This window comes from Diabrotica virgifera, chromosome 2 (assembly GCF_917563875.1).
Source record: "Diabrotica virgifera virgifera chromosome 2, PGI_DIABVI_V3a".
NCBI lineage: Eukaryota > Metazoa > Arthropoda > Insecta > Coleoptera > Chrysomelidae > Diabrotica > Diabrotica virgifera.
In genome coordinates, this window is record NC_065444.1 from 259,162,703 (window position 1) to 259,284,598 (window position 121,896).

General features: G+C 33.1%; 6 protein-coding genes across 6 annotated transcripts; 1 reads left to right on the forward strand and 5 right to left on the reverse strand.

Moving 5' to 3' along the window:
* Window positions 1-8,610: 8,610 nt before the first annotated feature.
* LOC114336019 (uncharacterized) lies at window positions 8,611-36,667 on the reverse strand. Its single transcript, XM_050644502.1, has 7 exons — window positions 36,354-36,667; window positions 31,809-31,970; window positions 31,321-31,458; window positions 26,426-26,506; window positions 24,232-24,417; window positions 12,403-12,570; window positions 8,611-10,780 (listed from the first exon to the last, which is right to left on the reverse strand). The coding sequence occupies exons 1-7, from the start codon at window positions 36,575-36,577 to the stop codon at window positions 8,689-8,691; spliced, it is 3,051 nt and encodes a 1,016-aa protein (XP_050500459.1). The 5' UTR covers window positions 36,578-36,667; the 3' UTR covers window positions 8,611-8,688.
* A 1,081-nt stretch (window positions 36,668-37,748) lies between these two features.
* On the reverse strand, window positions 37,749-51,843 carry LOC126880570 (uncharacterized). The gene is made up of 7 exons (XM_050644522.1): window positions 51,704-51,843; window positions 49,732-49,797; window positions 45,154-45,213; window positions 45,022-45,099; window positions 44,854-44,892; window positions 42,911-43,042; window positions 37,749-38,065 (listed from the first exon to the last, which is right to left on the reverse strand). The coding sequence occupies exons 1-7, from the start codon at window positions 51,720-51,722 to the stop codon at window positions 37,794-37,796; spliced, it is 666 nt and encodes a 221-aa protein (XP_050500479.1). The 5' UTR covers window positions 51,723-51,843; the 3' UTR covers window positions 37,749-37,793.
* A 2,809-nt stretch (window positions 51,844-54,652) lies between these two features.
* On the reverse strand, window positions 54,653-55,981 carry LOC126880572 (male-specific sperm protein Mst84Dd-like). Its single transcript, XM_050644524.1, has 2 exons — window positions 55,723-55,981; window positions 54,653-54,875 (listed from the first exon to the last, which is right to left on the reverse strand). Exons 1-2 carry the CDS (start codon window positions 55,903-55,905, stop codon window positions 54,867-54,869), a joined length of 192 nt encoding a protein of 63 aa, XP_050500481.1. The 5' UTR covers window positions 55,906-55,981; the 3' UTR covers window positions 54,653-54,866.
* Window positions 55,982-56,057: 76 nt separating this feature from the next.
* LOC126880571 (small proline-rich protein 2A-like) lies at window positions 56,058-60,534 on the forward strand. Its single transcript, XM_050644523.1, has 2 exons — window positions 56,058-56,257; window positions 59,483-60,534. Exons 1-2 carry the CDS (start codon window positions 56,153-56,155, stop codon window positions 59,648-59,650), a joined length of 273 nt encoding a protein of 90 aa, XP_050500480.1. The 5' UTR covers window positions 56,058-56,152; the 3' UTR covers window positions 59,651-60,534.
* On the reverse strand, window positions 60,520-79,467 carry LOC126880569 (CLIP domain-containing serine protease C9-like). Its single transcript, XM_050644521.1, has 7 exons — window positions 79,284-79,467; window positions 74,577-74,606; window positions 74,405-74,517; window positions 74,053-74,162; window positions 73,092-73,330; window positions 70,270-70,451; window positions 60,520-60,767 (listed from the first exon to the last, which is right to left on the reverse strand). Exons 1-7 carry the CDS (start codon window positions 79,351-79,353, stop codon window positions 60,591-60,593), a joined length of 921 nt encoding a protein of 306 aa, XP_050500478.1. The 5' UTR covers window positions 79,354-79,467; the 3' UTR covers window positions 60,520-60,590.
* Window positions 79,468-81,588: 2,121 nt separating this feature from the next.
* On the reverse strand, window positions 81,589-121,169 carry LOC126880566 (clotting factor G beta subunit-like). The gene is made up of 7 exons (XM_050644516.1): window positions 121,033-121,169; window positions 117,119-117,151; window positions 116,951-117,060; window positions 116,621-116,730; window positions 104,385-104,623; window positions 94,822-94,997; window positions 81,589-85,614 (listed from the first exon to the last, which is right to left on the reverse strand). Exons 1-7 carry the CDS (start codon window positions 121,094-121,096, stop codon window positions 85,396-85,398), a joined length of 951 nt encoding a protein of 316 aa, XP_050500473.1. The 5' UTR covers window positions 121,097-121,169; the 3' UTR covers window positions 81,589-85,395.
* Between the last annotated feature and the right edge of the window lie 727 nt (window positions 121,170-121,896).

A 121,896-nucleotide genomic window follows, 5' to 3' on the forward strand; every position in this document is an offset into this window, starting at 1 on the left:
AAACGCGACTTGGGCCTCTTTTAACTACCCTCGACCCCCGCTCTGGTTTCCGACAATAGAGATTTTACTTAGTAATGTCATGGTCTACTTATTCCCAAATTTTAGTGCACTATGTCGATCACGAACGTCACAGAAAAACCCCTTATAGTTGTTTTATTTACCCCTGCACCCACCCCTTTATCCCCCTCGCAGGATTCCATCCCTGGAGATTTTACTTAGTTACGTCATGACTCATGAGCTACTTATTCTCAAATTTTGGTGCACTATCTCGATCATGAGCGTCACAAAAAAAATAATAATAACCGCGATTTTGACCCCTTATAACTACCCTCGTCCCCCGCTCTGGTTTCTGCCCGTGTCGAAAAGTGATGTACACGACTAATTCAACATATCTCTGTATCGTTTGTCCATATTACTTATCACGAGCAAACTCCGCTTCCATTTGACTATTTGTTTATTCTAAAAAAAGGAACGTCTATTGGTTTTTATCTTGTCATTGATGTGAAATAAAAAAAAAGTATTATAAAAAAACCATTTATTTTTAATATGTTATAAATTATTTATAATAAGTTAAACCAATTTCATAAGAACAGCACGACAATACTGAAGGTTCGGTTTCAAATTTCTTTAACAATCTTCTCAAACTTTCGGATTTTTCTAGAAATAACGCCTTACACTTCAATAGGTCATCATAGTAACTAAAAAAGAAAAAAATTATTTCCTTTATTAAAAAATATATCGGTTTTTTTATGGCACAGTTTTTAGGAGACACGATTACTACGGTACTGATACACAGTTTGAATTCCGCAATAACCTTGGGACCAGAGAAGCAATGTTTAGTATTCAGGTTATGGTACAGAGATGCAGAGATGTCGGACATCCGGCTTATATTTGTTTCATTGACTTTGAGAAGGCCTTTGATCGGGTAAAACATACTGAAATGATTGCTATTCTTTAGAAAGTGGGTATTGATGATAAAGACGTACGCATTATCAAAAATCTTTACTGGCATCAACGTGCAAACATCAGGATTAGCCGGGACACGTCTGAAGAACTTCAAATACGAAAAGGAGTAAGGCAGGGCTGCATTTTGTTCCCACTAATATTTAACATCTATTCGGAGTTTGTTTTCAATAAAACAGTAGATAATGTTCAATGTGGTATCAAAATGAATGGCGTCAATATTAATAATTTGAGATATGCGGATGACATGGTGTTAATTGCGAGCAATTATAAAGAACTTCAACATCTGATTAATAGGATTACCACAACGTGTGATGAATATGGACTCAAGCTAAACACCGCAAAGACCAAGGTGATGATTGTCAGTAAGACGCCAATACAACCGGAAATAGTAACAGCTTATGGTGAACAATTAGAGAGAACTAACAGTATCACCTACCTTGGTTGTAATCTAAATGAGAACTGGGATATGAGCAAAGAAATTAGAATACGTATAGAGAAGGCCAGAGCTGCATTCTTTAAGATAAATAAACTTTTATGTGGAAACAACATTACTTTGAATCTTAAAATTAGATTAGTGAGATGTTATGTGTTCTCTACTCTTTTGTACGGTGTCGAAGGTTGGATTTTAACAGATACTCTTCTCAAGAAATTGGAAGCCTTTGAAATTTGGGTATACCGAAGAATCCTACGAATAAGTTGGGTGGATAGAGTTCGTAACGAAGTTGTTTTTTACCGGATGGGAAAAGTCACGGAAGTGGTCAGAACAGTTAAAATTCAAAAACTTGAATATTTTGGCCATGTTATGCAACACCCAAAGATATTACTACATTTAATAATACAAGGCAAGGTAGACAGAAGAAGAGGGACAGGTCGGAGAAGAACGTCATGGCTTAAAAACCTGAGAGAATGGTATACCAGATCCTCTGCATCCCTTTTCCGAGCTGCCTTTAACAAAATTGCTATACCCAATTTGATAACCAACGTTCGATAATCGAGCACGGCACATGAAGAAGATTACTACGGTCTTTATATAGGACTGCCTTAGTCATAAAAATGCCCTTGATAATATCAATACATTTTTGTCTCAGTTTTGTACAAGAATTTACAAAAAGCTCTCCAGACCTAGAAAGCTCATGGTTCGGTTTATTGATATTTTATTCTTTTTTAAAAAATGTATAACCATTTTCAATTTCGTTGCAACACGAAACTACAGCCGCATTATATACTAGTTCAATCAGATTAAATTCCCTCGTCGTCTTTAGTCTCAGCATCCGTTAGGGTTTGCAAATTTTAGAAGCCTCAGAGGTGTACACCGAGAGAAAAAAATTCTTGACATAAAGAAACTTTATTAATATTTAAGAAATATCGACTTGGCATATTGCCTAAGAAATATATCTTGGTATGTAAGATATAATTTTCTAAAATATTTCAAATAAATTCTACTATAGCCAAAGAAATATATCTTAAACATGATTGAACTATCACTTTCTGGCAAACTTGAAACCCATTTATCAGAAAGATTATTACACTTGACGTTAATTAATTTTATTAATCATAAAAATATATTTTCTACACATTAGAAAACTATTCTTTCTGAGCAATAATATTTCTTAGTAAGGAATATTATTATTTTACTATTAATAATTAATTTATTTAATGTTAAGAAATATATTTCGCAGAGATAAACGTATATTTAGAGTTAAGTTAATATTTCTTGAAAATAAAGTGATATTACATAAGGCGAAATAAATCATTGTGTTAAGGTAAAATCATTATTTATTAATAAAACCAGATATAAAACGTTATTATTACATACAAATATTTTCTCCACTCTTAAACCACTGGCTTCTACACAACAACAAAAGGATGGAGAGGCAAATCCAACTTCCTCAAATTTTCTTTCTTTTGTTAATAGCACTTTGTATATCAGCAATTCACTAAAACAAAATCGTTATGTAGAAAGAGTAAACTTACTTTAATAAACATTTTTTTATAAAGATATAGATATTTATTTTGACAAATTTAGGAAATACAAAAAAAAAACAAATACACGGCTCCACATAAGAACTATTAATACTAATAATAATCAATCATATTTAGTTCAAACATGGCATTATTTAACCTACACATTTTTGTTTATTTTTTCTTTTTGTTAATGAAATATTAATTATTTATCTGTATAATATTAAGTCACACAATAAACATTGTTTAGCTAAAACAAGAGGGAAACTACAACCAATGTAAAACATTGAAGCAGACATAATAATATGTAATTTTCTTAATTTTTATAATCTAAACGAGACAGCATACATAATCATTAAGAAATTTTATTACGGGAAAGTGTTATTAGTTTACATCTAAGTCATTTAATACATATTAACTAATTCACGGTTTTCGGCAATAACATTTCTTAACCATAAACATATATTTCTTTTAGACTAACTGATTTCTTTATCTCAAATAAATTAACAGAAAAACTCCTTAGCGTTGCACCCGCCATGTTTGATATAGCGTTGTATTGTATATTTTTATAGAAGACGATACATTCAAGAAACCTATTATAGTTTATACATAAGTATACACATTTCTAAAAAGGTACTTACATGTATGAAGTTCTACCATTTCTGGAAGGCCCCGTAGTTGGTTAATAACTCCTTTCTTAATATTGTTCTGAAGCTATATATTATATAATTCTATCCCAGCTTTAAATTGTGGCATATTTCCCAGTTAGAATAATAAGCTCCTTTATCTCAGAGTCGTCCATCATTATACCTAAAAAGCATATAAAGATACTATTATGTTTCTTTTTTAACCATTCGGATACGCAACAATATTATTACATCTTAAATTACTCAATTTACTTTTATTTAATACCTACATATGTACGTACCTTCAAAATATCCGTTAATTTTTAAAGTACACCAATAAATCCAACATCCATCTATATGAACATGAACATATCACGCCATCTTGACAAACACTGACGACTAAATCATAAATAGTTAATCTGCGCAATTCTTTTGTGGAAGAAAATATCATTGCAAGTAACATTTCGGCATTAATGACAAAGTTTTTATTTCATAACCAGAGTTACTACAGAGGGTATTTCTGAAGGATTATTTCTTGTGGTTTAAAATATTTATTTGATTGCAAGAAAATTTCTTGTTCACAAATATAAATATGGAATAACTTAACATTATATTTCTTATACTGCAAAATATTTGTAGTTTTCAATTTAAGAAATAAAAACTTTAGGATAAGAAAATTAAATGTAACCATTAATGCATTTCTTAGTATTGAAGAAATTATCTGTAAGAAATTATTGAGTTGTGTTTAAAAAACTCGTTTCTTTATATGTGAACCGGTATGTTTAAGTTCATAGGATATGTTAACTTTTAAGAAATATTGCTCAAAGAAATCGGTGTTTTAGGAGAAAAGAAATTGTTCTCTCGGTGTAACCAGAGAAGGTTCCCATTGTTTTCAGTCTGGTGGGATGAAGGGTAATATTTTGATACTATTTTACGTGCTATTAGATTGAAAACTTACCCTTATTCTGTTTTGTTTGCTATAAATAATAAGTACATGTAGTTATCCAAGGGAAGATAGAGGGAAAGCGCGGCCCCGAACGCAGAGACATCCTGGCTTAGGAGCTTCCGCCAGTGGTGTGGAGTGAGCACCAGGACCTCGATTATTGATCCTTCGCTTCGATATAGAACGTATTCGCTTCGTATCTGTTTAGTATACGAAGCGAATTACGTTCGATAACAAAGCCAAGGGTCAAAAATCGAGGTCCAGCTCACTTTACGTTAGCTGTGGATAAAGTAAAGATCATGCGACTGATGGCAAATGTTCTGGAAGGACAAGGCACTTAAAGAAGAAGAAGAAGATAAATAATAATAATACTTACTGATCAGGGTTGTTTTTATTTAATATTAATAATTGTTGCCGTAATTCTTCTGACTTAAGTGCAAAGAGGGATTTGGAGTTTAACAATGGGCCATAACATCTAAAAAATATATAATAATGTGTATCAAAAAATAAATACTTATATAAACATAAACCAAAAATCAACAACAAACAAATTAAAATACATAATGGTGTATACAGATAGAACCCTTTTTAAACGGAACAAATAAATTACGGGTAATTTCTCTCAACTCCACTCCACGCAGTTGGCCAACAAAGGGTTTTCAAATAATTATATTATAAAAATTAAATACTCAAGCGGGCTACTGTATTCTGAACTATTTCCACGCAAACGCCACTGAAAGTAATTTGGTACAATGTTGCCAAAATTATCCACATACCACATACCATTGCATCCACATACCATTGTCGCAGATAGGTCCCAATATCCTTCTCAATATCTCTCCTTCAAAACATTATTAAGGTTTATTGTCTTCTTTGTCATGATCCATATTTCTACGCTATATAGTCCAAGTAATGAAACTTAAAATAAGACAAAACCTAGCAATTTTTACAGAATGGATCGATTTGATGGAAAATTTGAGAATAAGTAGTGGATAGCCCAAGGATCAAAATCTATATGATGCCAAAAGGTGCTTTAACAATGGGGGTGATTGCCACCCCATCTCGGAGGTGAAAATTTTTTATTATATTTTTGGTAAAAACATTCATTATAAGCCAAAACATTCTATACATTTTTTTGATAAAATTAATAGTTTTCGATTTATTCGCTACCGAAAGTGTTAGTTTTATATCGAAAAAATAAATGTTTTTAACCAGTTTTCTGCTAATAAGTCAAAAAGGTTTCATTTTATCAAAACAACTTTACTTAACAAAAATATACCTTTTGAAAAAATAAACAAAATCGTCTTTTTTAATTTTCTTTAAGACCAATGCCAATAGTAATCGAGCTATACTTTATTGTTTATTATATATTATCTCTTCTTCGTCAAATGCTAAATATTGTAGTTTCAAAGTCAAAAGACGGGAAAACTATGCAATTTTCGAGGATAACTTGTTTAAACTAATTTAAAGTAATTAAAAATATCTATCTTCAGAAATAAAAAAGAAGTCTCTAAAATTAAGTGACTTATAATGAAAAGAATGTCAGTCCGTATTTTTTTTAGCAAAAAGTGATCTAAAACAACCCCGTAATTACCACCCTAATTAAAATTAGCCAATGACCTGATTTAGTCTTCTTTATTTATGTATTAATAATACATAATATGTGTTGTTAATTACTTATAATAAGTTAGACCAATTTCATAATAGGTTCTAGAAGTTTGATCGGCTTAGAATGATTAGTTAAAAAAAATGGAGTTAAAAGAGAATAACGAGTTTTTGTAGCTTCGTAAAAAATGTCTTTTTCTTCAGAATAGAAAGATTAGCATCAGAGATTCGAAAAAATATTTCAATATGAAATTGTAGCTTATTTAATTCCCAAGAACTTGGTTTGTTAACATTTTTTCTAGGACAAAAATTAAGTGAGCTATTGACAATTAAAACTTGAAATAATATGCAAAAAACCACCTTTAGCAACCCTTTCAAAGTCACCTCTTTTTGTGACTGAGAATTTTAAAAGGATTTAATTTTAATAGCCTTATAGATCTTGTAAAATCCTACAAAATTCTTTTTTGCCAAACTTTCTAAGAAAAAAAAATGAAAAAGTTATGGCTAAAAAATCAATATATTTTTTTGAAAATAAAAGGAGAAATCCAATTGGAAGCATAATAATGTAAATTAGCAGTGTTTTTAGTCATTGACCTTATTCATTCTTCTTTATGTATTATAATAGATTCTAGAAGTTTGACTAGCTTAGAATGATTAGTTTTTAAAAAACTGAACTTTAAATCGAATATCGAATTTTTGTAATTTGGTAAAAAAGCCATTCTCTTCAGAATATAAAGATTAGCATCGGAGATACGAAAAAATGTTTAAATATGAAATTGTAGGTTATTTAATTTCCAAGAACTTCGTTCGACAAAAATTTTTCTACGGCAAAAATTGAGTGAATCGTAAATGAGTATACAATCGAAAAACATTGATTTTTTAGATATAAAACTAACACTTTCGATTGCAAATAAATCGAAAACTATTAATTTTATCAAAAAAATGTATAGGTAGAGCTTTTTTGCTTAGAATGAATGTTTTTACCAACTTTTGAGGTCAAAATATAATAAAAAATTTCCACCCCCAAGATGGGGTGGCAACCACCTCCATGGTAAAAGCGCCTTTCGGTCTCATATAGATTTTGATCCTTGGACTATCCAGTACTTATTCTCAAATTTTCAAGCAAAACGAACCATTCTGTAAGAATTGCTGTAAGAATTGCGAGGTGAAAAGCTTCGGTTCCTGGACTAATATGCTGCTATTGGTAGGAGACCCCACTTACCTAAATAATAAATTCTTTGAACCACTTGCACCGAAATGTTTCAAATACTTAAATAATCCAGATATTTTAGCACATAACTGAAATACATGTCGCTAGCAGCTTGAAATAATTAAAATTTCGTACAAATAACAGGTATGGAGTATATGAGAGTGAGAGACCCCACTTAGGGGTCTATGGGTTGAAAAATGTGAATATATAGATATGCCTTCTCTCCATGTTCTTCTAGATATTCCATGTTTTCTAGTCCCCGGAGGTATGTACATGTAGCTAATTTGATGGTTGCTTTGTTAGTCTTTCTTCTGTCATCCTCTGTACATGGCCGTACCATATAAGTTGTTTCTCTTAATATTGATTAAAATTAAGTGACGCATTTTCATTATTTCTCTGATATGGTCATTTGCTATTCTTTTTTTTCCTGGACGTTCCTACGCATGCGGGTCTTGCCCAAAGGCCACTTCTGTGGCTTTTAGCATTTAGTCTGTTCTAGTTTATATTTGCCAGACTTTACTGCCATAAGTTATAATGCTCCGGATTATGGTGTTATATATTTTTTGGTTTATTAGCTTTAGATGCCGTCTGATTCTAGAGGAACCCGTTTAATATCGATATTGTTCCCCTACCCTGTATGTTCCTGGATTGTATTGTATGGTCCATTGTGCCATAATTCGTAATATGTAAGCTTATTTATAATTTTAACAAGACCTGCTATTTTTCTCCACTTTGTAATATTTGATCCAGGTCTACCCCTCCTAAGCACATAGTTTTTGCTTTTTCTGCTTTATTTACGTTCACTTCTAGTTCCCGTTAACTATATTCTTCTAATTCTAATTCCTTGTTATGTTCTCCAGATTATCATGGTCCTATGTCATTACTATCTGATCGTCTGCGAAGTACAGTGTATATAGGGTTGTGTAGTTCAGTAGAATGCCCATTTCCTTTTCCATATATTTCAATGTCTGTTCAAAGTATATTTGAAAAAGCGTTAGTAAAATGCCAAAACATTGTAAGGCCTTTTGTTAACTTGATGTTTTCTGTTAGTTTATTCCCTTTTTTTCTCTCGAGCCTGTATATTACTTTATAATTTATTTACGATGTTTATGTTAATATTGATTAATTCTAAGGCTTCCCAGAGTCGTTTAAGGGGGACAGTGTCGTATGCTTTTTTAAGATCGACGTATATTAAATGCACCTTTTGGTTCCTAGCGGTTTTTTGCTATTAATAGCGTAGTTGCTCATATTTAAAAACTGGAAAAAATTTAAATACTTCAGATGATAATGTCTTTATTTTGAATATGTTTATAATCATTCATTTACAAGGTATAAAACATGTGAAAATATAGTTAAATCTTCGGATAGTTTTATTCTCATTTCTGATGCTGGAACTTAGTAGCAGGACAGTTAATATCATCGTCACATTGATGAAGTATGTCCTTTAAATTTTTCTTGGCAGTTCTGGGCTCATTTCTTAGAGCCTTAATATCAGTATCTGTAGATGACAAAGCTGAAGACGAAAATTTCTCATTCTGGTTCTTAGAAGGACAGTTAATAGCTTTACATTGATCGTATATGTCTTCTAAATGCTTCCTGGTAATTTCAGACTCATTTCTTAGAGCTTTAATATCGTCATTTGCTATCGATGACGATATTAAAGTTGATGGTAAAAATTCCTGATCTTGATTCTTAGTAGGACAGTTAATATAGTCACATTGATCGGATATGTCATCTAATTGCTTCCTGGTAGTTTCGTACTCATTTCTTAGAGCTTTCATATCGTCATTTGCTGTTGATGATATTAAAACTGATGGCAAAAATTTCTGATCCTGGTTCTTAGTAGGACAGTTAATATCCTTACATTGATTGGATATGTCATCTAAATGTTTCCTGGCAATTTGGTATTCATTTCTAAGAGATTTAATATCGTCATTTGGTGACGATGACGATATTAAAGCTGATGGTAAAAATTTCTGATCCTGATTTTTAGCAGGACATTTAATAGCTTCACATTGATTGTATATGTCATCTAGATGATTCCTGGTAGTTTCGGTCTCATTTCTTAGAGCTTTAATATCGTCATTTGCTGTCGATGACGATATTAAAGCTGATGGCAAAAATGTTTGATCTTGATTCGTAGCAGGACAGTTAATAGCTTCACATTGATCGGATATCTCAACTAAATGCTTGCTGGCAATTACGGGCTTATTTCTTAGAGCTTTAATATCGTCATATGCTGTCGATGTCGATATTAAAGCTGATGGAGAAAATGTCTGATTCTGGTTCTTAGTAGGGCGTTTAATATCATCACAAGGATCGGATATGTCACCTAAATGTGTCCTGGCAGTTTTGGACTCATTTTTTAGAGCTTTAATATCGTCATATGCTGTCGATGTCGATATTAAAGCTGATGGAGAAAATTTCTGATCCTGGCTTTTACTAGGACAGTTAATAGCTTCACATTGATCGTTTATGTCATATAAATGTTTCTTGGTAATTTGGTACTCATTTCTTAGAGCTTTAATATCCTCATCTGCTGTCGATGACGATATTAAAGCTGATGGTGAAAATTTCTTATCCTGATTTTTAGCAGGACATTTAATAGCTTCACATTGATTGTATATGTCATCTAGATGATTCCTGGTAGTTTCGGTCTCATTTCTTAGAGCTTTAATATCGCCATTTGCTGTCGATGACGATATTAAAGCTGATGGCAAAAATGTTTGATCTTGATTCTTAGCAGGACAGTTAATATCTTCACATTGATCGGATATGTCAACTAAATGCTTCCTGGCAATTACGGGCTTATTTATTAGAGCTTTAATATCGTCATGTGTTGTCGGTGTCGATATTAAAGCTGATGGAGAAAATGTCTGATTCTGGTTCTTAGTAGGGCATTTAATATCGTCATAAGGATCGGATATGTCACCTAAATGTGTCCTGGCAGTTTTTAACTGATTTCTTAGAGCTTTAATATCGTCATATGCTGTCGATGTCGATATTAAAGCTGATGGAGAAAATTTCTGATCCTGGCTTTTACTAGGACAGCTAATAGCTTCACAATTATCGTTTATGTCATATAAATGTTTCTTGGCAATTTGGTACTCATTTCTTATAGCTTTAATATCCTCATTTGCTGTCGATGACGATATTAAAGCAGATGGAGAAAAACTCGAATCCTGGCTTTTAACAGGACAGTTAATAGCTTCACATTGGTCGTATATGTCATTTAAATGCTTCCTGGCAGCTTTGGACTCATTTCTTATAGCATTAGCATCGTTATCTGCTGTCAATGATGATATTAAAGCTGATGGAGAAACTTTCTGATACTGGTTCTTAGTAGGACAGTTAATAGCTTCACATTGATCGGACATGTCATCTAAATGCTTCCTGGTAGTTTCGGACTCATTTCTTAGAGCTTTAATATCGTCATCTGTCATGAGCATTGGAAATGTCGACGAAGGCCTAAAACATATTTATTCAATTTAAATGGCAATATGAGGAAAATATTTGGTCAATAACTTATATATTTCCGTTTAATCGCATTTTTGTATACTTTCTGTCTAATTTATTTATTTATTTGTGTTTTTGCATCTGAACTAAAACTTTATAATATATTATTTCATAGCTTCCATGCCTTATGCAAATTAATAGCGCTTGAGCTCAGCTTTTAAATGTTGTCTAAGTGGCCAGGATCAGACATACATGGCTCAGTATAGCCGAAAAACTAAAAAATTGAACTTTTAATATTTTGGTTTTTCGACAATTACTCAAAATTCCCACCTATGAATTTCTCCAATAACTCAGCGTTTGTACGAGGAGTCCAGACGCGACCAACAGTGTATAACTCATATCTAGAAAAACTCTAATTTTTAAGTTATAGGCCTCATAATTATGATCAAATCCATTCCTTTGGTTTTTCAAGCTCACTAAATCCTATAATATAGACCTGGATCCCGCGTATCAAAAAAGTTGATTAGTAGCAAGCTGAAAATTTGTTAATAGCTTAATGTTGTCTAGTCGAACAAACTTTGATGTACGGAAACATTGGAAGAGGGAAAGTTTTAATTGTGGAACAGGTTAAAAATTGGGAACGTCAGCCTACGAAAACGTTCCATGTATTTTGTCGGACAGAACTTCCATTTGAATTGATTTGTTACCATTTCATTAAACTCTTATGCAAAAATCAGACTGGTGTTTATCACCAACTGGGCATTTTAATGAGTGGAACACGAAGAACATGTCAAATGACAGGAATCATGTTGGTTAGTAATAGGAGTCTGATTTTTGCATGAGAGCTTAATGAAAGGGTAACAAATCAATTGGATGTTGTGTCCGACAAAATACATGGGACGTTTTCATAATCTGACGTTCCAAATTTTTAAACTGTTCCACAATTAAAACTTCCCCTGTTCCAGTGTTCCCGTATATCAATGTTTGTCCGACTGGACACCGTTAAGCTATTAACAAATTTTCAGCTTGCTATTAATAAATTTTTTTGGTACGCGGGATCCAAGCCTAATACCTTCAGATACATATAATATTTGACATTGTGTGTATCAGACACTACTTGTCTATACCTATCAAACTTATGTTTAGTGATCAAAATCGGTTAAACTGTTTAGAAGTTATCGAGCTCTAAAAATATAATCCATTTAAACCATTATCGCCGAAAACCGCCGAAATAATTAACCATTATCACGATATGTCAGCTACAAAAGAGCTAATATGAATATTACGTGGCGCAAAAATGAATTTTATACGTTTAATAAAACGAGAAAATATTAAAACGCGCCACAAAAGAGTACCTCTGATAAAGTTTGCAGTTTGGGGCACTTTACTTTCGCGTTTTATTTCAAATTTAGCAAATACTATGAAAAAATATTTCAAAATGAAACTAGAATATTATTTTCCATCAAAATAAAAATACATTTTTGCGCTACGTAATATTCATACCAGATCTTTTGTAGCTGGAATTTTGTGTGTGCCACTCATTTTTACTGTGTTTAGAGATTGTTTATTCTTCTATATTTTACATAAAAATAAAACACGGTCAGTCTATTTCTAGCTTATACACACCCAATTACTTTTGAAAACTTTGATGATCTCTGGAGGTGCTGGCATCCATGTGTCCAAAAGATATATTTCCTGTACTCATATCGGCAACTCCGGTAGTGTTTCCGTTAGATCTCCGCAGAATTGGTTTTGCAGGAATCGTGGTGTCGAAGCGTGTATGTGAACTTGTAGTTGGACCACTAAAAATGAAATAAATGTATTTACTGCAGTCAGTGAGGGATTTGGCTCCGAATTCCATCCTACTGCATCAATTTACTTTATATTTTTATTGTAAGTAGGGAATAGCCCAAGAAACAAAGTCTTATATTTCAGTTCGTTTAGAGAGCGCAACAAGCACTCTTACCGAACGGTTTCACAACTCATTAGTTTTTCATCAGGTTTTTCATCATTCTGAAGGGGAAAAGGAACAGGTAAAGTGTGGAACTACAATGTGCAGGGGCGTGTCTAATACCCAAGAAACACGTAAAGTACCTGGGAGTGACGTTGCACCAGAATGGAAAGTGGGGGGAGCACGTGCGGGTGGTGACCCGGAGGGCTGCAAACAGTGCGGCTGCGCTGGGGAGGGTGATGCCCAACATTGGAGGACCCAAATCCGAAAGGAGGAGAGCCTTGCACGGTGTTGTGCAGTCGATCGTCCTCTACGGGGCACCAGTTTAAGATGAGGCGGTAGAGATACAGGCCTACCGGGGGCTCATTGCACGAGTGGATGGAACAAGTCTGCTGCGAGTGGCATGCGCGTACAGGACTGTGTCTGACGTAGCCTTGTGGGCCATCACTGGATGTGTTCCGCTGCATGTGTTGGTAGTAGAAAGAAAAGAACTATATGAGAGAAGAGACGTTGAGCTCACTATGGCCGAGAGAAGACAGGAAAGAGAAAGGTCAATTGAAAGATAGCAGGAAGAATGGAACAACACGGAGCATGTGGCACAGTGGACAAAGATTCTGCTACCTAACTTGAAGAATTGGATGGACTGTGGTCACAGACGACTGGATTATTTCCTGACGCAGGTGCTCACGGGACACGGGTGTTTTAGAGCCTACCTCTCTAGGTTTGGAAAGGCTGACACTGATGAATGTCTGTACTGCGGACACCCGGACACCGTTACACATACGATCCTAGAGTACAAGAGATGGATAATAGAAAGGAACAAAATGAAAAGAGAGACAGGTGTGAATTTTGTGACAGTGCGAGAAATGATTGAGAGAATGACTGAAAATAAATCTGGTTGGACTAGTATACACAACTATATCCGCGTAGTGATCAAGAAGAAAGAAGAGGAGGAAAAACAGCTGTACCAACGATAGGGGTGAGAGGGAAATATATTGTAAGTAGAAGGTAGAGGGAATAAGTTTTGATGAGAGGCGAATAGGTGAGTTAGATTGTATGAGACAGACTGTGGTAAAGAAAAAACTCAAAAAAAAACCATACAAACAAAAACCCAATTTTGGGACCAAAAAAAAGGGGGAAACGGGGAAAAGGAAGGGCATCCTTGCTTACAGTCTGTGGATAAATGAAGGTCTGTGGATAAATCTGTCTTCGGAAGCGATGTCGACCTTGCAGCGGCCATTCCGCTTTCGGAGCGCTGGATGACAGAGGAGGGCCTGGTTTAACAGGTAGGCATTCGGCGTAGCCTCGACGACGAGAGAGTGTTTTTAAAGTACCTCAGGAACTATCGCTACGAAGAATGAATCCTGCACTAAGGTCAGTCAGGCGGCGTTCTTGACTGAGATGTCTTTTGAAGATTCCAGACCCCTCCTCTTTAAAGATGAAAAAAAAAGTTCTTCATCAGAGAATGCATATGTTGCTATCTCTAAACCAAACTGAAATAATCGAGATGACTAGCCTCGCATTGCAACTAGAGACCGACCGAATGTGATTTTTTTGGCCGAAGCCGAAGCCGATGCCGAAGTTCGGCCTGTAGGATATCTTCGGCCGAAGCCGAAGGTGACTAAAAATATATTAAATGTTAATAATTTAAAGAATGTGCATTATATTTTTATTAACTGATGAGTGATAAACAAAAATATGAAATTATAACATAAAAAAATGAAACATTTATACATTATTTGGTAATATAAGCAATAATAAAAATAAATAACATTAAAAAACATTAAAGTAAGTGAGTATTTCTGATTACTGGATCTGGTAGCTAATATTCGAAATCAAACATCCTAATATTATAGGCCAGAAAAGAAGCTTGTCAGCGTTTTTTCGTAACAAATTAAAGCTCTTCTAAACTGTTATAAAACACTTATTTAGGTAGTCAAAACACCTCATTCATGATCTGATTTGTAGTATTACTAGTGGTACGACAAGAGAGAGAAAGTGATCTGTTGGATCTAAAATTAGACCGTGAATGGGTTGTAGTACTACTAGTAATACCACTAGTGGTACGACTAGCGGTATTACAAAGAAAGTTGGAGCGTGAATGCCGATCTTGGATGTTGGATTAAAAATTTCCACTACACTGAGAGTCATAAGTTAATATAAGGATAGTTAATATATATAAGTTAATATAAGGATATAGAAAATGTATGCCCATTTTTATAGTTTATTTTTTCGTGAACAGATTAACGGATTTCGCTAATTTTTGTTTTTATTATCTTAGATATTTCTTTAGTATTTACACAGTTGTGCAAAAATTTAATTAAACTTCTTTTCTGTACTTATACTTATACTAAGAAAAGTAATGTTTTTCTTATGTTAAGTTTGAAACACCCGGTAGAGAGAACGAGGTACAAATCTGTGTATATAGATCGGAATCGTATTGTAGTCTTATGTTTTGTGAACATTTTGTTTTTTGAACCTCCCTGATATCTTTAGCTTTCTAAAGATAAAGAAAATAACAAAGAAAATAGGTGGTTTTACTCCTTACCATGTATTTTTACTGAAACAAAACTAAATTAACACTAACAAATAACAGTTAACAAAACTTTAAAAACAGAAAGGCACATAACGTAAACGATTGTCGATCAGGTAAGTGGTATGCACAGCACAACTTAAGAGAGACGAGATTGTTTAATAGAGGATCTATGATGTTTTGGGGTGGAATTTCCCTGAAAGTAATACGGATTCGGTGTCTACCTGGAGGCTCTTTAAATATCGAGAGTTACATTACACATATTCTTTTTCTTTGAACACTCTTTTTCTTTCGCACTATATATAGGAAATAATGTCGTCTTAGTGGTATGATAAGACGTGACCTCCTCACGTATCGCAGTCGTCAGTTAAAACACATATTAAATAGTAAAACGGTCTAGTTTCTTTGTTATTAAAGATATCAGAAAAATTTAAAAAATAAATGATTCACAAAAGATGAGACTACAACATAGTATCGATGCATAACCACCATTTTACCTCTTCCTCCCTAAAGGGTGTCTCAAACTTTAGTTTCGGTTAAAACACAAGTTAAAATACAAAACCGTCTATTTTCTTTGTTTCTAAAGATATCAGGCACATTCAAAAAAAATTTCACCAAACATAAGACTATAATACGATTCCGATGCATTATTGTACCTCGTCCTCTCTACAGGGTGTTTCAAACTTAACATAAGAAAAACATTTCTTTACCTCCACCCAGTAAAAGTACAAAAAAGAAGTTTGAGTAAATCTTTGCACAACTGTGATAATATTTTTCGTCCGCTATAACTTTTCCCATGCGTCACGATTCTTTTTCAAACAAATTAAGTCAAAACATAACGTCGATGTGTATATACATTTTGTATACTGTATAATATGTATGTTATACTACACACATCGGCGTACGTTTCACTTTACGTTTTGACTTAATTTGTTTTAAAATGAATCGTGACGCATGGGAAAAGTTATAGCGAAACAATACTAAAGAAATATCTAAAATAGTAAAAAAAATTAGCGGGATCCGTTAATCCGTTCACGAAAAAATCAACTATGAAAATGAGCATACATTTTCTATATCCCTAATAGTCCTGTCGCCAGGGGGGGTACAACGGCCTCGTTAATTCAGATGGACTTACTCAAGTTTTTTTTATGTATTTTGACCCGTAGAACACGAATTTTTTGGGTAACAGTTGATCCGGATGTCGATAAGATTGTTATAGACCAAGAACTTGAGGAATCAAATAACAGCGATTTTTGGCAAAACAAAACAATATTTTGTATTTTTTGGGCCATTTTAAGTAAAAAATATTTCTACAAGTTTTTTCGTAGGATGCACAGTTTTCGAGATAAACGCGGTTGAACTTTAAAAAAATCGAAAAATTGCAATTTTTGAACCCGAATAACTTTTGATTAAAAAATAAAATAGCAAGTCTGCTTACCGCATTTGAAAGTTTAAGTCAAATTATATCGGTTTTGATTATTTGCATTGGTAAAAATTTATTTTTTTATTGTTTAACAAAGCTATAAACACGTAGGGTTTCCCGTGCTTTTACATGCGTTTTAACGCATGTAACGTAGAAATAGTCTTGATTGCACTAGTACCTATTCTACCTACTCGTTCGATTTTAAATGAGAAATCATAGAAACATCACTCACGCACTAGTTGTTTGTAGCTTTGTTTAACAGTAACACAATAAATTTTTAGCAATGCAAATAATCAAAACCGACATAATTTGACTTGAACTTTCAAAGGCGCTAAGCAGAATTGCTGTTTTACTTTTTAATCAAAAGTTATTCGGGTTTAAAAATTGCAGTTTTTCGATTTTTTGAAAGTTCAACCGCGTTTATCTCGAAAACTGTGCATCCTACTAAAAAACTTGTAGAAATATTTTTTGCTTAAAATGACCCAAAAAATACAAAATATTGTTTTGTTTTGCCAAAAATCGCTGTTATTTGATTCCTCAAGTTCTTGGTCTATAACAATCTTATCGACATCCGGATCAACTGTTACCCAAAAAATTCGTGTTCTACGGGTCAAAATACATAAAAAAAACTTGAGTAAGTCCATCTGAATTAACGAGGCCGTTGTACCCCCCCTGGCGACAGGACTATAACTTATGCCTCGCAGTATATTACGTATGGGATGTCTACAAGTTTCTTTACGCAAACATTCCTATTTTGCAAATATTTAATAGAAAATAAACTGTCACAAAAATTACCCTTATTAAAATACACGATTATTTATTATCTACTTTTTGTTGGGACCAATCATTTTCCTTTCTGTAAATAAAGACCAGTTTCTTATTAATCTAAAACTATTTTCTTTTGGCATCTTATGCAAATTTACTACTTATTCATTTTTAAATGCAAATCCCAGCTCCAGTTTAGTTTACTAAAATAGAATATAACTACCCTACGTCTTAAAAAGTCGTAAAAATTACAAGAGTCGTAAAAATTAATTAGTTCATATCAGCCCTAGACAAATGATAGAGAAACGAAACTTATGGCATGCTTAATAATTATGAAACGTCAACTTCTGCACCCAAATCCTCCGAATTATATTTTGCATAGACTTTACTGGATACATTTTTTGTGTACACCACCGTGAAAACAGATGGCTGAAAGGCAAGTCCTTTTTTGGCGGCTAGAAAGATAAAATGTTGGATGGTGAATGGTGTTGTAGTACGACTAGAGGGACCACAAAGTAGTATCACTCTCTCTCTCTTGTCGTACCACTAGTGGTACTACAAATCAGAGCGTGAATGCCCCGTATAATGCAATAAAATTATTATAGTTTCTCAGAATTATACTACGTGAGAAATATTCAAATGAAGATCTTTGAGACATCTTGTCCTATTGTTAAAATTTATATTATCCTATCTACTACCTGAAAGTTTGTAAAACATTATAGGGTGTAAAATAGGGTGTAAGTGTAAATATTATTCAAATTATCAAAGATTCGCCGAAGCATATTGTTTAGAGATTATTTATAGGTATAGTATAGTACACTGACAGAGCATTCTATTATTTCACCTTCGGCGAAACCTTCGGCTTCGTTTTGGCCGAAGCCGAATTTTGGCCGAAGGTTTAAATATTCGCCGAAGGTGGCCGAAGCCGACGCCGACGCCGATTAATCGGTCGGTCTCTAATTGCAACTAACGAAATGGCCTGAGTGTCATAGCGACATTTGCTAGATACAAGTCAAAGTTTTCAACTTACTAAAATATATAAAATAATATTAAAATAAAAACTTTATTGGGACCACTTTCTGGTTACACCTCAGTGGCTTCTAAAAATGCAAGCCAAGCGGATGGTGGAGCTAGGAAGATGAGGGAATTCTATAATTTGCAATTCAAAATGGAACCCTACGAGATGAAAATGGTTATTCATTTTTATTTATATTACTATTATTCCTATCTGAGTATGGACGGTTCCATTTTCGGTGGAATTTTTCCACGCTGGACAGTTGGGACGTGAATTGCAAAAGGTTGGAAGACGCAGAAACAAACAATTTGTTATTGGAACAAGCAACAAAAATGAAAAATTAACAACAGTTCCTAAGTCAGTATCCTTACATGTAACCAGAGTAACACCAGACACCAAATTAGAAGATGTGGAATCGATGATAAAACAACATTTTCCAGGAGCAAAATGTGAAAACCATAAATCAAAACATCCAGAGACTTATGCATCCTTTAAGGTAACTATAAACCAGTCAAATTTCAGAAAGGCTTGGCAAAGAGATATATGGCCCAGCGGATCATTAGTATCTAAGTTTTTTGCCAGCAAAAGGATGCCACCACCGATGAATGCAACAATGGGTCCTGCAAATTGAGAAATCAAGAAAACTCAGGTTATAATAAAGCAGTACAAAACATTATACAATGTAAGAATGAGCTGAGTATTTTCCATATTAATGCTCAATGTTTATCTAACAAGATTGAAATGTTTGAGGTGTTTCTCAGGGAACAAAATTTTGATATGTTTTGTGTGTCTGAACACTGGCAAACTGACATTAACCTAAGAACCATTAATTTTGATAGCTATATAAATGCAGCTTCCTTTTCTAGAACCGACAAAATTCACGGTGTTGTTGTAATTTTTACTAAAAAACATGTAAATTTTCGTGTAATAGCCCTAAAAGATTTTAACATAGAGCAGTCAAGCGAGTTTTGTGCGGTCGAGATTTGTAAGCTGCAACTTATTGTTGTGACAGTTTATAGATCCGGTAAGGGTGATGTAAAAGTATTTCTTAAGAATTTTGAAAATATGCCATCCACAATATTCACTCCAGAAAAAAATATAGTAATATCAGTGGATTTTAACATTGATTTTAAAATTAATCACAGTCATCTAGATGAATTAAAGTACATTTTGTTGTCTTTTGGACTTTTCATAAAAATTGATGATTACACGAGAGTTACTGCTACTTCTGCCTCGTGCTTGGATAACATAGTTACAAACTTCGATGACTCGTCGATTGTTACTCGTATACTTGAACCAGGCATCTCAGATCATCGTGGCCAGTTTATATCAATTTTTAAAACTATGGAAATATCTTCACAAGCATCGTTCAGGAGAGTTTTTACAGAGAACTCAATATTAAAAATTAAAAAATGTTTAAGTCTTATTGATTGGTCTATTTTTAATTCAATTAAGTCGGTTCAAGACATAGACTACTGTTCCAATTTTCTTATCACTAAATATCAACATTTAGTATGTGATTATTGTCCATTAAAAAAGTATATTTCCAAAGACAAAAATTCTCCAGTTGTTTGGTATAATGATGATCTGAGATTAATGAAAAACTCACTACTAACTGCTGCTAAGATTAGGGCAGATGTAAGTAGAAAAATCTGTGATTTTAAAGTTGTCAACCAACTCAAAAAAATATACAAAAATCAATTAAAGAATGCAAAGAAAGCAGCATATGATAAATTTATAACTTGGTCTGATAATAAGTCAAAAGCTTGCTGGAAAATAATCAATTTCGAAAGGAATAAATCTGTTCATAATCCACCTCCTATTGAACTATCTCCTGATGCTTTCAATGATTTTTTCGTTAATATTGCAATTGATATAATTAAGTCTCTGCCATTTGTGTGCAACAAAGACTTGTTAAATTTTAGAAATTTCCCGAATCCCAGTGATTCTTTTTATCTTTATCCGGTTTTGCCAGAAGAGGTATCTGACACAATTAATTGTTTAAAAAATTCTAAATGTTTAGATATTAATGAGTTAAATAATATATATATATATATATATATATATATATATATATATATATATATATATATATATATATCAATCGGTTTTAAAACGTCTTGCGACGTTGTCCGATGCCTAATTTCCATGACACTCTATCATCCCATTGGCCCTCTCTAAGATCTCTTGCGCTCATCGCCTTCGTTATTCCCTCTCTCCAAGATTTCTTGGGTCTTCCTCTCTTTCTGCGGTTTGGTGCTACTCATTGCATAATTATTTTAGGGAGTCTTGAGTTATCCATCCTCTGGACGTGTCCGTACCATATCAGCTGTTTTCTTTCTATGTCTGTTGTTAGAGAGCCGTCAACCCCCATTCGCTGTCTTATCTCATCATTACGTATTCTCTCTCTGCGTGACACTCCTACTGATCTTCTAAAAGCGTCCATTTCTACTGACTCCAGTTTTCTTCTGTTGTTTTCGGTTATCCGCCAAGTTTCTGCTCCGTACAATAGACTGCTTTTAATAAGAGATTCGTAGATATTGTGTTTTCTTCTTTTTCCTATTTCATGACTCCATAGTACGCTGTTTAGACAACCTATTGTTTTTCTGGATTGTGTTATTCTTCTCTTTATTTCTTCATCATCTTTCCCCGTTGTGTCAAAAACGATTCCTAGATATGTGTAATGGTCGCAGGGCATGATGATTTCATTATTTTCTAATGTGATGTTCGATAGTTCGGTACCTATTGGCAGGTATTTTGTTTTTTCTGTATTAATTTCTAATCCCCACTTTCTATATTCTTCTTGTAATTTCCTTGCCATGTACTCTAGATCATCTTTATCGTTTGCTATAATAACCTGGTCATCAGCAAACTGCAATGTATATAAGCAAATCTCTCCAAGGTCTACGCCCATGCCTCTGCATTTTCGTTTCCACTCTTTCAATGCTTTTGCAACATATATTTTAAATAAGGTCGGTGATACACAACACCCCTGACGTAGACCTTTATTAACCAGGAAGCTTTGCGATAATCTGTTTCCAGTTTTTATTTGTGATGTTGACCCTTCATACAAATTTCTTAAGGCTTTTATTAAGGTGACACTAATATTCGTCTGTCGTAACACGTTCCAGAGTTTGTTTACAGGAACTGTATCGTACGCCTTCTGCAAGTCAATAAACATGAGGTGGGTTTCTTGATTTGTGCTTAATTTTTTTTCTATTAGTTGTTTGAGGCAGAAGATATTATCAGTACAGCTTCTTCCTGTTCGAAAACCGGATTGTTCTTCTTCCTCTTGGTCTTTGTACTCCTTCTCAAAGCAAAGCAAAGTAGTTCCTTTATTTAAAAAAGGTGACAAAAATATTGTAGATAACTATCGTCCAATTTCAATTGTGTCTATTTTTGGAAAAATCATTGAAAAATTAATTAAAAAGCGTTTGTATCAATATTTTGAGTCAAAAAACTTCTTTAGTGGTACTCAATACGGATTTCGACAAAAACGTTCTACGGCAAATGCTGTTATGAATGTGGTCACTAACATAGTGTCGAATCTTGAGGATGGTATACAAACCGGTATTACTCTCTGCGACCTTTCTAAGGCATTTGACTGTGGCTCGCATGATATACTTTTGAAGAAGCTGGGTTACTATGGGGTCAGGGGAATCGCCCTGAAGCTTATTACATCGTATTTGCTAAACCGTTCTCAAGCTGTAAGTATACATAATTCTATTTCTAATTTCAAACCTATTAATTATGGCGTTCCCCAAGGCTCTGTCTTGGGACCACTATTATTTATAATATATACTAACGATCTAAGTAACTATATGCATCCTGTGGAAACAGTTTCCTTCGCAGTTGATACTACTTTTATTTATCCAGCCAAGGAAAGTGGGACAGGATCATACATTTCAAATTTTGTCGAAAATAAGGCACAAAATTGGTTTTTAGCGAATAAACTGCAGCTTAATAAGGGCAAATCCCAACATTTATGTTTTAAAGGTATGACAGATAACTCAAACTTGGATAACGTAAAGTTGCTTGGGATAGCAGTGGATAGTAACTTGACTTGGAGGCCTCATATAATTAACTTAAGAAATAAATTAAGTTCTACTTTGTTTCTCTTAAGACAATTAAGGAAAGTTACTACTATAAATACATTAAAAACTTCTTATTATGCATTATTTCATTCACATATTAGCTATGCTACTATTCTTTGGGGTGATTCATCTGACTCCTTGGTGATTTTCCGTCTGCAAAAGAGAGCAATACGAATTATATCTGGCGTGAGCTATTTGGAGCATTGTCGCCCCTTGTTTTTTAAACTTAGTATATTACCTTTACCGTGCCTATATATTTTTAGTGTTGTTGTTGAAATACACAGGAGATCTGTATCTCTTGTAAAACAACATGATATTCATAATTACAACACCAGACAGGCAGATAATATCAGAATTAATCGTTACCGTCTAACTAAGTCAAAAGGAAATTCTTTAGATTACAAGCTTTACAACGTGTTGCCAGGTTATATAAAAAATTTAAGTCTAAATTCTTTAAAAAAAAACGTGAAAAGAATTCTGAATAATAACTGTTTTTATTCAGTGGATGAATACCTTGAATATTTCAAGTTTCATTGAAGTTCATGGAAGGAACTCATCTATCTAATATCTTTTATTACTGATCTGTGATACTGTAGTTACATAATTTTATACTATTTAAAATTGAAATTTTTGTGATATACTTGTGTGTGAAATTATTATTTGTATATTTTAGGTATTTTTTGTGTATTTTAGGATGTATAGATAGGTTTTAACTTGTTTATTTTTAATCATTGAAGTCTGACTTGCTACAAACCTTGTAATTGTGTAATGTAGTTAAATAAATTCATTCATTCATTATAGAATTCCCTCGTCTTCCTAGCTGCAGCATCCGCTTGGCTTGCATTTTTAGAAGTCAATGAAGTGTAATCAGAAAATGATCATAATTTTTTCAATATGTATTTCATTATTTTTTAAAAAACCAGATTTATGTAACTACAGACTTTGTTGAAAAGTTGTTCAATCCAATTGCTAAAAATGTCATATGTCAACTGTCACTTTATATGAGAAAATGTGAAGACACCTTAACGAGCACACCCTGTCTAAATCGACTGTCATTAAAAATCCTCCATGCGAGGCGACCATTCTGCTATCTGACACCGCAGTATTCAAATGGTAAGGTCTTTTTGACCTTACCATGATCAAATATTCGTTTTATATATAATGTAATTTTCGTGTGAAAGTCCTTTGTGCTCGTTCTTGATGTTTAACTTTTCTGGATACAAAAATAACCAGCAGAAAATTGAACAATTTTTTAAACAGACAGACAAGGTTTTTTCCAACCAATAAAAAACTACATAAGAAACAGAAGTATTTCATATCATAAATGGAACCCATCTCTCTTCATAGTGGTATTTTGACCTTTTTGACGTAAGTTAAACTTTGAATTCTAAGATCAATTATTCATTAGAGATCTTTTATTGTAGCATAGCTCCGAAGATGGCTTTATAAGCCGAAAGCGCTCAGCTAAGAATTATTAATTTTACACACTTCAAAAGTACACTTCTCCCCCTTTTACCTGTTGTCATAAGTGTGTACAAAACTTTTTCGGTTTTTTTCAGTCTTTACATTTGATCACAATAAAGTTTTTACTTTAATAGTATTTTATATTTTATTAAGTTGAAAACTTTGACTTTTACCTATGAATCTAGGATCTTAGAACTATGTTAGAATATAATATTTACCTTTTGGACGGATCAAAACTTCTCCCTGCTTCTTCTCTAAACAGATCATAACTGAGATCATGCCGTGTAGCATCTTGTGGAACAGTTACATTATGAGCGCGAAATGAATCTTGGGCAGGACCACCGTAAGAGAAAAAACTAAAAGGGTGGCTGGCATGGGAAGCTGGTGGAGCATTTCTAGACATACTAAAAGGGTTTTTCATATTAAACACATATAAAAATGAAAAAAAAATAAACGTATTTTATATATTAATGTTTTATTGCGCCAACTCTGAATTTTGATTAATAAAGGCGTAAATTGATATACATAAATCTAAAATCAAAGGGGTATGCGAGTCAAAGAGAGAAAAACCACCTGTTGTCAATCTGGTGGTACGGAGGCGATATTTATTGTCGTTTTCTGCGCTACTTCGATTGATAACTTAGTTTGTTTTCCGGTAGATGGCCCTAGTTCATCCGTGACATTTCTTTCTTTGCAATTCGGGAAGGCCCTAAGCTATGGTAAATGGTTAAAGCGGAGAGAAGAGGATATGGGTTTACTGATGAGGGGAAAAAGATCTCCGAAACCGGTATAGACTCTTCCTGCACTCTCCGCTTTAACCAGAGTATTATGCAGCTGCTGCATTTTCGTTTTGCAAAGAAATTGAGAATGTTTATACATTTTTAATTCATTTACTCTTTTGAGTATTAAGGAATCTTTCTTGTTGGAGCTTTACCATGCTGAGTAGATGAGTTGTGAATTATTTAAAATTCTCTCATCTTAATTTTCTCGGCACCTGTATGACTTATAAATTGTAAAAGTCTCAGGAGGTGTAACCAAAGAAAGTATTCCACCTGTTGTCAATCTGGTGGTACGGAGGCGATATTTATTGTCGTTTTCTGCGCTGCTTCGATTGATAACTTAGTTTGTTTTCCGGTAGATGGCCCTAGTTCATCCGTGACATTTCTTTCTTTGCAATTCGGGAAGGCCCTAAGCTATGGTAAATGGTTAAAGTGGAGAGAAGAGGATATGGGTTTACTGATGAGGGGAAAAAGATCTCCGAAACCGGTATAGACTCTTCCTGCACTCTCCGCTTTAACCAGAGTATTATGCAGCTGCTGCATTTTCGTTTTGCAAAGAAATTGAGAATGTTTATACATTTTTAATTCATTTACTCTTTTGAGTATTAAGGAATCTTTCTTGTTGGAGCTTTACCATGCTGAGTAGATGAGTTGTGAATTATTTAAAATTCTCTCATCTTAATTTTCTCGGCACCTGTATGACTTATAAATTGTAAAAGTCTCAGGAGGTGTAACCAAAGAAAGTATTCCACCTGTTGTCAATCTGGTGGTACGGAGGCGATATTTATTGTCGTTTTCTGCGCTGCTTCGATTGATAACTTAGTTTGTTTTCCGGTAGATGGCCCTAGTTCATCCGTGACATTTCTTTCTTTGCAATTCGGGAAGGCCCTAAGCTATGGTAAATGGTTAAAGCGGAGAGAAGAGGATATGGGTTTACTGATGAGGGGAAAAAGATCTCCGAAACCGGTATAGACTCTTCCTGCACTCTCCGCTTTAACCAGAGTATTATGCAGCAGCTGCATTTTCGTTTTGCAAAGAAATTGAGAATGTTTATACATTTTTAAAAAAGATTTTGTAAATCGCCAGTTCATAAATCTTTCGTGAGGTATTAAGGCTTACTCTTAGTTTCTTCTTCTTAACGTGCCCTATCAAATCCCCTTGACGTTGGCGATTAACATGGCGAAACTGTCTCTGTCTGGAGCTATTCTAAAAAGTTGCTCTGCTTTCTTTATGCTGTTATCTTGTCTTATAGATATTAATCTTATCTTATAGATAAAGTAGATATAATTTGGTCAGTCGTACAAAAGTATGTAGGTCCTCTAATCGGCTTAGCTCACGCTGGGAAGCTGTTTTCAATAATAGTCACTAGACTAATAGTATTTATAAATGAGAGTTTTATGGACTTCAAACATGTGATTTCGATAAACTTTAATTACAATTTACGCCGTTATTAAAAAATTCAGAGTTGGCGCAATGATATGAAGTGATTGTAATTTCGCAACGAGTCTATTTATGTAAATATTGCATTTTAGTGACATAATATTTTCCATAAGATGTGTGCTGTGTCTTCTATAATTTTCTTTTGTTGGATTTTACTTATTTTGAATTGACATACTAATTGGCATATATTTACCTTAAATCTGCATCGTACTGATGACTTACATTTACCATTGTACCACTACAAGCATCTCGTGCTCTATTTCCACAAGGAGCTCTAAAACATAGATAAACATTTTTATACATACGCCATAAAGTAACGCATAAATTCATTATTAGCTAAATAAACATCATTATAAGAAATTCCCGAAACAGGTCGATTTTCACTTTTAAATAACGATTTTTTGACATATATATATATATATATATATATATATATATATATATATATATATATATATATATATATATATATATATATATATATATATATATATATATATATGTTCGGAAAGATTTCCGCGGTCAGGTAAATGAAAATTACTAAGTTCTCGGGAAGAACCGCGTTGAGAATTTATAACTCGACGTTTCGGCACCCTTTTTGGAGCCATTATCAAGAGGGGTATGGTTCCGTTCGAGTTCGGGGTCTCAATCTGCCTACTCCCCTCACTCGTGACGTACCAGTAGTGTCTTGTTCTCTAGGAGAACGGTCAAGCGGCACTGAGGTCTCAATCTGCCTACTCCTCAGTGTCGAGTGACGACCTGTCTTCGCCTGTGTAGCTCCTTTTATACTCACAGTGCGCGCGGGAACTGTATGCGCGGGAGAGGCCTGAGTGGGATCGACTGACGTGGGGATTCGCCGAAGCAGCGGTCGCCATGTTGCCGGCAGTCTTTTGGCGTCATCGCGTGTGTTTAGGCTGTGAGGGCGTTTTTCAATTTCGATGGCTTCACGGATGATTCTCGATTTTAAGGAGCGGACAGGGGCGATGGTTTTTTGCTTTCTCGAAATCTATTTGGTGACCTGTCTGAATATGATGTTGGGCAAGGGCTGAAGTAGTGTCGGAATGTTTTACAGATATGGAATGTTCGTAGATACGGTTTTGGATTCGTCGGTTTGTCTGTCCTATGTATGTCCGTGGGCAACTGGAACAAGGTATCTCGTAGACACCATGGTCTTCATTGGGGATTTGGTCTTTTACGGATCTGACAAGATTGCACAACTTGGAGTGAGTAGTGAAGACGGTTTTGATATTTAGAGGGGTAAGAATTCTACTAATCTTGTCAGTGACACCTTTGATAAAAGGTAGAAAGATTTTGGGTTGATCGGGCGGCAAGTTTTCTTTATTAGATGGAATGGGATTTAGATGTTTCTGAATGCTCCTATTGATTTGGGTTTTATGGTAGCCGTTTTGTAAGAGTGTTTGCCTTATTGAATTTATTTCAGATGGTCTGTGATTGTCGTCACTAAGCCTTATAGAGCGAGAAACAAGAGTGTTGACAACTGAACTGAGTTGGGCGGGGTGATGATGTGACTGGGCATTGAGATACCGATTTGTATGGGTGGGTTTTCGGTACACGGAATAGGAAAAACTGTGAGGTGGCTGTTTTTGAATAAGTACATCAAGGAATGGTAAAGACTCCTCAGACTCAACTTCCATCGTGAATTGAATACTGGGGTGTATTCCATTCAGGTGGGAGAGGAAGAGATCTAACGTATCTTTACCATGGGGCCAAATGACAAAAGTGTCATCAACGTACCGTAACCAGCAAGTGGGTTTGAGATTTGATGATGACAGGGCTATTGTTTCGAAATGCTCCATGTAGATATCAGCTATTACGGGAGAGAGAGGGGATCCCATTGGGGCACCTTTGATTTGACGGTAGAATTGATTTTGGAATGAAAAGTATGTGTTAGACATGCAATGTTTTATAAGAGATAATGTGTCTTGGGGGATTTGATGTTTGGAGTCCAAGATGGAAATGGTTTCATCAATAGGAATGTTGGTGAATAAAGAAACAATGTCAAAACTGACTAGAATATCTGAGGATGAGATAGAAATATTTTTCAGAAGATCAATGAAATGGAAAGAATTTTTGATGAATGACAAGGCGTTTTCGGCTAGTGGTTGTAGGGATGAGGCGAGATGTTTTGCCAATTTCTGAGTGGGGCAATTGTATGCACTGACGATGGGTCTTAGAGGAACGTTGGGCTTATGAATTTTTGGAAGTCCGTATATTCTTGGAATTCGGGACGATTTTTCTCTGGGTGTAAGAGATTTTTTGATGTCTGGAGGTAGAGTCGACTTATTTATGATAGATTCAACTCAACGCGGTTCTTCCCGAGAACTTAGACGTCATCCATATGGGCGTGATGACGTAATCGATGTTTTTTTAATAAGAATAGGGATCATGTGATAGCTCATTTGAAAGCGTATTCAATTCTCTATTCAGTAATATCAACATTAACATAATTATTTATACAGAGTGTCCAAAAAAACTTTTTTTAATTAAAATAATTAAGACAAAAAGAAGAATGTACGTTAGTCAAAATCGGTTTTACTTTTGTCAAAAAACAGGAAAAACATGTTTATTTGGCATATCAATATTGTTTTTCGCTTAAATTCAATGTTAAAGCTGCCAGCCACTTGTTTGAACATTTCCTTTAAGGGAAAATCAATGTTTATTTTTCAAATAAATTTTTTTTCTATTTTCTGACAGTAGTAAAATGTATTTAGAATTAAATAAATTATATACGTTCTTGTTTTGTGTCAATTAATTTAATTTAAAAAAAATTTGGACACTCTGTATAAATAAATATGTTAATGTTTATATTACTGAATAGATAATTGAATACCCTTTCAAATGAGCTGTCACATGACCCCTATTCTTATTTAAAAAAATCATCGATTACGTCATCACGCCCAGATGGATGACATCACTAGTATGATAAATATGTCAAAAAATCGTTATTTAAAAATAAAAATCGATCTGTTTCGGGAATTTTTTATAATGTTGTCTATTTAGCTAATAATGAATTTATGCGTTACTTTATGGACGCACTGTATAATTTTAATACAAATCTGGTAACAAGGTGAAGGTATGGAGAGGGGCAGTATTAGGTAACATAGAGGTTCTTCTTCAGCTCTTGTTCGTTCACTACTGGATATAGGCTTCTTCCATTTGTTTTCATTGACCCTTGTCTACTCTTAGAAACTCTAATTTATTGCTTCCCACGATAGGTTTGATATCATCTGTTCACTTCTTCTGCGGTCTGCCTCCTCTAATGTCTTGATCTACAGTTTTTATTTTCCGCCTCCATATTTCAGGGTTATCTCCTCAACCAACATGCTCGATGCACTGCCACTTAAGTCTCTCAATACGTTCCACGATCTCAATAACTTTTGTTCTATCAGTAATGTTGGTATTCCGAATCCTGTCTCTCACACTGATTTCGATCATGTAAAGGCCGTAGCTCAGCGCCAAACTGGCTTCATAAGTCAGAGCTCACTAGTACGTTAAGCTGTCGGTCCTCCTGGTCTAGTGTGCATCGGCACTAGCTACTTCAAACAGGGTTAAAGATCTAGTGGCGCCGGAACAGTGTAAAAGATGTATTGTCCGAAAGGATCTCCCCGGCAAAAATGCCATCATCATCCAGCCTCAAAAGTCCACTGCTGAACATAGGCCCCATTTCCTCGTTTCCAACCCCATCTATCCTGCGCCGCTCTCATCCAGTTTTTATTTAGCTTTCTTAAGTTGTCAGTCAGTCTTGTAGGCGGTCGACAGACCCTTCTCTTGGCTTCTCTTGCCCCCATTCTAATAGCCTCTTTGTCCATCGCCCATCTGTCATTCTGGCTATGTGTCCTGCCCATCTTCACTTCAACCTGGCTATCCTTTCGATGACGTCAGTCACCTTTGTTCTTCTCCTGATTTCTTCGTTTTTGACTTTGTCTCGCAGAATTATTCCTAACATTGATCGCTCCATTCTTCTCTGCGTGACTCTTAGTTTGGTAGCCGAGGCTTTAGTTAAGGTAATGGTTTCTGATCCGTATATCAAGACTGGGAGGACGCACTGATCAAATACCTTTCTCTTTAGACATGTGGGCAACTCACTTTTAAAAGTTTCTCTCAGTTTTCCAAATGCTGCCCATTCAAGGTCGATTCTTCTCTACAGTCCATGAATCTGTTTTTCCCTGCCAATTGTAATTTCATGTCCCAGGTATTTATATTTATCTACGAGTTCTATTTCTTTCCCACCAATACTGATGTTCTGGTTGGGTACCAAATTTGTCATTATTTTTGTTTTCGAGATGTTTATATTTAAACCTACATTTTCTGTAGCCACAACGAGTTCCTGTACCATCTCTCTTGCCATACCTAAATCCTCAGCTAAATATGACTATATCATTGGCGAAACGTACCTAAGTTGTTTAGGTATTCTCCATCTATTTTTATTCCCTTTGTCATCCAATCCAATCCATTGCCAATCCAAAATGCCATACGATATTATTATTATACCCCGAGCATGGCTTCCTCTATCGCTGTTTGAGTTGTACTAAATTATTCTAATGCTTTTTTTTGTAAAGACCATGGTCTCAAATCCACAAGTAGTCATCGCTAAGATATGTACACTTATCAAAAAATCTACGCTTGAGGTACATTCGTACATCTTTGTTCGTCAATATATAACTTAACTTATCTAAAGTTACCTATGATACTATTGGTTATGAAAATGGTCAATATTCAGTATCTTAAGTAGTTTATTATTGGCAATAGTTTCGGCTACCGGTTTCGATTCTTACAATATTTGCCTCTTTGCCCAGTACAAAGTCTTCAAGAAACAAAACTACGAGATAGCAGTTACCAGAACTGCTCTACTACAATAGATGATTATGGAAAATGAACTATGAAGTCCTATGACTATTTTGAAGAATAGGATCAGTATTACAGTATTATTAGAGATAATTGCTAGTGGATTGAAAATATTTAAACATAAGTTTGAGAATAAAGATAAATGATGGTGGTGAAAAGTAGTTCAAGTTACATAGTTAAAGCAACTCAAGTTATACTAAGCATCGTTTTAGTTATACCTACCTGTTCATACTGGCATAAGAATCCTCGGTTTCAAAACACTTGTTTTTTAACACAATAACTGAAGTGCAACCCGATGGCGAAGTACCGGAACATCCTTGTTGTTGCGGGCAATCACAGAGGGCAGGTGTTTGTTTATGTCTGAAAATAAAGTATTTTAATATTGGGAGTTTTAATTGTAATTATAGTGCGCATTCAACTTTTTTTTTGTAATGTTTATTTAACATTTTTGAACTTTTTTGAAAATTTTTGACAAAATATTTTTCAATCATTATTCTTTTAGACGTAAAGTAGGTACCACAGATGATGGTGAGCTAAGTACAAGACAGAATATAACTAAGTTCTAGTGTAACAAAAACTGTAGACACAAGGGATTCTAAATATTTTAAAGCTGTATTAAGCTAGTAAAGTACAAAATAATCTCCTAAAATCTTTCTTCTCTTATAATACGTTTATTTACTTGCACCTCATATTCGAACTTTGTAACTTACTCTGCCTTTTTTCTAAATAACGATGAAGATTTTATAAGAAATTTTTTCTGAGCTTGGTAATAAGCTTCTAAGTCCTCCATTAACCTTTCAATATCTGTTTCGTCCAATGCCGTTTGGCAAGAAGATTCGGCCATTCGTTCGTTGTACCAGGGATCATAAGTCCTAAAAAATAATGTTATGTAGATTTAGCATAATTTATTTGAAATTCTAAACACAGGAACTCTGAGAACAAACACAGAAGATATAGCAGAGGTATGTAGACTATACAGGGTGTTTCATTGGGAAAGTAACATACGTTAACTGTAGAAAGAGGACACTTAGGCGATCTCAAAAATACCATACTTAATGGATCTTACTCCATTAATAACAAAGATACTGCGTGTTTTATCTATTTTGCCATTTTCTTAATTGGTTCATAACTTTTTAACCACACTGTATATTTATTTTATATTTGGCACGCAAATATCATTTAAGGTGTACAATAAATTAATTTATTTACAATTGTAAAAAATCCAGATCCGGATTAAAAAATATTGTAAAAATATTCCGACCCCAAAACAACACCCTGTACATTAAATTTTTTTAAAATGGATTTTTCAGTTGAAAAGAGGATGAAAAACTAAATTCAGTGGTATAATTTGAATTTGCGGCAAAATGATTTTTCTGGTGAAATTTTGAATTTGAATTCGGAAATTAAGTGAATTGCGAGAGCTCTAAGTAGAAAAAATTGAAATACAGCTTACAACTTGTCAACCGCACTGTATATTGATTTTATATTTAACACGCGAATATTCTTTTAGGTGTCCAATCAATTAATTTATTTACAATTATAAAAAATCCAGGTCCGGTTTAAAAAATATTGTGTAAATATTCCGACTCAAAACAACACCTTGTATATTAATTTTCTTTAAAATGGATTTCGCATTTGAAAAGAGGATGAAAAACAAAATTAGTGGAATATTTTGAATTTTCGACAAAATGATTTTTCTGGTAAAATTTTGAATTTGAATTCTGAAATTATGTCAATTGCCAGAGCTCTTGTAGAAAAAATTAAAATGCGACTTAATTTTAATTAATATAATACCATTATTTAATCTAAATTGGTAAAATGTTAATATTTTAGTGTTTTTTATTATGTCGTGTGAAAAATAGTTTTTGGCGAATATTCATCTTTAAATAATGAATAAATAATAAAGGGTCAATAAAGAATACATAACTTTAATCAACAAAATAGCTAAAAATTGTAACAAAAAAGCGAAAATTTGCAGCATAATCACTATTCAAAACTAAAGTACTTATTCAAAATTACCACCATCAAAAATTATTTTTTTTATACGTAGGTACGGTAAATTTTTGTAGTTAGGTACCTAGCGTCATGTGTACTGTGTACTGTGTGTGTTGAGTAAGTGTCTTGTGACATTGCAAAGTCGACGTCACTGTCTTTGCAAAGAGACGCTAATTGTATCCGAACGTCTGCGGTCCCTCCGGTGAGTATCGATCCCACAAGGACAGAAACTATTTTCATTTATTAATTTATAATAAACGAAAAATTTCTGATTCTGGTGAGATTCGAACTCACGACCATTCGGACCTTTCGATCCAAAGTTAGGAGCTCTTACCACTGAGCCACAGAGGGGGTCATCAAAAATTATTGTTATGTGTGCAAATGTTAATATTTTACCAATTTAGATTAAATAATGGTATTAATTAAAATTAAGTCATATTTTAATTTATTTTACTTTGAGCTTCGCAATTCACATAATTTCAGAATTAAAATTCAAATTTTTCATTCATTTTAAAAAAATTTAATATACAAGGTGTTTTTTTGGGTTGGAACATTTATACAATATTTTTTAATCCGGATCTGGATTTTTTATAATTGTAATTAAATTAATTGACTGGACACCTAAAAGAATATTCGCGTGGTAAATATAAAATCAATATACAGTGTGGTTGACAAGTTGTAAGCTGTATTTCAATTTTTTTCTACTTAGAGCTCTCGCAATTCACTTAATTTCAGAATTCAAATTTCAAAGTTCACCAGAAAAATCATTTTGCCGAAAATTCAAAGTATACCAATGAATTTAGTTTTTTATCCTCTTTTCAACTGAAAAATCCATTTTAAAAAAATTTAATGTACAGGGTATTGTTTTGGGGTCGGAATATTTTTTCAATATTTTTTAAGCCGGACCTGGATTTTTACAATTGTAAATAAATTAATTTATTGTATGCCTTAAATGATATTTGCGTGCCAAATATAAAATAAATATACAGTGTGGTCAAAAAGTTATGAACCAATTAAGAAAATGGCAAAATAGATAAAACACCCAGTATCTTTGTTATTAATGGAGTAAGACCCATTAAGTATGGTATTTTTGAGACCGGCTAAGTATCCTCTTTCTACAGTTAACGTATGTTACTTTACCAATGAAACACCCAGTATTGCCAGTATCTCTATCAAGATGATCAGCGCCAAAATTCACTTGCTCACCAAATTTCTGAAGAAATGAAAGAAGAACCTAATATACTCTAGAATAAAATAAGACTGGCGATCAAGTATAAAAAAGACCCAGGTCCAGATATGATCACAGCAGGAATGCTTAAAACTACAGAAGAAACCGGAATAAAATTGCTTTACTTGCTCTGTAACAAAGTATGCTATTCCAAGCAATGACCTCACGACTGGACATAATAATGAAAATACATAAAGAAAAGGCAACTTCCATAAATGCGACAATTATAGAACTGTCCTCCATAAGCAATGAGAGACTGAGAACTTTCCTACATAAAGAAATACCCAAGAGCAAACTGGATTTGCCAAAGGCAGAGGTACGCGAGATTACCTTCTGAACAGAAGACAAATAATAGAAAAATCTAGGGAGTTCAATATCCCACTACACATTTGATTTATAGATTATCGCAAAGCGTTCGACAGAGTCAAAGACAATACTTATGGCAGATACTAAAAGAAGTAGGCATACTTAATTTCGCTTATAACGGAACGACATATACGAACACACAACTGGAACAATTAAAGTGTTTGACTCACTCTCAAATGAATTCCATCCAGAATACGGTATCAGTGTGGCTGCAGTAGGTACCTACTCTTCTTCTTCTTACCTTTTATCGTCCACGTTTGGACATAACCTCTGCCAAGGCCTCTGCCAACTCCTTTTATCGGTCTTTATCCTGAGAAACATCTTTCCAATTTGTTCCGGCCATTCTTTTAATATCATTAACCCATCTCATCTGCGGTCTTCCACTTGGTCGTTTACTTTCGTCAAGTCTCCAGCGTTGTATTGTTGAATTCCAACGTTGGTCTTTTTGTCTAGCAGTGTAGCCTGGGATGCTCCATTTAAGCTTGGCAACCTTTGTTGTTATGTCCTCGGCTTTTGTTTTTGATCTTACCCAGTCGTTCCTCTATTTATCTGACGTTCGTATACCCAACATTGCTCTTTCTATTACTCTTTCTGTTGTTGCTAGTTTATTCATATTGGCCTTGGTTATGGCCCAGGTTTGACATCCATATGTCATGATAAGAAGGATGCACTGGTTGAACACTTTGCTCCTCAAGTATTGTGGTATTTTGCGGTTCTTATGTATCCAACTAGGTCAAAAATGTAAATAACAGAACTTAAATGGAGATTCGCTGGGACAATTCGCAGGCAAAAGGACGGCAGATGGAATAACCAAATACTACACTGGAGACTTCCTCTTCAGACCACTGAAAAGAAAGAGGAATACCTCAAATGAGATGGATCGACGACACCAAAAACACGCTGGTTCCAAATGGATGAGTATACACCAGGACAGAGAATCCTGAAGATAAAAGAGGAGAATCCTTCTACGTTCCAGAATGGGCGAAATAAGCTATAGATAGAAGTATCCAACTAAGTTTTCCAAATCCTGCCCATGTTAGTCTTGCTCTCCTAGTAATTTCCGCACTTTGGTTCTCTTTATCAAGTTTCAGGATTTGGCCTAGGTGAAAATATACCTGATCTTTTTCTATCTCACTGCCATTTATAGTTACATATTATCTGGTGTCATCTGTGTTTGTCATTATTTTTGTTTTTCTGATATTCATTTTTAGGCAGACATCGACATATTGCCTGCGAGTTCCTCCATCATAATTTGCAGTTATCTACTGAGGTATCAGTAACTCTGCCCGCACCTATGTACACGTATGGTAGAGAATATTGGAAAAAATGGTAAAATGAGAATAGAGTACAGAAAATAGAGATCAGATTTTTAAGAATAAGAAAGTTAAAATATGCACAAGAGATGTAACAAGAAAACTCTCACATAATGGAACAAATAGTTACGCTGATTGTAAAGTTAAATGGAGAAAACATATTCTCATAATTTGAAATCAAAAACTAACTAAAAACTACGCAATTACAAACCAAAAGGCAAGAGGACTGAAGACCTCGAAAAATATGGTCACAATACCCTTATGAAGACAATAGGCAAAGCCTAAACACTGTAGTAAAGAAAAGGAAGATAACTAGGAACATTTTTTAATGATGACTATATTAGTGTACTTACTGGGAGGAATAATTCGATCTCTGACAATATCTAGATCCAATTCCAGGATCCTCCGAAAGTCTGGACCGAGAATGGACAGACGCTGCCGACTTCTTAGCAATAACAACATCCTGGTTTCTATATTCTGGTGGAATTTCTATAATAGCTGTATCATTGAAATCGATTGTACCCTTTGGGATTATCAATTTTTGAGGTTTCTTAGGTTTCGTTCCATGTCTACTCATTATGAATTTCGAATTGTATGAAATGGCATTATGCTAATTCATTTTGCTAGACACTAAAATTTTGGTGACAATGAGACAATGTCAAAAATGTGAAATAACTGCCGGTACAATGTCAAAATTTTAGCCGGAGTTTTCTTCTTCTTTCTTCACTTTTTTTCGTAGTACTGCATTTGGTCTTGCTTATGGCAATATGCAATACCGTTTCTATGATATTAATGAATTGAATTTAGTATTATTGGTGAAATTCAGTAACACACAGATAGCACAATAAAGGAGTTTAAACGTTTCTCTCTCTAAAGCAAGAGTAACAGCGGATAATTACGCAGTCTAAAAAGTTGCCTAGTGTTATAAGAACCCAGAAGATTTAAAACTTTAGGTTAGCTTCCTTGAAAATAACCTTCTTTTATTTATATGTTTATCTTGTTAATGCTTAAAAATTTATTCAAAACCTCTATTTGTTTTTTGTTAATATTTTGTAATATAGCTTTGATGTTCTGCTCCTGCAGCTTGTAACGCTTTATGTATATCCCATGAATTGCTTTTATTAATTGGACAGTGAAGAACAATGTCGTCTAGATCTTCTTCCTGCCCACACTCACAGTATGGATGTGTTTTAATGTGGACTCTATATAAATGAGTTCCAAATATATCATGTCATAGCCAGAAAAAGAAGCATAGTGAGACTCAGAATATCGTGGCTGCGTAACCTGAGATAATGGTACGGATTTACGATTTACGTCAAATGAACTTTTCAGAGCAGCCGTCTCCAAAATCCGAATAGCTATGATAATTGCCGACTTCCGTCGCGGAGATGGAACTTGAAGAAGAATAATGGCATTTAAACGCGATATTTGACACTAACTCCTTATTGAAGATACCTGAAACGGTTCAGGGTCGTATTTAAAATATCTGACAATAGTGCGTTTACTAACAATTCAGTTTATTAAGTTGTGGTAAATATGGAACAGATTTTTTATATCGGTTTTATTATTGATTCAATCTTGATCTTTTTTATGTGAATCATCTCCAATATACGTCTGTGGTTATAGTTATTATTTTTCCAAAATCTGTACATTTTTAAAATCAAATGAATGTTTATTTTCCAGAGAATGCTTAGCTTACAGTACTACAGCCTTAATGCTAGTTATTTAAACACCATAAAAATATTACATTTTCTTCTGAGGTCAAATTCTTTATTTAATTATATACATATAGTTTAAAGGGGACACCCACAATCTCTTGTTTGCATCTGGTCGGACTTCGCAATTCTGAACAAGGGTACCAACTTGTTCATATCCATTCGTCTCTGTCTGAACAGATTAACCAACAACCGCAATGCTACTGCAGCTTCCTCTACTTCACTTATCGATAGATCTTCTATGTAGGAATCCAGGAGTCTTTGTCTTTGAATCAGTAGGTTGTGACTTTGAGGTGCGACGTATAGAAATAAGTCATCTGGTTCGTAAAAGACTACGCCACCGTTAGAGTCTAAAAATAAATATATTTTATATAATCTATTTACCACTACTGCCTCCTACAGTAAGTTATACTGTCAATCCAAATTATATACATTATACAGATATATTCAGATATACTTAGACGAAGATACAGAAACGCAAATATATCTGCGAAAACATATCCAAGTGTCGACATACGATCAGATCACAACCCAGTAGTGACCAAAATTAGGCTCAAAATAAAAATAATAATACGAAGAACAACAGATGCATACATCGATACAAGTAAATTAAGGAACCCACTCATAAGATAACGCTTGACATCAATTGACATAAAATCAATAACCGATTAATGAATGTTAAAGAACAAATTCTGCAAAATACTGAGACGGATACAAAATTGTTATTAATAAAGGGAGAAATAGATCAAAGTCAGCAACTGACACTGACACGAACCAAATACAAAAAGAGATAATGAATGACGGAGGAAATTTTGGATTTAATGGAAGAAAGACGTCAACATAAAAACAAAGAAAATCAGATATACAAAAAAGTGATAAACAACTACAATACATAATTAAGCAGACGAAAGCACAATGATTAAAAGAACAATGCGCAGAAATAGAAGAGTACCAGAGAAGGCATGACAATTATAACCCATATAAAAAAATTAAAGAATTAAGTCACAACAATTGAAAACGAAAACCGGGAATACTGAAAGATACAAATGGGAAACTTGTGTTGAATACTAACGAAAAAATAAAGAGGTGTTAAGAATATATTAATAAATTATTCAAAGACAATAATACAGGGTGTTTCATTGGGAAACGGAAGTGCTTTAATGGTAAATAGAGGTCACCGAGGCCGTTCTAGGTGTGCTAAATTTTTTGCCCTACCGACTTTTATATCGGAGTTACAGGGTGTTTTATCGATTTGGCTCATTTCTTTTCTAAGCCATAACTTTAGAATCACCCTGTATATTTTTTTAATATTTGGTACACATATGTCTCATTCAAAACCCAAACGATTGACATACTAATCACAAGAAAAATCCAGGTCCGAATTAACAAAAAATTATAAAGTAATTGTGACCTAAAAACAACACCCTGTATATTGAAAATCTGTTTGCATATTTGAAAAGAGCACAAAAAACTTAGTCTAATGGTTCGCTTGGATTTTTCGGCCAGATAATTTTTTGACTTTAATTTTGAAATTATATTGAATTTTTTAAGAACTCTGAGATTAAAAAGCAGGTATTATTAACTTTTAATTAAAAATTATTAAAGTTATTGAATAAATACTCATTTTAAAATGAATCAATAATTATTTACCACATTGGAAAGACCACAAGAAAAATCCAGGTCCGGATTAACAAAAAAAAACATAAAGTAATTGTGACCTTGACACAACACCCTGTATATTGACATTTTCAAAATTTGTGTGCACATTTGAAAAGACCACAAAAATCCGAGTTTATCGGTCCACTTTGATTTTTTGTGCAAAAATTTGTTAACTTTAATTTTGGAATTAAATTTGTATATTCAAATTTTTAATAACTCTGAAATTAATAAGCAGGTTTTTACAGCACTTTTATTAATAAATCATTCAAGTTAATGAATAAATACTAATTTTAAAAATAATCAGTTATTATTTACTGCGTTAGAAGGACTCACTTACTAATCACAAGAAAAATCCAGGTCCGTATTAACAACAAAATACAAAGTAATTGTGACCTTGAAAAAACACTCTGTATATTGAAATTCTTAAAATACGTTTATACACCTGAAGAGAGCACGAAAAACTAAGTTTAATGTCCCGCTTTAGTTTTTTGTGCAGCCAATTTAATGACATTACTTTTGAAATTAAAGTCAAACCTGCCAGATCCGGATCAATGTGGCGACAGACCGATCCGGATATGAAAAAATCCGGATATCAAGACCACTACTTCTCTTATAGTCTCTGAAACGTTTTCTCCTTCATACATTCCAGTAATCAACGCCGTCAATAACTTTCGTCGATAAACACATTTTATAGATTCTATAATACATTATTTCGCCATCTTTTAGTTCTTCCTTTAGTGCGTTGTCCAACAGCAGGACTGCCTTTCTCGGTAGATTTCGGTAGATCAGGACGGCGCAGAACCGTCCGGATATGGGGAGGTCCGGATATGACAGGTCCGGATATGGCAGGTTGTTCTATATATCGAAATTTTTTTATCAGTTTCCAGAGTTCTTAAAAATTTCGACATAATTTCAAAATTAAATTCATTAAATTGTCTGGCCAAAAAATTGAAGCGAAGTGGGTCGTTCGAATGTCGTAAATAAGTATTGATTATTTTTAAAATGGGTATTTATTTAATAACTTTAATAATTTATTGTTAAAAGTGCTTTAAAAATCTGCTTTTTAATTTCAGTGTTCATAAAAGTATCAATATATTTAATTTCAAAATTAAAGTCATTAAATTTCCTTCACAAAAAATTAAAGCAAACCGATAAACTCAGATTTTTGTGGTCTTTTCAAATGTGCAAACAAAGAAAATTTCAATATACAGGGTGTTGATTTAATTTCACAACTACTTTATGTTTTTTTTGGTAATCCGGGCCTGGATTTTTCTTGTGATTAATAATTGTGTCGTTCCAATGTGGTAAATAAGTATTGATTAATTTTAAAATAAGTATGTATTCAATGTCTTTAATAATTTATAATTAAAAGTTAATAATACCTGCTTTTTAATCTCAGAGTTCTTAAAAAATTCAATATAATTTCAAAATTAAAGTCATAAAATTGTCTGGCTGAAAACTTTATGCAAATGATTAGACTTAGTTTTTTGTGCTCTTTTTAAATAAGCAAACATATTTTCAGAATTCCAATATACAGGGTGTTGTTTTAAGGTCACAATTACTTTATAATTTTTTGTTAATCCGGACCTGGATTTTTTTGTGATTAGAATGTCGGTCGTTTGGGTTTTGGATAAGACACATGTGTACCAAATATAAAAAAATATATACAGGGTGGTTCTAAAGTTATGGCTTAGGAAAGAAATTGGCACAATCGATAAAACACCCTGTAACTTGGTTATAAAAGTCGGTAGGGCAAAAAATGTAGTGTACCTGGAACCGTGTCGGTGACCTCTATTCACAATTAAAGTATTTCCGTTTCCCTATGAAACACCCTGTATAACAGAGTAGATGAAAGTAGAAGTAGAAGGTGATATGGTTTTAACGATTTTAAAAGAGAATTAAAATGGCATTAAAAAAAGCAAAAATGGTAAAGCAGTAGGTCCAGACCATATCCCAGTAGAAGGCTTAAAATGCATAAATGATGAAACCTTAAACATTACAGTAGACTTGTTTAACACAGTGTACAAAACAGGACACATACCGAAATAATGGTTACTCTCGAAATTTTGTGCTTTCCCTAACGTTCCATAACGTAAAAATATAAACGCTAAAGATCGCAGTGAATACAGAAAATATCATATATAAATCATGTTCTTGAATTATTCTTGAAATTAATACATGGTCATATAAATAGAAAACTGGTAGAGATAGATGATAGTCAGTTTGGGTTCAAAAACTGACTAGGAACCAGAGAGGTATTATTTTAATCTGATAATTCAAAGATGTACGGATATGAATGTGGATGTGCATTGTGCATATTTGTTACGTTGATTTTGAAAAGGCATTTGACAAAGAAGACATGAAAAATTAGTCAAAATTATAAAGATAAAAAACATAGAGAAAAGGAACTTATATAATAATAAACCTTTACTGGAATCAAAGAGCACAAATTGTATTAGATAATAAACCCAGTCCAAATATTGAAATCAGGAGAAGAGTTAGGCAGAGTTATATTATGTCTCCATTAGGTACTATTAAATGTATACAGTATGGTGCAAATGAGAGGAATAAATTCGTTATTTCGTAAACCGGCGACTTTAAGGAAAAATCTCAAAACAGGTCGATTTTTATTTTTAAATTATGACATTTTGGCATACATATCATATGAGTGACGCCATCCATCTGGGCGTGATGACGTCATCAATGATTTTTTTTAAATGGTCGTATGCTAGCTCATTTGAAAGGTTATTTAATTCTCTATTCAGAAATATAAACATTAACATAATAATTATTTATACAGGGTGTCCAAAACAATTTCTTTTAATTAAATTAATTGACAAAAAAGAAGAATATTTGTAATTTATTTACTTCAAAATATATTTTACTGTTGCCAGAAAACCGAAAAAATGTTTATTTCACAAATAAAAATATTGCTTTTCGGTTAAATTCAATGTTAAAACCAGCTTCAGCCAGACACCTGCCTGTTGGAAGTTTAAACATTTCATTTAAACGAAAAGCAATGTTTATTTGTGAAATAAACATTATTTTCTGATTTCTGACAGCGGTAAAATGTATTTTGAATTAAATAAATTACATACATTCTTCTTTCTTTGTGAATTAATTTGATCCAAAAACAATTTTTTGGACACCCTGTAAAAATAATTATATTATTGTTTACACCACTGAATAGATAATTAAGTAACCTTTCAAATGAGCTAACACACAACCCAATTATCATTTAAAAAAATCATCGATAACGTCATCACGCCCAGATGGATGACGTCACTAGTATGATGTATATGCCAAAAAATCACAATTTAAAAATAAAAATCGACCTGTTTCGGGATTTTTCGGGATAGTTTACGAAATAACGAATTTATTCCTTTCATTTGCACCATACTGTATATAGTAAAGCCATTGTTGAAGAAGCATTACTAACAAAAAACTTGTCAGATACCTGACCGGCGGAATGTCGCGGGAATACCCTCAAGGACTAATCTAAAACTCAATTTAAATAGAAATTTTGTAAATTATACCCAATCCAGAAACCTCCTCTTCATTTGGAACATCTGTCATAAGTACTTGCGAATTTGTTAGATCTACAGTCGAATATGGTTCTTCGAGTAGAGGATCTGTGTCTACTGTTTTCATATCAGGTCTTAACACACCTAAAATTAAAAGATTATTAATATATTACAACTGAACAGATTTAACTGAAACCCTCGAGGTCTCTTGCACCACATCAACGAACGTCTGTCGTGTTTTCTCTTCGCGGTTGCAGATATATGGGTTTTACTCTACTATAGCTCAGAGAAATAAGGAAAAAAATATCCTGTTGGTGACACAACCCCCTCCAGGCTGAAATCAAATTTTTTGAGTAGGATGAACATCTATAATTATAATAATAACCTATATGTTTCCTGTAGCCGATTTTGATGATATACATAGTTATAAACAAATGAAGATAAAAAACAGTTAATTTTCGCTTTTTTCGTCTATTACCAAAAAGTTAAGCAGTTTAAACAAATTTGAGAGTAAGAAACTCATAAATTGTATAAAAAACTTCAATATGGTGTTCGCTGAATATATCTATCCTTATTGGTTGCTTAGGAAATTGCAAAATTAATAATAAATTTTGAGTTTTTATAAATATTCATAACTTATGTAAAAATTAACCTAGAACCTTCTTATTACACGGAATGCTGAAACTTTTGATGATTACATCATACCCTAAATTTTAAAGCAATTGGTCAAATAGTTTAAAAGTCATTTAATTTGTTTATACCAAATTAAGTTTTTTTGCAACACTTTAAGTCAGAAAATAATGAAGTTACAGTAACACTTCGGATAGTTTCTCGGAAACCGCTTGTACTTACAAGCGGTTTCATACTTTCTCGCTACCCTGTATATCATCAAAATCGGCTGCAGGAAACATATATAGGTTATTAATACAGATGTCTATACTACTCAAAAAATTTGGTTTCGTGAAATAAATGTCGACTCGATTCTAGTTTTCTGTTGACCCAGATATGAAAATATCAAAAGGCACCGCTAGGAAAATGTTCCAAAAATGCGGTTCAGAGAACCTATATGAACTGAGTCTTTGTGAAAATATCAAAAGGCACCGCTAGGAATATAGGGTTCTCTGAACCGCATTTTTGGAATATTTTCCTAGCGGTGCCTTTTGATATTTTCATATTTGGGTCAACAGAAAACTAGAATCGAGTCGACATTTATTTCACTTATTCCCCGTTAGAGGGCGTTCTAACCTTACTCCGGTATAAACAGTTTTATTGTATACCGAGAACTACGGAAGTTTTGATGTATATTTGTCTTCTTGCATAGCCTCCTTGATAACAGGTAGACCTAGAAATAGCGCTATCGGGGGATGGCAGGAGACAGATTTAAACCAAAACGAAACCGTCTATTTTTGAATTTGGTTTCGGCCTAGAGGGGGATGTGTCACGAGAAAAATCTTATATCTCTGGACTACTACGAGACATTAAAAGATTTATTGAAAGAAATCTGTTGGAAGGGAAGGGAAAATTAATCCTAAATATCCGGGAAAAACTGAAATGGGGAGAAGGGTATATCCAAGATTTTCCCAACACAGCCATCGATCGTAAAGTAACAAGTAAGATGGTAATTTTGTGTAAAGGAAGCTTTTTCTTCTTTTTTATGTGACGTGCTTGTTTTCAAGCATTGGCTATCTTCGTATTAACAAGCTGATGAAAAGCTGACAATGTGTCCATTGTCTAATGTTATGCAGCCAGGACAGTTGTTTTCTTCCAACCCAGCTTTTTCCTTCGATTTTGACCTGAATGATCAACCGGAGTTAGCTTAGATATCGAAAATATACAGTGAAACTTAGGCAGCATTATCGTTACAGCTACTAACTAAAAACTAAAAAAATTTATTTAACAAACTAAAGAATTTACAAGATGCCAAAGTTTAAAAATTAAAAGTAAGTGGGACTTACCAATATCAGTTAATTCCAGCAACTGCCTTTCGTGGGGAGCTAAAATTTAATAAAGCAGGTATTAATCATTAAAAGGTCTTAATGAATATAGATACTAAAAATATATCGATAATAATTATGATGAAATGTAGTGTAAAAATAAAACATGAATTTGAAAAATGTACACACATTTTTTACATATAGCGTTTGGTGAACATGCGCAAACAAACTCATCTTCTTCTGCGTATTCTTCACCGTTTTCTTCAGCTAAAATTGGTAATCGTGATAATGATATTTATTTGTTAACTATAAAATACTTACATTCTTGACAAGGTGCCTCAGGTGAACAGTCGCAATTTAAATCATCATCGTATTGCTCTTCTAAAAAAAGGTAAATATACAATATAAAATATTTGGTTAGGATATTGAGATTATTGAGTTAGGATAAACGAGCATGAAACGTATATGAAAAACAGAGACTACGACAAATCTTCTTCTTTTTCAGGTGTCATCTCCGAGGTTGGCAATCATCATAGCTATTTTAATTTTTGAGGCAGTAGCTCTAAATAGTTGTTTTGAGCTGCATCCAAACTATTCTATCAGGTTCTTCAGCCATGAAATTTGTCTTCTTCCGATACTTCTTCTACCATCTATCTTTCCTTGCATTATGAGTAGCAGGATGCCATACTTCTCGCCCCGCATCACATGTCCGAGATACTGTAGTTTTCTTTCTTTAATTGTAAGGTAATTTCAAAGTCAGAATAAAGAGGGTTACAAGTAAGTCGATCAAGAGGTATGATATTAGAAAACTGAAAGATCCCAATGTTTAACTGAAGGTGAGTGAAAACCTCAATACAAAGATGCTAAAATGCAGAAATGCAGGAACTATAGATGAAAGTCTAACAATCATACAAGAAACATTGGGAGAAATAAAAGAACAACACCTGAAGAAAGATACAGAGAAACGGAAATAATGGATGACCGATGAAATACTCGAGCTTATGGATCAGAGAAAAAAGAACAAAGAAAATCTCAAAGGATGTAAAATAATACATACAATATGACAATTTCAATGTCCATCGAAAGGTGAAGCTGGAGAGTTTCGAAAACGCAGCAGCGGAAAAATAACAGATGATGAAGGCAATCTTGCCATAACTAAAGAAGATAAAAATAAAGTATGGGAAGAATACTTGGGGAAACTTTTCCACGACCTTAGAACAGGAAAAGAACCCACCATTGAAGTTAATTCAGGTCCCGAAATTCTACCAGAAGAAGTAACCACAGCCATCAGACAAATGAAGGATGGAAAGGCACCGGGACTTGATGAAATACCTGCAGAACTGCTAAAGCTATTAGATGGAGCAAAAATAAAAATAATAGCTGAAATATATAATGACATATACAAAGCAGGAAAAATACCAGCAGAGTGGCTCAAAGTGTGCAGTTTGTGCCGTTGCCCAAAAAACCAGGAGCAAAAGTTTGTAAAGACAATAGGACCATAAGTCTAATGAGCGATCTTCTCAAGCTGTTTTTAAAAGTCATCCATAATAGAATTTACCGAAAATGCGAAGAACAAATTGCGCCCAATCAGTTTGGATTTGTGAACGCCGTTGGTACGAGGGAGGCTTTATTTAGCGTGCAGGTGTTGTTTCAGAAATGTAGAGATGTCAGCTGTGATATTTTTGCATGCCTGATTGACTACAAAAAGGCTTTCGATAGAGTCCGACATGAACAAATGATGGAAGTGCTGAAGAGGACAGGGATTGACGGAAGAGACCTGAAAATAATAGCTAACCTGTATTGGAATCAATCAGCAGTGCTCCGAATAGATGGAGAATATACAGATCAGGTCAAAATCTTAAGGGGAGTGAGACAGGGATGCATAATTTCACCGGTGATATTCAATCTGTACCCAGAGCACATTTTTGAAGAGGCTCTAAAAGATATTGATGAAGGCATCTCAATAAATGGAGTCAAGCTCAGTAACCTGCGATATGCAGATGATACAATAGTGTTTTCCAATACCATAGAAGGGCTGCAAAACTTAATGAATAAAATAACTGAAAACCATAGGCGTAACCAGGGGGGGTTTTGGGGGTTGTAACCCCCCCCCCCCCCATTGGGATGTACTTTCAGCTCTATACGCTTAACATCATATCCCTCAGATATTTCCAGTAGTTGTAACCCCCCCTTTCAGGTAGATGTAACCCCCCCCCTTAGGATCATCCTGGTTACGCCTATGCTGAAAACAGTAAGTAGATAAGTAATGCCGAAATGGCGACACATAGGGAAATCAATGTGTTAGAGAGAGAGCGTTTTATCAATGTGTGGGAGAGAGACAGATGATGTGACACGCCCCGACGCTCCGTGGAAGGAATCTACTAACTTATAGTTCAACTTTTATCCGCTAGACGTCACTAGTAGTCACTAATCAGCCGCCAATCAGATTAGTCACTAATCAGCAAAAAGAAGAAGATTTGACATACTGTGAAAAAGAAGATTTGACAGTGGCAACTGCGACAAGATTTGACAGTTGCGGAAAAGAAGATTTTTGGTAGCTACATAATTTATAAAAATATTATGGAACAATGGCGGGTGACTAGGACTACTAGTGAAGTCTAGCGGATAAAAGTTGAACTATAAGTCAGTAGATTCCTTCGACGACACGTCGGACATGCGGCAAAAATATTATGGAACAATGGCGGCTGATTAGTGACTACTAGTGACGTCTAGCGGATAAAAGTTGAACTATAAGTTAGTAGATTCCTTCCACGGAGCGTCGGGGCGTGTCACATCATCTGTCTCTCTCCCACACATTGATAAAACGCTCTCTCTCTAACACATTGATTTCCCTATGTGTCGCCATTTCGGCATTACTTATCTACTACAGTAGAACATATTATGGACTAGATATAAACACCAGCAAAATCAAGCTAATGATCATCAGCAAGCAAAACATAACTGGATTAAATCTGTATGTGAACTAAATGAGAATTGAACGTGTCTCACAATACAACTATTTGGGAACTATAATCAATGAGTCGTGACACAATACTCAAGAGATTAAATGTCGCATCGGAAAGGCAAAGAGTGCATTCTTGACTATGAGCTCTGTGTTCAAGAGCCATGACATCACTCTAAAAACAAAAATAAGGCTCCTTAAATGTTAACTGTACTCAGTGCTTCTATACGGAGTAGAAATGTGGACATTTAAGGCGGAAACTCTATCGAAACTTCAAGCTTTTGAGCTATGGTTGTACAGAAGGATCCTGAAGATACCATGGACAGACAAAGTCACCATTGAAGAAGTACTACGGAGGATGAACACAACCGCAGATTTAGTCAACGTCGTGAAGGGCTCTAAGCTGCAGTGCTTAGGGCATATAATGAGAAATCAAGGCAGATACGAGCTACTCCAGTGCATTTTACAAGGTAAAATTGAAGGGAAAAGGGCCCCAGGACGAAGAAGAATATCCTGGCTAGCTAACCTGAGAGCATGGTATAGAAAGACCTCAACACAACTATTCCGTATAGCAACTAACAAAGTTATCATAGCCAAAATGATCGCCAACGTTCGGAACGGACAGGCACCTTAAGAAGAAGAATTGTAAGTTCAACTTCCTTCTCTTTACCTATTCTTCTTAGTACTTCGTTGTTCGTAACTCTATCTACCCAGGAAACCCTCATAATTCTTCTATAGGTCCACATTCCAAAGGAGTTAAGTCGTCTCATTGTCTCTACATTTAACGTCCATGATTCCACTCCATAGTATAGTACACTGTATACGTAACATTTTGTTAGGCGTACTTTAAGAGCTAATGTCAAATCTTTGCTACATAGGACCTTTCTCATTTTCATAAAATTAGAACGTGCTTTTTCGATTCTGACTTTGTTTTCTGCAGTGTAGTAATTATTTTCTGTTATAAGTGTTCCTAGGTAAGTGTACTTTTTTACTCTTTCGATCTGCTGGCCCTCTACTATCAAGATTTCGTTAGTATTATGGTTGTTTTTACTAATTTTCATAAACTCCGTCTTTTTGATATTGAGAGAGAGTCCGTACTCCCTGCTACACATTACTATTTTACTCATGAGTCTTTGAAGGTCTTGTAAACTATCGGCTATTATTACTGTATCATCTGCATATCTGATGTTGTTAACTAAGACTCCATTTACTCTTATGCCGACTGTTTCATCTTCTAGAGTTTCTCGCATTACCTCTTCAGAATAAGCGTTAAATATAATAGAGGTGATAGTATGCAGCCTTGCCTAACTCCTCTCTTTATTTTCATTTCTTCAGATGTTTCCTTTTCAATTCTTACTATTGCTCGCTGATTGTAATAGAGGTGTGTTATTAGTCTTAAATCTCTTTTATCTAGGTTTTTAGTTTTCAGAAGTTCCATGAGTCGATCATGTTTTACTTTATCAAACGCTTTATTGTAGTCTATAAAACAGACGTAAAGAGGACGGTTAACATCCAAACATCTCTGTGTCAGCACGTTAAAGGAGAATAATGCTTCTCACTAATGCCTCATTTGTCTGACGACAAATCACAGATATGCAAACATACCTGCGACAATGAACACAAAGTACATACGATGGAAAGATGCATCAATAATCATAAATGAAACAGACATGAAAAAAAAAAAGATTACAAAAATGCCACACGGAAATAGCTTTTGGACTATTTTTGGAGTAAACATTGAAACGGCAAAAAGCAGTTAAAATGTAAGTTTCATTACAATCAATCAATGCTAACTTCCAAACAAAAATAAACATTTAACTTACATACGCCACAAGGAAATAGTTTCGAACATTTCCAAAATTTAAAGATGGCACATTAGTAACAAGAAATATACACATGCTTCTATTTATTTATGTACTTTGTTTTTTTTGTCTTACCTTGTTGCTGTTGACATTCTGCGTATGGTGAACAATGACAATCCAGGATCTCATCATTTTCATAGCCTGTGAACAGTATAATTTTATAATAACAATTACTATCTTTTACAGCCTAAAGATATATGTTACAGTTGTATTTTTTTTTCTTTGATTGACCGGATGACGCAAGTAAAAATGTGTCTGATGGATTTTGACGAATAAAAATCAAGACCAAACAACCAACCCCTGTCCCCCCCGCACTTGCAGACATTAAAAAACAAATACAGCTAATGTACGAGATATTTATGAGCTTTTATGTCCCGCAAATTAAAAATTTTGAGCTCGTTACAGTGGGCACGAACTTAATATTTTAGTGTAGGGGAGAGGTGCTGACTACTTAAAAATAGAGATATTCAATCGATTTTTGGTTACGAAGTTATATAGTTTCGACTTTTGAGCTCATCCCCTTAACACCCCTAAACAACCCTTTAATTGATTCAACTCGAGAGAAAAATGTTTTAATTTGCGAGATATAATAGCTCATTAAATAGCTCGTAAATCAGCGCTATTTGTTTTTTAATTTCTGCAAGGGAGGGCAGCTCAACAGTTAACAGGGGTACCAAACCAGGAGACTCATCCAAAAGTCAAACGATGTTTGTATAAAAAATCGTCATATATTATGTCATTTATAAATAAAAGAAAAGAACAATGCGTATACCTAACATTTCTAAACGATAGTGACCACATTTTAGAAGTATCAAAGAAAAAACTATACATTAAACAATATAATACCATCATCACTAACAACGTCGTCGGATATCAGCCTCTCTTAAGTATGTCCTTTTCTCCAATAAAAAAATAAAATGGGATACATCTTTTTAAGATACCTAATATCAACAATGCTAATATTATTAATAGTAGGGGAGCGAAGTATGCTAAATGTGCAGTCACTCGAGCGCTTTGGGGACCTATTGGGTTGTGAAGAGTAGGTTCTAAAACCAAAAAAAGTTAAGTAAAGTTTTTCATTTTAGTGGGCGCTTGCCATTTTTTAATTTAATTTTCCATTTCCAATAATGGTTTTTTCCGATTATAACGCAATCTATCCATAATTCGAAAAAATGTTTCGAATAAAAGTTACTTATTTTTACGTAAGGAATCCAAATCTGTAATAAAAAATGTGGATTCCTATTTAAAATTTTAAAGTAACCCCCCACCCCACCTCTGTGGGGGTCGTGTTTGGTGCCATTCGATAGATTTTTCAAAAATATTGAAAAAGTATATTTTACAGTTTTTCGATCTGATAGTTTATTTCGCGAAATATCGCGGGATTCGTATTTAAAATATTAAATTTAGCCCCCATCCCTCTCCTTGGGAAGTCTTGTTTGGTATCATTCGATAGATTTTTAAAAAATATTGAGCACATATTTTTTAGTTTTTCGATCTGTCGTTCAATTCGCGAAATATTCGCTTTTTTCTTGTGAAATTTTGGGACTCACCCATTTCCTTACGCCAGGCTCAAATCGTCAGATTTTTGAAATATACACTCTTTTGCATGTACTTAACTTACCTTATTCTAATCTGACAATTTCGAGTTTTTTTAAGGATAGATTTTTTTTTTCGGGCCCCCCTTAACGAACTCCCCTGTGTTAAGAGCCAATATATGGTAGAGGTACATCTGCAGGGTACCAGGTTTCTCCCCATATGCTAATCTGACGCGCTCGAGTAACTGCAAAAATCCCCGCTTGGGCTCCCCTACCATAAGATACGCATAGAAAAAATTGTAGAAAGCTCATAAAATCATACGAACGAAGCAAGACTGCTTTTATCGAAAACTTGGCTTTCATTAACACATCTAAATCATTTTGAAATCCAAAAAAGTAGATTTGTAATTCTGTAAACATCAAAACCTGGTCTTATTGGTATTGATTAATATTTAGATTATTTTTAAAATACTAAAAGTTTAGAACATGGTTGGTTTAATGGTTCATGTTACCTTGATAATACTGCTCCATTTCTTTCTGAATGATTTAGTATTTTTAAATTACACAATAAATTTTGGCGACACTACAAGACGTAGACAAACTTCAAATTGATAGTTTAAGTCAGATACATTAAATTGTCACACTTTATTTTAAAAAAACGTCTACTAAAGGTCAACCAATTTCAAACCAAAACATACAAAATAGGTGTATGTTTTTACTCTTTCTATTTGTTGACCGTTCACACTGATTCGTCCAAATTGCTGTTCCTTCCCAGAGATCATCATACATTTTGTTTTCTTAATGTTTAGTGAATGTTCAATCTCTGACTGAAATCTTTGACTTACTTCTGTAATTCTATTCACTTACTCCTGGAGAGTTTCAGAACTGTCAACGAATACCACCGTGTCATCCACGTATCTTATGTTATTAATACATTCTCCGTTAATTCGAATCCCGGCTTCAACATCAGCCACTCCTTCTTGAAAAATTTCCTCAGCGAATATGTGAAACAGCAGTGGTTATAATTTACATCCCTGACGGACCCCACGTTTGATTTTGATGTCGTCGGATTCTCCAGCCTCTGTCCGGATAGACGATGTTTGATTCCAGTAAAGATTACTAATAATTCTTAGTTCACAGGTGTTTATTCCAATATTGGTTAATATCTCCATCAGCTTGTCGTGCTTTAGAGCAGTGGTTCTCAATATTTTTGAGTCATGTACCACAAAATTCTTTTTATTATTTTTGGTACCTACCACCGAACTGAAGTACCTACTTATCTAGCTAGTTACTCTAATTAACTATAATGGTGGTGCTGATTTTGGATGTTTTTGCGTTTGGTGTACCACCACAAATAATGATATGTACCACAGATTGAGAACCGCTGCTTTAGAGTATCGAACGCTTTATGGCAATCAATGAAGCATCCATAAATATCGCAGTTTACTTACGTCTCTACATCGTTGAAGTAGCACTTGTATATTAAAGTCCGGCATAGTGAATTATATCCGAGCATGAGAAAAGGACCTTAGATCCAAGACAAATGCAAGCAAAAAAGTTATTACAACCTGCTTGCTATGTAAAAATACCTTCGGAGCTCCAGAAGACTGAAAGTCAGGAGTAATGAAAGGCGTTCTTACTGGACCCTGCTTAACCAGATATCGTCTCTGTAAAATGTGCAATGGTTTTGAGCAGCATGTAGATTCTGCGAAAATGCAGATGAAACATCTGAACATATTGTCTGAAACTGGAGGACTATTGTTCTCCAACACTATAAGTACCTAGACGAGGTCTTTTTACTAAAAAAATATCTCTCCTAAACTGATAACAGGTTATCTTAGAAGCCTAGTAATGTTGCACTAAAAATAAATGTAAGGCATACGCAAAAGGTCAGAATGTGGAAAGATATTAGGGAAAGTACTTTGTATCCTGTATTAATAAGTGATATATCTGAGGTCCTCTATCTCTCTCTTGTCGTTTCCCCATTACTGAGGATCGTGATTTCTTCCAATATTCCTAACAATGTTTCTCCATTGGTCTTTATATTCAGCTGCTCTAAGAGCTTCGCAGAATGAGTTTCCAGCTGAATTCTTTATTTGATCGGACCATCTAGTTGGTTGATGATCGTCCTCTTGATCTTCTCCCTGGAACGTTTCCAAAAACAATTAATCTCTCCAAGATGTCGTCACCTCTGCGAACCACGTGACCAAAGAATTGCAGTATTCGTTGCAGACATATTGTGGACAGCCTTTTTTAATCTTGAGTTGGTTTAGAATGGAAACGTTTGTCCTATGAGCTGTCCAAGGTATGCGCAGCTTTCTTCTCCAGCAACACATCTCAAAGGCATCAATTTTTTGGCGCTCGCATGCGCGAAGAATCCAAGTCTCTGCTCCGTATAAAAATATTGAGAATACCAAGGCATTCATCAGTCTCATTTTGATATTTTGAGAGACAGATCTGTCTTTCCAAACTTTAGTTAGGCTACTCATCGTATTTTTTGCCACGCCAATACGTCTCCGAACTTCTGCGTCACAGTTATCATTGTTAGTTATACTAGACCCGAGATAGACAACAGTGTTTACTATCTGGTATTCTTGTAACATGTTAGTCAGTTGAATAGTGTCGAATCTGTCGACCACCATTATTTTTTTCTTAGCTTTATTGATTTTTAGACCAACTTTATAGCTTTTGTACTCAACTCTTCGCAGGAGATCAAACATTTCTTGCTCATTTGCTGCTATAAGTGTAGCGTCATCAGCAAATCTTAAATTGGAGATTTTCCTACCAGCCACTGTTACTCCACTGGCTCATCCTTCTAAAACCATCCTCATGACATGTTCACCGTAAATGTTAAATAAGTCAGGTGACAACACGCATCCTTGTCTAACACCTCTCTCGGTCTTGAATTGGTTTGATAACTTATGATCTAGTCGTACTGTCGCTCTTCAGAAGAATGAAAAAGAACCAAGAGGTACTGACCACCATCAAATCTCGAAAGTAATAATACTTTGGACACATTATGCGAAATCAATCCAGATATGCACTCCTACAAGCTATCCTGCGAGGAAAATATTTGGAAAGCGAGATCCAGTGGTTAAAGAACCTCAGAACCTGGTTCAACACAACATCTATGCTGCTTTCCCGAGCTGCTGCAGATAAGATAAAGACTGCGATGATGATCGCCAAGATTTGTCACGGATAGGCAGTACAAGAAGAAGCTTATCTGTTCTTTAATCTTTCTCTTCATGATTAGTTGGAGCAAGGTGTATCGATCCCTGTGTAATGTGCCCGAGTTATGAAAATTTTCTTGTTTTGATTGTAAAGTGGACCCTTGTAAACCCTTAGACTAAGGGAAATTAATAATAAAGCAAGAAATCATGAAAACTTCTTAGAGTATGCTATACAGAATATACAAAATTAAAGAAAAAAGATCTAAAAAATTGTTGAAATGAAGACTACAATTGTAATTGTAGATATTTTATTATAATTATTTCCAAGAAATTTGTTTCTATTTCAATTGATTTACTTCCACAACTGCCACAGATATTTTTTAATACAGTCTTCGTCAAAATCAATATTTCTGTTTAATCTTATTACTATATGAAAACATATTAAATATAATATAATCTGCAAGCACAAATAAAATTCTTCGTTTATTTACTTTTCATATCTCTTCTAGCAGCACTGAAAAATAAAAAGAAATTAGAAGATAGTAGATTTATATTATTAGAGGTGATAAAGAAGCGGGACATAAATTTATCATTATCATCAATTAGCCTATATTTGTCCACTACTGAACGTATGTCTCCCGAAAAATTTTTGTGTTGGTGGTCGCTTTCTGCCTGGATATGCCTCTTGTCTTGGTCGCCATTCCAGAATAATTTTGGTTCATTTATCATCCGCCATTCTGGCAACATGTCCGGCCCAAGTCCATTTAGTCATGGCTATTTTTTCAAGTTTTCAAGTTTTGTTGTCTTACTTAGTACGTACTAAACCGTGGTTTTAAACATCATATTCTGTTTATCAGACCTCAATAGCCATTTCTTATTGTTGTATATTATCTTCTTCAGTTAGGTCTCTTTTTCCGTTGCTGTTTTATTTGTCCGTCCCACTGTAATCCAGGAAGTCCTTTTTTCTCCTATTTGGTGTCTATTTCCAAGTCTTTGGCGCTACTCTAGGCTCGTCCACTCTTCGCATATGTCCATACCAAAGTCATCATCATTCTCTTTGCCATTATCCCTACGCGGAGTCGACTTCTCTAACTGCATTTCTCTCAAGTTTTTATCTTGAGCCATATCAACATCAATTGCCTTTACAGACATGTCCTGCCCAGGCATCTCCTTTGGTCTTCGTTTGCTGCTTCGTCCAGGAACTCGCAATTCAGCAATTCCACATATTGGGTGATTAACGTCTTGACGCTGAACATGACCAAACCGCCTTAACCTATGCATCCTCATTTTGGCATCAATTGGTGCAACCCTTTTAAAACCCGAAGCAAAAAACCGTGAGTAAATGAACTTCAAGTACTTACCGATGGACAAAAGCCACAAGGAGGACAAGGAGAACATGGTGGACATGGACCACAACTGCACGGATCACAAGGTGGACAGCAAGACGGAACTGGGTACAACAACGGAACGTAAATACTGGGACAGGGAGGAATATTTGGATAGTAAATGGGCATTCTACAACAGGGATCTGATAATCGGCCCATTTTAGCTAAATATTTTTACACACAAAAATTTTGAAAGTTCGATAAATTTATTATTTGATGATTACGTTGTTGCTACAGTAACATCAATTAAAAATACTAGATTCTAGTTGAAATTTTTATACTAAAAATGACGTTTTAGATTAATTACTACTCAAATTTCTGTCCTTCATCTTCACCTTTTACATCCACATACTTACAGTTTAAAAGGATTATTATTTAATTAAAACAATAGTAAATTAGTTAAGAAATGTGTTACCGCCCTGTATGCTGTTCTCCTTGCTCCGTTATGGCTTGTTATCCATTATGTTATCCATGCTGTCAGCCATGTTGTCCACCATCGTGTCCACCTAAAGTGAGTATGGGTTACTTTTCTTTTAACTAGCCCAGGCTGTGGGTAAAAAAACGTATTATAATTCAGGAATTTTTTAAACCTATCAGGCGTTGTAATAGTCCGTTCTTTAACGGTAAAATATTACAAAACCTCTAAATTTTAAAGAACCACTTGGATTGACATGACATTTGGCATACACATAGCTAACAAGTCAAAGAAAAAAAGTGATATTGTGCCGATATGTGCTTTTGCCCTGGGGGTGGTTTTCACCCCCTCTTGGGGGTGAAAAAATATTCGTCCAAAGAAAGTCAGAAAATGGATAAACTGGCTAATTTTAAGTAACTTTTGCTCTATAGAGTTTTTTCACTAAGTCAATACTTTTCGAGTTATTTGTCAGTGAATATGTTCATTTTTCAACAAAATAACCAAACTTTTAGACGGTTTTTCGCAAATAACTCAAATAATAAGTATTCTGTCGAAAAAACATTCTTGGCAAAAATATAGCATGTAAAATTTTTTAAAAAATTGTGTATACATCACGTTTCTACACCTAGTAGAAGCAGAGTTATAGCTAATGAAAAATAGGTTTATATTCGTCAAATTCCAAATGAAATACTTTAACGTGAAATAACCAAAAATTAAGCACACTTCGGGGAAAACTCATTACAACCTATTTAAAGTGTTTAAAAAAGCTTCATTTTTGTTTTATAAAAAAAATTTCTAGCATCAAAATTAAACAAGTTACGCTCAAAATAAAGTTAGCCCCTTTTGGTTTTGGTAAAAAAATCGAGAAAATCACACCCTAATTATTAGTATCTTAAATGAACTTAACCGTTACGACTTCACAAGTTTCTTGACTCGTGTATATATTGTTTATATGATCTGTAAGTTTCATCGGTTCAAAGTCCTTACTATTGAAAGGGCTGTAGTTAAAAGGGTTTGAACGAGTCATTGATCACGAATGTATGCAAATTTAGAAACACCAAATCTTAATGAATTTTTGTCTAACAGAAAAACAAAAAAATACATCATATTCAGAAAAGCAAATCTGACTTTTCGTTTTTCGAGATTTTTGCTATCTCTACAATTTTTAAGTTATTTTGAAAAAAAGCATATTTTTCAAAATTTAAATTTTTAAAAATTTTACTTTGAAACCAAATTTTTTCAAAAATAAGCACTTTGAATCGATGAAACTTACAGATCATATAAACACAACATTAGTAAAATAATTTGTGCGGCGGTAACTATTAATTTCATTTAAGTTGCTAATTAGGGGTTGGTCTTCCCGATTTTTTTTTGTGCAAAAACAAAAGGGACCAACCTTATTTTGAGCGTAACTTGCTTCAATTTAATGCTAAGAACTTTTTGTAAAAACAGAAATAAAGCTTTTTTAAAACACTTTAAAAAAGTTATAATGGGTTTTCCCCAAAAAGTGCTTAATTTTTTCGATATTTCACGTCGAAATATTATATTTGAAATTTGGTGAATATGAATCTATTTTTCATTGGCTGTAACTCTAGTTCTACGAGATCCAGAGACCTAACGTGTACACCATTTTTTTAAATTTTTTATAGGCTATATTTTTGCTAAGAACACTTTTTCGACAAAATACTTACTTTTTTTGAGTTATTTGCGAAAAACCGTCTAAAAATGTGGTTATTTTGTTGAAATATGAACATATTCACTCGCAAATAACTCGACAAGTGTTGACTTGGCGAAAAAGCTCTATAGAACAAAAGTTACTTAAAATTAGTCAGTTTACCCATTTCCGGACTTATTTTGGACATATATTTTTTCACCCCCAAAAGGGGGTGAAAGTCACCCCCAGGGCAAAACCACACATCGGCACAATATCACTTTTTTTCTTTGACATGTAAGCTATACGCATGCCAAACTTCATGTCAATCCAAGCGGTTCTTTAAAATTTAGAGCAAAAACCGTGAAAGAATGGACTGACTATAAAGGACGATGCCAGAAATAACTTTTACTAAAATGTAACACTTAATTTTTGGTGCCTATTTATTTATAACGTTTTTAAGTTGTAAAATTTACAATTTTTAAAAATTTTTAATTCTGCTTCGTCCTCTTAGGGTGCCTGTCCATTTCGAACGTTGGCGATCATTCGGGCTATGATGATTTTGTTGGTTGCTATACGGAATAGTTGTGTTCAGGTCTTTCTATACCATGCTTTCAGGTTAGCAAATCAGGATATTCTTCTTCGTCCTGGAGCCCCTTTTCCTTCAATTTTACCTTGTAAAATGCATTGGAGTAGCTCGTATCTGTCTTGACTGCTCAATTTATGTCCTAAGTACTACAACTTACGGCCTTTCACGATGTTAACCAAATCTGCGGTTGTGTTCATCCTCCGTAGTACTTCTTCATTGGTGACTTTGTCTGTCCATGCTATCTTCAGGATCCTTTTGTACAACCATAGCTCAAAAGCCTGCAGTTTCGATAGAGTTTTCGCCTTCAATGTCCACATTTCTACTTCGTATAGAAGCACTAAGTCTTCTTCTTAAAGTGTATATCTGTTCCGGATGTGGGCGATCATCATGGCTATCTTGACTTTGTTTACCGCAGCGCGGAACAGTTCAGTGGTAGTCGTGCTATACCATTTTCGTAAATTTTGAAGCCAGGAAATGCGTCTTCTTCCCGGTCCTCTTTTACCATTTACCTTCCCTTGGAGAAGCACTGAGTACGCGTAACATTTAAGGAGCCTTATTTTTAATTCTAGGGCGAGGTCATGGCTCTTGAACACAGAGCTCATAGTCAAGAATGCACTTTTTGCCTTTTCGATGCGACATTTAATCTCTTGGGTATTGTCCCACGACTCATGATTATGTTCCAAGTATTAGAAACCATTAGACACGTTCAGTTCTTATTTGGTTCACATACAAATTTACTCCAGTTATGTTTTCCTTGCTGATGATCATTAGATTGGATTTGCTAGTGTTTATATATCCAGTCCATAATGTTCTACTTGTTTCCGTGATTTAATTCTGCAGCTTAGGATATTCATTTTAGAGAAATACTTTCAAGTAGAAATTAAAGAACCTACAATTTGGCAAGTTTAACTTCGTTAATTTGTTATTGAAAAACAGCCTGCGAAAGATCCAAAATGGCCGTTTTTTTAAATTGGATTATTAGTAACACATTTTACGTATTACGTTTACTAAACTGACATTCTATATGTTATAAAAAAACGTTTACAACTTAAAATTCAATTAACATTTTAAGTTATTTTAGGAAGTCCAAAATCGAAGCAAACTGTTGGCACCCCCTACTGAGCCCAGGCCTCCTTTAAAATGTAAACGCATTCAACCTTGTTATTATTCAAAACCTTCAGATCCAAGATACAAGACTATCAAATTTGATGAAAAGATGCAAATTACAACTAACTACTGCAAAGATTAATTTAATAGAAGATTCCCATACCACTTACTTATAATATTGATGCCAAGTTAGGATTTGTATCCCATCGCAAAAATATATTATGTACTTCTTTCTCAAAACCCTCTATGAAGATTATGATACAATTGATCTAAAAAAGGCATAACCCAGACATCCAAAGTGAAAGTTTTCCTCCAACACCAAATTATTATATATGGTACACATAATGTTCAGTAAAAAGTAACACCATTTTGAGCATCTTGTTTGGTGGTAGGTGGAGAAGAAATCGGTAAATTAGTAGTTTTTTTAAGGTTTTCGTCATTATTTCTAAAACTATGTGGTTTATCGTGAAAAATGTTCTATACAATAATGTTCTACATTAAATTTTAAACAAAAAAGGTCCTATGCATAATCTTTCTAAAATGAACTGTTTAATAACTGAATAAATTCTTTAAAATTTAATGTAGAACATTTTTATATATAACATTGTTCACGCTAAACCGCATAGTTCTAGAAATATTGACAAAAAACGTAAAAAACTATTAATTTGCCGACTTCTTCCCCCACTTCCCCCCAAACCCGAGGATTAAATTGATGTATCTTTTGACTCAACCTTTCACTTTGGATGTATGGGTTTGGGTTTAGTTATATCATACTAATAGAACATTTCACTTCAAATAGAAAAATACGCTTTCAAGAAAATAATGAACAGGTAATTCAGGAATATACACTAGCAAATTATGTAAAATAGAAAAAATTTTCATATAAAGAAATAGTAAAAATAGTATCTCTCTATTTGTATAAGTCATACGATTCATTCACCGGCTGGAGATTACAATATCTGTATCATTAAAAATCTATAAACAGTTGAATATACATTCAAAATAATAAAATTATATTTTGCAAAATTTTTGAAAACTTTATTTATATTTTATCCAAATTTTGGTAATTTTGAAGTCTATGTCTAAGGCCACACATTATCTTCAATCCATTTGATGAAATAGGATACACTAGTAAAAACTTGTGGGTCTTGGGTCCAACCACAGCCAAATCCGAACGCCGAGATTCCTACCACCTCGTACATGCAATTTTTGTTGCCGCTGTCTTTACGATAAACCTGCAAGGGGCTTCCAGAATCACCCTAGAAAGTAAAGAAAAATGTAACAAATATATATGTTACCGGCCAAACCCGATTTCAGGACAAACTAGTTTGGCCTAGGCCTAACTAGTTTATCCTGATATTAATACGAAAACTCCAGGATAAACTAGTACGGCCTAGTATAAACATTGCAGTATACCTAAAAAGTCAAAATAAATAAATAAACTGAATAAAATACTCTATAATTTGAAAATAATAATTTTTATGAAAACGATAATGATTCTTAGTTAAAGCTAATTGACAATTGGTAATACAAAAAATTATATTATAAAAATTAATAGTGTTTTTTTTTATAAAAGCAATAATTATACCTCAATATTTATAAAAAATATTATTTATTTTTCCATTGAGTGCTTTGGTGACACTAAGGCATAATGCACACGAAGCTTATCGTCATAGACGCGTATTAGATGCGACGTCCGAAAAGCATACGCTTTCGTGCTGCTCACTTATGTCTTTATGGAATACTGTACACGAAGCGTAAGCGGCGCGGAGTCGTCAACGCAGACAAGCTTCAAGCCGCCAGGCGTACAACGATGTTAGTCGCTTGTAGTACGCTTGAGTGTTAGAACATCTTTTTTGACGGCATTTTATGAGAATGGCGGATCAAATATTAAAATTTGTCCAACTGATTGAAAATTATCAGTGTTTATACAATAATACCCAAACAAGAGTACTCCAGAAAAATGTGTGGAATTTAGAGTCATCTTCCGACAACTTTTTGGCGGCAATAAATAACCTTCTGTTGTAGTTTTTGTAGATATAAGGATGCACCCAAAATTTCCTCTGTTTCTTTTTTTGCGGTGGCGAAGATAATTTAACAAATGTAAGTCTTCTTCATCACTTAACATCTTTGCAACTACTGTAAAAGCATGGAAAACCTTAAAACAAGACGATCACATGCCGCTTACAAATCGAATCGTTTGCGGATTTTAATGCGTAAAGGAATCGTCGCTGCATGACGAAACTTATACGCGTCTATGACGAAACGCTTCGTGTGCAGAATGCCTTAGAATTATCGCTGAGTATCATTGCCTCCTCGCACTTGCATCTGCTTGTAGAACAATTTTTGCATTTGACAAAAACCTTGTCCTGATCCAACTGAATCTGTCATAGCTGCAACTCTTAACGATATTAAAGAGCCTTGGTTTACATCTTCTACCTCTAAACAAATTTGATGGCAAATGTCGATTGCTGATCTTATCATCAAACGTTTTTAGAGAGAGCCGATATAAACTAAGGCCCTAAAATAACGTTAGGGGTGAAGATACGCGAGATTCAGTTGGATTAGGATAACGTTTTGCCAAATGCAGCTGCAACAAAACTTGTTCCACGAACAGATGCACATACAAGAAGGCAATGATACTCCGCAATTCGAAGTGTCACCCAAGCACTACATGGAAAAATAAATAATAATTTTTATAATTTAAGTGTAATTATTGCTTTTATAAAAAACATTATTTTTTATATTATTTTTGTCCATTAATATTAACAACGATTCATTATCGTTTTAATAAAAATTATTATGTATTTTACACTTACACAGTATTTTATTCAGTTGTTTATCTATTTATTTTGACGTTTTAGGTATACTATGTATAATGTTTATACTAGCCTGTACTAGTTTATTCTATCATGTTTACGACAAACTAGTTTGGCCTAGGCCATATCCTAACGCGTTCAGGACAAACTAGTACAGGCTAGTATAAACATTATAGTTTGTCCTGAAATCGGGTTTGTCCGGTAACATATACATAGACTTTACAACACCACTTAAATAACCTTTAAAATGTGCTATCACACGATCCCTATTCTCATTTTAAAAAATCAACGAATACGTCATCACGACCAGATGGAAGACGTCACTATTATGATATATGTATATGGAATATAACGGAATTTATTCCATAATTTTGCCCCTCTTTATGTAGACAGGGTATACTGGAAAATATTGCGTTCCTTAAAGGTATGCGTAGAATGCACCATTTAAAAGAAAACTTTCTTATAATTTTTTTCTAACGTCATCTGTCGCCTCAAAAAAATAAAAATAAATTTATGTATCCCAAATAACCTGTATCCCCTGTAACCCAAGAATACATCGTATTGTCATGTTTGTGATTCGCGAATATTAAGATTAATCACGTATAGGACTATTATAGGACTAAAATAAACCCTAAAATAACGTTAGGGGTGAAGATACGTGAGATTCAGTTGGAAAGGGATAACGTTATGCCAAATGCAGCTGCAACAAAACTTGTTCCACGAACAGATGCACATGCAAGAAGGCAATGATACTCCGCAATTCTAAGTGTCACCCAAGCACTACATGGAAAAATAAATAATAATTTTTATAATTTAAGTGTAATTATTGCTTTTATAAAAAAACATTATTTTTTATATATTATGTATTATAAACATTATTTTTTATATTATTTTTGTCCATTAATATTAACAACGATTCATTATCGTTTTAATACAAATTATTATGTATTTTACACTTACACAGGATTTTATTCAGTTGTTTATCTATTTATTTTGACGTTTTAGGTATACTATGTATAATGTTTATACTAGCCTGTACTAGTCGCCTAATAAAATAAAAAAAAAGTCAAAATGTAAATTCGTACAGGTTAAAACAAATTTTATATCAAAGTTTAGGTGGGTACAAAAGATATTTTCAAGAAAGTATCCAAATCATACAAGGGGATCATTGTTTAAATAATTAAAAAGGGGTCATTTTTGTAAAAAAATTACTTTTTTAACTGCTGAGGTAATTCACTTATTAATGAAGGTCTATGGAATTTTTTTCTACAAAGTTTAAGGGTAAATCTTTCACATAAAACTTACTAATTTAAATTTGACCCCCTATTTATTTAAATAATTGTATATAAAACTTTAAAAACAAATTTGCAAAAAATTATTTTTAGCGTTTTAAATAAGCACTATAAAATATTTTATTTTACAGACTAAGTTGCGCTATATTACTAGTATTAAGCAAAAAAAAATTGGTCGAAAAATATTTAATATTTTTTGAGATATTGAATTTGTTTATTAAATGTTACTATATTTTCAATTGCAAAAACGCGGTTGTTGCCAAAGAAATATTCACCTGCTTAAGATCTCATTATTTTTATTTTTATCTATATTTTCGATAAATGTATTGATAAATTCAAATTTCAACTAAACTCCCCCCTAAAATGGCATTTGAAAATTATTCAAATTTGTTTATAATTTGTTTTTTTAATAACGTCGCGGAGACTAAGTATTTTGAAATGCCGTTTCGATAATCGGGTTCCTGGGAATTTTTTACTAATTAATAAATATTTTTTGTCGTTTTTTCTTCTTCTTCTTTTTTTTCTTGGAGTTATATTACTACGGGCCCTTTTAGGGTTAAATTTTATTAAGAATGTCGAATCTCTGAGTTGTAGATTCTAGACCTACAAATATTAAGATTTAACTAAAATCTCATGAACAAAATGTGGCTACTTACTGAGTTACAGGGTGTTTTATTTAAAAATTTAAAAATTATTGTTACCAATTACTTTAAAACTATTTGACGTATCCTTATCATACTTGGCAGAAAGTGTGGCTATTATACACCCTACTAAATTGTGATTAATAAACGTTTCTAGCTAGTGCCAGAGGCGTACGACAGGGGATAGTGAATGATTGACCCTTCCCAAATTCTACGCCACTGAGTGAATTACTATTTTAGCGAAATTTTTCGATTCTCCAATACTTTAAATGTAAATAACTTTATTGGTATCGATAAAGTCATCAGTTTGAGAGATATTGGAAGTTTAAAATGAATGAATGAATGAATCAAAATAAATTGGCCGTTTCATTTTTAACGTCCAATATCTTGAAAACTAATGACTTAATTGTTACCAGTAAAGAGTATATTATTTACATAGAAAGTATTGGAGAATCGAAAAATTTCGCGAAAATAGTAATTCCCTCAGTGGCGTAGAATTTGGGAAGGGTCAACCATTAACTATCCCCTGTCGTACGCCTCTGGTAGTAGCTAAAAACTTTTATTTATCGCAGTTTAGTAGACTGTATAGTACCCACACTTTCTGCCAAGTATGATAAGGATACGTCAAATAGTTTGAAAGTACTTGGTAAAAATAATTTTTTAATTTTGAAATAAAACACCCTGTAACTCAGTAAGTAGCCACATTTTATTTAAGTGATTTTAGTTAAATCTTAATATTTTTATGTCTAGAATCTACAACTTAGAGATTCGACATTCTTAATGAAACTTAACCCTAAAAGGGCCCGTAGTAATATAACTCCAAGAAAAAAAAAAAAAAGAATAGGAAAGAAAAACAAAAAAATTTGTTAATTAGTGAAAAATTCCCAGGAACGCTATTATCGAAACGGCACTTCAAAATATTTAATCTCCGCGACGTTATTAAAAAAACAAATTATAAACAAATTTGAATAATTTTCAAACGCCATTTTAGGGGGAAGTTTAATTGAAATTTGAATTTATCAATACATTTATCGATAACATATATAAAAATAAAAATAATAAGATTTAATACAGGTGAATATTTCTTTGGCAACAACCGCGTTTTTGCAATTGAAAATAGAGTAACATTTAATAAACAAATTCAATATCTCAAAAAATATTAAATATTTTTGGACCAATTATTTTTTAATTAATACTGATAACATAGCTCAACTTGTCCTGTAAAATAAGATATTTTATAGTGCTTGTTTAAAACGCTAAAAATAATTTTTTGCAAATTTGTTTTTAAACTTTTATGTATAATTATTTAAATAAATAGGGGGTCAAATTTAATTTAGTAAGTCTTATGTGAAAGATTTACCCTTCAACTTTTCAGAAAACAATCCTATAGACCTTCATTAGTAATTGAATGACCTCAGCCGTTAAAAAAGTAATTTTTTTGCAAAAATGACCCCTTTTTAATTCTTTAAACAATGATCCCCTCGTATGATTTGGATACTTTCTTGAAAATATTTTTTATACCCACCTAAACTTTGATATAAAATTTGTTTCAACCTGTACGAATTTACATTTTGATTTACATGTAGTGTAATTTTATTTTACTAGACTATAGTTTATTCTATCACGTTTACGACAAACTAGTTTGGCCTAGGCCAAACTAGCTTATCCTAACGCGTTCAGGACAAACTAGTACAGGCTAGTATAAACATTATAGTTTGTCCTGAAACCGGGTTTGGCCGGTAACATATACATAGACTTTACAACACCAATTAAATAAGCTTTAAAATGTGCTACCACACGATTCCTATTATCATTTTAAAAAATCAACGAATACGTCATCACGACCAGATGGAAGACGTTACTATTATGATATATGTTTATGGAATATAACGGAATTTATTCCATAATTTTGCCCCTCTTTATGTAAACAGGGTACCTATACCGGAAAATATTGCGTTTCTTAAAGGTATGCGTAGAATTCACCATTTAAAAGAAAACTTTCTTATAATTTTTTTCTAACGTTATCTGTCACCTCAAAAAAATAAAAATAAATTTATGTATCCCAAATAACCTATATCCCCTGTAACCCAAGAATACATCGTATTGTCATGTTTTTGATTCACGAATATCAAGATTAATTACGTAGGGTGAATCTCCCAATAGGGCTAGAATTTATGTTCAACGGTATCCCGAACGACGACATCCTAATGTCTGATGTTTAGTGAATGTCTCCCAAATGTTATTAGAGACGAGTTGTGTGTGATACCTAAAAAAACTAGCGGTAGAACACGAAATAACCATAGAATAAACATGCAGAAGACGGGTTTTTCAGCAGAAGTTTTCAGGAGTCAGTGATAATCCAACAGTAAGTACCCGATTTGTAGCTATACTAAATTTACAATCAAGATGCAGTAGACATAAACAAACTAAGATACGTTATATGCTACTAGAGCACTACCGAATCATAATTTACAATGTATTGTTATGATCTGCTTCTTATTAATTTTATTTTAATTATTATTTATTTGATTAATTATTTAATTGTCGCAAATCATACATAAAAATTGAATAAAAACTCTCAGGGTGCCTTTTTATACTATTAAAAAAAAATCCAAATTATCTCACGTTATACTTATCTTCTCTAGTGGGTTCAGTATCTCTTGGTTGATCCTAATCGGGATAAAATAAAGAAAAGAAATAAAGCAAAATATTAAAATAAAAATACAGAATTGTCTTTTATTTATCAAAATCAATACTCTGAAATCTATCGAATCTAAAAACCTGTGGACACAGATGTCCGAATGAAATTTTTACCACTTAAATTTATTATAGTTAAAAAAACAATTTATCGGTTTGTTCCCGATGACTTTGGTAAAACAAACTAAACAAAACAAATTTATGTATTCGCAAGATTACCTATATTTACTATTTACTTTTTGAAATATTGGAATTTTAATTCATATGCTTTTTACTCAAAAATTTAGTTTCCGAACATAAAAATCTCTTTCACATAAATTGACTGACCTTTTGCTTCACTCACTCTGATGTCTTCTCGTGACCCAAAACAGCTCTCCCTCGTTGACTATGTTAAAGGCTACTCGTCAAAGCCCTCTCCGTTCTCCAGCTTCAAAACTATCAGCATACGAGCTCCAATTCTCCAACAAGCCGGGCCTCTTTTGGCACGTACTCGATTCAAACAAAACTCCAAAAATTCTCTGCTCTCCTTCTCACAATAATACAGAATCAAAGAGGTATTTTGTCTCAATTTGATCTGTCTCTCGTTCCACTTTTCAACACTATTCTCCACTATCAAACAACCACTGGTATTTGCTAACTACTTATCCACCAACACGTCGAACTGCTCCTCATCGATGCCAAAAACATAATGCCTTCCTTTTCAAACTCTCTCAATCATTCTAACTACTTTTCCCCTTCCACATTGCCAAGCATCAGAAACCTCGACTTTTCCATTCGACAAACAAAACAGTCATTTTCAAAATTATTCCGACAATCCTAATTACTTTCGGAGAAACTCTCCAACATATACTCGTGTTGAAATAAAGATATTAAAATTTCAACTTTTTTTTCAATTATCAATTTCGAGAAATTTATAATTACCTATACCCTAAACAATCTTTTTCCATTTTAAATCTAAATACATCGTTATTTTCACTTTATTTATTCACAAAAGTCTCTAATGGTTCATCGGAAAGCTCATTAAAAGAGAAATCTACTTACATCCAAACTACATTTTAAGAAATATCTACAGCTCAATATACAGGGTGTAACAAATTTATGTGCCCGCGTTATTTAAAAAAAAATTTAATTTAATTTTTATTTTGCTTTTGATTGATAAAATTGAAAACACAATAGTATATACATTGTAAATCCCAAATCATGATTTTATAAAGTTTATACGTTGTAAAATATGATTCGGGAGTGCTCCTAGTAGAATTTAGCGTGTCTTAGTTTGTTTATTTCTACTGCATCTTGATTGTAAATGTAGTATTAGAATGGTTGGCTTTTATAAAAACATTGTTCATAAGACATATACGGCGGTCACTTCGAACATTTATTGTAATGATAATGTTTATTATAATGTAATATGTTAATTTATTATAATGTTTATTATAATGTAATTCATGTAAGTTAAAGCACTGTACAAACTTTAATTAGTATTAGATATTTAATAAAAACAAATATTTTCTTTATAGTATTTTTACTACAAAAACGTTATTACGTAGGTCAAAATTTTTCACGTAAGAGAACTGTCAAAACATTAGAATGTGACTTTTCATTATTGCCGTGTTTATAATAAGCATAGCAATAATGAAAAGTCACATTCTAATGTTTTGACAGTTCTCTTACGTCAAAAATTTTGACCTACGTAATATCGTTTTTGTAGTAAAAATACTATATCACTGTCATCAATACCAATACAAAATTATGTGTATCGATCGCTGATTAATGATATTTTTTAACGTAGTCTAATAAGAAGCGCAACGTTGCCGGCTGTATTTGCTTTTCTGTGGAAATAACCAAATGGATAAAAATTAATATATACAGAGAGAGTCTGTAAAGTGGAATAAATTCAATATCTCAAATACTAATTGTTTTTTTGGAAAATGCTCAGACTCGTCGATTAGTATTTCAAATTGTCCTTTTTGACATTCAATAATAATGTATACAGGGTGTCCCAATTTAGAGATATGACGTCATCGTCGATTTTCTTAAATGGCAACACTGTCATTTTGATAGCTAATTTGATAGGGTTTGTAAAGTTATACATAACTGCAAAATATCAAATTTTTATTCTCTACCATTTACAAGATAATAGAAAATAACAAAGTTATATCTGTAATTTGGAATATATTCAATAATTAAAATACTAACTCTTTTTTTGAAAAATGCTCAGACCCGTCGATTAGTATATCAAATTGTCCTTTTTGACATATAATAATAATGTATACAGGGTGTCCCAATTTAGAGATATGACGTCATCGTTGATTTTCTTAAATGGCAACACTGTCATTTTGATAGCTATTTTGATACGGTGTGTAAAGTTATACACAACTGCAAAATTTCAAATTTGTATTCTCTACCATTTAGATGATAATAAAAAATAACAAAGTTATGAAAAAGAAGTAATCAACTAATAATTGAATTTAATTATTTCAATAAATTAAGCAAAAACTCATAATGTTGCCCTCAATTATTGTCAAATTGTCAATGGGCAACGTTATGAGCATTTGCTTAATTGAAATAAATAAATTCAATTATTATTTGATTACTTCTTGTTCTTCATAACTTTGTTATTTTTTATTATCTTGTAAATGGTAGGGAATAAAATTTTGAAATTTTTCAGATGTGTATAACTTTACACACGCTATCAAAATAGCTATCAAAATGATAGTGTTGCCATTTAAGAAAATCAACGATGACGTCATATCTCTAAATTGGGACACCCTGTATACATTATTATTATATGTCAAAAATGACAATTTGATATACTAATCGACGGGTCTGAGCATTTTTCAAAAAAACAGTTAGTATTTTAATTGTTGAATATATTCCAAATTACAGATATAACTTTGTTAATTTCTATTATCTTGTAAATGGTAGAGAATAAAAATTTGATATTTTGCAGTTATGTATAACTTTACAAACCCTATCAAATTAGCTATCAAAATGACAGTGTTGCCATTTAAGAAAATCGACGATGACGTCATATCTCTAAATTGGGACACCCTGTGTACATTTTTATTGAATGTCAAAAAGGACAATTTGAAATACTAATCGACGGGTCTGAGCATTTTCCAAAAAAACAATTAGTATTTGAGATATTGAATTTATTCCACTTTACAGACTCTCTCTGTATATTTTTAAGACGGTTGATTTTACAAAAAACTATTATAAGACTTTTTTGTTTTAAATGGTGCAATCAGCCCATACCTTTAAGGAACGAACTATTTTCCGAGATACCCTGTATATACAGGTCATATATCTTACCTGACAATCATCGATGCTATTTCTTCCAACACAGATCATCTCATTTTTGTGTAAACCCTGTGGTACTCCAGCGAGTAGATGATAATAAGTGCTGTTACATTTTTCAAAATCCCTATCGAAATGATTGAAAACTTTTAACATGTGCGATTGTCGCTTTCCACTTCTGTCAGTTGGACCCCAGCCTGCAAAAGAGAAAAAGTAAAATAACGTGCAGGAAATCAAATCTGCAATTATTATTAATTTTTTATTTCATGTATTTATAGATATGACTAATTAATCCTCTGTACTAAATTAAGTACTAAAAGCAAATAGACTGGCAGGATGCCTTGATACATTTATATGGCAAAACCAACAATTAACATTAAGATGAAGTCAAGAATTTATAAGGCCATTTGTAAGACCAATAATGACATATTATGCATCAGAAACAACACCCAATATAGCCACAGCACAAAGACTACTGTAAACGGCAGAGATGAGAGTACTGAGAAGCATTACAGGAGAGATCAAAAGAGGAAGACATTAGAAGAAAATATAACGCACAGTACCTATATAAACGAATGGACACTACATAGAAAAAAAGGTGAGACACATGTGGTCAAAATAGCAAACGATAAATCACGAATCGGTAGAAGAGGCAGTGGCGGCCCGTGAGGTAGTGCCATAGAGCCATGGCACTACCTTGCTAACTATGCAGAAACATATTTTTTATCTTAAAAACATCTTAATGCCTGTTCATTTTTTTTTGTGATTATTTCTGTGTAGCGCAATGCACATCTAACCACCGACTCTGGCCACCCACAGCTGACCGGATAAGGGATGAAGATCATGAAAATCCCGGTGCCGAAAGATATAGTGGCACGCCAGAAAAGAGAAAGATTGTATGAGCATCCTATGTAAGTGACAGAGATAGAGCGGTATTGCACTTTTAATATACGTTTAAATTGAACTCTCCGTGCCAGGCTCGAAATCTCGAAAAGTAGATCTTAACATACAATGTTTTAGATCTATTTCTAGTTTCTTTACGCGTTCGCATGACGCTATTTTGTTTATTATCTACTACTGTATTGTATATTTGTGTTTATACTCTACTATATTTTTTAATTTATTTGTAATTATTAGTGCGTCGTGGTCGTGGGTGTCTTAGGTATATAAATAATATTTTGATTATTTTCTACGTTTAATTTATTTATTGACAATGAATCAAATTAGTATATTAAAATACTCTTTTGGTGGTTTTTCGTTAGAAAAAAAATTTCAAAATAAAGAACTCGCTCGGCTTTTACCCGATTTAAAAATTAAAAAACAAAGTGAAAATGGACAAAAACTTCGCTGTCGTAAGTTTAATAAAACTATTTATGATAAAAATAGCTGGTTGTGTGGTTGCGAACAAACTAATAAACTGTTCTGTTTTGTATGCGTTTTGTTTGGAGGTGACGAGATATGCGATGCAGTTTTGTTGCGAATAAAAACAAGGTTTACCTTCTCCGGACATTTAGTTGCTTCTCATTTATTTATGTCAGAGAAGTTTTCTGCTTATAAGGATACGTTCCCCGAATCATTTCTTAATGAAACATGCACAAAATTTTTATTTTTAAACAAAACTCGGCTTAAAACTTAATTACAAGTATTGTATCAGCGAGACGAATTAAGTACTACCTCTGGTCCTCTGGGGCTGTTCAGTTATCAGTTTTATTAAATGATGAACGTTTAAAATGTACATTTGAAGAAACTGTTAAACTTTTAAGTATATTAATAACCATTCCCATGTCAACATCTGAAGCAGAACGTTGTTTTTCAATGCTAAAACGACATTCAAGCAAGACATTCCTCAGAAATACCATGAAGGAAGAACGACTAAGTGCTTTAGGTATGCTGTCTGCAGAAAGACATTTTGTAAATGGCATTGACAATTTTAATAATAAAGTCATTGAAAACTTTGCCACCAAAAAAGAAAGAAGGATGGACTTCACATATCGTAAACTTTAACAGTGATATTAAATAACTTTGTGCGTGTGTGTAAATAATAGAATAGTGTTAATTATAATTTTCTAAATAGGCTCTAGAGACCAAATCGCAACAACAAACTTCAAGTACATCAGCAGTGGTAGGAAGAATGAAAGATTGACAGCATAGGATTAAAGGACGTGGTGGTCGGATGAGTGCGAGAGACGGAAGCTGATGCGTGATGACGAGCGACTGAGAATCGGGCAAAAGAAGGACATCGGGGAGAAATCATGCCCTAACGGGTGATTCCACCCTGATGCCCTAGTATGAGAGGGGTGGGGTTTAGCTGGTCCCGGCCACATCGGAGTTACGGAGGGCAGGGAGGTCCGATTTAGGGCCAAACTGGTATACGTGACACTGATGAGGTTTCAGCTCAGGAACCCAGCACTGTTGGAAATGTTTACTTCCGACGTCTGTTTGCAGATTCCCCACCTAGTGATGAAAAAAAAGTACATCAGCAGTAAATACTGGTGGTAAGTTGAGTTTTTTTTATTGTTAATTACTTAATTTACGGAACTGTTTTGATAAATTTTGGTCAATTTCTTGGCATCCCAAAAATAGTAATATAAGATAAAAATATCTGCACCTATTTTTTTTTAATTTCTATTTTATATCCTTTTTGACAATGTCGTGAAACCGTCACTAAAAATTTAGGCAGCTGCCCGGATTCTGGCACTACCTTCCTAAAGTTATACAAGCCGCCACTGAGAAGAGGTATCGGCTGACCGCGTAAAAGATGACAACCTTCCATAGAGGTATCAATCCGCCAATAAACAAGCAGAATTGCTTATAAGAGGAAGAAAAAGAACACTTACCTGAGTGAATAACATTTCCATCTGGGAGTTTGTCGCTCGTGTATAAACATACTGGACTTATAAACTTATTAAAGTGAAAATCTTCCTTAACTTTAATAAGTGCAATATCGTTGTATCTCAGGATTGGTGGATTGTACTTAGGATGAACTATTACAGATTCAATGGTCCTTAATTGCTCATGCGTCAGATCGTTGTGATCTGTTACTCCGGCTCTAATTATTACCGGATCTGCGCCTCTTCTAGAAAATATTTAGAAAAATATACATATATTCTTATATACAATATACCAAGAGGTGTCAGACAAGATTGTATACTGTCCCCTCTGTTGTTCAATTTATATTCAGATAGAATATTTAAAGAAAGTAAAAGTTAATGGAATTCTGATAATGCAATTAGACATGCAGACGATACAGTTATTTTACGTGATGACATGAATGGATTACAATGCCTTTAAATGCCATTGACACAGTGGGAAGAGAGTTTGGCCTAAACATAAATTGTTCAAAAACAAAATACATGGTGTTTATCCGTTTGGCACATCAAGATTCACGGTTATATGGACGATATGGAAAAATACCATGGACGTCTATCCTGACAAATGTGGCTGTCCTTAAGAGAGCAAATGCTCCCTGTAGAAAATGTAGAAAGACACTCTCTCTCTGCAAAAACATCAAATGTAGAAATATGGCCTATTTTGGACACGTAGTAAGGGGAGACCGATATAATATTCTTAAACTTATTATGATGGGTAAAATCGAAGGACGCAGAGGAATTGGTAGAAAACAGGCCTCTTGGTTGAAGAATAGCAGGGAGTGGACAGGAATAAAGAAAGCAGAATAACTATTTAAAATAGCTCGAGAGAGAGACAGTTTCGCCATGTTCGCCAACGTCAACGGGACTTGATAGGGCACGTCAAGAAGAAGATATATTATTTTAGGAGTAATTAATATATTATACTTACAATTCTTCAGGTTTAGGAACATACGCTATAGTCAGAACGAAATTTTTACTAATTATAAAACCACTAGCTAACCACTTATATCCATTATTATGCCTATAACCGATTTCTACCTAAAATATACAAATAAGAATAAAACTGGGTATGCAGATATATAAAAAATAGGAAAAATATAAAACCATGTCTTAGTAATATGAAAAAAGAAGGAAAAATAAATATTTTAAATAATCCTACATAAGTTTATAGATGGTCATTTTGCGAAGTAAATAGTCTATTGATATTGATTTGGGGAAAATGGCCAAAAGGGAAGTAATGGAGAAAAACAAGAAAACTAACGTAAAATAAATATATTTACCATATGAGGAAATTCACCCTTTTGCGCCAAAGTTCTTGGAGGTGTTGAAGAAGAAGAAAGCGAAGCAGGACAAATATTGTTCTTTTTGGCATCTTCTGTGTATCTTTTACACACTAAAACGTGAAAAAGTCTGTTATCATCAATATCGTGTTTATAAATTCGGCAAACTTACTTTCGTTGGCGATAGACCCTGGAGATCGACCTAAAATAAACAAAACGTTTATTTTTGACACATATTTTGAAAGCTGCGATACGTGAAAGGTACAAATTGTAGTGTTTAGGAAAAAGTACCTTTGGGAATGGAGTTAGCATAATTGCCGACAGCAAAATAAAAGATAAAATAGTACAAGTTGTACGGACGAGTGGCAGAATAATGTCAGTGAAATTTGTACCAGTATCTGATCCAGTATTGATGCTATCTCTTAACTCTCAATAATATAATAGGTATATGCATCCTCTACAGACAAGGATGAAGACATCATAGAGGCCATCTCTGAACAAATTGGCAGTGTCTTAAAGCTAACTAAAAGATATTATATAAATGTTATAATGGGCGATTTAAACGCTAAAGTGGGCGAATGAGAAGTGAAGAATTGTGTGGGGGCGATATAGGCTCAGGGAAAGGAATAAACTTGTCAATAGAGTTTTTGATTTATGTCTCAATGAGGAACTCATAATTACAAATGCCTTGTCTAAACTTTCTAAACGTAGATTATACACATGAGGTCACCAGCTGACAATAGCAACAAATTAGTCAGAAATCGAATAGATTATGTTATCGTCAACAGAAGATATCGAAATTCTATAATATCATCCAAAACTTATCCAAAAGAGGACATATCCTCCAATAACAATCCGGTTGTTTTGTCGATAAGAGTGAAACTAAAGATGGTAAAGAGCCCTAGCTCTAAGATAATTATGGAATCAAGGCGGCTCAAACAAGACAACGCATTATGCTGGAACGAAATAGAAGAGAATTCAACATGTCTTTGTGTCAGTTGGAAGAGAAAACCTCAAACCACTAAAAAAACCTGGATGAAACAAACGAGGATGCAAGGAAATAGAAGATTTGGATCGGAAGGTAATATTGTTACTAATATGAAGGAGACAATATATCACTGGACCAATTCAATCCAAGAAATATTTAATGATAAAAAGAACAACTGTCATCAGAAAACACAGAGGATATTGAAGCATCAATATTACGAGAAGAAGTCATATCTTCTTTATTTGCCTTGTTCGTTCCGAACGTTGGGGATTAACATGGCTATTGTGACTTTGTTTACGGCATATCTGAATAGTTCGGCAGATGACAATGTCCGAACTATTGCCGCAAGTTTTGAAGCCACGAGTATCTCCTCCTCCCTGGACCTTTTCTGCTCTCTATTTTGCCTTGGATAATTAGCTGAAGTACTCCATATTTACTGTGCCTCATAACGTGAGATAAATATTCCAACTTCTAACTCCAACAACTAAAGAAGTGATGTATGTCATCAAAAACACAAAAGATAGCAAAGCTACTTGGACCAGATGAAGTGCCCATCGAATAATTAAAACTATTTGATTTAACTCTAATCTAATACATATATCAGACTCCCACAATCCCCAGACAATGGCTGCAATCGACCTTTGTAGCATTTCCCAAAAAGCCAATGGGAACAATCTGCTCAGATGATAAAACAATAGCTTTAAGAGTCACATACCTAAAAAACGTGTTTGAAAATAATATAGAGGAGACTTGTTAAAACTGTTTAGGAAATTAGTGCCACATAATTTTGGTTTAGAAATTGTATGATCACACAAGATGCTTTTCTTGAATTAAATGTGCCAGTCAAGAGATGCACATACATGAATCAGGACATGTACGAATATTTAGTAGACTTTGAAAAGACATTGATAAGGTTTAACATAAAAGGCTTGTAAATATATTAATAAGCATAGATATTGACAGTCGTGATATAAAAATTGTATCTAATCTATATTGAAATCAAAATGCCAAGTTAGGAGTTGGCAACCAGAACACCCTTCAGATGGGATACACAATTCAGCATCCCGTCCTACACCACATAAATTAGCAGCCAGCCGGTTACATAGATTGACAGAAATTCCCATGTAAAAAAATAACTCCAAGATAGAATTGAACGTCATGGATGTAACGAACAAGCAATTATTAACAGAATTTTAAACCAAAAGCTCCATAAGAAAGCCCGGAAATTAGTCTTCCCACCGCCACAGAAAAAAACCAGTACCTTCTGCTCTATCACATATACAGGCAAGATATCAACAAAAATAGACAAACACGTAAAAAGAAAACAATAAAACCAGCTTTCAGAACTAACAACAACTTAAGCAAATATATTAAGAACAATAAGAGCCAAAAGAAAAAGCAATTACAGGGTGGTGTATAAAAATGACATGTGGTGACTGACCAAAAACTTACATTGGTCAAACTGTCAGAACCTTTGACAAATGGATAGCAGAACACAAAAGGGCTTTCAACAATATAAAAACAGTTTCTACGTATGCACTTCACCTTCTAGATCTTTATTTTAACGAACAGTTATAAATTCTTCATATTCAAAATAAAGGCGTTAAGCTACGTTTATTAGAATCTATCTATGGAACTTAATCAATTAAAAAATACGGATATAATTTTGAATGACCAACTTGACACAAACAACTCCCTATTTGTCTACCTATTAATTCAGTTAGAGACTTGAAAATGCGGACAAATCAAAAGTAGTCACAGGCATAGAGTAATTCAAAAATTCAGTAAATCAAAAGTAATCACGCTGGCCTAGTTTTGAAATCGATTAGGACACCACATTGGAATCTTATTATTCAGGATTCCCATGTGAAGAGCATTTGGCTGATAGTTGTGCCCCTATCGCGCATCAGCGTGCTATAGGGGGGAAAGGGAAGGCCTGGAGCATTGGAGCGGGGTGGAGTGGCTCCAGTCATAGACTCGGGTATATCATACACCTCGCTCCAATGAATTGTTACACCCGAACGTACTTTTCAGGAGTGAACAAGTCTCACAGGTCGGGTTGAATCAATATGCTTGCTTGCTTGACTTGAAAATGCAGACACATAGTAAAATAAATCACTTGTGAAAGGCACTCTGTCGAAACAGCTGTAGTGACATTAGGCTGTAATAAGTGTTCAGTGTTTTATTGTTAGATTTGGATATGAAACTATAAATAGAAAATACACATAGTTTCAAAAGTTATGCATCACCCCTCGTATTTACGATGTTTACGCTTTTATAAATCTGTATCTTTATCACATTTCTAATGGGTCTTTTTTATAAAAAATATACATTTTTGGTTTTTTATTTTATTTGAATACCCATTTAATTGACCTGGATTTGCCAAGGTGTAAACATTTGAAAAATCTATTCTGGTGAAATTTTTGAAAACGTGATTAAAAATGAATCGTCCTTTAATTTCCGAGTTGGACCGTATAAGAAATATCGATTTAGTTGAAGAAGGACATTCACAGCGGTTCGTGGAGGAAAGAGTGGGTGTTTCTCAGAGTGATGTCTCACGGATATGGAATAGGTTCCTGGAGACAAACTCGATACGAAATAGAACCCGGTCTGGTAGACCCCAATTTACCAATGATCGACAGCATAGATATATCAGAATTTATTTCCATCCGTAGAAATTCTTCTATGTCTGTACCAGCCCTCCAAAGAGAATTCAGGCATGCTACAGGAATCAGAGCATCGTTGGCTACAATAAGAAGAGTAATTTTAGACTCAGGTTTGAGGAGTGGTAGACCAATAAGAGTACCTCAGCTACAACCTAGATATGTTTTGGACTGCTTCCAGTGGGCTCAAAAACGCATACAGCTCCCCCAATAATTTTGGAATTTTCTGCTTTTTTCAGACGAGACCAGAATCTGTTTAAATAGTGATAACCGGCGAATTCGTGTGTGGCAGGAGCCAACAAGAGCTGCACAACTAGCCACACACGAATTCTCCGGTTATCACTATTTAAACAGATTCTGGTCTCGTCTGAAAAAAGCACAAAATTCCAAAACTGTTGGGGGAGCTGTATGTGTTCTTGAGCCCACTAGAGGCGGTCCAAAACATATCTAGCTTGTAGCTGAGGAACTCTTATTGGTCGACCACTCCTCAAACCTGAGTCTAAGTCTTCTTTTTATTGTAGCCAACGATACTCTGACTCCTGTAGCATGCCTGAATTCTCTTTGGAGGGCTGGTACAGATATAGAAGAATTTCTACGGATGGAAATAAATTCTGATATATCTATTCTGTCGATCATTGGTAACTCGGGGTCTACCAGACCGAGCTCTATTCCGTATCGAGTTTGTCTCCAGGAATCTATTCCAGATCCGTGAGACATCACTCACCCACCCACTCCTTCAACTAAATCGATAATTCTTATACGGTCCAACTCAGAAATTAAAGTACGATTCATTTTTAATCACGTTTTCAAAAATTTCGCCAAAATACATTTTTCAAATGTTTACACCTTGGCAAAACCAGGTCAATTAAATGGGTATTCAAATAAAACAAAAAACCAAAAAACGTATATTTTTTATAAAAAAGACCCATTAAATATGTGATAAAGATACAGATTTATAAAAGCGTAAACATCGTGAATTAGAGGGGTGATGCATAACTTTTAAAACTATGTGTACTTATATATATTTATATATAAATATTATAAATAAATACTAAATAGAAAGTATTTGCAAGATTGTAGAAAGATCATTGAATACTACTTTGAAATGTTCATTTGCTTATTATGATTGTTAAACTAATAAATATAAAAATGCATGTTTATACAAACAATCTTTATTATAAAAAACACTATAATCACTTTGTATTTATCATACTTAAATCTTACCTACCTTGGGAATTTCCATTTGCAATGTTTAAATAAAAGTACAACACACCGATCAAGAGATTCACACTCTTCATTGTCACTCTGCTAAGTAGATCAATTTCTTGAATGTTGCAGTTCACAGTCAACAAAGTTATTTAAAGATATTTCTTGGAAAACACAGAGACTATAGGATGGTATGTTAATTATTGGGAATTTTAAAATTCTGCATAAATATACCAGTTTTATACCAGGATTATAATATTAAATGTAAACAGAAAACAACGGTGGGTAAGAAAAATGTAGATGTAGATCATAAATTAAACGACATAATGGAACTAAATATAGCTAGATTAAATATAGCTTTTGATCGGAATTGTAAAAATAACAAAAATAACCCGTGAACTGTTTGACATTTTGTGTTGACAATGAAAACGTAGCTTTGTTTTCTTTCAAAATAATAATAATAACAGCCAAAACATCCACAGGCCATAAAGTACTTTTTCATTTGTCTAAAAATTGCTATTGCCCACTAACTTCACTGAACAACGTAGTGGGAAAGATTCAGACGTCGACCAGGCATTCTTCTTCTTTCGGTGCCATATTAGGTCACCCTAACGTTGGCAATTACATTGAACGGGTTATTCACGGCTTCAGATAATCGGAATAACTGTTAGGCACTACGTATTCTTGTCCAATCGCAAATGTTCTTCAGCCTTGAAATCTACTTCTTTACAATTCCTCTGCAGCCCTCGATTTTACCAAGCCGAGTGGTTTACTGAGAAGAGGACCCGAAATGTTCCTATCACCTAGCGGTCCAGTTTTAAAAAGAAAACGCTGAAGAAAAATGACTCAAAGTGACAACTGGATGGTTGTGGCTGTATTGGGTCCATTTTCTGATACATATGTGATTTTTGGTCTTGCACTGGCTTTATAAATTCATGACTTCATCGCAGTGTTAATATGTCGGTTTCGCGATATAGTGTTATTAAAACATCCTGCCTGTCTATTTGCTTTTTGTACTTGATTTCTCACTTCTTTGTCCAGGTCTCCGTAGTTTGACAATGTAATTCCAAGGTATTTTATTTCCATTACTTTTTCAATACTGATACCATCAATTTCTGTTTTACATGTGATTGGTTCTTTACTGATTACTATTGTTTTAGTTTTCTGAGATGAAATTGCCATATTGAATTCTTTTGCTCGTATGTTAAATCTTTGGACTAATCTTTGCGGACTATCTTCATCTTGAGTTATCAATATTGCGTCGTCTGCGTAACAGAGTAATTTTACTTATTTGTGTTCCATTATGTATCCTCTTCCTTCGTTGACGCCTTTGATTATTTCATCCATGATTAAATTGAAGAGAATAGGACTCAATTGGTCTGCCTGTCTTATTCCGCTGCCCATGTCTATAAATTCTGTAAGTTGTCCATCAATTCTGACTTTCATTTTGTTGTTTTGTTAGATGCTATCAATGGTTTTTATGATATCTAGGGGGACTTCTCTACTATACAGAAGATGAATTACATCTTTGAGTCTGACTATGTCAAATGATTTCTTCAAGTCAATCAGATACAGAAATGCTGGTCTATTATACTCTAGGGATTTCTCAGTAATTTACTTTATGACGAATGTTGCATCTGTACACGATCTTCCAGTACGAAAACCCTGTTGTTCATCTGCTAAACTTATCCTCTGATTCATTAGTTCTTGTAGAATTTTAGCTGTAAGTTTTAGGGTACCTAGCATTTAACCAGTTGATACATCTGTGTCAACTCTATATCTCTATATTTCTGGCTTCTTTTCTCCATTCTTCCAGTATTTTATTGTGTTTTATGATTTTGTGAATTAATGTTGTAATTGTTGGAATTGCTGCTCCACAGTATTTTAGTAATTCGTTTGGTATTACGTCTTTACCTGCAGCTTTTCTGTTCTTCGGCTTTTAGGCTTTGGCCACACGGGCTATTTTTTACGGCGCGATAATTTACGGCGCCCATTGGTTTGACTACCTCCTCCACCAATTTTAGATGAAATCATTTCAACTAAAATTGGTGGAGGAGGTAGTCAAACCACTGGAATATGCGTTCAATTGGTTTATGGATTATTGAAATGTTTCAACATCACCTTCCATGATCGATTGGCTAGATAGGGTAATGTAAAATCGGGAAGTGAGCATGACATGTGTCCGATCCCGCACCAACCAGATCTTTGGACCAATATCGGACCGGAGTCTGACCTTAAGGCTGCATGATAGGTGCGTCCAAGCCCTTATATACAATGAATTCCCTGGAGGTCCGTATCAGTCAATAGGCAAATTAAAACTAGTTAAAAATGAATTATACAACATTTATTTACATAAAAAATTAATTTTAAATAAAACTTTATTTTAAAAAATGTAACAAATTTATTAGTCCATTAAAATGTTACATTTTTTAAGCCATACCTTGCATTTGATAGAGGAGTCAATTTTATTTCTTTAATGTGTAGGGGGATCAGTAGAAGCTTAAGTTTAAGTTTTTGGGGTCGCCACCCTTGTCCCCCGGCCACCATCTTGGAAATGGGGTGCAAAGGGGTTTCGCGATATATCTCGTAAACTACCAAGCCTACGGAAAATCTAATTAAACATAAAATGTAGCAAATTAAATTTTCTACAATTTTGTTTGTATTTCTTTTTATCGTAAAGTGACCAACAAAAAAGATATAAACAAAAATATGTTAAAATGTTTTAACAAGTTTCATTTTGGAGGTTATAACTTTTTTTTAGTTCATTTAAAATAACATAACATTAAACAATTTTGTAGAGGGTTTTTCAGCGAACAATTTTCACTATGAAGTTGTTTAATTCTGTTTATTTATATAGGTTTTACAGCGCTCCAAACTTGTCCAGATTCTCGAATGCTCATAGGAATACAATAAAAACAAAGGTTAGGCTTACTTTTCTATCTATATATATTTTTTATTCATACAATTTATTATGATTTTAACATTCCTATGCTATTATTAATCTGTTTTTGACCTTCTCCCCACTATGAAACTTATAATCCTAAGCATATATAGAAAAGGCCCAAGAAGTTGTTTGAGGACAAATTCGCCGGTTCAGAAGAAGAATGACGCAACCGCAAAATGCAAAGTTGTTAAGAAGAGCAAAAAACGAATTTTTGATATTTAAATCATAAAGTGTGATCAAAATTAGCCATTCACCACACGGTGGTCAGGATCTCAAGATATAAGCGTTTTTTGGGGTGTGCCGCTTGTCTATGAAGTAACATAAGTTTTTTCCTATTGTATATTTTGACTTAAAATTTTCCAAAAAACTTCTTCATGAATTATATTTTATTGTTGTGTTGGTTAAAATTATAAACTAAAAAGTTTGTCACTCAGCTTTTTTAAGTAAACATGAAACTAACGAAATATGATGACAAAATGTTTAAAAACTAACAACTCCTTTTTTAATGTGTTTGAACATTTTGGACAAATTTCATTGTTATCTACATACTTCAAAGATGAAACAGTAAAAGGAAATATTTACAGGGACCAAAGATACAGCTAGGTAAATTTGAAAAATCATCAAAATTGATTTTCGGCATTTTTGTATAAAATGTGATTTTTGAACATGTTCCACCCAATCTAGATAAAAATAAACTTCATATTCGGATTCAGCGACCTCGAAAACATAAGAATAGACCAAAATTGGTCATTCACCTTAAATTTGATTTTCGTGGTCGGCATAACAATTGCTGCCGCTCGACTAATATACAGGGTGTAACAAAAATACAGGTCATAAATTTAATCGAAATGAATTTCGACTAACTAATAAATTTCGATTAATCAAAACGAAACCGTAGATTTTCTTATAAATTTAATCGCATATTCTGGGACCAAAAATAGTTCGATTGAACCTAACTTACCTTAGTATAAATATGCACATAAAAAAAGTTACAGCCCTTTGAAGTTACAAAATGAAAATCGATTTTTTCCAATATATCGAAAATTCCTAGAGATTTTTTATTGAAACTAGACATGTGGTACTTTTATGGCAGGAGTATCTTACAAAAAAATTATAGTAAAATTTTGACACCCCATAAAAATTTTATGGGGGTTTTGTTCCTTTAAACCCCCCCAAAATTTTGTGTACGTTCCAATTAAATTATTATTGTGATACCATTAGTTAAACACAATGTTTTTAAAACTTTTTTGCCTCTTAGTACTTTTTCGAAAAGTCAGTTTTTATTGAGATATTTTGAATATTAGTCAAATCCACCACATATTTTTAAATGGTTAAGTACGATTATGGAGACTGTAATCGTATGAAAATTTATTTATAATTTACATTTTTAGGCATATTTTGAACCATATTAAAGAAGAAGCCACATCTTGATAAAAGGTGCCTTATCGAAAAAATATTAAGAGACAAAAAATTTTAGAAACATTTTGTTTAACTAATGGTACCGCAGTAATAGTTTAATTGGAACGTACACAAACATTTGGGGGGTATAAAGGAACAAAACCCCCAAAAAATTTTTATGTAAACATAATAAAAAAGAAGCCGCAACTCGATAAAAACTGCCTTATCGAAAAAATCCTAAGAGGCAAAAAGTTTTAAAAATGATGAGTTTAACTAATGGTACCACAAAAATAATTTAGTTGGAACGTACACAAAAGTTTTTGGGGTTAAAGGGAACAAAACCCCCATAAAATTTTTATGGGGTGCACAAATTTCACTATAATTTTTCTTTAAGATGTTCTTGCCATAAGAATGCCACATGTCCATTTTCAATAAAAAATCTCGAATAGTTATCGATTTTCATTTTATAACTTCAAAGGGCTATAACTTTTTTTATGTGCACATTTGTGTTAAGGTAAGTTAGGTCCAATAGATCTATTTTTGGTCTTGGAATATGTGATTTAATTTATGACCTATATTTTTGTTACACCCTGTATAGATAGAAAAGTATTTTTTTATTGTATTCCTATGAGAATTCGAGAATCTGGTCAAGATTGGAAAGCTGTAAAACCTAGATAATAAATAAAATTAAACAACTTTATACTGAAAATTTTTCATTGAAATATCCTCTACAAAATCGCTATGATGGTATTTTATTGTGAAATGAACGTAAAAAAAGTTGAAACCTCCTAAAGGAAACTTCTTACAAAATTTTCTCATATTTTTGTTTATAACTTTTTTGTTGGTCACTTGACGATAAAAAGTAATAGATATAAAATTGTATAAAATTTAATTTGCTACATTTTATGTGTAATTAAATTTTCTGTAGGATTGCTAGTTTAGGAGATACAGCAAGAAAGCTCTTGCACCCCTTTTTCCAATATGGCGACCGGGGGACAAGGGTGGCGACCGCAAAAACTTAACTTAAGCTTCTACTGAACCCTTCTACACATTAAAAAAACTAAAATTGACTCATCTAAGAAATGCAACCCTAAATGTAACATTTCAATGGACTATATGTGCATTTATTGTATTTAACTACCTACTGCTAAAATAATACTATTCGTTGTACATACCTACCTAGTTAAGACAAATCACTGCTCGTATCTACTCGAAGCCAGAAGAATTATTATTCCATATAAAAAAATGCGAAGAATTTAAATATCTTGAAACAGTGATAGTGAAGGAAGGAACATCGAAACGGGACATCCAGCAAAAAATACACCAGTGCTGAAATATAGTACAAAGACATTTGTTAATTTGGTCTCCTAAAACTAAAATTAGTTTACAAACAAAAATGACAATCTACAAGTCGGTTGTAGAAACAATTTTGAGGTACAGATCTGAATGTTGGCAAATGACGATGAAAGAGAAGAAAATACTGGAACTAGTAGAAATGGACTATCTAAGAAGAGCGAGTCGGATATCCAAACTTGATCTGAATAAATAAAAAGAAGAACATGAACGATTTACAATACCGTAGATACAATATTTTCCAAACAGCTTTGGACTAAGAAAATATGAACGATGGTCAAAGCAGGCCATAACAATGGAATAGGAGGAACTCCATGGAATAGAAGAATGAGAGCAAGACCAGCATTAGAATGGAGAGAAGGAATCAGAGGAATAATGAGAGATAGAGCCATGAATGAGGAGGAATGGACGGACCGAAAAAGGTGGAGATAGAAATGCATTATGCGGCTGTAGGACTCCCGTCAGTAGATAGATCTACTTGAGGCCAGACATTAACTTGAATCCATGTGATATAATTGGAAATCCTGGTAAAAGCCGTTGGTAGTCCAAACCTGTTACAAACGCCAAGTCCGTAGGATGAGACTCCTACTGTATCATACATGCATGGTTTCTCATTACTATCATTGCGGTATATCTGCAGAGGACCGCCAGATTCAACCTAAAAAATATAACAAGCAAAATGTAAAAAATACACATATATTTTAGAAAAAAATAATTGCTAATATTTTGCCTTCTGAATAAGACTACAAAGACGTTTTGAATCAATGTATGAGAAATCAGACTATGCTGGGTGCAATACGTATTAAATAAAAATTACGTATAGACCAGGGCGCATCTGTAAAAATATTAGTACCGGGTGTCCCAATAAGAATGGCTCTCGGTCATATCTCAGGAACCGTTTATAGTACAGCTTTGAGAAAAAAATATTTATAACAAAAGTTACCTCGGGAAAAGCCTGGAAATTATTTTCATAATTGTAGGTTCACCGCTAGAGGGCGTAATTGAATATCAAAAATTAAAAAATCAAAATTTTACAAAATTTACCTAACGAAAGGGCACTGGAAGTCCAATAATCGTATTCTTCATAAAATTCTGCGCATATTTGATTTCACCAGTTTAAGTCTACCTTTGCAAATAAGAGGTGGGGGTGAGTGGGAACCTTCTTATGAAAAAATGGCTGTTAGTCCGGTTCTGCTAAATAGAATTTTGCATACTTGGTCTTGTTGAAAACAGCTCTTCTTCGTCAATGTAAAAGTATTATTTTTGAAATAGCCTAATAAGTAATATGCTAGCTAGTAGGCGTTATTTAATTATTATCGAAAATCTAGTTTTCTTTGGAGAATATTAAATACATGTATGCATTTTTAATCCTGTACTACAAAATTAGACCAAATTAGTAACATAATACCGAAAACCGCATGTCGATACCTTTTTTCTATCTCGAGATATCTTAAGAAATGTGTAAATTTTAAACAACTGTTAATGTCACTGGTAAATGAAGTTAAGGAAAGTAGTGTGCTATGGAAAAAAAAACAAAGAAACATTTTCCAGATGTAAACGTATATAATTAATTATAACAACAATAAGACAACCAACACTATAAAATATAACAAAGAAATAAAAGCAACTACTTACTTACTGACGACCTAAATGTTCAAATTGTTGCCCATCATTGTCTATGCAAGCATTTACTCTTTCAAGAGTAGATTGAACAGCAGTCTCAATTTCTGCTTTTCGCAATACTTTGAATAGCGTTTCGTATTCTCTAGATTCTCGATCATGTTTTCTCGAGTAGTGGGCCTAGCGGCAAAAATAACGTCTTTAATCCGTCCCCATAAATAAAAGTCTAAAACAGTTAAATATGTTGCTATTCAATCTACTCTTGAAATAGTAAATGATTGCATCGACAATGATGGGCAACAATTTGAACATTTAGGCAGTCACTAAGACTAAGTAAGTATAGTATTTTTACTACAAAAGCGATATTACGTAGGTCAAAATTTTTGACGTAAGAGAACTGTCAAAACATTAGAATGTGACTTTTCATTATTGCCATGTTTATAATAAACATGGCAATAATGAAAAGTCACATTCTAATGTTTTGACAATTCTCTTACGTCAAAAATTAGAATTAGAATGTGACTTTTCATTATTGCCATGTTTATAATAAACATGGCAATAATGAAAAGTCACATTCTAATGTTTTGACAGTTCTCTTACGTCAAAAATTTTGACCTACGTAATATCGCTTTTGTAGTAAAAATACTATAGTTGCTTTTATTTCTTTGTTATATTTTATAGTGTTGTTTGTCTTATTGTTGTTTTAATTAATTATATACGTTTACATCTGGGAAATGTTTATTTGTTTTTTCCACAGCACACTACTTTTCCTTAACGTCGTTTACAGGTGACAGTAACAGTTATGTTTAAAATTTACACATTTCTTGAGATAACTCGAGATAGAAAAAGGTATCGACATGCGGTTTTCGGTATTATGTTGCTATTTCGGTCTAATTGTGTAATACAAGATTAAAAATGCATACTTGTATTTAATATTTTCCAAACAAAACTAGATATCTGAAAATAATTAAATAGCGCCTCTTAGCTTGCATATTACTTATTGGGCTATTTCCAAAATAGGACACATACATTGACGAAAAAGAGCTGTTTTCAACAAGACCAAGTAAGCAAAATTCGATTTAGCAAAACCGGACTTACAGCCATTTTTTCATAAGAAGGTCCCCTCACCCCCACCTCTTATTAAACTTGTGAAATCAAATATGAGCAGAATTTTATGAAGAATGCGATGATTGGATTTCCAGTGCCCTTTCATTAGGTAAATTTTGTAAAATTTTGTTTTTTAAATTTTTGATATTCGATTACGCCCTCTAGCGGTGGACCTACAGTTATGAAAATAATTTCCAGGCTTTTCCCAAGGCAACTTCAGTTATAAATATTTTTTTCTCAAAGCTGTACTCTAAACGGTTCCTGAGATATGGCCGAGAGCCATTCTTATTGGGACACCCGGTACATTTGGATGTTGAGAGGTGACTCAAATTGTTTTGCAGATATTGCTTGAAAATAACTCATATAATAATATTTGAGTTATCCTCCCACTAAAAAAGGCCCGGAACATTGTTTCAATAATCAAAATGTCAAAAAATGAAGGAAAAATTCGATTTTTTCTTCGATTTTTGATTATAACCTTAAAAGTATTCATTTACGAGAAAAGTTGCCCTGACATAAAAGTTGCGTATTTAAATTTACTACAATATAGAATTAGTTATAAATTTAAAAATTGTCACCCTTGTTGCAAAATAGTAATAATTACGAAAAAACCATTAAAAACAAGTATTCGCATTTTACTTTTTTCAACTATTTGTGCTAGACATAGGACCTTCATATTGCACATAGAAAAAACTGTATCGTATAATAAAACAATACTGTAAACTTTATTAAGATCGGTTTAATAGATTTTGCAAAATAAATTTTGCAAACCAGCTTTCGCAAAAAAAATTCATTTTTTCAAAATGCTGCAGGACTGAAAATAAAACAGACAGCAAGTTGATGTTTTTTTACTTATGTAAGAATACTGTACTTTTCATTTAAAATTTGCAAAATTAAAATCGGTTAAAACATTAATTTTTGATGCTACGCGCAAGACAGTGGATACGTTTGCTCTGACTGGGCATTCCAATGACCTTTGATAATGATTGATAAATTTTAATTTTTAGTACATTTCGATATAAATAAATAAATTTGTTTATTGAAAATAAAAACGCATACTTTGTCCTTTGAAATCACACTTTTTTTAGCAAAAACTTTCTTTGTTCATATATTTTAACTTAGAGAATAAAAAAATATTATTCTTAAACATATGCAATTTTTTAAAAAATATTTCACAAACAATAATCAAATTAGGTTGATTTTTGTGAAATGAAAATATTAAAATACAACAAAATATAGAGTAAGAAAATAATATATGTATTAGATAAAGATTGGAAGAAATTTTGGTGGAAATCAACATGTGTGAATCGAACACCGTTGTCCTGCGCGTAGCACCAAAAACTAATGTTTATTTAAAAAAATTCCTGACGCCGTGGTAGTTAACTGATTTTAATGTTGCAAATTACAAATGAAAGGTGCAGTACTCTTCTATATGCAAAAAAAATTCAACCTGCTATCTGCTTTATTTTCAGTCCTGCAACATTTTGAAAAAATTTATTTTTTTTGCGAAAGCTGGATTGCAAAATTTATTTTGCAAAATCTATTAAACCGATGTTAATGAAATTTACAGCATTGTTTTAATATAGTATAACGTTTTACTGGGTAAAATACGAACGTCCAAAGTGTAGCATAAATGGTTGAAAAACGTAAAATGCAGATACTCGTTTTTTTATGGTTTTTTCTCAATTATTGCTATTTTGCAACAAGGGTGACAATTTTCAAAATTTTTAAGTAATCCTATATTATAGTAAATTTAATTGCGCAATTTTTATGTAAGTGAAACTTTTCTTGAAAGTGAATACTTTTAAAGTTATAATCAAAAAACGAGGAAAAATCGAATTTTTCCTTAATTTTTTGACATTTGGATTATTTAAACAATGTTTCGGACCTATTTGAGTGGGACGATAACTCAATTATTATTATATGAGTTAACTCAAAGCAATTTCTGCAAAAAAAATATAAGTCACCTCTCAACGTCCATCTCAAAACAAATGCGCCCTGGACTAATAGAGATGTGTCTTTTTACGGCTTAAATGCTTTCTAAATGATTAAAGTAAAAGAAAACGTTGAAAGGGGAATTAAAAACGACCACGGTTCCTACGGTTGCCCAGATCGACTGACTAACCAATAAATATAAAGGGTGCGATTACGTCACGACTATACTGTAATTTGAATAGTAAAATATGATTAATCGGCATTTTTATGTCTTTGATGTATGGAAAATTGTCAAGATAGTTAAGAAATAAAGATATTTAGTGGATTATAATACTTATACTTAATTATGGAAAACTGTTGATATTTATCCAATGGTTAATGCAATATTTACGCAAATCTAGGACTTCAATCTCCATTCTACACTAAAGATTTGTCCCTGAATTTCCATTAATACTGCAGTAACAGAACTATTGATAGACCAGGAGTAATCTGTAAAAAAACGTGTATTTTTGGATGTGAGAGGTGGCATTCGGATTTTTGCAGACAAAGTTAGGTGACACCTTCAGTAATAATAATTGACTTATGCTTCTTCTCAAATATGACCGGAAGCATATTTACAGATGCTAGCGTGTGTAGACACCAGGGTGTTGAAATCAGTTAGGGTTTGGAAAAACAGTACATTTACAGATGCTAGCGCGTGTTGACACCACGGTGTGCCGCGGTGTTGAAATCAGTTAGGGTTTGGAAAAACAGTACGTTTACAGATGCTAGCGCGTGTTGACACCACGGTGTGCCACGGTGTTGAAATCAGTTAGGGTTTGGAGAAACAGTACGTTTAAAGATGCTAGCGTGTGTTGGCACTAGGGTGTTGAAATCAGTTAGGGTTTGGAAAAACAGTACATTTACAAATACTAACAGATTTGGACACCAGAGTGTTGAAACCAGCTAGCTTTTTTAGTGGTTATACATGCATATAATAATATGCTAACGGCTATTGACACTGATTTTATATACCTACTGCTGTGGAAAAATATTTAAGTGATTTAGGTATTAATAAATAATTAAACGTTGTTGGGATATAAACAATAATATATTAACACAAAAGAACAACATACAAAATAATATTGTTCTTAGGCTATTTCTTTGTGGCATTTTTATAATAATTAACTATTTAGATAGGAAAAACTAGGAAATAAGCCACAATTAAATTGAAAAAAATAATTTTATTAACGTTTCGATGCCCAAATTGGGTGTCGTTGTCAAAATACAAAATACATACTACTAAATTAAACAAAAATATTGTTGCTTAGTAAAAATTCTTGTAATAATTTATTTAATCTGACTCATTTATATTGGCAAGGCTATAGTAATTTTGTTAATAGCAGCTCGGTAAAGGGATGCAGAGGATCTGTTAAACCATTCTCACAGGTGTCTAAGCCATGACGGTCTTATTCGACCTGGCCTTTCTTCTTCCGTATACCTTGCCTTGTATTATTAAATGGAGTATATTACACAGACTGAGTTTTATATATGGAAAGCCTCAATTATCTCGGAAACGGCATGCACGATTTTTTATAGATTTTGGTGACAAAGGGTTTTCTAATGCGGCCGATATAATAGTGACAATTACATTGTTGTCAGAACTTCCGTTTTTCTGTAAATCTAATGAATTTTCTTTTTTCAAATGGAACACCCTGTATATTTTTGCGTTTTGAAGTCCTTAAGAAATGCTGACTATTTTTCGTGTTATATTCCATATATCTAAATACCATAATTTCGTAGTTATTTAGCTACATTTAATAAAAAAAATTTAAACAAATTTAAAAAAATCAATTTTTTCAATCCGGGTACATTATTTTAGGTTCTTTTGATCATTGAAAACAAAAAAAGTCTTTTGCAATTTTTCTCTAAAGTTAATATTTTTGAGTTATAAACAATTTAAACATGAAAAAGACGAAAAATATTTCAGACCTCCTTCTTCCATTCAAGAATCGTATTTTAAATGTTAAATACCTCGTTCATCCACTAGAATATCTCTTATTAGGCTTTTTAGAGATACAGTATAAGTGTAATATGATAGTGAAGTTATATACCATCTTTATTCGCTAAGAAACTCAAAATTTTAGAAAATGGTACATACCCCCTTCTTCCACTTAGGTCTTCATAGTATATTATTCCACGAGCATGCATTGATAAGCAGCTACTACTCACGATGAAGTTTGCGGTACGAGCCGAAGGCGAGTTTCGTAATTCATCAGAGTAAGTAATTGCCATTACATGAGAGTAGAATACTATGCTTTTTCTACGACCTTTTTTATTTTAATTAGTAAAAAAAATAATATTGTCAGCTAGGTACTCGAGATTAAAATTATAATATACAAAAATAAATGTTGCTTTATAAAATTTAAAAAAACGGCAAATACTGTCTTATGTATTGTAAAAATTCAACAAGAAATAGTCAAATTCAAGTTCCTCTTCGTTTACGAAAATTTTAAGCACTTTTTACGTATTGTCAATGTAATAAATAAGAAATGGCTATTATTGGTGGACGTATGTTATAAAGTTATAATGTACGTTTTTAGATTTAACTATATAATATAATATAATGTTATAACAATGTTATAATATATTTAAGACAATATAACTTTATAAAATAAACACAATAAGTGTAAGTTATAAATTCCAATAAACACAGCAAATGCGCTAATGTCACTCTCACTAAAAATGAGATGATAAAAAAGGTCAAAATTCATACATATTAAACAAGGTACAAACGTAAAAGTATACTCAACCATTGTTACATTTTTTATAATTCTGTATAATTTTAATCTCGAGTAGTTGATAATCATGTTTTTACTAATTAAAATAAAAAAAGGTCATAGAAAAAGTATAGGATTATACTCGCACGTAATGGCTATTATTCACTCTGATGAATTAAGACACTCGCCTTTGGCTCGTGGCGCAAACTTCATCATCGTGAGTAATAGCCATCATTGCATGATGAAGCTCGTTGAATAATATACTATTATCTGCGGTTTATATACAACTAATATACTAAAAGTGGAATGCACTACTTGAACCTTACTTCAGCCCGTGAGTAATGACCCGTGAGTAATGAAGTAGTCCTCACGGGTAAAGTCTTGGGTGTTATTATCTATTCATATTTCCCATCTAAATAGTTAATTATTATAAAAATGCCACAAGGAAATAGCCTCAGAACAACATTATTTTTTATGTTGTTCTTTTGTGTTAATATATTAATATTTATATCCCAACAACGTTTAATTATTTATTAATACCTAAATCATTTAAATATTTTTCCACAGCAGTAGGTATATAAAATCAATGTCAATAGCCGTTAGCATCTATGCATGTATAACCACTAAAAAAGCTAGCTGGTTTCAACACTCTGGTGTCCAAATCTGTTAGTATTTGTAAATGTACTGTTTTTCCAAACCCTAACTGATTTCAACACCCTAGTGCCCTAGTGTGAACACACGCTAGCATCTGTAAACGTACTATTTTTCCAAAACCGAGGCAACAAAAGGAAAAAAAGAAGCAGAAACCTGATGAGAAACATCACAGAGAACCAACCTAACGCTAAAGGGCATGGATCTGCTCATTAATCTAATATTATTTTTTATAATTAACTATTTGGACGGGAAATAAGCCACAATTATATTAAAAAAAAATAATTTTATTAACGTTTCGACGCCCAAATGGAGTGTCGTTGTCAAAATACTACTAAATTTAAAGAAAATTGAAGTTGCTTAGTAAAAAATACTTTAAAATGTATAATATATGTCTGAATTGCCGATATAAATGAGTCAGATTAAATAAATTATTAGAATAAATTTTTACTAAGCAACAAAATTTTTGTTTAATTTAGTAGTATTTTGTATTTTGACAACGACACCCGATTTGGGCGTCGAAACGTTAACATAAATTATTTTTTTCAATTGAATTGTGGGTTATTTCCCATCTAAATGGTTAATTATAAAAATGCCACAAGGAAATAGCTTCAGGGAAACAACATTATTTTTTATGATGTTCTTTTGTGTTAATATATTAATATTTATATCCCAACAACGTTTAATTATTTATTAATACCTAAATCACTTAAATATTTTTCCACAGCAGTAGGTATATAAATTCAATGTCAATAGCCGTTAGCATCTATGCATGTATAACCACTAAAAAAGCTAGCTGGTTTCAACACTCTGGTGTCCAAATCTGTTAGTATTTGTAAATGTACTGTTTTTCCAAACCCTAACTGATTTCAGCACCATAGTGTCAACACACGCTAGCATCTTTAAACGTACTGTTTCTCCAAACCCTAACTGATTTCAACACCGTGGCACACCGTGGTGTCAACACGCGCTAGCATCTGTAAATGTACTGTTTTTCCAAACCCTAACTGATTTCAACACCATGGTGTCTGCACACGCTAGCATGTGTAAATATGCTGCCCGGAACATTAATAAAACAATTAAAATCTTTAAAACCACTTTGGTAGCACTTAGAACCTTAGTAATTCGCTTAGAAAATTCTAATAGCTTACTTAAATGTTCTACCAAATTTCATTAAAATCGACCTAACAGATTTTGCATAATAAATTTGCAATATAAATGTTTTTAAAAAAGTTCAAATTTTTTAAAATCTTTCTGAACAAAAAGTAGACCATTTAGAAGTTGGCTAATTTATTGAAACTTTAATAAAGTTATCAAAATGAATTAAAAAACATCAGAACGTTTTCGATCTAGTCAGAACATCTTCAGTGACATTCTGTGTAGTAAATGAAACTAGCCCACTAGTTAAAATAAAGTCATCAAAAATACATAGTATTGATTACAATATACATTTGTAAGGCAATGTTAAGTCGATGTTAACGGATTTTAATACTTAAAGAGCAACATGCTTCCCTGCTCGAAAAAACTGAAGGAGGTAACTAGGAAGTTTATAAACATTATTATTATTTTGATTGTTAGTACAGTGAAATAATTATAAAAACAGATTTTTTTCGCCTTAAATATTAACCTAATAGAATTATTGGGTAGTTTAGAGGTGAAAAATTATTATCGTGGTAATAAATTAGTAAAAATGGATGATACAATATGGCGTAACTTAAATTGGATTCCACTCATGTGTCCCCGCTAGCTTAAAGATCCTATATATAAAAGGCATTGAGCATAAAATACATTACCTGGCATCCGCCTTTCTTTCCTCCAGCACATACTATCTTATTTTTTTCTGTACCCTCTGATATTACACTTTCTGCCATAGGAAAGAGAGTGTTATTGCAACTTTCATTACTATCGAAATCTAGGTAAAGTCTTATCATGTGCGTTTGTTTCTCAGACCAATCAGTATAACCCCATCCTACAAAATAGAGAATCGAATAAGATTAAATAGAAATATAGGAATAATTAATTAGTTATATGGAACAGATCCATAAAAATTATATTGGAGATCTATCAAAATAAACAGGCTGCGGTGGCTAGGCCACTTAGAGAGAATGAATGAGGTGGAGCCGTCGAAACACATTTATAGCCAGAGACCGGATGGATTGAGAAGTAGAGGCAGGCCCAGAGCAAGATTTAAGGACCAGGTGGAAGACGACTTACGAACGAGTATTAAGAGTACGAAATTGGAAAACCAAGGCGATGGATAGGAAGGAATGGAAGCTGATTCTGGAACAGGCCCAGACCCACCATGGGTTGTAGAGCCAACGATGATGAAGAATATAGGTATAATTTATTAGTTATATGGAACAGATCCATAATAATTATATTGGATAGCAAAGCAGCATTAAAGGCACTGGAATCCAATCGAAATGCAACCAAGTTAGTTTGGAACTGTCTTTAGAATCTTTAGATGTCTTTAGAAAGTAACACAGTAAATTTACTCTGGGCACACTGGTATTACAGATAATAGGCCTGGATTCCGCGTACCAAAAAAAGTTTATTAATAGCAAGCTGAAAATTTGGTAATAGCTCAACGGTGTCTAGTGGGACAAATTTTGATGTACGGGAACACTGGAACAGGGAAAGTTTTAATTGTGGAACAGGTTACAGGTTTCGAACGTCAGACTACGAAAACGTCCCATGTAGTCCAAGTAATGAAGCTTAGAATAGGGCAAAACCTCGCAATTTTTACAGAATGGATCGATTTGCTTAAAAATTTGAGAATAAGCAGTCGATAGTCCAAGGATCAAAATCTATATCAGGCCGAAAAGCGCTTTTACCATGGGGGTGGTTGCCACCCCATGTCGAGGGTGGAAATTTTTTATTTTATTTTGACCGCAAAAGTTGGTAAAACATTCATTGTAAGCAAAAAACGTTCTATACATTTTTTTGATAAAATTAATAGTTTTCGATTTATTCGCTATCGAAAGTGTTAGTTTTATATCGAAAAAATCAATGTTTTTAATCAGTTTTCTGCTAATAACTCAAGAAGTTTTCGTTTTATTAAAACAACTTTGCTTAACAAAAATGTGCCTTCTGAAAAAATAAACAAAATAGCTGTTTCTAATTTTCTTTAAGGCCAATGGTAATCGAGTTATACTTTATTATATGGTAGCTCTTCTTCGTCAAATACTAAATATTGTAGTTTCAAAGTCAAAAGACGGGAAAACTATGCATTTTTCGAGGATAACTTGTTTAAGGCCATCGGTACATAATTCGGAAATATTTTACGGCTATCCCTACTTTTCTGTCTCTACACGGCAAATTACGTGTAGTAAAATTCACACTGGTATGGATATATATAAGCATTACTAGAATGTCATTCTACTTGAAAATGTCATCATTAACTTAAAGAGATGGCTTTTGAATGTTCTTGGATAACTGTTATTTGTATAATTCCAATATTAATTCAGTTAATAAATGTGATTATTTCATTCATAGGAGATTCTGACCAATAGAAAAAAGCTACAGAAATAAAAATTAAACTGATTATTTTTTGATGATTTTAACTTCCACATATTTGATCACGTGTTTAATTCTGTCCAATCAGATTAAAATTATACTGAGAATTATCCAGTGGCGGCTCGTGGTAATTTAAGGAGGGTGTTTAATTAAAGAATCTAATTATACGAACGGTGAATACGCGCCGCAGGCGAAAAATTTTTGGGGCCTCGCCAAAAGATGTTCTGTAAAATGAAACCTATCTTTGACCCGATTAATCAGGATGTCACACACTTTTTTTGTTTTGTGAAGAATATGATACCTACTGAATGATGGCGCTTTTTCGGTGGTGAAGGTGGAGGCAGAAGTTACGAATAATGAAATGGCTTTCTCAAAACTGTTTAAAAATCCGTTTATATTAACGGCATCCAACGACCGAGATTGAAATTATAGTTTTATTCTTTGAAAATACTATACATGTAAAACAAAATAAAGAATGTAGTTTATCACACCCACATAATCACTAAGTTTTTCTATATTGTTCAACTATAAAACAATGTTTAAACTTTTTGTTTCTTATTGCACATTCTTGTACCAAGTTTATCTCCGGCCAAGTGAGTCCATTATTTTTATAAGAATTCGATTTTCAAAACTATTTGCATTTTCTTTTATAAACTTCACTGAATAAGGCTCCACCATCCTAAAAAAACTACCTACCAATATTGTATTTAGTAAAATCCCACAACAGAAAATGCCAAACTGTGAATCGAAACGCTTCGCCCCGGTCTCTGTGTGCAGTGCACAAATCGTCAATGTTTTAAGATAGGAGAATCCCTGGTTCACGGATTTGAGAGCTCTCGTTCTTCTATAGGGTTACTGTATAGTGGCTGAGTTTAATTTGAATTCTGCACTTACCACGTGCATCTAGCGTAGCGGTGTTGTGCAAACAAATTATGTGATTAATAAATACAGTTATATTTTAATGATACTGTGATATTTATGAGATTTAAGAAAAAACATTTTAATGATATTTATGAGATTTTTAAAAATATGTATTTTAATGAAATTTGATTGGGTGTTCACTGCACAAGTGAACCAATGGAGAAACCGCCCATGGAATTATCTACTGTAGAAAATTACCGATAGAATTTTTTTAAGTAGATTGTTTCTGTTTAATGGCAACCAGTTTCCTAGTTTTGAAAACTGTCACATTTAAGAAAGTATCCATAATATACGTATTAAAAAATAATCTTACGAATATCACACGACAGTAAGAATAAATAAGAAAATAATGCTTCATTTTTACTCAAATTTGTTGTCATTGGGCAATAGCCACTCGAGCCCTGCGGGCTCTCGTGTCTATTGCCAGACAACAAATTTTCGAAAAACTGTCGCATTATTTTCAATTTATTCTCACTCTCTTGTGATATTATACCCGATAATTTTTGATAATATCCCGTCGTCAAGTATATTATGTCAGATGCCCTTCGTTGCTACGAAAAAGTACATTCAGTGACATTAATGACAATTAATGTTTTAAAAATTATAAAAGTGATGACTTTCAACCGTCAAATATTTATAATAACTGTGTGTTTAATTGTACTAATTTGTACTTACATAAATAAATTACAATACAATTTTGGTTTTGAACAGTTTTATTCATGAAATAATCTCAACAAATTGCACTCGATCTCTAAAATTATTATCGAATTTTTGCCTTCGTGGCACTTTGACATAATTTCACTCTCCTTCGGGTTCGGGTCGTGAAATTAAAACTGTCAAAGTGTGACTCGGGAAAAATTCGATAATTTTAGAGCTCTTGTGCAATTACTACTAATAATTTTTTCACTAAATATGTATTCAGTGATTGTAATAATTTATATGTACAACAAAAACTAATACCCAATCGAGAAAAGAGGACAAGTGTTAAAGTTATTTTTTAATAATATATTGTTACAATGGAACGCTTACAATTTTGAACATCTTTAACAACAAAACACTTGGATCACAGAATATATTATCCTGATGTATTATCTGCTTGGATCTTCCACAAATAATGCACAATAAATAACCTTTTATTAAGTTCACGTCTTAAATCAATTATTTTTATCAAATACCTACACATAGGGCAGGTTGTTCGAACGCTAATCAGCATTGATTACTATCAAATACTTAATTACTGTCACAACTGTCAATGCCAACTTTGGTTGGGTTGCCGAAAACATAATTATTGATGACAATTATTAAATTAGTTAATCAATTATGTTAATAATTGTTATGTTAATTGAATAACTAATCTCATAATTATAATTAACTATGTTTTCAGTAACCCAACCAAAGTTGACATTGACAGTTGTGACAGTAATTAAGTATTTGATAGTGATCAATGTTGATTAGCGTTCGAACAACCGGCCCTATTCACAACTGTCAATGTCAACTTTGGTTGGGTTGCTGAAAACATAATTATGGTTTACAATTATGAAATTAGTTAATCAATTATGTTAATAATTGTTATGTTAATTGACTAACTAATCTCATAATTATAATCAATTATGTTTTCAGCAACCCAACCAAAGTTGACATTGACAGTTGTGACAGTAATTAAATATTTGATAGTGATCAATGTTGATTAGCGTTCGAACAACCGGGCCTAAGGGCCGGTTGTTCGAACGCTAATCAACAATTATCATTATCAAATATTTAATTACTGTCACCAAACTGTCAATGTCAACTTTGTTTGGGTTGCTGAAAACATAATTAATTAAAATTATGAGATTTATTATCAATTATGTTAATAATTATTGTTATATTAATTGATTATAGTCTCAGAATTGTAATCAATTATGTTTTTAGCAACCCAACCAACGTTGACATTGACAGTTTTGACAGTAATTAAATATTTGATAGTGATCATTGTTCGAACGCTAATCAAAACTGATCATTATCAAATATTTAATTACAATTATATTTGATTAAGCGTACTTCTGACAGATGTCGCATTTTGAGGTTATGTTGACTGATTTATTTTATTATTTTGGTTTTAATTTAAAATAAAACATAATTAAACTCTTTCTGATGTTAATTTCTTGTTTTTACTTACAAATTAATAATAATAATAAGCAATTTTTAATAATTTAAGAGCTGCGGCTATATTTTAATTACTGTTTTACCTACAATCAATAACTGATTAGTGTTTTACATGTATTTTTCATGTCGCGATTTGATTCCCATCAAGAGAATTGATTACAATAAATGATTGATTATAATCAACTTCTTGATTAGCGTTCGAACAACCGGCCCTAAATGTATCAATATTATTTAATCAACAACTTAAAATATTCCCGATACCATGTCAAATATTTAAAATTGTCACTGATTGTCACTGTCTGACTGACAATATGCTGACAATATTCTATTCGACTGAGTGCGTTGTAAGACAAAGATAGATTTGTAAAATATTACCACGGACATTGTGTTCATTTTTTTCGAATCCTGAAAAAAACAATAAATATTTTTGAAAAATTTAAACGCAGAATGAAAGGCTAAATTATTACCGAGGGCCAAAAGTCCCTTATGATAAATAAAAAGTTTATTTTGAATGAGATATTTGAAATTAAAAATTACACTAAATTTTCTCTTAGTTTTTCACCCCTGTAACTTATTAAAATAAACATTATAGAAGTTCTCAGGAACTTTTGGCCCTCGCTAATAACGTAATCTTTCATTCTGCGTTTAAATTTTAAAAAAATACTTATTAGTTTTTTCAGGATTCGAAAAAAATGAATCCCCATTTGAATAGCATTGCAGCCGAAAATACGTACCCGTCCCCTTAAACTAATTTAAAGTATTTTAAAATATCTATCTCCAGAAATAAAAAAATCTCTAACTCAATAATTAAGTGACTTATAATGAAAAGAATGTTAGTCCCTATTTCTTTCAGCTAAGAAGTGATCCGACACAACCTCCTAATCATCACCCTAATTTAAATTAGTCATTGACCTTATTTGGTCTTCTTTATTTGTGTATGATTAATAGGTTCTAGAAGTTTGACCGGCTTAGAATCATCAGTTAAAAAAAATGCCCTTTCTTTCAGAATAAAAAGATTAGCATCAGAGATACGAAAAAATGTTTAAACATGAAATTGTAGCTTATTTAATTCCTAAGAAGACAATTTGCAAAAAATTTTTCTACGGCAAAAATTGAGTGAGCTATTGACAATTAAAACTTGTAATAACATGCAAAAACCACCTTCACCAACCCTTTCAAAGTCACCTCTTTTTGCGACTGAGAACTTAAAAAGGATTTAATATTAACAGCCTTATATAGACCTTGTAAAAACCTACAAAATTCTTTTTTACCAAACTTTCTAAGACCAAAAATGAAAAAGTTACGGTTAAATAATCAATATATTTTTTTGAAAAAAAAAAGGAGAAATCCAATTGGAAGCATAATAATGTAAGTTAGCGGTGTTTTTAGTCATTAGCCTTATTTATTCTTATTTATTTATGTATTATTAATAGATTCTGGAAGTTTGGCTTAGAATGATTAGTTTTTAAAACTGGAGTTAAAAACAAATAACGAATTTTTGTAGTTTGGTAAAAAATGCAATTTTCTTCAGAATAGAAAGACTAGCATCAGAGATACGAAAAAATGTTTAAATATGAAATTATAGGTTATTTAATTTCCAAGAACATGGTGTGAAAAATTTTTTTTCTATGGCAAAAATTGAGTGAATCGTAAATTAGTATAATATTTAAAAACATTGATTTTTTCGATATAAAACTAACACTTTCGACAGCGAATAAATCGAAAACCGTTGATTTTATCAAAAAAATGTATAGAACATTTCTTACTTAGAATGAACGTTTTTATCAAGTTTTGCGGTCAAAATATAATCAAAAATTTCCACCCCCGAGATGGGGTGGAAACCACCCCCATGGTAAAAGCGCAATTCGGCATCATATAGATTTTGATCCTTAGACTATCCACTACTTATTCTCAAATTTTCAACAAATCGATCCATTCTGTAAAAATTGCGATGTGAAAAGCTTCGGTTCCTGTACTAATGTATTTTGTCGTACAGAACTTCCAATTTATTTGTTACCCTTTCATTAAACATTCATGCCAAAATCAGACTGCTATTTACCACCAACATAATTCCTGTCATTTGACATGTTTTACGTGTCGGACTTAATAAAATGCCCAACATATCTGTCGGACAAACATTTTTTCATATATAAATAAATTTTGCTATTGACTATTTCACTAGACTGTTTTAACTGATAAAACGTCATAGCAACGCCACGTTTCCTACTGACAAAACTACTTCCTGCCCGTGATTTCTCAGAGACAAAATTATGACAGATCCGTCACGAAGGTGTCTGGTAATAACAAATAAATAAAACTTATATCTCGTTGATATGGTGCATTAATTGTCTCGTGAAATAGTCTTGTCGAATATCATTCGAGAGAAAATTATTTACCGGCAAAATTTTCTCCTGGTTTCATTCAAGTTCGTCGCCTTTTGGTAATTTTCGCTTATGAAATTTTGACAAAATCACTAGACTGACGTCTCGTGATTTAAGTCAAAATTTAATTCGCGAAAATTGCCAGGCAACAAACTTTCATACCAGTCGAAAATATTGCCGGCAAAATTTTCTCTCTTGTGATATTATATACGAATAAACTTAAAAACAACCTGCTAGTTTTCACAATCATAAACTTCTCAGGATGACACGTTCCACAATTAAAATCACGTTCCACAATTAAAACTTCCCCTGTTTGAGTGTTCCCATACATCTAATTTTCAGCTTGCTATTAATAAACTTTTTTTTGGTAGGGGGGATCCAGGCCTAGAACCAATAATAGCCATACGAGAAAGTTTTTGAGTTCGTTAGAAAGTTTTTTGAAAGCTTTTTTAGATTTATAATATGATGTTAAAATTTAATTGGAACAGTTCATTGATGTTTACCCTATACTTGTTTATACTTCCTGTAAAATACTCAAAAATTTATCTTCTCCAAAAGGAATCACAAATGGAAAAAAATTACTTAATGCAAGACAATTTAGTGACTGTATTATTTGCAGAAAAAGAAAAATTTAGATTTCAAATATCATACCATAGCTAGTTAGTTATTCATAATATACAATATAAAGGAAATCACAAATATACACAGCGAAAAAAGAAAGATGGCTTTTTTCTTCTTAAAGACATAAATGGAAAAATTATTATAGAAGTCAAAGAGAAATAAAAAAAGTGGAAGACATACATAACAGATCTGTTTGAGGATAATAGACAAGAACCGGAAGAAATTGACAGCGAAACGGGACCAGAGATCATAATGAAAGAAATCGAACAAGCAATACGAAACGCAAAAAACGGAAAAACTGTAGGTCCAGATGAAATACCTGCAGAATTACTGAAATGTCTACACAATGAAACTCTGCCTGTACTACTGGATCTGTTTAATGAAGTATATAAAACCGGAAAAATCCCTCAGGAATGGTTGGTGTCCACCTTTGTAACAATACCAAAAACAATATATGCCAAAGATTGTTCGGACTATAGGACAATATCACTTATAAGCCATACCCTTAAAATATTTCTAAAGGTGATTCATGGAAGATTATACAGAAAGCTAGAAGATGATTTTGATGATAGCCAATTTGGGTTCCGCAAAGAACTTGGAACAAGAGAGGCATTGTTTGCGTTTAATGTCCCCTCTCAAAGATGCTTAGATATGAACCTGGATATTTATTCCTGTTTCATCGACTTCGAAAAAGCGTTCGACAGGGTCCGACATGAAAAACTAATAGAATTATTGAAAAACAGAGATATAGACAGACGAGATTTATGAATTATCGTCAATCTGTATTGGAATCAAAAGGCTAATTATTTAAAGATAGAAGAACAACAGTCCGAGAATATTGTTATAAAGAGAGGAGTAAGACAGGGTTGTTTTCTGTCGGCGCTACCGTTTAACGTGTACAGTGAAGCCATATTTCAGGATGCGATAGCGGAACTAAGTGATAGAATCTCTATGAACGGAAGAATAGTAAATAACATAAGATTCGCTGATGACACCGTTATAATGGCAGACACCCTAAAATCGCTACAAGAATTATTGTTAAATAGAACTAACGATTATTGCATTCGATATGGACTAAAAATAAACAAGAAAAAAACTAAATTTATGATTGTCTCAAAAACACAACATGGAAATGAAAGGTTAATGATAAAGCAAACCCAAATAGAAAAAGTAAAGACTTACAAATATTTGGAAACCTCGGTGGATGACAAAAATGACCAAAGCAAAGAAATTAAAGTCCGAATTTAAACTGCAATGCAAGCATTTATAAAAATGAAGACACTGCTTACAAACAAAGACCTTCAGTTGCCTCTCAGATTGAGGGCTCTAAGATTCTATATTACTATACGGAATGAAAGCTTGGACATTGAAGAGACAACACATAAGAAAAATAGAAACGTTCGAAATGTGGTCTTACAGAAGAATATTGAAAATTCAGTGGGTTCAAAGGATTACCAATCTTGAAGTGCTACGACGTTTAAGTTAGAAATTATGAACAGTATAAAAACAAGAAAACTGAAATATTTGGGTCACATTACCAGAGGAGAAAAATATTGAAGGAGTTGCTAAGAATTATTATGCAAGGAAGGATCCAAGGAACAAAAAGCATAGGAAGAAGACGCACCTCCTGGCTGATGAACCTTAGAGAATGGTTTAACTGTAGTTCATTACAACTGTTCAGAGCAGCAGCCAATAAAGTGAACATAGCCATTATGATATCCAATCTCCGATAGGAGATGGAACTTTAAGAAGAAGCTAGTTTTTTGACTTACCTGTGTGAATACCTTGTTCATCTGGGTTCTCACTGCTAGTGTATAAACATACTGGACTTACAAATTTATTAAAGTTGAAATCTTCTGTGACCTTAACAAGTGCTATATCGTTGTATAATTTGTATATCGCTGAGCGCTTAAATTCAGGATTAATTATAATAGAGTCGATATATCGTACCTGCTCATTTGACACGTCGTTGACATCTATTACTCCAGCTCTTAGAAATTGTGGCTTATCACTAGAAAATATGTACAGTAGGAAAAATGAAAGAATACCCATGAACGAACATATAAAACACGCTGTATTTTCCTGTCACCGTGTCACAAAGAAAATTGTCCAGTGCAAGTACATGTAACAATAATTATTACATGTACTTGCGCTGACCAATTTTTTGTGTGACACGGTAACAGGAAAATACAGCGTGTTTTATATGTTCGTTCATGGGTATTCTTTCATTTTTCCTACTGTATGTATATTATGTCCCTGTATGTTGGAACCATGTGGAAAACTTTTTTATTATTAATTTTACGAAAATAAGTTATTCTTCATAAAAAATTCTGCATGGTCTAAGACCTAAGATTCAACCATCAGATATCAAATTTTATGAAAAATTTACGAGGTATGTCAAAAATATGAATTTCGCTCATGAGTAAAGTAGCTTTATTTTTCATAATATTCAAAATTGTTATTATGAAAAGCTGTTTGGAATCAAGAACTATATTCTAATACGAAACCCTCTTCAGAGTATGCATCCCATATGTTACAAAATGGAAACAGAAATCAACAAAAGAGAAATTTTGTAGTAACGAATGTTATTAAAGTTAACTACGCATTAAACAAAGCATTTATTCGAAGAATAAAGATCAGTATCAGCATCAAAATATTTAACAATGTATACGAGCTCGTGCTACTGTCAGGCTCAGAAACTTGGACTTTAAGTAACAGGGACAAAAGTAAGATACAAGCGTGTGCAATGCAGCAATACCCAAGATTGGTTTTGGGAGTGACGAGAAGAGATATATTGAGAAACGATTGGGAACAATGTAATGTTGTATCGGTCTTAGACGAAGTCGAACAAAGACAACTTGCTTGGTCGGTCATATGGTTCGAAAGGATGATAATGAAAAGTGAAGCAAGTATGGCAAGCAGTAGTGGATAAAACGAAGAAGAAGAACCGCGGTATGTAAAGGTGCTTTTACTCCAAAACCGTGAATGCCTTACACTTTTAAGGGTAAGGAAGCCTTAAGTATGGAGAAGGTAATTAATGAACGATTTTTTATTTGGCTGAAATATTAACTACAGTCGGAAAAATGAAAGAATACCCATGAACGAACATATAAAACACGCTGTATTTTCCTGTCACCGTGTCACAAAGAAAATTGCCCAGCGCAAGTACATGTAATAATAATTATTACATGTACTTGCGCTGACCAATTTTTTGTGTGACACGGTGACAGGAAAATACAGCGTGTTTTATATGTTCGTTCATGGGTATTCTTTTTAATTTTTCCTACTGTAGCTAATAATAAGAAGACAGCTGACGAAAAATACGACTCCAACTACACAGCATTGTAGAAATTAAATAAATTTATCCACCGATTAATCCGAAAAGACATAAAAGAAAACAAAACAAGAGAAATAACTCAAATAATTTTAGAAAACAAAAGTTTAAAAGATTTGAGGCTAAAAATACGAATAACATTGACAACAAAAATATGTACAGAATAAGAAACAAAGATGGCAACATTGCTGCTGATAGAGCCGAAATCATCAATTTTGCCGTATCGTCTTCTTCTTCTTCTTATTCTTCTTCGTGCGACTAGGTATACTCCTGTTTGTCTGCCTCTTATTCTGTTTCAGTTGTTGTTGACTGTACATTGTCTTTCCACCTTTTCGGTGGCCTTCCAACGGGTCTTCTGCTATACGGCTTGTTGTTTTTACAGATGTTCGCTAATCTGTCTGGTTCCATTCGGTTTATATGTTCGTTCCAGTTTTTCTTTCTTGTTTTTATCCACCTGTTAATATTTTGAATTTTGCAACGTTCTCGTATACTTCTGTTGCTTTGTCTGTCTCTTAATGATATGCCCGCTATTGATCTTAATACTTTCATTTCGATATTGTTGATTTGTTGTTTCGTCTTTCTTGTATCGGTCCTTGTCTCCGCTGCATATGTTAGGATAGGTCTTACTGTTGTCTTGTATACTTTTATTTTGCTTTCCATGGTCAGATATTCGTTTCTCCATAATAATATCGTTTCTCGGAGGCAACCACTTACTCTTGCCGCTTTTGTTGCTTGTATTGTGGTCTCTGTTCTTATATTCCTGTCACTAGTGATCTCTACTCCTAGGTAATTGAATTTCATTACTTGTTCTACAATTTTGCCGTCTATTTCTAACTTGCATCTACGCGGCTCTTTACTTATCATTTAGTTTTTTCTACTGATATTCTCATATTAAGTTTATTTCCTGTGAGATTGAAAGTGTGGAGCTGCCTTTGTAGGTCATCCTCGTTATCAGCAATTAGTACTGCATCATTGGCATAGCATAGTATCGTGATTTTATGCGCTCCCATGTGGTATCCATGTCGTTTTCTTACTTCGTGAATTATTTGATTCATCACCATATTGAATAACAATGGGCTGAGCGAGTCTCCTTGTCGAATCGTTTTATCGCGAAATGTATGAGAGTACCAACGAAAGGCAAGATCAGCTCCTGCCGAAAATCACAAACCAGGAATCAAAAGTAATGGTGTTACCAAAAGTAATGGTGCAGCAGAAAATGTTAAAAGTATTGACAGAATGCCGAATAGACCATGGCTATACTAACATGATCAAGTATATCTGTCTAACAAGTGTAAATTCATATGGTGTTACCAAGTAACTCCATATGAAGTTAAAAAGAAATAAAACACTTTCAGAAATGAAAAATAATAAATCCTCTGGCCATGACATAATAGTGATCCAGGCAATTAAACAAGGTGGAAATAAAATTATCCAGGCTTTGACCAAACTTTTCATCGAATGCATTTACCAATGAAAGCCCCTTCTCAATGTCTTCCGTTACCTTCTTTTTAATGGTTTTGTTTAATTCTTTATATTCTGTGCTGTATCTACTGTTTTTTGCTAGAAGTTATTGTCTTTTTTTCATAAGTTATCGGTACATTCCATGTCAAATCACTCAGGCAAAAAATTTTGGATCTCCGATTTGTCTGAAAATTGGTATATAGCTTCTGCGGGACGTAAAAATAAGATATTTAAGGTCAAACAATCTTCTTCTTCTTTTTTTCTCAAAATGTTATTTTATGCGATTTTACAGTGATTTGGTGTTTATTTAAACAAATTTTAATTTTCTGTCGTAAAGTATCAATGAAAAACATAATATTTTAATAGAAAGGACTCAAAAATGTCATTATATGGCATTATAACAAGTTATTTTGAATCAAAACAAGTTTTTATCAAATTTTATAGTGTAAAAACGTTAAAATACCGTTTTTTACATTTTCCTCCATTCCCAAAATACATCATCATCGATTTGGCTGAAAATTTGCTCACAGATAGTCAAAAGATATGACTTTAAGTGGTTAGAAGGATTTGAATTATATTACAATACCAAAAAAGTTACATGTAGTAATATCAGATTCAAAAGTATATATTAGTCCAGTCGGGATAGCATTTGACCTTGAATGCCGAGCTGCCCAAAATTTTATTTTTCTGATCTTTAGGGGAGTCAATAGTAGCCTAAATTTAAAATCACGAATGAATTCCTCCGTTACGTTAGCCGCCATCTCGATTTTAAAGGAGAACTTGTTTTGCTCAATCTCGCCATTTTAACTTTTCGACAAAAATGGTAGGAACTGAAATTGTTCCAAATAAATCGTATATACAATTATCATAATTTCTTTTTAACAATTTTTGTCGTGAGTTCGATATTTTCGAGTTAATTTTACTTACAGTAGACGCCTATATTTTTGACTATAATATTGCATGTAACTTTTTTGGTATTGTAATATAATTCAAATCCTTCTCACCACTTAAAGTCCTATATTTTGTCTATCTGTGGGCAAATTTTCAGCCAAATCAATTATGATGTATTTTGGGAATGGAGAAAAATGTAAAAAACGGTATTTTAACGTTTTCTACACTATAAAATTTGATCAAAAGCTTGTTTTGAATCAAAGTAACTTGTTATAATGCCATAAAATGACATTTTTGAGTCCTTTCTATTAAAATACTATGTTTTTCATTGATACTTTACGACAACAAATGCAAATTTGTTTAAATAAACACCAAATCACTGTAAAATCGCATAAAATAACATTTTGAGAAAAAAGAAGAAGATTTTTTTACCTTAAATATCTTATTTTTACGTCCCGCAGAAGCTATATACCAATTTTCAGAAAAAATCGGAGGTCCAAAATTTTTTTGCTCCAAAATTGAGTGATTTGAAATGGAATGACCCTATCTCGTTTCTCTGCTTATTTTGTTCTCTCTTTGTTTCGTTTTCTTAGCAACCTTTATTCCTCCTTGTATAAGATTATTCTTTAATGTAGTGTTGTTCGCATTAATGTCTGTTGTATCATTTAATATTAGGTTTTCCTTAATGATTTCTCTGAACGCTTCGCCATTTTCTTTTAATTTCTGTTGGTCGATTATTGGTTGTTTCCTAAATCTTTTATTTCTTTCTCTTTTCTGGTAAATGCATATTCGTGCTCTTAAGAGTGGATGGCCACTTCCCGTAGTGAAAGAGTCCAACACAGATGTCTTCGAAGATATGTTTTTTATTTGATAGAAGCAGTCTATCTCATTTTTTGTTCTATCATCCGGTGACGCCCACGTCCATTTCTGGTTTTCCTTCTTTTTAAAAAAAGAGTTTATGGCATACAAATTTTGTTCTTCTAGATATTCAGCTAGTTTACGACCTCGTTCATTTCTTAAACCAAACCCATATTCTCCGATTTTTGTTTCCATTTCATCCATTTTTTGACCTAGTTTTGCATTAGTCACCTAATATGATAGTGTAATTCACTTTTTGATCCTCTATTGAACGTTTCTATTTCTTCGTCTTCGTGCTGTGTGGTAGGCGCATATATTTGCACGATCACTTACTGGTAATAAAAAACGTGATAGAGAAGTCTGCGGAATACAACAAACCATTGGCACTAATATTCGTGGACTACGAGAAAGCATTCGATACCATAAGCCAGCAGAAAATGTTAAAAGTATTGACAGAATGCCGACTAGACCATGGCTATACTAACATGATCAAATATATCTGTCAAAAGACTAAAAGAGAACGGCTAGCTTAAACTATCTGAACAACAAACAAATTCTGTATTCAGCGAGGTGCACGGCAAGGAGACATCTCACCCAAGCTATTCACAACACTTTTAGAACATACATACTATTAAGAAGACAGATTAAACGAATATGGTATCATCATAAATGGAGAGAAGCTCAGTCATTTGAGATTCGCAGATAACATCGTCCATTTACTCATATAGCCGATCGTATGGATGATGCAATAATATGTAATGTTGAACAAGTTATATCACGCTTCCTTAGAGGTCGGACTAAAGATTAACATCAACAAGACGCAAATAATGACTAATCTGGTGCTAAATCGTAATGTTGTTGTCGATGGAGTGGATATTGAGCAGACTGCATCTTATAATTACTTAGGACATGAAATTCGGTTGGAAAGAGATAACCAGACGTGCGAGCTCCCACGTCGCATAGGATTAGCCTGGTCAGCGTTCGGTAAATTAAATTACGTATTTAAATCGCACTTATCCATATGCCTCAAAGGGAAATTCTTTGACCAGTGTGTGTTGCCTGTACTCACTTATGGAGCCGAAACATTAACACTCACAAAAAAGATAGCGAACAAGATTCGCGTACCTCAGAGGGTTATGGAGCGCCAGATGTTGGGTGTCTCCCTGAGAGAACGAATCCCAAACGAAGAAATACGCCGTAGAAAAAAACAACAGACGCTGTCGAAAAAATCGCGTCGCTAAAGTGGAATTGGTCAGGACACGTAGACAGATTGTCAGATAACTGATGGACAAAAGAAAAATGTATTGTCGAGTGGAGTCAACGAGAAGAAGCACTACGGAGTAGTTATGTTGAAAAAGTAACTATTCGTTACAAAGTACTCGTTACTTACGAATACCGAAAGTAACGATTACTATACAGAGAGGTAGATAGTTACTTTGATTACTTTGATTACTCTGATTACTTCATTACTTCGTACCAATCGTATCAGAGCCAGTACCTATTTTGATTTTGAGTATTGTATCTACTCGGTTGATATCGGAGTCGGACCGGTATTCCACGAGTGTTCGGTATCAGTACAGTTAACTAAAATTTTGTCTATGAAGGACGAAGGCTATGAAGAGATTTACAGGGCGCTGAGAAGTAGCTGAAACAGAGGGAGGTACTCATATATCATTTAACAAAGCATGCACCCAGAAACAGATGTCTATACGATTTGTCGAGGTAGATAATTCACAGAATTTCACAGATGTTAGTTCTTTTTGAAAATAAAAATGCAACACATTAGATTTTAATAATAAATACCCACTATTCTTATCAGGTCTAGAAAAAATAGCTTAGATTGACCGGAAAATATGTAGAAATGATAATATTTCTAAACTATGATTATCAACTTTAATTTTACATATAGGTATGGCATTGTTTTTATTAGACCAGGGCATTTAACACTAAAAACACATAGTCTAGGCGCCAGAGGGGTCACCGTGTCATATTCAATTCTGATGGACAAACTCAACGGTTTCTTATAGATTTTTGGCTGCTGATTACGAATTTCGAGGGGGGATTTCGATCCAAGTGGTCAAAAAATTGTTATAAACAATTTAATTGTTTATAAATTGTTTATAAGGCTCTGGCTCATAAACTAAAAAAAAATAAAAAAAATGTTTCAAATAAAAGTTATTCCTTAATAAAAAACGAAGAAAAAACAGTTTACTAAACTTAAATCTAACAATTAGAACTCAAGATATTGTAAAATTAGTGTACAATGCAAATTGCAAATTGCAAAATAAGTATTTTTCGAAGCTTTATCGATCGTAACTCGGCTTCTACGCATGAAAATAAGTCTTAGAAGGTGTCGTTTTAAAGCTTAATTAACAGGCTTCCAAACAAAGTTTATTAAATTACTTGATCTTCATTTGCTTTAAAGTTATACTCGTTTGAAGTTACAATTTTCTTAAAAATATTGTACATTAATTTGTTTATAAGGGTTTCAAGCAAATTTGAGCTATAAAAATTTATACTTTAATGAACAATAATGATATAAAAACTCAAAAGGAACAATTTGAGGCTATGAAAATGTTCATAAGTTTATTTTTGGCCAAGATGTCGATATTTTAATAGCGCGCGCTATGAGGCGCAAGATCGGCTCATCGCGTAAAGGTTCACGCGCTAACTTCTCGATGCAAATTATAATTTCTATTTATACATACGTTATCTTCATTTGTCATTTTTGAAGATCCTAATAAAATTTTATCATATAATTCTTATAATTAAATCATCATACTGTACCTCGTATCACCTTTCATTCTGTTTACACGGAATGGGACGTTTCGATGCCGCCGGTTCATCGCCGGCCGTTTCGATGCCGCCGGTTCATCGCCAGTCCATTTAATCGCCGTCATATCTCGCATTTCCTAGAATTCCTAATTAATACTAAAAATAACTAATAATTGTAACTGTCGAAAATTCGGAAATATATCAGATAGCGATTAATTGACTGGCGATGAATCGGCCGGCATCGGCATCGAACTGGCGGCATCGAAACGGCGGCGATGAAACGTCCTAGACCCTGTTTACATTGTCTTCTATTTTTTGCACCAAATGAGAAAAAAACATATATATATATATATATATACGGGGTATCATATCGGCTGACGCCGCATCCCCACACCTAACCGCCATCTATTTCTATCCTGGGCGTCTTCCTCTTCCAAATCTCGGTGTTCCATGGCCTTCCTTATCGTGTCATTCCAGGATAGTCTTGGTCTTCCCCTTTTCTTCCTACCTGGGGGTTTCCATTTCAGGAGTTTCTTTGGCCATCGTTGGTCGTCCATTCTAAGTAAGTGACCGAACCATTTTAGGCTTCTCCTCTCGAGCCTGTCTACCGCTGTATCGTGTGCCTGCATCCTTCTTCTTATTTCTTCGTTACGTATTCTGTCCAATCGGGAGATTCCAGCACTTCTACGTATGTAGTCCATTTCCACAGCATTGATCCTTCTTCTGGACTCTGCTGTTAATGTCCAGACTTCGCTTCCATACATGAGTACCGATTCCACAAATGTCTTCCCTATTCTTAATTTTGTATTTCTGGATATATTTTTATCCCACCACACGGAATTCAAGCAACCTACTACCTTCCTACTTTGTTCAACTCGCCTTTGAATTTCTTTGTTGCCTAGGCCTTCTTTGGTTATTACAGCTCCCAGATATTTGAATTCTTCAACCTGTTTAATTGATGTATTCTCTGTTATTAGGATTTCAAATTGGGCGTCAGAATTCACGACTAGATATTCTGTTTTTTCTATATTTATATTTAAGCCCCATTTTTTGTAGGTTGAATACAGGCGAGTTAACATGAATTCCATGTCATACGAATCTTGTGCCAGTACTGCTTGATCGTCAGCAAAGTGGATGTTAAACAGGCAGTCATCTCCGATCATGATCCCCATTAGTCCACAACTTCTTTTCCATTCTTTTAAAGCGACTTCCAAGTATATGTTAAATAGCAACGGTGATAAGCTACACCCTTGCTTCAGTCCTTTTTCTATTTTTATTCCTTCAGATAGTTGTGTGCCAATCTTGACATATCCCACATTATCGCTGTACAATGATTTGATAATATGTATAATAGCCGGACTAACTTTCATTTCAACAAGGGCATGCCACAACTTGTTTCTCGGGACGGAGTCATATGCCTTTTCCAAGTCTATGAAGGCAATGTGGGTTTCTTCATTTACGCTCGTCCTTTTCTCTATAAGTTGTTGGATGACGAAAAGGTTGTCCACACATGATCGTCCCGCAGTAAAACCACTTTGATCTTCACTTATTCTCCCTCTTGTCTCTACGTCTAATCTGTTCTTTATTATTCTGCTAAATAGTCTACTAATAGTACTGTTAACACTAAGGCCTCTGTAATTAGACGGATTACTATGTTTCCCCTTTTTGTAGATGCTCGAAATGTAGGATATTTTCCATTCTCGAGGAAAATAATTAGTTGCAACACATCTATTCATTAACTTAGTTAAGCGTTCTATAAGCATTTTCCCTCCATATTTAATCATCTCTGTCATGATTCCTCCTGGGCCTGGAGCCCTGCCGTTTTTCATCGAATTAAGTGCTTTAACTAGTTCTGCCTCAGTTATTATAAGGCTATCTTCTTCTCTACGTACAACCTGTGTCGCCTGCTTTATAAATTCTTGTCGATCTTCACTAAATAAGGCCTGATAGTATTCTTTCCAGTCTTGAGTTCGGATTGTGGATGGGCGTCTATCTGTTTTATTAGTTTTCATCGTTCGTAATAGTCTCCAGGCTTCTGTCGATTGGGTGCCACCTAATTTGCTTTCTACTTCAGCACACTTCCTAGACCACATTTCATTCTTGCATTTCTTTATTTCATTTCGAACTTGCCTTTGGATGGTTTTGTATTTTATTCGATTTTCTTGTGTACTATTTGATAGCCAAGTATTATAAAGCTTGTTCTTTTCTTTTATTTTATCTTCTATTTCAGGACACATCCAGAGCGGATTGTATTTCGTTTTACTTTTTTGTCCAAAGGCTTCATTGGCGGCTTGATGTAACGCTGTTAACAAACTATTATATTCTTCTTCTACGTCGTCCACCACTTCACGATTCTCCAGCTGCTGTTGAAGTCTATTTTCATATAGCTTTTTAGTAGTCTCGTCTCTAGTGAGGTGAATATTGTATTGTGGGATATTTATATCATTACTTTTTCCTTGAGCATTGCAAGGGTGTTGTTGCCTAAAGAAAGGAAAAACTATTTCTGACCGTACTAAAAGATGATCAGACCCGCAATTAGCCCCTCTTCTTACCACTGTGTCTTTGACCACTTCCTTCGATACTTGTCTCGTAATAACAAAGTCAATTATAGACTTCTGATTAAGTGATGGCCGTGTCCACGTATATTGATGTATACGCTTATGTGGGAAGAATGTATTGCTAACCTTTAAATTGTACTGCTTACATACATTTATTATTCATTAAAAAAATATATATAAGAAAAAAACATTAAAAACTAATATTTCAGAAGTATAACTAAAAAGTAAGTTGATATTATTTATTAATACTATTTTTACAAACATTTTCTTCATGCATCTGCAAATCTGCATAGAGATATACAGGGAATATCAGCTTTTTTACATGTGCATAAGTTCTTAGCGAAATTTTAACAGTTACATGGTGGTACAAGTCTGTTCTTGTAGGCAGTAAAACTAAAACTTTTTGAGGCTTCAGAGTCTAATTATCTATATGATATCCATATAAAGTGGATCTAGTTCTTTTGCAGCATCATCAAGGCCCGTCAATTGTGTGTATGCCGCCACATCATAAATGCTCGTTTTATATGCAATGATGATGCTGCAAAAGAACTCGATCCATTTTTATATGGATATGACATATTGGCTTATTTTCATGCGTAGAAGCCGAGTTACGATCGATAAAGCGTCGAAGAATACATACTTACTTGACTTTAAGCCAATCTTGCGCCTCATAGCGCGCCATTAAAATATCGACATCTTAGCCAAAAATAAACTTACGAACATTTTCGTAAGCTCAAATTGTTTCTTTTGAGTTGTTTTATCATTATTGTTAATTAAAGTATAAATGTTTATAGCTCAAGTTTGCTTGAAACCTTTATAAACAAATTAATGTACAATTTTTTTAAGAAAATTATAACTTCAAACGGGTATAACTTTAAAACAAATGAAGATCAAATAATTTAACAAAACTGTGTTTGGAAGCCTCTTAACGAATCTTTAAAAGGATACCTTAGAAGGCTCATTTGCATGCGTGGAAGCCGAGTTACGATCGGTAAAGCTTTGAAAAATACTTATTTTGTAATTTGCAATTTGCATTGTGCACTAATTTTACAATATCTTGAGTTCTAATTGTCGGATTTAAGTTTAGTAAACGGTTGTTTTCTCGGTTTTTATTAGGGAACAAATTTTATTTGAAACATTTTTTTTATCTCTTTTAGTTTATGAGCCAGAGCCTTATAAACAATTTATAAACAATTAAATTGTTTATAACAATTTTTTGACCACTCGGATCGAAATCCCCCCTCGAAATTCGTAATCAGCAGCCCAAAATCCATCATAAACCGTTGAGTTTGTCCATCAGAATTGAAAATGACACGGTGACCTCTATTTGGCGCCTAGACTAACAGGAATAAATCTATTTTTAAATATAGTAGGTACATAGAGACTTAGGGCACCTTTTTGCATGGTATTTAGGATAAGGATGACGTCTGGAAAAAAGTCTACAATACAAATAAGGTGGAGAGGCATTATTACATTTTAAAGTGTATAAAACGCATCGAAAAATGCATAAACATGTTAAAATCAGCATATTAAGGGCCAGATTTTCTTTTTTCGGGGTATTTGGGGTCACTGAACACGAATTTGCAATCAGAACCGACCTCCGAAGCACCTGGGTGCCCAGGGTTACTGCTAAGATACGTCATCTAGAGTTTCGAGGGTTTGATTTTGGCACTTAATTGATGCAAACAGATTATTCGAGGTTACTGATATTGTGGAGCAGCAATAACAGAACAATTACATATCATTTAATTTCTATCCATTACATAGATCGGTGAAGGTCGTTCTATCGGATCTTATACTTATACCATCTTATACGAAATACTGGGAAATGCGATTCTCGATATGATTACCGGGACTCAAATGCAAAAGTAACAAAAGTAATCAAAGTAACAAATACTTTAAATGATTACTTTATACGAAAGTAACGATTTGTAACAAATACTCGAAAGTAACTATAATCAACATCACTACTACGGAGCAGAGGACTCCCACCGACCAGATGGGCCGACGATCTGAAGCGGGTTATCGGTGACTGCATGCAAGCCGCATAAAACAGAGACTGAGGGAGGCCTATGTCCAGCAGTGGACGCGTACGGGTTGATGATGATAAATAACCAAATTTTATACTTACGTCCCGTCTTCATCAACACAATGAGCTGCGGTAAGAATGTAATTTTTACTAATAATGAAACCACTGCACAGGTACGTAGTTGTATTTCTTTTTATATAAGCGATATGCACCTAAAATGTGTAAATTAGGATTAGATTCAGATATAAATATAATAAAAAATAAAAAGCTATAAATTTTTTCTGTAACGCAAATTAAAATTAAATTAAATATCTGTTAATTTTTCAAAATTTTGTATATTAGTTTAGCAATTCCAATATTTTATCTCCCTTGACAACACAACTTCGGACTAAAATCTGATACGTTTTCTCTTGTATAATAAATAAGTATTACCATATGAGGAAATTTTCCTTTTTCTGGTAAAGTTTCTCCAATTAAGCGATTTTCTCGAGGGACGGGACAAATATGATTCTTTTTGGCATTTTCAGTGTAGCTCTTACACACTGAAATATCAAGAACGTATTATTATTAATAAAATTATTCTAAACTCTGCAAACTTACTTTCATTGGCTACAGCAGCTGAATAACTTGAGTCTAAAATTAAGAAAGATTATATTATTATTTAGTATACAGGGTAGCGAGAAAGTATGGAAACACGGTAATTTCTCGGGAACCGCTTGAACGATTTTTATAAATTTTGGTGGGTAGGGGTGTTCTAATGCGGTCGATATTATAGTGGTAATTACATTGTTGTCAAATCTTCCGTTTTTCTGGAAATCTAATGAACTTTCTTATTTTAAATGGAACATGGTGTATATTTTTTGCGTTTTAAAGTCCTTAAGAGATACCAATTATTTTTCAAGACATATTCTCTATACCTAAATGCCATAATTTTGGGAGTTATTGCTACATTTATAAAAAAAAATTAACAAATTATAAAAATCAATTTTCTCGGCCGGGGTAGCCATTATTTTAGGTTCTTTGGATCATTGGGAACAAAAAAGGTCTTTTGTAATTTTCCTCAAAAGTTAATCGTTTCCGAGTTATAAACAATTTAAAAATGAAAAAATAAAAAAATGACGATTTTCTAGGTTCAAAAACACTAGTAAAAAATATTATTTTTGAAACTACAAAGTGCCTAATTTCAAATGCAAACCTTATTGTATCAGATATCGATAATAGGGGAGTGCATTTAAATTTTCACTTCGGAAAAAATCAAACAAGATAAAACTTTTTGTAGTTTCATTAAGAAATGTTTAATAAACAACATATCAAAAAGTTCTACTCGAGAAGTGGGTGCTTCATTTTTTATTAAACAAATGAACAGTGAAGTTAGATATTTTTTTAAATAACTCCGAAAATATAATTTTTAGAAAAAAACTGACTTGACCATTGAAAAATTCAGAAAATTTTACAAAAAAATCTTATATAAAGATTTTTCTAAAGCTAAATCTCTAGCTTCTGTAATTTTTTATTTATAAGGCTAAAGTCACTCTTCTCACACACATTGGCGCACTGAAAACTAGCGTTATAAGAAGTGTACGGTTCAGTTTTTTTTTAATGTAATTCTTTAACTATTTGATCAAAAGAAATTTTACAAATTGGACTTGAAAGAAGATGAAATTAGCTATCTTATGGTTGTAATAAAAAGAAATAAAATGTATGGACATAAGTACGGTGTGAGCGGAAAATGAGTCTTACATGAATTTTGTTTAAAAATGATTTAAAAATGTGTAACTAATACAATTTTACTTATAAAACTCCCAAATTTGAACAAATTACTTCACAATCATCTTACTGTACGATGTTTTGTTAAAAAAAAATCTCAAAAATTTAATTCAAATAATACGATGTCTCAAAAAATGTAATTTTTGAAAACTTCGTAGTTTTACAGAATTCCCACCAATTTAAGACGGTATTACTCAAGATTTAATAAATCTAATACAATTTTTTTGATATTTTTTAAAGCTTAGGATGTAATCTTTAAAAAGCACTGGATTATTTTAGTTTAAAAATAAAATAAACAATGTCTTTTTGAGAAAACTAAGAAAGATAACAAAAATGTACTACAAAAACCGAAAATTACCAGCTGAAAAAATGTATATACAGATTGATCAAAACCTTTTTCTGTAAAACTTACCTACAATACATTTAATAATAAGCTTCAACAATAATAAATGTTCAACAAAAAAAATTTTTTTTAGCTCTTATACAGTATGTCTGCGTAACTTGGAACCTATTGATAACTTTTTTAATATCAGCTTTACGAAAAAAAGTTATTCCTTATAAAATACTTTGCATCGTATATAACATAAGATGCAACCATCAAATATCAAATTTTCTTAATCTTTGTACGAGGTATGTCAAAAAATATGAATTTCACTCAAGAGTAAAGTACCTTTATATTTCACAATATCGAAAATTTTTATAAAGAAAAGTTGTTTGGAATTAAAAACTATGTTCCAATACGTAACTATATCCTTCTAATCGAAAATTTGTTTTTTTTTTAATATTGTTTCAAATTAATTATACTCAACATCATTAAATTTTCACTTATTATTTAGGATAACTCTTTAATTATTAATTTTATGAAGAAAGTTATTCGTCATAAATAGCTGTGCATGGTATAACACTTAATATGCAAATGTAAAATATTATATTTTATCAATATTATTCTCATTGTTTCGGACAATACTGTTTGAATTGTCCCGTTTTAAATGAACAAGAAATTGAAGAAAGCGAAGATGTCAGCGTAGTTGGAGGTGTTATTGAAGAGATAGATTTTGAATAATTTGTTCTTTCTTTCTAATACATTTTAATTTTTAATATTATTGTGAAAATTATTTGTTTATCTTTTTTTTAAGAATGAAATTCCACATTTGTTTGATTGGATTCTACTTGTTTTCATTTAAATATCCGCCATTTTGGATCCGCCATTTTGAAATTTAAATTTTTAATCTTTAATTCAGATTCAACAACCTGTTAAAAATAAAGACAATAAATATTTTAGAAAAATGTTCTTTTTATGTTCTTTTTAGAAAATCCGCATTTTGGATCCGCCATTTTATAGTTTATATTGTTAACATTTAAGTTAGTTTTATCAAAGCTCTCAAAAATAAATATATGTAGAAATAAATACTTTTGTAAAGAAATTATGATTTTACAACTATTTTTTAAGTTATCCGCCATTTTGGATCTGCCATTTTATAATTTAAATTATCAAAATTTGATTCAGGTTCAGAAACCTCTCAAAAATATCCACATATATGTAAACAAACACGTTTTATAAAAAAAATTCTGATTTTACAACTAGTTTTTAAGGATTTTTAGGAAAAAATCCGCCATTTTGAATCCGCCATTTTGAATTTGCAAATGGTAATGTCAGCTTCGGGTTCGGCATAATCAAAACTAAAATAAAAACATTTTTTATCAAAATAAAATGTTGAATTCACCCATATTCTTAACATTATTTATACAAAACAATTGTTATTGTTTAAACAATTAAGAAACAATTAGCGGCGAAATTTGTGAGTAGAACTTTTTACTTTAACATATTTATAAACTAACAAAAAAAGTTTTAGAAAAATATAACCTTGTTTGATTTTTTCCGAAACATTGTATCTTTTCGTTCTAATTGCACTCCCCTATAAGTGATTTGGTCTTATTTCATTTTAAAATATTATCTGTTTCGGGATCTCTCCTTAAAGTCGCCGGTTTACGAAATAACGAATTTATTCCTTTCATTTGCACCTTACTGTATGTATACAATGTGGGCCTTATATCAGGCCTTAAACTATGTTCCATGGAATAGAAGAAGGAGAAGAAGACCAGCTGTGGAATTTTTTAATTAAATAACTGACAAAGAAAAAGAAGAATGCATGTTATTTATTTTATTTAAAATACATTTTACTGTTATCAGAAAACATAAATAATGTTTATTTCACAAATAAACATTGCTTTTCGCTTAAATTAAATGTTCAAACTTCCAAGAGGCAGGTGGATGGCGGGAGCTGGCTTGAACAATGAATTTAAGCGAAAAGCAATGTTTATTTGTGAAGTAAACGTTTATTTCTGTTTTCTGACAATAGTAAAATGTATTTTAAATAAAATAAATTACATACATTCTTCAATTTTTGTCAATATTTTTTATTAAAAAAATTTTATTGGACACGATGTATAAATAATTTTGATAATGTTTATATTACTGAATAGAGAATTAAATACCCTTTGAAATGAGCTACCACACGACCGCTATTCTCTATTTAAAAATAAGGTGTTGGGGACGTGGAAGGGAGGGGGTTGACAAATGACAGATGTATGTACCGTAAAAATGTGTCCCCCTTAGAACAAAAATCGACCTGTTTTGGCATTTCCCTAAAATCCAATAACTACTGCCAAATATCGAGGCGGACTCTTTTATTGGCCCACCCTGTATATCAAGTCGTTAATTTGTAGTATAACTGAAACTGACTTACTTTCGAAATTTCCCTCTGCAATATTCGAATACAGGAATAATACACAGATCAAAACATTCTTCATCGTCACTATGATCTTATTTTTACAGTAGTAGGCAAATGTATCAAAAGTTATTGTTTTCGTTATGTTATTTATAAGATACTCTTGGACAATTATCACGTGATCGTATGTTAATTATTGGGAATTCTAGAATGACGACTATATTATCAGTTATAATTTTATTATCCATCACAATAAATAATAAATATTACACGTATATTAATATTTAAAAAAATATATTATTTTATTTAGAAGTGATTTAAATTCTGCGTGTCAATGTCGTTTTACTCCAGGGAGCAAAAAAAACCCTGTTCGAGGCTCCGGGTATAATCAAGGTATCTAACAACTTTTTTAGTTATTGTAAACCTTCTTCTTCTTCTGATACTTGTTGTAGATCTGTCGATCTGTTAATTCCGACGTTGAAGTATTTCTTGAGAGATAGACTGCCAGCTATCTCTCCATCTTTTTTGTGCTCTCCCCGGTGGACGCTTGCCTGTCGGCTTTCCTTCTAGTGCAATTCTTTGTAGTCTGTGCTCCTCCATTCTTTATACATGACTGAACCATTCTCTTCATTTTTGCCTACCCCATTTGACTACATCTTTTACACCACATTGTTCCCTGATGATGTTATTTCTTATTCTATCCTTTCTTGTCTTCCCTGCTATTGCTCTTAGTGTCTTCATTTCGGCTGTTCGTAGCATGCTTTTGGTTTTATTGGTGTCTTCTCTTGATTCAATACCATAGGTCATAACGGGTCTGACGCAAGTTTTATAAATTCTAACTTTGTTGTCCATTCTAATAATATATGGATTATTCCAGTATTG

What these genes read in the sequence shown, in the direction of transcription:
- LOC114336019 (XM_050644502.1), bottom strand. Translation starts at nt 36,577, where the DNA reads ATGAGTAGACATGGAACGAAACCTAAGAAACCTCAAAAATTGATAATC. An exon ending in TTATTTAGAAAAAAGGCAGA is followed by an intron (nt 31,459 to 31,808) that starts GTAAGTTACAAA and finishes CTTTATTTTCAG; the next exon opens with ACATAAACAAACACCTGCCC. An exon ending in AGTTTTGATCCGTCCAAAAG is followed by an intron (nt 12,571 to 24,231) that starts GTAAATATTATA and finishes TTTCATTTTTAG; the next exon opens with TGGTCCAACTACAAGTTCAC.
- LOC126880570 (XM_050644522.1), bottom strand. An exon ending in AAACGCTATATGTAAAAAAT is followed by an intron (nt 44,893 to 45,021) that starts GTGTGTACATTT and finishes ATTAAATTTTAG; the next exon opens with CTCCCCACGAAAGGCAGTTG. An exon ending in AGAGGAGGTTTCTGGATTGG is followed by an intron (nt 38,066 to 42,910) that starts GTATAATTTACA and finishes ATTTATTTTTAG; the next exon opens with ACTCTAACGGTGGCGTAGTC.
- LOC126880572 (XM_050644524.1), bottom strand. Translation starts at nt 55,905, where the DNA reads ATGGGCCGATTATCAGATCCCTGTTGTAGAATGCCCATTTACTATCCA.
- LOC126880571 (XM_050644523.1), top strand. Translation starts at nt 56,153, where the DNA reads ATGTGTTACCGCCCTGTATGCTGTTCTCCTTGCTCCGTTATGGCTTGT. An exon ending in CACCATCGTGTCCACCTAAA is followed by an intron (nt 56,258 to 59,482) that starts GTGAGTATGGGT and finishes AAGTTATTTTAG; the next exon opens with GAAGTCCAAAATCGAAGCAA.
- LOC126880569 (XM_050644521.1), bottom strand. Translation starts at nt 79,353, where the DNA reads ATGAAGAGTGTGAATCTCTTGATCGGTGTGTTGTACTTTTATTTAAAC. An exon ending in AGGGTGAATTTCCTCATATG is followed by an intron (nt 74,163 to 74,404) that starts GTAAATATATTT and finishes TGTATATTTTAG; the next exon opens with GTAGAAATCGGTTATAGGCA. An exon ending in TGGAAATGTTATTCACTCAG is followed by an intron (nt 70,452 to 73,091) that starts GTAAGTGTTCTT and finishes TCTCTTTTGCAG; the next exon opens with GCTGGGGTCCAACTGACAGA.
- LOC126880566 (XM_050644516.1), bottom strand. Translation starts at nt 121,096, where the DNA reads ATGAAGAATGTTTTGATCTGTGTATTATTCCTGTATTCGAATATTGCA. An exon ending in TGCAGAGGGAAATTTCGAAA is followed by an intron (nt 117,152 to 121,032) that starts GTAAGTCAGTTT and finishes TCTTAATTTTAG; the next exon opens with ACTCAAGTTATTCAGCTGCT. An exon ending in AGCTGCTGTAGCCAATGAAA is followed by an intron (nt 117,061 to 117,118) that starts GTAAGTTTGCAG and finishes TTGATATTTCAG; the next exon opens with TGTGTAAGAGCTACACTGAA.